Genomic DNA, 144,179 nt, shown 5'->3' on the forward strand with positions numbered 1-144,179 from the left:
GCCATCCTATCTGCCTCAGTGGCTGTGGTATGCTGCGGCTGAGCGCTAAGTCGTGCTTTTGTTTCCCGGTCATAGCCAGCGAAAAAATCTGAGCCAGTTTTCATTGTGACCGAGTAGCGGCGGTGCTCATGCCACAGCTCACGTAACGTCGTCGCACCGTGTACCGAAGAGCAGCACTGACGGAGACTTTTCACTGGCGACGTCAGCGAGCTTGTCAAGCAGTTCTGGCACGGTAATCTCCTCCACAGACCTGGCTCTGCCTTCTGCACTCTCGCATCTCCTCCTCCTCCCCAACTGGCACCACCCGCTCCCGAGGCCATAATGACGGTGAAAACCAGGAAACGTAAGCAAACAAAAGCTATTGACAGGTTCCTTCAATAGCAGCATCCCCCCAAAACATTGAAACACCCGGCTAACCCTTAAGAATTGCGGATTTTTAGCAGTATCATACTCTAGAATGAGCAGTCCGTAGGCAACAACGGAGCATATTGGCAGACCGTACTCCACCGTTCCATGCAGGTTTCACTTACCTAGGAGAGTGCTTTCGTTCATTGCCTTTCACTGTTGCCGTTAACTGCCTGCCACATGCACTCGAACCATTTATCTGCCGGAAGATTTCGCTCACATAGTCATTCAATCGCAAAGGTCATCGATGAGATTTTAGCTTGAGTAAACATACCCCTCACTGCTCCAAGAGGCCGGCTACAGGTCGCGAACGCTTGTTTTTTGTTAACGGGCTGTTTATTAGTATACTTTAATTTTCCACGTTTTATTCTTTAAAGTGTTAGGCTAACATTTTCCACGTTTACATCTTGCATCACTTATTGTGGGTTTACTGTAGCGCAGCGGAACAAGGCAAAGTCTTCTGTAGGCCAAAGACACACAGCGCACTTTAAGGGCTCCTCGAGCGTTGCTATTCTCGAAATGCCTTAGGCGGGCACATTCAGCTCTATGACCGTGGTTCGTATTTAGGCGACGGCGGCTCTCCGTTTCCGCAGTAAAGACAGCCACCGCATCTCGAAACGCCTCTTCGATGGACATTCTAAATGCAACTCAGAGGTTCAAGCGGTTCATGCGCGTTAAGTGTTTGCAGGCAGCTGCCGCATATGCCAAGAGGAAGCAAGGTGGCCTCGAACTACAGGGCGTTCCTATATTACTCCTAAGTGTAGCGCTTGCACGCTGCGCGTACAAAGTTTTCAGGGTTCTCTCTAACAACTGCCCGTGAAGCGGCCTGTCGCCATTGGTCCATCGCTAAGGATTGAAAGTAAGCCGCGATATTTGAAGCAGCTGGTTGGAAATAAAAATGTGGAAGTATGAGAACTGTATCAAATCCAACACGCCCAAAAAACATAATAAAGTGCAAGTCATTGCTGCAGTGGTGAGTATTTTTTTCTCATCGGAGTAGTAGTTGACGCTTTCATACAGCAGTTACAGCAATCATACAGCAGTCATGCGCAACAGCGACATCTTAAAATGAACGAAAAAGAAAGAATCACTAAGGTAGTTCTAGCGTGGTTACGAATTCTTTCAATTTGATTTCTTCGCCGGAAGTAAGGTAGGTTACTGGTGCAGAAAGTGAAAGCGCGATATTGCTCTCCTGAATTTCACGCTCTAAGTGATGTGGCCGGGGATGGGTATGTGGCGACATCGGTGCCACTATTTTCTTTTCTTTACTTTATTTTTCATTCACAGTGTTCTCATGGTATTTCTAGATATTTTGGTTGACCTTTTCCACATGAAATTGTCTACATGACTTTGTCCACATAAAAACTTGTCCTTTAGATTTTTAAAGGATAATAACCTGTTTTTGTTGGAGTCTGATAGAGAGAGGGGTTTCGTTGTCTTGTTGCAGAATTGTTTTCTTTAAGAGGCACGTGCTGCTGTCAGTAAGAACTTTATACATTTGCTTAATGCCGCGACGAGGGTCAAAAAGAGGGCCTTGACACTATGCCAGGATTTGCATCTTGAAGGCCTCAGGAAGCGCGTGCTAGCCACAAAGAAAGGCACCTGTCAATGTTCTTTTCCGCTAAGACGCATAAAGTAGACGTTTCTCTAACAGCAATTGTAACGGAAAGAGAGTCTTGGCAAAGGGAAATGTCAAAATTTCTTTAGAAATACCTTGAAAGTTCGCATGTCAATGACCCGTTCGTGTTGCGTAACTCTGATGAGCTGGTCAACAACCTTTCGGCGCATGAAAACACCGGAGAATCGTTGTTCGCCTTCTCTAGTAACGTGGAAGAACTTTTTTATTTTTACTCCCTCCCCCAAGCTGAGCTTTTAATTTCCGCCAGAGAGCGTATCGGAGAGTCTGGTCCCGTTGACTTTCAAAATTCCCGTGGCCTTTCTGTTGACAATTTCGTTCAGATGCCAAGATTTTATCTCTATTATAGCCCTGTTGTTATTGACCAGGATACTTTTGTCCAAGAAGATGTTGTTTGCATCGGATCGGGCATAGCGCCTCTCTTAAGTGATTTGTTTTTGTCTGTCATTGACAATCGCATTTTATCATTACTTGACAAAACTGTAGTAGCTAAGATTTTTAGGTATGCCGATGACTTTCTTGTTGTGCTGAAAAGAGTGAAGCCTGAGAGGAGCGGCTATACTGTTAAAAACGTGCTGGGTGCTTTTGAAAAGTGCGGAGTAGGTCTCAAGTTCACACATGAGTTGCCAGTAGATGGTCGCCTGCAACTTCTAGATATCTGTATCACTATAAATGATAGTTCCATATGTTGGATCAGCTCTCCTAGGAGCAAGAAGCCCTTGCTTAACTACTGTTTGGCCCACTCCTAGTTAGTAAAAATAGGTGTAGCTACTGACTGCCTGAACGCTGCTCTGGTTAAATCTCGTGTGCACCAGGTTTCCTGCGGCGTTCAGCATCAAGCGAGCCATTTACGTATAGCGCCGGGTATCCCGATGACACCTTGGTGCCAGTCACTGAGAGAGGTAAAAGCTGACCCGGGCAGCCACTCGGGGCAATAACGCACGCATCCCATGGGGGCGGTGGGGGGAGGGGCTGTGCCATATCTACATGGAGTGTGCCACCGCCTAATAAAGGTGGCGAATAAGTGCGATGTGAGTGCTGTTTTTTCAGCCCCACTCAAGCTCGCAAGAATGTGCAGGCTGGTAAACAACGCCGGGAGTCAGGGTACATGCACTAAAGACCCTGTCACCCGCTTTGTTGACTGCAATATGGGGGTGGTGTACAAAATTCCACTTCCTTGCGGAAAGTGCTATATTGGACAAACATGCAGGGGCCTCAATGACCGGCTTAGGAAGCACCGGAATGCTGTTAACGCTGTTGCAGGCGCTGGCCACTTGGCTGACCACTGCCGTAGATGCAAACGAAAATTCTCGCCGTGTTTTCCTAATACGCAAGTGCTCAGATGGTTCGCCAGGCAGTTAGATAGGGAAATATTTAAGGCGTATTAGATTTCAAAAGCTGCTGATGAATGTGTAAGCACTCAGTCACTGGCACTCATTGAGGCGTTGTACCTTGAGGAGAACCTGATCAATGCTTTGTAATGGCTTGTTGTGAGTGCCTATCGGCTTCGTTGAGCATTTGGTTTTTTCCTACGTGGCACATTCGTTTATGCGTCCATCTGCACATTTATTTGAGCATAGGGTTGTTTCTTGCATTTTTTTTTAAATAAAGCTATCAGTTGAAGTCTAGCGCTCGGTCCTGTCCCACCTTTTTTACGTTTGTCTTGTTAGTGCTAGTAACTATGTCGCCGCATACTCTTCAAGTTACCGTTGAAATGATCACTTGCCGCTCTTCTCGCAAGCTTTTAGCCTTTTCAAGGAAGCGCTAAAGAAGACACTTGCCAATATGGTGTTAAGCAGCGAATCCAAGATAATTGGATTTACTTAGGCTAATTTTTACATTTGTTCTTCGGCGTGTATATCAGCTACACGGATTGGCGCTGCAAGGAAAGAGATGCGGCAACGAGCGAAAGTCGGTGCGAGTTGACAGAAAGCGTTATGTTGCAGTGACTGCTTCAATATGAGATTACCGTTTATAGAGGTTGACGTGAAGACATTAGGTGAAAATAACGCTGTACTGAAGCTTATAAAGACGTTTCTTTAACTCACATTATTGATGGCGTTTGTTTCTTCACTCTTACTGCAATGCTTGCAGTATGGTTTGTCATTCCACAACGACAGCACATGTATATTCAGTTTTGAAGATAGAATCTTCGTGCCCTAACTGTTATTACTTGCTTCGTATTGCTCATCTCTTCATGAAACTTGTGTTGTGCAGAATACATGGACATTGTTTATTTCCAGACAAACCTACAATTTGCCGACGCAACCTTTCCGAAGTTTACGCTAGTGCTTGGCGGCGTAGAAAAAGACAACGTAATATTTGCGTTGAATGTGAGGCTCGTTCAAATGGCGTTTTTTTCTGGTGAAGCCGCTAATGAGCTTTCTTTTTCACATTTACTTGAAATAATCATGCGCTGTGTTATATCGAGACGGTAACTTGTATGATGAAGAAACAATAAAAGGGTTTGGATAATATGCATAAACAAGAAGGCTGAGTACGGCACTGCCGACCTTGTCGTCTTGCTAACCGGGTATCGCGTGTTTTTGATGCCTCTTTACAGGTCACTGGGCACGGTTTCCCGCACATTTGATAGAGAACGCATTTTTCTTCGCATATGCACGCCTTACGTGTTCACCGTAAGCGAAGGCAAAGTTAAAAGCGCAAGATTAGGTAAGCATTGTGGCAGGAACCTATGCAGTGGTGGGGGGGGGGGGGGGGGGAGGGGAAAGTTGCTTAGTACAAATCAACCGCTGTGAAAGCACATGCAATAAAATCTTTTAAAATGAAAATTAAAGAAAGAAAATCGCAAGAGTAAATGCTTACAATACAACTGCGCATATTTGTAAGAATAGGGAATGTGGCCGCGACGCGGGCTAACCGCGTCGCGGCCACATGGCCTCCACACTAACTCCTCTGTCAGGGTCTCAACAAATAATTTATGCCTCCAATAAAGTTTACTCCACTCTTTCCCTCTCTCTAGACAACACGTAAAGTATGCTTTCTCTCGACGACATGGCGCCGCTATCTAGGAGCGGTGAAGCGAAGTACTGCATAATGACGCTAACGACCATCGACAGTTAGCGCTTTGGTATAGTCTCTGCACAGCGGAAGCTTCAACGCGGTGTAGCCTGGTGCAGGCCGCGTAGGCCTTCTGCTGATGTCCCGACGCAGTTTCCGGACACGCTTTGTCTTTCGCACCCGTTTGGCCTGTGACGCCTCGTCGCCTATACGGAGTGTAGCTTCAACAAGCATCAGCAGCGCTCACACGCCGCCTACTGCTTCGCTTACAATGGCACCAACTAAGGGAACTGCTGCGCTAAGTGGCGCAGAAAGGCAACGACATCGACGAGCCAATCTCGCTTTGGTCCGGTGTGACACACGCCAGCGTCAAGCATGACGCCTTCGTGCGTTCCTGGCGCACGCTGCGAACTCTACCACTCGCATTCTTGAAGCTGAGCACGTCACAACTGAACTGACTGCCCGAGACACCATGGAGTCGGACCAAAATGCTCGTACCTCCGTCGAAGCGACTCAGCAGCAGGTCTTCATGCGCCTAGCTAGCCTGCAACGTGGTCGTCGACCCGCAAATCGTGCATCTTTCGCTGCAGCGGACCGCGAGCTCACGAAACAAGTATGCAACAGCTTCAGTGAAGACATGCTTCACTTTCATGTTCTAACGAATCCCATGAATCAGGAATCAACCATATTTTTAAAGCTGTATGTTATCTTTCTATTACCTCAATTGTATCTATTAGAAGGAATCGCGATAAAGCTGCAGGTCTGGTAATGGTCTAGCTTATAATAGATTTAAAAAGCAGCTTAGCAGACGGAGCGTGCATATGGTGGTTGGTAGCTGGTATAGTTTGCGCCACGTACGTCCGCGTCTTGTTCCTTATGTTCGTCAGTGTAACACTAGGCACAATACAATCATCAAAAATAGCACAGTTGTAGAGAAGACACAAAGCTTAACTGGCGCATACTGTTGGGAAGGCAGCGCCGACCCGTCTATGGTGGACACGTGCGGGCGTTCGCGAAAGATAACTGCCGAGGCATGACTATTCCTTCTTGTGCAAAATGATCGAGGGCTAACTCAGTCACGTGCTGCGGCTATCGATGATGTACCATTCTTCGATCATAGGGCTCACTTCTTCATTCTTTTGTCGGAACAGACTATGCTTACTGGAAATTTCGAAGTACACTTGCGATCGCGACATTTTAACGAAAGGTTAGGTGAGCCAACGTTTAGGTTCAAATATTCTCATAGATGTAATGCCCTCTCTGTACCACATAAATGCGACTACAGTTAAAATAAACTTTATAAACTACACATATTCGGGAATTCTACGAATCGTTCGTATATATTAAATGACACCTGTAGGGATATTTATTGCAGTTTAAGATCCACTCACATATGTCGCGCACTGGTCTCGATGAGATAATTTAGTTTGTATACTACATCTGTGAATGGGTATAGATAATTTGTGGTAATTACTTAAATAAAAAAGCATTAATTGTTTCGTTTTGTTTTTGTGTGTAAGCGCTTTGATTCGACTAGTGTGGTTGAACCACATTTACTGACGGTGATGTTCTCCCGCCTTTCGCTCTACAGGCAAATAAGAACTGCTCAGGAACTTAGATTAGGACAAATGTTTCTCACGCCATTTATAAAATTTCATATTCAGAGAATATGCCCGCTGGAAATTTGTAGAGAACGGGTTTTCTGTGAAGAGAACGCATCCAGGAATCACATTTACATTCAGTGAATATTATACGAGCCTGGTCGGCAACCGAGCAAATGTTACTGTTTTGGACGTTGCCGTGAGAAATTCTTTACACCTTTGACGGCCTGGCGTGATCTATTTCTGCCAGATAAATTCCCGCACATCGTGGTGGTGGGAGTTGTAACGAAAAACGTTGCCTTTCGCATCCAGGTGAGAACAGCGACACGTAAAGTATGGTGCACTTACAAGAAGTGCATATATTACTGTTCTGACGCTCATGGCCATTACGAACGCAAGTTCTAGAAGGAGGCAGACGCCCTAGGCTACAAAAAATGTTATTAACAAGAATATTTATTTATTTATTTATTATTCTACAGCCTTTCATTGAGCTATCCCAGGAGTCGGAAAGATGGCGAAGCACGCAGACAAAGTTAAAAGTAAAAAAAAATAAGCCTTTCAAGATAAGTGTAAATCTGAGGAACTCGTACGTTAGAGACAGTCAAGTTAATAAGCGACTTCACAGTTTTCAGTAATTCTAGGGGTTCCTTTCTACACTGACCGAGATCCACCAGAGGCATTGAGACGCCTTCAATGGGCGAGTAGGTATCACTGCATTTTGTAGCAATAGCGCAAAAAGGCACGATACAGGGGCTATTGAAACACAGGGATCAGTATCCGCGAAGCTGATAGCCGAAGCAGTTCAGGTTGCAAGCAGACGTGTTGACTGCAACAGCCAGGTTTCAATTTTACTGTTGCAGAAAAGAACTGACCTACCTCGACAGCTCGTTGTAGGAAGGGTACTATACGAGGTGACACGTGCTTTTTCTCGCGCATATACAAAGGATCTAGATTACCTCTGGCGCGCTCGTGGAGTATGAATAAAGCTCAGTTGCGAACCTGTGATTGTTCAGTGGCCCTCTCCATCTTTTTTTCCCTTTCAATTTTGGGGTTTTACGCGCCAAAACCACGATTTAGTTACATGAGGCGTGCCCGTAAGGATGGACTCCGGATTAATTTTGACCACCTGGGGTTCTTGACCCCGCACCCAATGCATGGTACACGCTTCGCCGTCTATGCGTCGTATCTTTGTGGGCTGCTGTTACAATATGCAGCTATAAGAGGCCAGATTACCTTTATGTGGTAAGCCATACGATATCGCGAGGGGTTACCTCGACGTGCACTATGAGCGTGAGCGGTGGTAGCGACGGCTACCGCCGGTTATCGTGGTTGCGTAACAGCTTTAGCGTTGCGATACGTAACGCTTCGAAAGCCTAGCTGTTATCAATATAATTAGTTTAAGTCTATGATCTAGCATAGTACGCGGTGACGTTATGCTGAAACATTGACTTCTCAGTATATGTACTGCGGTGCCGCGGAGAGGTGACGTTCGCGCAGTGGACCTACCGCATCACGTATTATTAAGTATGACGTAACCCGTAACACACAAAGCTAAAAGACTTATACCGGCACTACTAGCAGCGTCTCCAATTCTCTAAAACGAATTTTGACTCGTCAGGGAGCCTTCTACTGGCGTCTCGGGTAGCGCATTAAGAGATAACTTTACTGATAGCAAACTCCGATTCCCTAACTCTGCTGCATGTGAAACGTAGAGATAGTCGACTTTGGCAAACGCTTAACAAATTTATAAGAAATTTACTACACTAAAAACAAAAACTGCCAGCTGTTGGAAGCAAAGTTTTGACTGACGACCACAAACATGTGTGATTTACGAAAAATACAGAAGTAGTATACTTAATACTCCGTATCATCGTGCCCATAACTTATACTGTTAGTCTACATCGTATAGTATCTAAAGCGCTCAAAGATAGCACATTATTTTGGCAAAACAGCGCATACGATGATAAACAAAAAAAAATATAGACAAAACGATGCGTAGCCAACTAATTTTTTATTCAGTGCCAAACAATATACAAGGAAAAGGACACAAAAATGCACAACGCGTTATATGAGTGACTCGGTACATTACTTAACAAATTACGAGAAATTGTTTTCGTTACATCAATTTGGAAAGGAACATTCAGAAATCACTGGAATATTTCTGAAAAGTTAACATCAAACTTTGTCCACGTTGGACTTGAAACGGTGCACTTTCCAGTGATAAACTTCTGGCAATTTTTTAGAGAACTACAAGTTTTTTTTTTATGTGAACAGTATTTAAATTCGTTCCGAGGGGACCGCTGGACAAACCCACATGTAGAGAAAACGTGTTATACTATTATTGCTTATATCCGTGCGACCGCACTACCCACACACCTTACACTGGTATCCTTGTTTAGAGAAAAGAAGCCATTATTAGATCATACATGGGTTGTGTGTGCAGATGGCGCCACTGTCGCGTCACGCATAATGACGTCGATACTAAATTTACCCTCTCCTTCAGCGTTCAGAGAGGCATAGCTCGGCAGTACGCTTGTCGATCCGAGTGGGAATAGTGTTTCAAAGAGCTCACTCAGTCATAGTATGTGCAATCCATCAAACGTAAACCTGTTCTCATCAGGAGTTATATGAAGGCAAGGGGAGAAGAATAGATGAAAGGTAGGGAAGTTAACATTAACAGTTAACAGTTAACAGTCCCTCAGTTCGATAGCCTTGAGAAATCACCGCAGCGTTTTTGTGGCCTTTTGCAGTGGTCATGCGCGAGGCCATCACCAAAATTTTGTTACTTGAGCAAGAGTTTTCTGGTTAGTTTAGAACTGTGCGGAGGTAAAGTGCTTCATTTTGAAAGGACAGGCAGCAGTAGCCCGAGAGATGATTTATGGTCTCCTTGACACCACAGGCATTGCACTCGAGACCATCCATCATTGAAGATGTCATAGAGAGGCACAACCTGGCAGCCTACTAAGCTTAGCGTCCTTTACCCTTCACGCCTTCAATTACTAAAGTTCTTACTCGCTCACTAAATCATTCCAATAAAAAATGAACATGCTTTGGCGAATGCAACGCCCAGGCGTAAGCGACACAGCGCTTTTGTTTTATTTCAGGTAAGAGCAAGTAACAGGCGCAGCTGCGCAGATGCGGCGAGAGTCCGAGGTGCGCCGCTTATGCAATGTCATAAGGTGCGCCAGCTTGCTTAGGTGCTGGGCTGCGACAGCCCTCGACGAAGGCATAGAAAGGAAGATTGTGCCGTTGTATGCCTTCCTAAAAAATAAAATAAAGAGGGAAAGGTTATAAGCCTTACAAGTACGGAATGGCTTGCGGAAGTTTCACACTTGCTTGGCTATGGCTCTCCTGCGTCGAAGATGGAAAGTCCAGAAATGGCGCGGAGACTCGGGTACCAACACATGGGGATGTCCAACCCATTTTTACCACAGCAGAATGTGTACGTCTACACACGGAGCGCAAACGCCGGAGCCCCAACCTTTTACGAGTCCGGCGGGCTCAATCGACGCAGGACTGTTTCGGGCTCCTCCAGTACCCACCTCAGTACACCTTAGTACTATGGATGTTTCACCTTAGTACCCAAACACCCATAGCAAAGCAATCGGGTTCGCTACGCACAGGGAGCGAGCGCGATTGCAAAATTTGACCGCAAGACATCCACCATATGAAACATGAGTTAGGTATGGAAGCTTTCTGTTGCCTGAACAAATGTAACTTGTGTATTTTATTACACCATTTGCGCGCTCCAGCGCTCATATACACCCTCGGCAGCACGCACAAGACGCTTCAAGGGCCTCACTGCAGCTGTGCTCATTATGCAGCCTACCATACTTTTATATCTCGCATATATGGTTTATTTGCTCCATAGGGACTGCATTCATAACTCCTTTCTTTTAGGTGCCACGAACTTCCTCGAGATAGCTTGTGTGAACGCCAAGCGATAAAATGTCTCCGATGTCCTGTATGCTGTGATCCGACGACGAGACTCCCTCAACATGTGGGCGTGCGCTATTCGCTTTCGCTCCCGTAGCCCATGTAACGTTGTGAGATGTCGCCTTTTACAGCGACTGATAATGAACACAAAACACTTAAAACTAAACACTGAACTGAGCTTCACACGTCTTGATTACTACTGCGACAAAACTTATGCGAAAGTTTCTCATTTGAATGCACGTTGCTTGACAAGAGCGGTGACGTATGTGTTCATACTGCCGTTACCAACGCCATGACAGAGGCATGGAGGCAGTGTAGATCTCAACGTCTTGAAAGAAAACTCTAAACGAGAGTGATTCTGCTAGTATCTAAGACGTTACACTAAGTTATTTTTTTCTTTCTGCACGTGTGGGTTGTTAGAAAAATGTCAGTTGGCCTTCTTTTTTGTACATTTTAGTAGTAATACAAATACTGCTCTTTTTATATTTTAACGAATCAATTTTCAATAAAGATTTTCTGACAAGAGGAGGCATACAGAACATTGCAGTGTTTTATTTATAATTATTTTTTTTTGCGTGCGGCGTCGCCACAGTTCTTGCGTCGGCTTCACTTCTGAATCACAATCTAAAAAGGTGGCCTGTACTGATTAAACAACTGATTTTACTCAGGGAACTTAAAATCAGCATCTTCAATACGTGAGTAAAAATGAACGACTTCGGCTTGCACCTTCGAGTTCAAGTTGGAACGGTACCTATTGCACTGTATGCTTTTTATGCAAATAAGTAAACGTAAAAGCGTTCTCGAATGTCAAGCACCTCACGGGTATGGTAATTATTCGTTGACCCCTGGCCATGTGATTTTATTTTTGTTCTTGTCACTTTTTTCATCACTGAACTGAAAACAGAAAGAAAGGTTTCTGAACTGTGATAAATAAATTTACTTTTGGTAAAGGTAAATGCCATGAAGCACGAGGATCAATCTTTCGTGTCTCAACGTAAGCTGACGGATCGGTAATGACACCTCTCCCTCAAATGACACGCCGTCAAGCGCGCCGCGCCGCTTGCGGATGCAAATAAATTGTTGCTGGTCGGTCACAGGAGTCTGCAGTTTAAACTCACATTCATGAGAAGATAAAGAGAACCATGGGAACATTTTATCGGTCGACGCATTGGAGCATGCTCCGCTTTGTCTATTTCGTGGCTGCAGTGATACTCTGTGTGGAAGGTAAGCTGGTATCTTTATTCGCTCTTACTGAAAAATGATTCTTGCTCTATGGGAATCACTATACTAGTGATAAGGGGCATAGCGACACCCATAGAACTAGAATAATTTTTCAGTTAGATCGATAGCCTGATTGACTTACCGACTCATTTATCCGTTATTTATTAGCTCAATTGATTTCCATTTCCTTAACCTCAATGCTGAGTGGCTTAGGGTGGCGTCACTAGGAGATGCGGAGGGGAAGGGGGTGAGGGGCGAACCGCCCCGGGTGCTGCTGACCTCGCCACTGGTAGCGTACAGGTGATGACCTTTAACCAACCAAGAAGTGTTCGCACTAACGGCATAGCGTCTTCTCGGTAACATAGCGTGACAAGATCAAGATGACGCTCGAAGCAACATTGCCCTTGCAGGATATTTTTATCACATCCGACAAGTTTTTTTTCAAGATGAAATACGCACAACATATATGAACCACGTGGACAATCTACCTGGCTAGACTAGACATTTGCTGAGTGATGCCATCAGGACAGTCGTCTGAAGAGTGAAGGGTATTCGCACCAAAGTGATGCTCCGTCGTTCGTAGCATGTTCTCGATTCTAATGAGCGATTGTGGCTGACGGCCGCAGTCGTTGCGAGGAAAGAAAGCCGAGGTGTACTCAGCAGCTAAGGCAAGGGTCGAACATCACGTGACTGCAATAAATGTGACAAACAATCGGAGCACACCACTTCTGTGCCGACGCAAGAGAACCCTACTACGGCAGTCGGGCAAGGTAGTATGACGTCACGGATCGGAGTGCACCGTCCTTGTGCTGTCTAGGAGGCATTGGGCAAGCGTCTCAATGCACTCGCTAGCCCGCGAGGAGTGATCTCGAAGGCCCGCTCATAAACTTCAAAACTTCAAAACGTAAAATTCAAAACTCGTAAGTAGCGCTTATGTTTTCTAGAATTTTTTACAGAGAAGCTGTTAGCCTCTAGTTGGCAGGGATTTTTCGCGGCGCTGTTCTCACGGAAAAAAGAACTTCAGCGATCGAAGCGAAAATTGTACACGTTGTTTGATTTCACGCATGCAACATACAGCACAGTATTCATTTCGATAAAGAACAAGCACATAACAAGCATCTAAACCACATAATTGATGATAAAGCGCTCCTGCTGATAATGCGAGGCAAATATCGCTCCCCGCATTCATTTCCCGGTAAAGATTATTGTTGGGCAAGCTGCCATGGCGACGACAGCTTGCGACGTGGGGAGTGACGTCACTAGTCTTTCATATATAAAAGAACCAGCCTAGCCACTGATTTCATTGTTGTTGGAGTACCGATAGGTAGTGAACACAAAGGATTCCCGTGGACCAGGGTGAACATGAGGAGCGGCAAGGGGAAAAGAAAAGGCAATATAACCAGCGACGTCGTGCTGTCGCTGGTAGTATTGCCGTGGAATTCCAGCACAGGGGAAGTCCGCATCTCCACATTCTCCTGTGGCTGAATAATGCGCAGTAGGAGGAACTGAGCAATAAAGCATTGCATACCCTCTTCAGCAGTCGTGGTGGTGGTTTTCAACAGCTTCGCTGGATATTCACTTGTAAAGATTTCACTAGGGTACTGCAGGTAGACCCCATTTATTGCTAGTTTTCTCTGGCTAACCTCATCCTCTTCTCTCTCTCACTACCCCGCTGGCGATGTGGATCACCACATACTCCCAATCGGCTGTCCTGGCCCCCACGATGATAATACGGTAGCATATTCCCGATTGAAGCCTTTTCAACTTTTTCACTGGAACCTTGGTAGTATATTGTCTTCAGCAGTCCTTGCTTTCTAGCTGTCTTGATGACGTAGTAAGGTCCTGTAAACGGCGTTTCTGAATCAAGTCCTTTTCGGACCAGAATCCACGAGTCTGGTTCAATCTCCGGCATCTTCGAGCAGTGTCTGTGGTCAAAACTCTTTTTCGTTGTCGCTCTATATTTTTGTCGCTGATGAAAAGTCTTGAAATCTTCCTTTTGATCAATATGTTTTACTATGCACAATTCGTGGTGCGCTGGTAGCCTCGAGCTCGTGCCAAATGCCGCAATATGTGGGCTGCATGCCAGGCCCGCTGCATATGATATGTTGTGATGTGCAATGGCGGCTTCCCAGGCGCATTTCCCGCCGCCTTTGAATTCGGGGTATAATCGTATGTACATTTTTAAGTCCTTTATCTTTCGCTCTGCAAGGGGATTCGCTTCTGTATGGTAAGGTGCTGGGATGCGAAGGGTGATGTTTCTTTTCTCAGCCGAAAGTCGCAGTTTTTCGCTTTCTAAGGCTGGGCCTTTGTCTGTGACGACGACTCTGATGTTCTTGAAAATTTCTCGTTCCAGCAAGATATCACGCAGTTTGCGTCTTCTTTTCCAGCTTTAGCGGCGACAAAACGCGTGCACTCGTCTACGGCGACAAGGAATGCTTGCGTCGCCTTAACTCCTTCTCCCTTCTTTTTGATTTCAGCGAAATCAAGATGCACAACCTCGAAGGGGATATCGCAATACTCTGGAAATACCACCCTGTTGCCTCTGGGCTTGTACTTGTCTTTAAGAAGCTGACACTGGTGACAAGTTTTCACATAATTTGCGATGTTTTCTTTCATCTTTTTTTCCAAGCGAAACGCTGGGCTATATTGTGGTATGTCTTCCAGTATCCGTTGTGCGCTCCTGACTCTGGACTAGTGCGGTAAAGCTTCAGGACTGTTGGCATTTTGGTCTCCGGGATGTATAATTCGCCAGTCTTTGCTTTTATCTCCTGTGTGCCTTCTCAAAGCTATAACAGGTTTATATTTCCAGTTGGGGTTTCATGTGGCACGTGGAGTCGAGATAGGGCATCGGCATCTTGATGTTTTTGTCCCAGGGGATGTATGACGTCAAAGCTGAATTGTTGTACTTCGCGCGAACCCATCGAGGTATTCTGCCCTTCGGCTGCGATAGATCTAACAAGTACGTCAAGGCCTGGTTGTATGTGAACAGTTGGAAATTGTTGCCTTCCAAATAGCTTCTGAAGTATCTCAAGGCTAACACCACCGCCAGTGCTTCTTTCTACGTAGTTGCATAATTTTCCCGTACCTTCGTAAAAGTGGAAGAGTAGTAACCTACTGCCCTCAGCTCCTTTCCTTGGTGCTTTGTAGCATCACGCTGGTAGAGTATGGCACCTACTCAATGATAAGATGCGTCGCTATAGAGCTCAAAGGGCACAGTTGAAAACAGGAACCTGTGGAGAAGAAGATGAACGTCGCGTTCAAATAGGGACGAACTACCATCGACGGCTACAAAGCAAGTGACAAACATGCCGGGCCACTGGAGGATGTCACCACGCTTGATGTTCCGTGGAGCGTTCCAAGTGCCTCCGGTTTACAGCTGACGAACCCGTCACTAAAGGTACCGTTCCTGCCTACAATAAACAAGACGGGTCTGAAACTTGTTTAAAAGGGCCAATCTTAACCCATGAAACTCAGCCAGCTGAAACGCCACCAGAAAGTGATATAACTGTTGTCAACGCACTGCTTGACCTTCATAAACGCCCGATGAAGCAACAGCAGCAGCTGGTATATCTTGTTACGCTATCAAGATCTGGAAGCCTTCCTTAAAACCGGACATATTTGATGGAGATTCGTCCGGTGTACATATCTGGCTTCATTTTTATGAGTATGCATGCTCCATGAATAAATGGTTGACTGACGAGGATCGCATACAGAACATGCAGGCATTTCTGTGTGGCAAAGCACGGAAATTCATGTTATCAAATAAGGTTAGAGATCGGGCTAATCGGTGTCGTCTTCACGATAGTTGTGTAGTGTTTTGGCTACTCTGGTCGTCTTTACCTTCACGTGTTGAGTGCCTCCTTGTCCCTCAGACATATAAGCAGTGCGCTTTACATTGTGCTTTATCGATTGATATTTGTGCAAGGCGACTCGGCAGCATAAAAAATGTGTCGAATGGACCACAAATAAAGAAGTATACCAGCGCACATGCATGTATACAAATAGATAAGTAAAAACATATTCTGCCTATCTCAAAATTTTGATGCGTTTGCAGATAATCCCGGGAGTACGTTTTAAACAATTCTAACCATTTAGCTGACATGGTAGGCACTGATTTCATTATTAACGAAGTACTTTAACAAACCACACAGGCCACACATAGGGCTCATTGGACGGCTCTGAATGCAAGTATACGTGCGTATAGCGTTCATCTTGCATCTACACGTACTTTCATTCCCTATTAGTCAGGGGAAGCACTGATCTATGCCTCCTGACCCGTATGCCATTTCAGCGTCAGTCGAAGCGCACTCCACTAGTAGGTGGGCTTCTCTGGTGCAAAGCGTACCTGCTGCTAACGGATCAGTTGACATATAAGCTCATCTAAATCACTTTTGTCTTGCAGCCTGACTGGATGCAGTGTGTCTAAACCGCCCCTTTCATGGTAGCATGGTCATGGTAGCAGATGCCTGCCACATAACACAGACTTGTCCAGCCTTACAACCCGGATAGGTTGGCCTTGTAGACTAAGGCACAAGACGATACTATTAACATCGCCAGTGCGTTCGTTTTGTCCCGATAATGGTGACGCGAAACAGTAATTGTCGGACTGCCCAGAGTTTGTCGATGATTGACGGGTTTTTCTTGGTGTCCCGAAACTTGGAGTGGCTCCGTGTGACCATGAAGGACTTAGTGTTCCCGCAGGAGCGATGCATTTCATGAAGTTGGATATTTTGACTCCTGCTTAAGTTTTTCGAGAGAGGTCGCATTGTTCAGCGAGTAGATACGTCTAGGAGTACATATTTCTTGTCAGCAGCCACTGAATGTAGTCGGACTGACCGCTGAATGGATGTGGATTGATTTGTCGGAGCAGAGGCTCCGTATCTTCTCTGCGTCTAGTAGAATTCTCAAACAACTTTGCAGCGTCAGTGCTAATTAATCACCTTTTGCATTTATTTACTGTGCGGCAAGTTTGTCTATTGCAAGTCGGAACAAGATGCTCGGGCGGAGCAATTATAGGCCTGGCTATCCAAAGCTAAGTTTGCCTAGCTAACGCCATTCTCCTCCCGCACAGCTTGAGACATAAATCACCAATGCGCGATTAGAGCTTTAGACTGAGTTGACAATGGTTCAATGAATTGCAAATATAGAAGACTTGGCTGGTTATTTTGTCCTTCTTGCACGCAAAGCGGGTGAGACTGTGCAGACTGCCAGGTCTGTTTTTTAATATGTCAATGGGGAAACAAGAAAAGGGAATATTTGTTAGCTCAACGAGGGACTTTACATTTTTCTAAAAAAATCGAACGGTAAAAAATTCATGTCGTGGGCGCAGCGAATTTCGTATCACATTTAATATCTACAGAAAATATATATCCAATGTGAACATACCGAGTGGAAATACATATACACTTTTTATACAGAATGGGCCCTTGCACTATCGAACCCAGCACATCATCATCAACACACCGTGACCATAGCCTTTGTCATGCAGGTGAGGGCAGTGTAAGGCTCGTTTACCCAAGGCTTCTTGAGGAGAGGTCTTCCGACGGTAGGATGGTGGTCCACGTGCACGACGACCTCACGCTGAACCTCAGGAAATCCTCGGTCGCAGCCGGTGAAATCCGTGTGCTGACGGAGGAAGACGGACGCCGGGTCACGCGATTCGTGAGTTTAGCACGTAGTGAATGTCAGTAAACTACGAAAGTTACTGTAGTGAAATATTTATTATGATTACTTGCCCCGATCTCACGAAATGTGCACTTGTTTTCGAAACCCCACAAGGAGGCCCTATAACGGCAACTATTCAGAATAAACTAGTATCAGGACTTCTTTATCTTCGTTGGTATATCACCTGGGGCCAAATTCGCAAAGCTTTTCGTTCATACGTGCTATTTTTCATTGGCTGATTGCCTTCGCTCATAATAGCTCCTACCTCACTATTGGCTGGCACGAGCGCTTTTAGCTGAATAATGTTTTGTGAATACGGGCTCTGAATTTTATAGAAAGAGCCAGAGATATTTCACTCAAGAATGTGTAATTATGATAATCGCATGTCGCCTTACTGCAACGCGATACTAGTGGCAGCAGACATCAGTAACGGTCTGATAGTTACTGGATATTTATATATCTTATCAATATTCGCTAATCACTTTGTTTCGAACGCGTGCTAGAGCGGCGTCACCAGCCCCCAGCGGCAGCTAGTGGCGCTCCATCTTGGACGGTGGTTTCAATCAAGCCTGAGACATCTTCGTGCCGCAATAGACTGCCATTTATTTATCTATACTTATTATTTGCAAGTTTTTACAAATAATTGCTTAACTATTTATTTACTTTGAGGAGAGGGTGGAGAAAAAATTGAATAACAGATATGTGCTCAACACTACCGCCCATCAGTTCCACTAGCTTCCACGAGGCTCTAGTGATGGCACTGAAGTGCTCGCAATTTTCCTCCTTTAGAAGACTTCAAGTCAATTATTTTATTGAACATGTTATAGTTGCAGAAGTTTTAGTGGTCATTGCTCAGTACTGAGTAGGAATTGTGAAAATAGCAGCAGATCCTAGATATCCAGCCTTCAGGCTCTCGGAATTGTGAATCGACTTTCAAGATGAGCATTTTAGGAAAAAAAGCTTACCTCTCTTAAGGTGAGACGAACCTAAGCGTAACGCCAATGTATTTGATGAGCGAGTAACAGAAGCAAGCTTATGATTTTTTTCTACTAATGACACATCCCGACTGCAATTCGGCAACTGCAAGAAGTGAACTATAGCCTAGGAAGTAAGAAAGTACAATATCTTTTATACTGTTGCCTAATTACCCATTGCTACAGAATATCTGAAGCCCTTGTTCACCGTTTTCTTTGCCTAAAAGTGTCGTTATTATGCGTACTTATATTTATATTTGAAAACGTTGACCTTTCACACAGATGAGGTAAATGAAGGCATGTCGCTATTGAGACCTTTGGAAGTGAAATCGCTCGAAGAATCTGTAAAACTTATTTACTTATTCAGCTATTTCAGTTTTATGTGATTTTACAGTATAAAAAAACAGCTGCCATCGAAGTGCTTTTTCTAATAACATTCGGCAGGGACCCATTAACAAATAGTTTGGGTCCCAAAAGTGTATACTTTGCCATTGTATACGTTAATTAGGTTAAATAAACTTTCAAACTTTCAAACCACTGCAAGGTGTGTCTTCGCACCACTAGCATCAGGAAACTTATTTGGGTTCGTAGACGTGGCTGTGCAAAACTTGTGAAATCAAGTATCACTTTCACAGAAACGATAACTATAATAACCATCAAATACACAAGAGCAACTGCAAAAGAAAACCTGAATAATACGATTAATTAAATATAGTAAAGCGAATGGATTCAAAATATATCATTAATTTCAGAAGTTTTAAAGACGCCTACGTTTTACAACAGATACGGCAGGCACCACTATAATATAAAACAATGCTTTAAATGTCGCCACGTTGAAGAGTCGTGCCGACAGAAGACGAAAATGTCGCTCAAACGTCCACATGATTAAAAAGTCTAAAGGACACGAGCGCTACTTCAAGCGACTTTTTATTGAAAAGACAAGAGAGTATACGATGAACAAAGCAAAATCAAAATGGCTTAAAAGGTTGCAGAAAGCGTCTTATCGTCTTACTCACTTGCCTGCAATCCCTAGTTGGTGCAATAGCTGCCTATGGTTAATACTCCGTGCATGTTCTGCTTGTTACCTCCATCATCTTATTGTATTATTGATGGAAAAGAAAATTTTCCTCCATTTCAGACTATCCTAGAAAATTGCCGATCCAGCTTAGTGTTGCTCAATACATGCTATCAAAAGGTTTCCAAGCCAATCAGAAAGGCGGGAAAGTACTAAGAAGTGAAGCGACACTTTTTCGTATTTCGCGGGCTTTCTTTCACGTATATGTATATAAATATGTAGCCAACACCTGTTAAGGCAGCCAATAATATTTGTTTTCAAAGGAAACAACAGTGACGTCTTATGAATGTTTGACTGAGGTGTTCGAACGATGCTGTGGGTCACCGCCCGATGCTTCTGGTCGGTGGCACAGCAAATTTGAGACCTGGAGACTAAATGAAATCAGATTAGAATAGTTTTCCCTTTTACGACTATTGCTGTGTTCAAGTAACAGCTGACCAAAAAATCACTATAAACGTTTCTTGGCCGATTTTTCCTTCGGTGTTACGTCGATACAGTGGGACAGAACGAGTAAATATTATATTCATGATACAATATCAAATGCATACGTATTGCCTTCAACTAAAATAATGTCGTATGTATACAGGTGACAGCACTCCTTCAAATACGGCAGATCAGTTCTGCCGAAGCCTGCAAGGTGGAGGAAGGATTGTGAGCCGGAACTAAGCTCTACAGACAGATGGAGAAAACTTTTTTCCATTTAGAGACGTTCCTACGGGCTCGTGCACTCAAAACGGTCATGCAAAATGACGACAGAAGTTTATTGAGAAAATTGTTCGATCTTGAGCGTTAAGCCTTAAAGGGCATGTTGAGAGAGAGAGAGAGAGAGAGAGAGAAACAAAAGAGAAAACTAGGGAGGTTAACCAAGGACGTGCCCGCTTGGCTACCCTACACTTCGGCAGAAGGAAAAGGGAGGGATAGACATGAAGGAGAGAGAAGAAAATAATAAAGAGTCAGTCATTCACAGAGTCTGTCGCAGAGGAAAGTCAACTGTCACAAGCGCTCAACATGGGCCGAAGGGCTCTTCTGGCCTTTCGCATGCAAGAGTACACAGACCGTTGTCCGAGGATCTTTTCCTCCGAGAGCACTCTGTTATATTACTGGTTGAGTTTAGCTTGTAGAGTACGTCGTTGAGCGTCAGAGGATGGGCAATGAAACAGAAGGTGCTCTAGAGTGTCAGCAAACTCGCACAAATTGATTGCCGCACTGTTGGTCATTCCCATAAGGAATGAATATGCATTTGTAAGTGCGACGCCCAATCACACGTGACAAAGTGATGTTGTTTCGCGACGGGAGAGTCCCGGTAGCAGCCGAACTCACGAGTTAGGGTCGAGAGAGTGCAAGTGCGAGTAAGTGAAACTCGGTGAACTCCATTATGGGAGTGCAATGTGGCAAGAAAGTGATTGAAGTTTCCGCTCAGCATCCATTACTGACAGTGGTATAGACACCCGCTGATGCGTTTGATGAGCCGAGTGAACAGTTTCATCTGCGCTGTCATTGCCGGCGATTCTGCAGAGGCTCAGCAACCACTGAAATAAAATTTTTCCTCTGTCGAGCACGTTGTGATGGACACAGTTGACGCGTGTGGGGCAATAGGCGCATGTCCCCGTTTACTTTGCACCAGTCAAAAAAATAAAGCGTTTTGACGCATTGGTGAACTTGTTTATGTCAATGAGTACTGCGGTCGTTTTATAGCATGAGTAATATGAACGAAGGTGAAAGTATACAGCTGCCTGAAGCCACGCCTATCCACGCCAGTGCCATGACAAGGCTCCTGCCGTGTAACCATAAGCTAAGCTTTCATTCACTGATATTGAGAAGCAGTTTCAAGAACACTGTCGAGATAACGCCTGCACATTGCTGCCCGATGTGAAACGAAGGCTTACTAATATCTACACGACTCACTTTCCGCCAACAGGGCAAATGGGGCAGGAATGGCGGCTGGGTCGCTCTGAAGCAGGGAGGCTGGGCGTGCCATGCCGACCACGATGACGTATAGTTCTCGTGAAGCGGAAGCGATAAATGATGAAAAACAGCTTCTGCAGTTAAAATATACATGTTTAGGACAGTGGGAGTTCAAAAAAGCCATCGGAGCATATAAAGCTGCTTTCGAGGAATGGTACGAATTTTTACTGCAAATAACCCGCTCAGCATTATAGCTTCTGAAAGTTTCCGCTTTTTGAAACTTTTCAAACGTGAACGCATACAGTGGCGAACCTCTAAGCTACAAATCAATTGTTGAAAGTGTTCTTATAATTTCAGAAGTCTTTATTCGTGAGCCTGTAGCGGTCACGTGTTCAAAGGCCGCCGGCCCAACAGCCGTGGCGTGGCGGAAGTAGACAGGGAAGAAGGTACACTCAGGCTGCGGAGTATTGACGCGGGAACTAGAAGGGAGCCTTCGCCGGAAAGCACTGAATCGACACTCTGATAACATACGTCCACTCTCGGCCTTTTGTGGGTTATCACCCTCAAAAGGTCGACATATATATATATGTGTGTGTGTGTGTGTGTGTGTGTGTGTGTGTGTGTGTGTGTGTGTGTGTGTGTGTGTGTGTGTGTGTGCGTGCGTGCGTGCGTGTGTGTGCGTGCGTGCGTGTTTGTGTGTGTGTGTGTGTGTGCGTGCGTGCGTGCGTGCGCGTGTGTGTGTGTGTTTGTGTGTGTTTGTGTGTGTGTGTGTGTGCGTGCGTGCGTGCGTGCGTGTGCGTGTGCGTGTGCGTGTGTGTGTGTGTGTTTGTGTGCGTGTGCGTGTGCGTGTGCGTGTGCGTGTGCGTGTGCGTGTGTGTGTGTGTGTGCGTGTGTGTGTGTGTGTGTGTGTGTGTGTGTGTGTGTGAAAATAATGATTTTTGAGACCGAATAGTGTGGGAACCGAATCGGATGGAATAGTTTTCGAATTATGAGCAGACGTTGTAACGATTATTATAAATAATATTCACATCCTAATCATCTTAACGTTAGCAAGGTTCTGTCTTTACGTAGTACGTTATGAAGCGCTGTTTATTAAAATGTTAAATGGAGGATTAGGAGCAAGAAAGTAGTTCCTTTGCATGCATGGAACTCTTCAGCCTCTGAACAGCCTTTGAACAGCCTCTGAAGTACGGCTACATAAGCGAAATCGCCTGCTACACTTCGCGAGTTATGATGCTTCATGTCTGCGCTATGCCCACGGGAGTGAAAATGTACCGTGCTTTTATTAACATTTTGCTTAACTTGGCGCAGTGGACTTTTTGAAATATGTGAAAAGTATTCGAAAAAGGATTCCTATATACGAATAGAATATTCTCCTATTCGATTCAGGGTTCGAATAACATAGGACAATATTCTATTCGTTATTACAAGTTTCGGATGTTCGCACACTCCGAGAGTGATAACTCATATAATTTTTCATTGTTGTTTGTACACCTGTACTTTTCGCAGTCAGAAATGAAGGTCAAAATGTCATTTTTTTTCTTGATGTGGTACGACTGTAGGGAATGCTGGGTTAAGTAACATAATGTCATGTCCACTGTGCAATAAAAACACTAATACACGAACACAAATGAACGTGATTCTTCAAGTAGTCCTGTGAGTAAGCACTCAATTAAAGTTTGCTGGCAATCTTCCAGTATAATCATGCACCAGCTAGCCGAACAAGCCACTCTTATGAACTCAATGTAAGCTTTTCTGCTATAAACTTGTAACTATGAGTTATCGCTGTGAAAAACTGAATCGGTGTCGTGATTATAACTTTGAAATATTCTGTCTAAAAGCACAGACACAAAGGTTTCAAAACTGGGGAACGAAAAAGGTTTTTGTAGATGTGTTTACGCGTAACACTTGAAACCAGGAATCCTTACGAAGTTGCTCAGCTTTCCGTCTTTACCGTATTCGATTCTTTATTTCTGAAAACACGGAAAACCTTCAGTTTATGCTTTCTCTCAACCAAGCTCATGACTGATTTCAGTACAATGGGGAAGATATTGAGAAACATCTTTACGAAGACGAAGAAAAAATTGCTTCTGTCATGCTGACCACAACAGAAAACGGTGTCCGCATGGTAAGAAAAAAAAATGCATGCCCCAACATATTTTAACATACACGCTTCCAGCACAATATGCTTATGCCACTGGGGAAAAAGTCCGGGTAAAAAAAATTCATATTTCGTATGGCTCCGACTGCTACAATTGAACCAGCGCTAAAATAAAGCGACTAGCTGAATTTACGCTCACAAGAAAAGCCTGGTGATTGGTTTGGTTTATTATGAGCAGGCGTATAATTGCTAGTTAATTTGTTTTAGCCCGTAAAGCACTGATAGCCTATAGCGTCCGCTATATGGCTCGCTCCATCAGTCTAAACTTAAATATCCTGCGGCCTTTGCTTTATCTTGCCCGCCTTGTTATCTCAGTGAATATGTATGGCGTTGTGCTGATGAGCTAGAAGTCGTTGGTTTGAACGCTGCCGCACTGGCCGGATTTAAACAGGGACGAAATGAAGGAACTCTTTTTTTTCTTTGATTTTTGCACATGTTGAAAAAAATTACCAAGGGGTCAAAGCTTATCCGCGGTCCTCCTGTATGACGCGCGCCATAATCAGCTGGGAGTTCCTTGCACGTAAAAGCACTTGAACTTAAGAAATGATTGATTTAATATTTGATTTATTCTTTTCCTTCACATTGAAGGAAGGACTAGTGGGACCCAGACACAGGATCCAGCCAACGCAGATCTCTGAGAGATCTGAAGATGGCGTGGTGCCTCATGAGATCCACGAAATTGAGCAGAAGGAAATGTTGGACAAAACTCTGAGTTACAGACGCGAAGGTGAGGCTTATTTCTAGCGCCATTAGAGAGTTTTAGAATAGGGGCCCCAAAGGGCTTTGCGGGTGTTAGCGTTGGGGCACGCAGGAGTGAAGAGCTTTAGAATAGGGCTTTGCGTTTGCGGATAGCGTCTTGCGGTGACAGCGCCACTGCGGCGTCAAAGAAAAGCTATTAGAAATAATTAAATAATATATGCAATTTTATGATACGAATTGCAATTTTGACTTGCGTGTATTCGAGTTTAATTAGAATTTAGAGGTTATTCTGTAAGCAGCAAACAATTAGTTGCGCTAAGTTCTGAGCAAACCAACTTTACGTGCCTCCACCAGCCAAGCTTGGACGTGTTAGGCCTACGAGCCATAATTTCCACAACCGAATTCGGTATCAGCGGCGTCTAATGAATCAGTCTTCATAACACACACTAGTTGAGGGAAAGCGATAACCGCAGTCACTTCTCCCAGCTTGCGAACTTCACGTGTTACCACGAATCGAACCCAGTTTGGGGCTAGATTAGAGTCGTCGCTTCGATGAGTGCCGCCATGATTGCTGACGCAAAGCTTTTGGGGCCGCGATTTAGGCTCCCGCTAAATCGGTGAAATAGCGTTCCCAACGCAAAACTCAAAAGCATTTCGTGTCTCGCGCATGCGCAGTGGCTTCGACGCTATTTCTTTGGGGCCCCAAATCGTTCGGGGCCCCTATTCTACAACTCTCTATTTTTTAGATAAACTTCCCTATGATGCGCTGAAGAAAATCTTCTTAATGCTAGGTTTGGTCTTTGAATGCGCATGTAATTTCAATTGAAATATTCTTGAGTGGTTTATACTTTTGATAAGATTACGCCGTTCATCAACTTTAATTTTCAAGCATGTCAGTGTATAGCAATCTTCGGTAAATGATACCTGAGGAACTTGTGGAACTGAAAGCGAAACATGACAACGCCGCTGAGCATTTCGCCACACAAAAGTGAGTCAAGTACAAAGAAACACGAGGGCAACATAAAGCACGGTGGTCACACAGGCGCTGCTAATCAGCAACGGTATTTATTTCCTTCTCGAGTCGTACTAAAGTACCTTCAGGAAACGACATTACAAATCACGTGAATGCCCTTAATAATCAAAAAACAAACTAAACCAGATAGAGCACAAAAACAAATTCAGCAGACACAAAAACCGTAAAGAAATACCTAGAAATTTTCGCTCGTTTTCAATCAAAGAAAGGCAGGATTTACCGATGCATGCGACAAAGAAATGGTCAATTTGCTCAGCTTCAATTATTAGCCTAGTGGCTTCACACTTATTGCCACCCATGATAACTATATCGTGTGCTGTAGGCCCTTCGGTCCAGTGCATGTACGTAACAAGACTATTTCGCATTACAGCTGCAGATGTTCCCAGTGAGAGATCATCGTTTTATGGAGGCAACGTTCCGTACTCCGTAACTGTGGAAGTGTTCATAGTTTCAGACAAAAAACATCATGGCCACTTCAGACACACGGAGCACCAGCTGTGGTATTTGTGCGTTATGATCAATGCTGTAAGTGTTTACATATTGCGTGTGCCGTGCTCGGACACATTCAGTGTATATGCACGAAATATAAATTAAGCCGTGTGTCGTGTGAAGTGCCGTTTTATTTTCCAATGCGAACTGCACTTTGTTTTGACTGTAATAACCCGGTGACCGGAGGAAGTTCTCATTAAGAGGGTGCCTTTGGTGGACTAAACAAGCCACCTTGTTTATATTTACATTTAGTGGAAGCATGTGGACGCTCATGAATGATGCGCAGGCAAAGTTTTACGTTTGCAAGTATATTATGGCCTTTGAAGTAAATTATTTAAGCAAGCGTTCCAGACCGTTATAAGTGTGTTAAGGAACTGTGTGAATTTATCGACCTGTAGAGGAAGAGCTAGCTGACACCGAGGAGAAATTCGGTGAAAATGATGGGAACATTATGGCTCGCTCCAATCAACAGAAGCTAAACGTGCGTGGGTGAATGAAGTGCGACCTTTTCTAAATATTTCTTAAACAAGTGCTCGTAAGCGTCAAACGCAAGCAACGTTTCAAACGGTTGAATCGTTTGGCCAATCTTTTAAAGTGTGTTCTAACTACGGGGAACTCAATCTCCCAATGTAACTGCTCGAAGGAAACTGATTCGTCAACGATTGAGCTGTGATCCTGGCTGTGTCGCATTGGTATGCGCTTTATTGTTTTTCCTTGCTCAAACGATTTAAGGGCGGAGTGACGTTCACGTGGCGCATGCACTTATTTCTCTACGCCGTTTCTGCAGTTTCTTGCGGGTTCTAGCAAGCGCCTGGCAACTAGTCGATGTACAGTGCCCAACGATTCAAACGCGATAACCAGCCCGCATTGCGGTCTGCGCTCTTTGCGCCATCGTTGGGCACTGGGGTGCCAAGTGCAATCACAATCTGTCACAAATGCCTTCGCTTTAATCGCATACCACAATGCACTTGCCCGCTGTCCCTAGCGCCCACTGGTGGTGGAATAAAGCTCTGACCGCTATGCGGACCGATTATTGCGTTGCTCAGCACTGTGCGTGCCATATCACCCTTGCCTCTCTCATCTCTTGCTTGACGCCCCATTTTCAGAACGCCCCTGAGGGTCGCAATTGCTTCAGAGATAATTTTATAGTGAGTGACGGGTTAAGAATGTATGAGAGGCTACTCTACACAAGGGCGCTAGACCTGCTCTTCATCTTTCCATTAAATGGATGGCACACACACGCGAGGAGGGAAGATAACCGATGGTCATTGAGGGTTGCGGACTGGATTCAGAGAGAAGGGAAGTGTAGCAGGGGGCGGCAGAAAGTTAGGTGGGCGCATGAGATTAAGAAGTTTGCAGGGACAACATGGCCACAATTAGCACATGACCGGGGTAGTTGGAGAAGTATGGCAGAGGCCTTTGGCCTGGAGTGGGTGTAGCCAGGCTGATTATGATGATGATGATGATGACACATACGCGAAGAGCAGGTGTCCATTGAGAGAGAAACAATATATAAATGGGAAGTGCAAAGAGAGACATTTGCCAGTGGGCATCTCCCATTGGCTGCCATGGTCGAAATGAAACATGCACTCGCCTAAGGTTGGAAAGAAAGCACACACACAATTTACGTTTCGGGAACGCTTCGGATCCCTTGTTCGCAACGGAGGGGAGCGTGAGAGTGTCCGATTATTTTTCGTAAGGTGGCGCAAGAGAGAGAGAGAAAGTACACGTGTATATATCGGGAAGGTTACCTGTGCCCCGTGGCGATAATCGTGTGTGTTGTCGATAGAATATATAAAGAGAGGTGGGCGAATATCAACTTTTAATGCGATAGCATTATACGCCCCATTGTGCAAGATGGTACCAAAAACGGGAGACACCGCAATCATTAAGATCATTAAAGAACACGTCATAAATTGCTCTGATTGACGTGACACTTCTCTGATAGGCTCCTGTAAACAAAGGAAACTAATGGCTTTGAAATTTGGTACGTTATGGTCTGAGTGGGAATCAAGCCTGGGCTTCCGTAGTACGGGACGAGCACGCTTTACATTTATGTCATTTACGTCATAACGTTTGTGTCATTTTACGCTGTTACGTTTATGTCATTTTACGCCAAAACACTCGAGCTAGGGTTGCCTTTCCCAACGTCGTTATGGTACTGCTGAATCTTTCTTGTGAAGTTGGATATCAAGTCCCGGCCAAAGGTTAAAGGGGTAGGAAAAACCAGCAACAACGAATCTGTGAATTCAGCAATTTTACATGCCAAAACCGCGATTTGTTTATGGGGCACGCCATAGTAGCTGGGACTCCTGAATAACTTATACCGCCAGGGAATCTTTAACGTACCACCTATGCAAGGGACACGGGCGTTTTTGCGTTTCACCCAGATCCAGCGAATACGTGCTCAGCAATCACGAACCACATGAACGGGCAGTTTAAATCGGGAAGTGCGAGCAAGCGAAATATGGCCCACAGCCTAAACACGCTGGCAGCAATACGGGCTACACAGAAACAGAATCAAGAGCCAAATATCTGATCTCGCCCAGCTTCCAGAGAAACTCCTAGGGTGCAGTCGAAGACTTCCATCCCAACACCTCGGTCTAGCCTGTTTGCATGCAGGCGAAGGCCGATATTGAACAGGGTGCTAAAAAACTTGTTAGACTAATGTACTAATGCTAGGGAAAATATTTATTCCATAAAATACGAATTATCCGACTTGCAGAATTGCCTATATAGAGCACAAAATACCGAGAAATGTATTCTGTTATTTTCAAAATACTTTGAAAATACAAGACACTGCAAAAACAAAATAAATTCTACATCACTGAAGCGCTTTATTTTGTGAAACAAAGAGAAGGGTTAAATGGCGGAAAAGTTTTCGTCATCTTCAGAAAGCATTGCTTTTCAAATTTTGCTTACGTAAACACCCTGGAAAATATCTACAGAGATTCCACAGCCACCTTAATTCTACACAAGAAAAGTAGGAAGATAACTATAAAGGAAGGGGTCAGACAAGGAGACACAGTCTTTCCAATGCTATTCACTGTGTGCTTAGGAGAAGTATTCAAATTATTAAACTGGGAAAGCTTAGGAGTAAATATCGACGGCGAATACCTCAACAAGCTTCGGTTTGCCGATGACGTTGCTCTATTCAGCAACAATGCGAACGAGCTACAACAAATGATTGAGGACCTTGACAGGGAGAGTATAAGAGTGAGGCTGAATATTAATATGCAGAAGACAAAGATAATGATAAAAAAACTGGCAAGGCAACAAGAGTTCAAGATCGCAAGTAAGCCTCTAGAGTCTGTGGGTGAGTACGTTTACTTAGGTCAGCTAATCACAGGGAACCCGAAGCATGAGAAGGAAATTCAGAGAAGAATAAAAATGGCTTGGATCGCATACGGCCGACATCATGAGCTGCTGAATGGGAGCTTACCGTTATCATTGAAAAGGAAACTATACAATCAGTGCATTTTACCGGTGCTGACATACGGCGCAGAGACTTGGAAGCTGACAAGAAGCTTGACAACAAGTTAAGGACCGCGCAAGGAGCGATGGAACGAAGAATGCTAGGCGTAACTTTAAGAGACAGAAAGAGAGTGGTTTGGATCAGAGAGCAAACGGGTATAGACGATATTCTAATAGACATTAAGAGAAAAAAAAAACGGTGCTGGGCAGGTCATGTAATGCGCAGACTAGATAACTATTGGATCATTAGGGTAACATAATGGGTACCAAGAGAAGGGAAGCGCAGTAGAGGACGGCAGAAGACTAGATGGAGTGACGAAATTAGGAAATTTGCGGGTGCTGGTTGGAATCGGTTTCGCACAACAGGGGATATTGGAGATCGCAGGGAGAGGCCTTCGTCCTGCAGTGGACATGAATAGGCTGATGATGATGATGAGACTGGGTTGTTTTTATATCGCCGCCTACACTGAAAGCCGCTCTCCAGGAAAACAGCGTTGTGCTCAAGATAAATAAAAGCGCTTGTAGGTGATGTACTTCAATAATTATGTCACATCTTACTTATCCCACAATTTCGCACTCGATTTAGAAGCGTACTTGTTGTGCAGCTGCATTTTGAGCGTTGTCCGCTGGCGAGTTCTGAAAGGATAGTCTTTGTCATGCGAGCGACTTTGTTGCTTCTTTTCGTTTACTGCAGACCAAGTTGGCCGCTAAGCCAAATTCGCAGAGGCGAAAAAAAAGTGAAGAACATCGTGGAAACACGGTCGCACACAGCCAACATGAAATAGCGGGGCAGCACACCCGCTATTTCTGCGCTGATTAGTGACATTTTCTCCAAATCAGCGCACAATGACGTCACAGGAATGACTCTGAAAGTGCCAGTAGTCGGCACGACTGAAGCATCAAGACAATCCATTCCCCTATATCTACAGAGTACGAATCTTAAAAAAGAGTAGAAAAAAAAGCACCAGGTTGTAATCAAGTTACTGCACAAAATTCTGCTTTATGAATGTGTATCCGAAATACTAAAATTTCGTTTCATTTATTTCCGGAAGTGCCCAAGAACAGCTATCAGAATGCTCACAAAAGTATATCAAATAGTGCAGGGATAGATTATTTCAACTATGTACTAGCCTGGGCGAAGGTAGGAATAGCAAGATAGGAAAAGGGAGAAGTAGGAGGTAAAGTGACTCATTGGTACATGTAACATGTTTCTTGTCGGGCGAAATCTAGAAAAGACTGCCTTTTCACATGAAAATTGAGATTCCAACTAAATAGGGATCGGCGAAGAAGCAAACGTTCATCCTGAAGCAAGCATTTTGACGGAGGCAAAATTACCCTTGGAGCACTTCCTTACTTTTCACGTTAATCGTGATCTCTTATGGCATGGTAAGTCCCATCCTGACGGTGCTGTTTCAACCACTGCTGTTACAAAAATTATCCTTGCTCAATGCTTTGTGACAAAGGGACATTTTTCGCCAGCGCCATTGAGGCTCGCGCCCGGGGAAGTAACTCAATTTTCTGACGCACCACACTTATTTTTTCGCATTCTTTATATTTAGGCAAACTTAAGGTACCAAGCCACGTCGAATCCAAAGGTGAAGCTCCTGCTTACAGGCCTTGAAAGAAGTCAGGTGAGCCTTTTACGATTGTCTCCGCATGCTCAAGTGCCCAGAATTACTTTCGCTGAACCTGTGTTCACTTTTCATGTGTGAGCAGAAGGAAAACTACATTGTTTCACCGGAGGACGGTTACCTGTTCGACGACCTAACAATAGGAATGTTCAAAGTGCACGCCATTAGACACAAGAAGGAATATGGCTATCCAGATTGCGTCTATCTCATGACGGGGTACTCTTTTTTCTCTACGCTTTGTCCTACGAACCCATGGCATAGCGTTAATTACAGTTAAGAAAATGTCTCATATATTTCATGCAGGCTTAACGTGTTTACCATCTATAAAGGCAAACTGACTGACGCCGGTTTAGGTAGGTAATATTTTATCACATAGCATGTCATGAGGCACTAGTAAAAAGAATTTTTTATATAGAGTGAATCCCTGGGACTTCGCTCTCTTTTATCGAGAGCAGGGCACGCAGAGACGCACACGCGTGTACACGCAGAATTATTTTTTTTGTGTGCTCTAAGATCTGCGCTTGTGACATTATAGTCGTCATTCTGAATGACTTCCTCATTGCGCTAAAGAGCTACGTTGACATAAAAGTGGTTTAATTTTGTCAGGCTATGGCAATAATCCCCTTCTACAAAGTGACCCCTGTAATCACATGTCAAATCTATTGCACCCTGCCTTCCCCCCCCCGCCCCCCCCGGGGCTATGCACTAATAATACTTGTTCATTGTACAATGTCAACCTTACTACTTCGTCCTCTTGCATCTCGATCATCAGTGCCAGCTTTCTTAGCGTGAACACTGCAAAAAAACTTTAAGAAGCAAAACATAACGTTGACCCATAACTCTATGACGTACAAAATGTCAAAAAAGGCAGAAAGGCACAGGAGGTGACGCAAATGTTTTGGACGCTACCGTAGGATAGACTTAGAATGAACTGTAGGAGTTGTCTGTTAAGAAACGCGCTAACGAAACGATCGTTGTATCGGTTGAACAAATTTAGTGACGTGCACATTTACAACCATTATGCTCTTTCTAGGAATCGGCTTCGTTTCCGGTGTCTGCACAAACCACTTCGTCGCACTCGGGGAAGACAGTCCGGGACTTTTCAGTGGAACGCACACTTTTGCCCACGAAATTGCTCATCTGTAAGATCGACCTCTCGCATGCACCTTTATTTAGTTAAGACAAAAACGACATAGGACGCGTCCTCTTCCGCATTTTAACTGTACTTATACTGCAAGAACAAAAGAAAACTAGGACATAATGGAATTCTATATAAAAGCCCGTGTGTACACATATATCGCATGCTATTATTGGTTATAGGAGTGATTACTAGAGGATTATATATACAAAGCCAACAGGCAATGAAGCCAAGGAATGAAAAGAGTTAATTAGCTGGGCTTGAAATATAAATGCAGAAAAGGGAAAATGAAAATGAGCGAAAAGACAACTTGTTGCCAGTGGGAGACAAGTCCAGAACCTCCCTATGCGTTGCACTACGAATTGTGCTACGGCAACGACCATCAATTCTTTCAATAGCTTGGGGCTTTATGTTTACTAGATACACCGCTGCAAGTCTTAGCCAGCGTCACTCAGGGCCGTGATAGGTGGATGTGGAACATCCTTTTTGCCCCGTGGCCTCACGTAACGCGTGAACTTAGGAGAACCAGCACATGGGTGATAAAATCTCGTACACTACCTAATGGCAACAAGGCTTCAAGATTCGAGACCCCCGGTTTCAATGATCAAGAAGGGAAACACAGGGGCTCGATTTTTGCTAATCACAACCATCTAAAGCCAACAAGCAATGAAGTCAAGGAATGCATAGGGGTAATTAGCTGTGGTTACAATTGAAATGCTGGAAATATGAAGGAAGCTAAAAAATTAATTTGGACGGAATGATAACTTGTCACGGGTTAGAGACGAAATACCTCCATAAATATCATGCGCTCAAACGGTGGCTGAAAGGACATCATTATTTAATCTATATAAACTTTCCGACGCCAAATAAAGGGCTAGTAGTCTTGGAGAGCCGGACGCTTACAAAACAAACAAAAAGAAATGTTGTGCAAGAACTTCCGTAAACAAGGCCGACGAAAAAAAAAACTGGATGCCAGCACTAAGTTTGGCAGCACTAAATACTAGATGATGAATGTTTATTTTCTTTCAACTTATACAATAAAGCAAGCAGTAAACAGTGATCGAAAAAGACATGTCGCTGTAGTCAACGTTTCCGCAAGTGGACGCGCCATGGCCAGAGATACAGCTGCTTGCCTAGAAAGCGCTTACGGGAAGTTTTCGTCTTCTTCATCCGGCGAACGATGGCCATAAGCGGGGGTGTAAGTGACGCGAAATGTCTACATGTGTTGCAGTTAGCTTTTTGGTTCGATGACATGACGAACCACTGCGCTGCGAAGCAATATGGACAAGGACGCGAAGGGCTAGGACACAAGGGCGTAGCCAGGGGGGGAGGGGGGGAGGGCTTATGGGGTTTCAGCCCCCCCCTCCTTTCCCGAAATTTTTTCGTGCTGTCCATGCACCGTCGACCAAAGCAACCCCCAGCGCCGGAAATCACTCTGTATTTTGTCTAGAATGCCTTTTTCACGCTCGAAAAAAACATTTAACCGCGAACATTGCGAACTCGGGCTGGATTTTGCGGCAACGCCCATGTACCGGGAGTCACATAATGCAAGCAGCCCCAACCTAGCCCAAACTTTGAAGGGCGTGTTGATGGCGAACGGGCTCGCCGCTGCATCTCGCGGAGGCGGCAGAATCTAAGAGCGCATGGATGTAAATTTCGAAACATTATGGGTATAAAGTACTCATAAACTTTTGATGTGAAAGGTGCATTGGCATTTCCAAAGTTGTGCTTTAGATCTTCAATTGCGGAACTTTGTTGGTTTAAAGGGAAGCTGAAAGGTTTTCCAGAAAAAATGAGTGAACATGTGTACATAATGGTTTTCAACCCTCCGAATTCGAATATCGTATCGAAATTGAGCGAAAGAAAGCGCAAATATATTTTATTTCGACGAAAAGTACAGCAGCGGACACGCCCAGCTCGCGCGTCTCGTTTCCGCCTGTGATTGGTCGGGCGACCCGTGACGTCAACTTTAGCGACCGACCGCTGCCGCTCCACATGAAGCGCGGTGCCAGGTAGTTTGGTGCCGTAATGGAAAATTAAGAGGTAATAGAAAATTTAGAGAGACTGCGTTTTTCTGAAGAGTTCGGCGTTGCTCCCTACATGTACGAGCCGATTGCAAAGAGCCGGCCTCTCGAAGAAGCAAACGATGCTGGTGCGAGCAGTGCTTTCGACGAGAACGAAAGCGGAGTCTTGGGATCTCCTCATGTTGGAAATGCTCTTTGGTGAGTATGTTTTTTGCAAAGCGATCTAGTGATCTCGCCGATCTTTCGCCGATCTAGTGAGCTCGTTTCCGGTCAAACAACTGCAGTGTTGTGTTCCTGCATGCCTCCTCGTGGAACGTAAGCGGGGATGCGATAGTCGGCATTTGTGCGCTGTCCAAAGCTGTCGGCAACCTACAAAGACGGTTCAAACGCGTGAAAAGCTTCCCGGTTCATGCAGTACGTGTAGTGACCTTCATCTCTGCGCCATCCGCACACTACTCGTAACCGAAGTCGTAAAGGCGGCGAATTCCGTCGGCTACGTGAGACGGTCGGTTTCTCGCTGTGCGCGAGAGACGGGGGGAGCGTAGCGTCCTGGCGTGCGCCGGCTTTCCAGCACATGCAAACTCTACATTTGCACTGCGTTATGCTATAGCTGCATGCAGGCTGTTTTACAACACATGTGCAAATAGAAAATTCGCGGCGCTTTGCGACGAAACCTGCGTCGAGGGCGGGAAATAAACATGCACCTTCCGTTCAGCGTGCTAACATGAAGGAGCTCGCAGTAAATCAAAATGCAGGTTTGGGCGAGTTCGTGTATTCATAAGGCCTTCCAACACCAGTTATCATCAGTCAGTCCGCACTCGTGCCGTCTTTGTTTTCGTTGCTCCGATCTTTTCGCGCTGCGTTTAGAAAGCCTGCTAGTGGAAATTCTGGTGATAATCGTCGTCACGGAAGTGGTTGGAGCACAGCAGTGTTGTTCTTGAGGGCTTGAAATTCTTTCGCTTTACAGCAGCCTCCCACTTCCTTAAAAGCTTCTTGTCTTGTGGGAAGCAATGGAAGACAACATCGTCGCGGCCGCTGGTGTTCGTGCAACCGTAGGCTGCACAGAAAGACGGCATGATCGGCCCACCACATCAGTTGATGCTGCGCACGTTGACCACCACTCTACAGACACACAGACGCACCAACAAAGAAATGCAGGGTCGATCGAAGCAGATTACGACGGCACGCACGCAGAAACAAGCACAGTCAGGCACGGTCGCGCATGCTGCGAAGGAGCAAAACACTAAAGTTGACGTCACAACACCGCGGTTTCCGGTCTCCGCTCGCATCGTCAGCGTTAGCAGCAGCGCGCGGCATTCGACGGGGGGCGGAGCTACAGCGCAATTTCAACCGACGATTACGTCGCTCCTATTTGAAAACAAAAACCCAAGTTTGACCTACATGGTTTATAAGGTTCCCGCATCCGTATATGAGCGTCTTATTGAATTCGACAGACTCTTCAGCTTCCCTTTAATGTTGCTTTGAGCATTTGATGCCAAAGGTGCATTCACTTTTCTAACGTTGTGCATCAGAACATACAACGAGACAAGCCAAATCAACACAATATCAGACAAGTTGACAAAGCACGCAGCGAGGTCCGATGAGACGAAGCGTTGTGGTGGTTCATTTGTGCTGGCATGTCACAAAAAAATATCAACATATTTTTTTCACTTGTGCTAAAGCATCCATGTCAAGACAGTAAAGCCAGCAAAGTTAACTACGTTATTACTTATTGTTTCTATTTTGACTTTTGTTCGCGAGGACACATTGACCCTCTTCCATTTTTTTTGTTCTCACTACCCTACCCACGGGCTGCCAGAGCCAGCCAGAGCGTATGCGTTTTTTCTGGTGTTGTCCCGACCACTGCGCGGGGCACTTCGGTGAGCGTACGGCTTTCTCTGGCCGAGTGGATTTTCGCCTGGCAGAGTTTTGGACGCTTTCTGGCTAGCAGACAAGAAAAAAAAAAGAAAACAATGGCCGCTCGCCGGTATCACTGTGGGGACTCGACGGATTGCATCACCTTCGCTTGAGGGCAGCCTCTCTGGAAAGTTTTGTCTCGCAGGTGTAGGATACAGAGCAGTATGCGTATGGTTCTCGGTGGACCCAGCGTCTCATGTTTTCTTCAATATCCATTCGGTAGCCACACTAGGTGCCCAAAGTAGGCATCCGATTGTGGCCAACATGCTTTCCTTTACGTTTTTTTTTTAAATTCCATGTTCCCGCCCCACAAAAGACAAAAAGACATTGTCGTGGCGCCGCAAACTGTCGCATGGTGAAAGTTCGACTTTGCTACTTCCTTTGCGGAAAGTAATGGGCCACGGGACGCTTTCAGTTACCGGATACTCTTACTATATTATTGCGATGGCAAATATATGGAACTCCAGCCGCATTCCTGCCGTCGCCGTCGTCCTCATGTTCCGTATAAAGCCCAAGGGTTATAACAGCGTCACCGCGCGCAGCATGCTGTAGGTGCCAGTGAAAGCGGGGGGGGGGGGGGGGGGGGGGTGAGCGGACGATGGCGGCTCAGTCTTGTGTGCGCAAAGGAGAAAAGCGGGGAGGAAGCGCGCCGCCTTCCGTCGCGCGCGATACATCGGGGGGAGCGGATGAATGGGGGTGGGATCTAGGATTCTGTGAATGTGTGATAGCGCAACATGTTTATTTCTCTTGTTTGACGCATTATATACGGTGATTTTTTTCTTAGAGACGTATATTTATTGGAGACATACTTATATTTAAATATCTTGTTGCGAGGTTTTGTGTATACATGCAGTGAACTTTGTTTCCAATAACACTTTTTTGCTCTTTATCAAGCTGTATCTTCGAATTTGTATATTCCATTGTATCTTCGCATTTCTAATGCACAAGGGCGAGTCAAATGATGGCGAGCCTACCCAGCTCGCACAATAATGGTTCCGTTCATTATCTGCGAGGCATGCGCGTGGTACACAGACATCTCTCATTTACAAAAGTGACCTGATGGTGTGATGATAAATGTTATTTAATGCTCTCATACACTGGGTTGAACATGGTTGCATGACGTAATAGACGCTCCAGAAGTTGAGCAGCGCGGTGCCGTTAGGTTTTTGACAGCTGAAGGTGTTTCCTGAAAATAAATTAGTCACCGTATGGCTGCCGTGTACGCTGAACATTGCATTTCATTGGCCACTGTGAAGCGTTGGAACAAACGGTTCAAAGAAGGACGTGAAAATTGCAAATGCCATCCAAGACCGGGCCAAAGCCACCGTGCAATCACCCCCAACAAAAATGCAAAGGTTGATAAGCTGATGAGACAAGAACGGAGGATAAGCATCGATGAACTGGCAGAGTGTGTGATCAGTCACGGTTCGGTTCACGCCATAATTCATGAATATATCGGTTATAAGCTCTTGTGTGCGCAATGGATGCGTAAGGTTTTGAATCACCGCCAGGTGATGGGGAAGTTCAGCGCGGCCTTGACTCATCTGATCCGGTATCACAGTGAGGGTGACGACTTCTTGTCTGCAATTGTGATCGGGGAAGGACCGTGGGGCCACTACTACGAGCATGAAACACGACGGCAAAGGTTACAGTGGAAACATTCGTATTCACCCCCCCCCCCCCAAGAAAGCAAAGGCCGTCGTTTCCACCGGAAAGGTGGTAAATTTTTTTAATCGTCAGGGGTCATTACTGATAGACTTTTCTAAATCTTGAGAGACGGTTAATTGTTTCCGATATCGTGAAACGGCAGATCGGCTGCGTGTCGCCATCAAGGACAAACGAAGTGGAAAATTGACGAATGAGGTGATCTTGTTCCACGACAACGCCCGTCACCACGTCGCTGATGTGGTTAATATGAAAATGGCAAAGTTCAAGTGGGAAACGCTGCAACATCCGCCATACATTTTAGACCTGTCGCCTTGCGACTTCCACATTTTTGGGTAACTGAAAAAAACAGCTTAAGGGAACCAGATTCGTGTCGGACGATGACGTGAAAGAGTCAGTAGCAGACTCTTTGAAGCAGCAACCCAAGCAGTTTCAAGACGGGAATCACGCGATTCGTTAGTCAATGCGACAAATGTCTGAATGCTCATGGAGGCTACTCTTAAATAAAGTACCCCGCTTGTCATATATTCGCACTGCCTCACTTTCATTTGACTCGCGCTCGTATATTTCGTAGAACTCCTGCTTTTTAAATGTGCCCTCTGTTGCGACTATAATTTCGGTGTAATTACTCACGATATACGACCGGTGACATCTGCTCCTGTGTAATCCATTGGAACAAATGACAGCGTCATTGATATTTTTCACTTGCCGTTGCATCTGTACAAGAATGTAAACAAGGTTCTTGAACAACAAAGTTTCATTACCCTGTTTGTTCTCAACTTGTTCATTTCATGGCCTTTACATTTTTTTATATCAGTGGCATGCACTCTTTGCTGGTTTCGAACTGATGTAATTGTAAAGTTGGTGTAATATTTTCTTTACTTATTAAATAGACAAAAACACGGAAGCATTGATATCAGTTATCTTGGGCACAATTTTTGGCACATACGAGTATTCTTTATAAGAAAGTACACAATTTACTTGTTTTCACAATGCGTAGCGTTCAAGAATTCGTTTGCAGCATCTTTGGAAGTGGCAATGCAGTTATTATTAATGTATTTCATCGCTCGGCAAATTGTTTAAGAGGAAGCTTTAGCTCGGGCCCAACACCAACGCGGCCTATTCAAGTACATGTGAAACGCGGGAAGGCTTTTCTGAGATAATCCCTGGATCGCTTTTAATGAAATTTGTTGCATTTCAGAGAAAAAGGTGAATGCTAGTGTCTGTTGGAAGTGGAACATTGATTTAGGGCGTGAATTTTGTTTAAAATATTTTTTTAAATGGAAAGTTAAAAAATATAGAAGCAGGACGTTTACAAACTAATAGCTCTGCATCAAGAACATATATCGCGGTTCTGTAAACGGCATCTACTATAACAATCAAAGAGGACAAATTTGGTGTTTTGATTTGCATGTTACGTAAATTGGTTACGTTGTGTACAAGGGTTCTGCAAAAGTCGTATTTCCATACCAAATTTTTTGAGAATCATGTGTAACACGTCAATTTTGTCCGCTGTAGATGTACTGTTAGATACAATTCACCGAATTGTGACATCGTTTTTTATTGCTGAGTTACAGTTTCAAACTGGATAAGTTTGTTTTCTGAAAATTTGCGATCTTCGCTAATTTTTAATAAAGAGTTAACAACCTAAATGAGAAATTAGAGACAAACAGTAACTAGAATTTAAGTTATTTTTTAATTTAAGAAATGACAAACCTTGTCAAATTCCGTGCAGTGGTTGCCGAGGAAAACGAATTCTATACATGTATTTATATTTGAGCACCGAAGCTAAAGCTTCCTTTTAAGGAGGAGGCCGAGCTGCAACCTAAGCCCCCCCGGGGCCCCAAACAAAATTTCTGGCTATGCCACTGCTAGGACAATAGACCCACACGAAGCGCAGGCTATCAACTCTTTGATGAGAACGACGGAACAAAAGTGTATAAAGCGAGAGTAAGCAAGATGCACGCCGTCGCATGGCGTTTCAAATCGTATGCGCGCCAATGGGTGTTAAGAAATTCGATTTGTGTTTGTCATCTAGTGCTAGTGGCGGTGCGCTAACACACGTGCCGTTTGATCGCGACTCACTTTGGAACGATTCTATGATTTTTCGGTGCCTTTGCTTGTCGCGGGTGGTAACGGTGGTAGTTCCTTCTATGTTCTGACTGGTAAAAACGTTGTTTCACAGTTTAGTGCTCCTCCATGTGACACTGTTCGACTACCGCATTTGTTCTCCTTATGAAATCCAGCGCATCTCTTTCCGGGCAACGTTAAACCTACTGGACTCGGACCATTCTTTGTTTAAAGAACACTGGGACCATGGCCACAACCGTCACTGGCACAAAAAAGCGAGTGGTGCCCTAATGTGTTACTTAAAGCGCGCCAGCTTGAAAGACCGCTTATGGTGCTCCTGTGCATCCTCCCACGCGCGCTCACCCGCTCACTGTCTTCCTCCTCTATTTCCAATTTCCCTTCCCTCCACTGTAGGAAGTGAACCAGACGAGCGTCTGGTTCAATTCAGGGCCTTTCCTCTCCTTGCTTTAGCTCTACTGTTCATAACTTCGTTCTGGTCTTCCTGTGATCCTGTCTTGCTTGGCATGCAATAAAGAAACTGCTTCTATGTCTTTCGAGACCTACGAGCAGCCTTGAAGGTTCTTTTAAAAGGACAGGGCTACTACAAATCTCACGCCTGCTGTCATCGTGCACTTTGCAAAGGCTGGGAGCAAAACACGACGGAGATGGCCCAGACCCGGACATCCCAGGACACCCTGGTGCAGTAGATTGTCCTTGGAATGACGGATACATGATGAGCTACGTCAACAAAGGGCCTGAATACCACCGTTTCTCGCAGTGCAGCTTGGACCAAATCCGGCACGTTTTACGGTAAGAGCGAAAACAACTGTGAAAGCCCAGCCTTTATGCACCTAATTTCTCTCATTGGAAGCTTTTATCTAGATGCGTGTTAACGGAAAAACGCGTTTCTTTCGCAATCGAGAGAACAAATTTTAGAAGGTTTTTGGCATTTAGATGAGAACCTTTGTCGAATGCTAGTAGTAGTTTATTTACAGCTCCAATTTCGTTTACTGAAGATCCATAAATCGTAAATTAAAGAAGAAGGAATTAAGTTCGTAGCTTTTAATCTTCAATAAAGAGAGCTGCGATAATTCTGATAACTCTCTCAATCAAGAAGTTCCACGTTGAACAAATAGATTCCAAGTGTTTTAGCCAACATTTTCAGATTAAAAAAAATTGCATGCGCCAGATAGCACAACTATAGTCCATGAGCTGGTTCACTCGAAGAGGGGGACATTACTTGCACAAATAAATGGAATGAATATTCTACTTATTAACAGAAATCCACTAATTATTTTTATATCTAACTACCTTATGGCACACATTGCAATTGACAAACACTAGCGATGCGGATCCACTTGAACGAATTCTCCGGATGACACGAGTTTCGATATATTTATTTCCGAACACTGCGGATATATGCATTGGTGTTCCAGTTACTTTTGTGGTTCAGTGCATAGAACGACGTCTTATGGAGAAAGTAATTGGAACGACTGTGCATTTTCAGACCAAGTTTGACGGCACTTATCGCGTATATTGTGTCATCTACACACTTATTTTCAAGTGGATGTGGCTTGTAGTCCCACCCGCGATAATTTGTAAATTATAATATGTTCCCCGTAGTAATTAGCTAGAAACCTAGTTAGAGCATTTCAGTTAATTATTCGATTGTGCATTTCATTTATTGTGCAAGTAATGTCAGCCTCTTCGAGTAGACGAACTCATGGACTAGTATTTTGCTATCTGCCACAGACAAGTTTCAACAATTCTTCAGTGTTCCCTGGAGCTCCATACATATTCTACACTCACCCGCACTGAATTGAATTCTGTGGATTTCAGATTTGACTGCTCATACTTGTTGTCTTTGACATGATGTTAGTGGAGTTTCGAAGTTAGAACCTTAATTTTCAGTTGAACAAACTTGTTTACGTTTCTAAAAAACATTGCTCAAGATGCAGGGCATCGTACATTTTTGTTTATGTACATGTTATCTTGTCAATCATACTGCCTTGTTCAAATCATTGCATGTGTATCCCGATATTTTAAATTTGACTGTATTTGCTACGTCCCAGCTCAATTTCTGTCATTTGATATTAGTGTTGCTTCTGAGCTGAATTGGCCGAACATATTATTATAGATCGTTAAAAAGCTATGCACGGCCTTCTTTCGCAAATGCTTATATTGCTTCATTCGTGGCCGTTTTGTATTTCGTTATCTTTCAAACCTAGCGGCTACTCACACAGCTACGCTTCAGTCGCGCTGCTATCGAAACATAAACCTCGATCACTTAAGTTCACACTAGCGTATTTGCAGCGACTTCAGCATATATCATTGCTGCCCTGAAGAAACATACAAACAGTTGCGTGCCTTTGCGTGCATTTGGATATGCGCCTTTACATGTGTACTCGTAATTCTTTCCGCAGTTCACATATCCATTTGAGCAGTGAACCAAGCAGCTAGAGTAAAATCACGATGAAGCGAGCTTACATCCGAGTTTCAAGAGAAAATTTCAGATGATCTTTAAAAGTGCCCGACGAGCATAGCTCAGCATAGCAAGCGGATACTTATTCTCCAATATGATCCCATACTATGTGCTCGCTCGCATTTATTTGCGTTCACACTCGTAGGCACTTACGTTAACACACACTCACAGGTGCTCACTTGCACACATGCTCACATCCACCGAAACTCATGTTGATCCTCACCCCTCGTAAAACCCCCTCTCACTGAATTTCGCTCGTCCTCATGTTAACCAGCCTTCTCTCCCACTAAAACCCCTAGTATTTTACTAGCGCCCTTACCTCGCGCCTGTAGAGTGGGTCTTAGTCACTATACGCGTGAATGTCGGCCTATGCGGAGCAGTCTCTTGAGTTGATGGCTGTTAGTATTTATTCACTTTTCTGGAGTTGTTCAGATAGCAGGGGGAAGGGTGCTAATGTTACTTTCCAAGACTCACCAGGAGCTCTCTTGATCCCACTAGAGTTGGCTAAACATTTTCCAGTACTATACCATAGGGCCTTTTCAAATTCACCTGGGGTCACTGAAGAGAAGTGTAAAGTGGGTCTCAGAACTGTTACTCGCAGTAATTGATAGCGAAAGACAATCCCGGGAGTATGGGGTCTTAGTTTTGATACGGTGCTCTTGGTAAATGAGAGCTCAGGGCTACCCACCAGTCTGTTAGTACCCGTATTCTCAAAATTGCAATGTTCTGCTGGCCGCTTGGTATTAGTTAATTTTTTTTTAGTTGTAAAAGAGTGTCAGATAAATGGAAGCAAGTTTTGTGTTACTTCAGAAACTCCTAGCTCCAGTGTAACTCACAGGCGTTGCAGACCACACTTTAGCAATCTCCTCGGTGAAAAAGCGTTTGCGAAGAAATGAACATATTTGCAGTGCAAAAGATTAAAAGCTACGCATAGACCAGTGGCGGGGGCAGGCTAGTCCAGACCAAGCAACGGTTGACTCAGGGGTACCTACAAATTTTTTTCATTTTCCTGTATCGCAGACCGGTGCTGTGGTGTTACAGGCTGGGCGAACATTCAGAAATTTCACATACAGAACAGAATATTGCCTTATTCCATTCGGTCTTCGAATTGAATGCTCATTCTATTTAAACACGAATATTTTTATAGCAGTTCTAGGAATCATTTAAATCGCAAATGTGTGATGAATTGGACCCTTGCGGTCACATAGTAGACATAAGACACAAGTTATAACGCAGTGGAATGTGATGTACTTAGCTCAGGGAACCAGATTTTTTTAGGATTAACAGCGATCATTCACGCCCACCAATGTACTGCGGGTTTACTCCTAGTGCTGCCTTTGTGGTTTTAAGAAACAACACTTTATGACGTTTAGTGTAATGACAGAAACTTCCTGACGTCTTTAATATGTTGACATATGATAATCAATGGTGAAAACGGATTTTCCTTGTTGTAAATTTATTATAAATGTATTCGCTGTTTGAGTCGATTCCATTTGCTTCTGGAAGTTTTCGATTCGCATTCGATCGGGCTTCGAAAATTGCTTTCGCACACCTCTCCTGTTACATTCAGGGACTGAATTTTTTTAGCATAGCTTACTGTACAGCTCCGAATACACCATGCGTATTTCGTCTGCTGTTGTACTGTCATGGCTGCACTGTTACAAGTTTAAAAAAGGTACTCCACTTCTGTTCACTTCTCCACTTCTGTCGGTGCAGCTCCCTTGCCATTTCTGAATTTCAGCCGTGCAGGACCAGCGTGCTGGAAGGTGTCATCATCGGGCAGCATTGTGAAGCGTGTGTACCCAGGAATGACGGTGACCTTTAAAAAATTTTGCAGTGCCTTGCCAACCGACAAGGAAAACTCCACGTATGAATACGTCACCGTAAGAATAAAACGTTTGCCGTATCAATATTTTGTACTCCTAGTGGGAGTATAAACGGTCTTGCGTACAATGCCATTTCGAACGAACATCTTATGAAATTACTTATATTTATGGTTCTCTTGCAGGTCAATCAAAGCTCTTGTGTCGTGTCGTGCCATTTTTCTAAAATGTACACGTATGTATGGTCTAATGGAGTAAAGGAACGTTACAAGATTTCCTTCACCAAAAAACAAGACGCGTTGGACTACATGCAATGTGGCCCCTATCATGTAAGCACCGGCCGGCAGACTTACAACTTACGCATGCTTAGTACACATCGGAGTAAAGCGCTTGAACATTAAGAAGCTCTCAGGTTACAAACATCAAAACGTGGTGGTATTATTTAGAGAGGAACTGCAAGTAGGAGAGGTGTTGTACATAACGGAGAAAATTGTGTAGTTAACCTGCAGGAGCGTTGTAAAAAAAAGGAGCCTAGGCAGAAGACAGTTTTATACTAAGGTCACTAAAAAGTGTGAGAAAAGGATAATTGAAAGGCAGGCAGGTTCACTAGTACTTGACTCGTTTAACTACCGTAATATTAGAAGTAAATCTGATGCTCCAATCCTGACAGTCACATTTGTAGTCTGGCAAATCTGTTCAGCCAAAACATTCGCTGTGGAGGAAGCGTCAAGGAAGCGTAATATTGTCATCCCTAAAGAGTATTGCCATAGCAGGAAAGGAAACCCATACAAATTTCTCCGAAATAAAACAGTAGTTGAAGAAAAACACGCTCTTGTGCGAAGACAGAACCTGAAACCAACGCATATTCGGTGCGCCCGCTCTACAATTTGCGTGAGCTAACTAGGAGGCTAGCAGATCGCAGAGCTAGGCTGAAGCGCAAGACACAGAATATGGCAAATATTTTCTGAGGATGCCTGCAAGTGGAGGAAATTTCATGCAAGGGAAATGGTGTCACGCACATAAGCGTTTAGCACGAAACTACAAACGAAACCCATATAGGCTTCTCAGAGGAAAAAAATACGTTTTTGTAGCTTAGGGATACTCCGGAAATCATGCAATGCTTTCATTTCACTGTCGTTGTAGTCTGTGCGGCGGGGGCCTTCGTATGATAAGGCGTGCCTTTGACCCCCCCTCCCCCCCCCCAAAAAAATAACTTCTTTTAGTGTACTCTGCAGTTTAGTTGTACTTCGTGCTTGCCTCGAAACTTTATTCATTGATGTTAGGCGTACACGTGAACAACTAAAGTAATTTAATTGTGTGGCATCAGCGAATGTGCAGTTACACACGATCAATGATATGTTTAGAGGACAGAAAACGAAGAAAAAACACCTTTCGGATCAGCGCTTCTTTGGAAAAAGGCAGTAAACACATATATAATTTTCGAAGAATAGTAACACGAACCTTTTTTAGAAAACATCTCAAGTAATGAAAACAAGAAATTACATATTAACTTATCATGCGACGAATTGTTGGGCGAGCTGGTCACAATTCTTCTTGGGTACTAGGTGCCAAAAGACACATGACACAAGGAAGGAGACGGGACAGAGCGCCACTTACAACTGCTTTATTCGGAGGCACACCACACACTTATATACCCGTCTTAGACGCAAGGAACACAATCACATCAAGACTGATATGGAAGCGAAGTGTTTAAATATTTCGTTTAAGCCATATATAAAGATACTGACGGGTCGCTGACGCATATGCTTACTTTCTTTCCGATAAAGAAAGCTTCAATTACTTCCCGAGCTTTTTGATCTTTACTCTTTGCTAGGATGTCTTGCAGGGGCGCGAATCTTAGCAAAGCGTAAAGATAAAAAAGCTCGGGAAGTAACTGAAGCTTTCTTTATCGGAAAGAAAGGAAGCATATGCGTCAGCGCCCCGTCAATATCTTTATATATGGCTGAAAAGAAATATTTAACCAGTTCGCTTCCATATCAGTCTTGATGTGATTGTGGTCCTTGCGTCTAAGACGGGTATATTAGTGTGTGGTGCGCCTCCGAATAAAGGCAGTTGTAAGTGGCGCTCTGTTCTGTCTCCTCCCTTGCGTCGTGTGTGTTTTCGCGCCTAGTACCCAAGATGAACTGTACTTTTTGGAAACGAGCAGCAAAACAAAATATCAGCTAAAGATGTCGACAAACACTGCAAGGTGGGGAGGGGACTTCGAGCGTGTGACAACGCGAACATCGGAAAAATTTAATGTCAGACGGCATCACTACATCAACAATTTGATTGCATGCTGTTCCACATTTTTATTATTCTACGCTCTCCGACCCTCGTTTCTCAACGCTTCAATTCTTTTGAAAGGCCTAAGTTCTTGTGAGCTGCCAACATTTCTTGAGTCTCCTAGTGATCCTTATACAACCTCATCAGAAAAACATGCAGTAGATGAATGCATAAACAAAAGAGTCCAACGCTAAACATAAATATAATATAAGCCTTGAAGCGGTATGAGCCTTGGAATAGAAGATGAAGAAGCGCAGGAGTCTGGGTTCAGGAGAAGAGAAGGAGGAAGTGAGAATAAAATGTAGACAAGATGGACGCCAGTTCCACAGCAATGCTTTACGTTTACTGTGTCCTTTAAGTAGGAACGCTACAAGCCTAATAGAGTTTATGAATCGATTTTGCAGTATCTGCACGAAACGGACTTACATGCTTATATTTAATTCAACTCTGACGTTATTCCGCGTGACAACCGAAGTGAATAAAAAAAGTTCTGACGATGCACACTTAGCGCACTCAGTATTTCCCAGCATCAACTTGCGGTATATTCCTTCTTAGTGGGTACTTATCACACTCATTTTTTTCCGAGCATGGTTAATGTCATCTGGTTTGTCTGAGCTGTACTGGCTTCAGAGAGCTTGCATGTCATTAGGTTATGGCTATCAAACACGCCTTTTACCAGGCGTAATGTGGTACTTTCGCGAGAGTAAATGTTTATTTCTCGAAGCGTAGCTACAGCTATGCTTGATGGGCTCGGCAAACCGCGAAAGTGTGTTTAGCCTTTTCTCTCGATGCTCCTGCACTCTCCTCAGCGGATAAGTAAACTTTATTTATTCATTCAACTAATATCTAAGTTCATGTGCGCTCTACTGTCCCAAAGAGTCAGCTTTAAAGAGAGCCAGGCCATTTTAAGCGTCATTAGGTTATGAATACTGAGCACGTCTATATGTTTGACTAGAATCATCCCGTTCGTAATACTCTATGTTCATCACCCACGCTTGCCTAGCCTGATGCGCAAGCAATGTGTTTAGATTTGCGTAAGCGTTACTGCCTGGCCGCAGCAAACAACAGTTGCGCAGGTGTGATACGCCAGACAATACTAAAGTATAGATTTGTCTTCGGTCGTATTGGTAAGAGATGTTACGCCCGCCGTAGTTGCTCAGTGGCTATGGTGTTAGGCTGCTGAGCACAAGGTCGCGGGATCGAATCCCGGCCATGGCGGCCGCATTTCGATGGGGGCGAAATGCGAAAACACCCGTGTACTTAGATTTAGGTGCACGTTAAAGAACCCCAGGTTGTCGAAATTTCCGGAGCCCTCCACTACGGCGTGCCTCATAATCAGAAAGTGGTTTCGGCACGTAAAACCCCTTAATTTTTTTAAAGAGATGTTATACTTATTATCATACTTACCCGTGAGACACAGGCCATCGTACAAGCATGCACAACGAATCAAATCAATTACGCTAGAACAGTTCGCAACAAAGGTATGAGCAAGTCACTACATATAAGGAGGCTAGTATTGGCCACTGCAAGAGGTCAACAGAAAGCAGTCCTTACGAGCGAGTTTTAGCGAGTTTGCCCCCCATTTCCGTCGATGAGGACACTACACCTGTTAACTGTCTTCTCTGCAGGTTTGCATACAAGGAGTGTGCATCGAAAAGCCTGACGTTGCGGGACAGACATATGGACCAACTGATGTCGTCGAGACCTCTTATGCACCAATTACCTCAACACCGACGGCGAAAACTCCGAGAAGAAGGATGTTCCCGGTGCGGCACAGGACAAGGAATTGGTGACTGATGCGGTGATAACACAAATGTGGAATCAGTGCGCGCACTGCTAATGTGAATTGTACACAATCTGTAATGAATGAAATACGGTAATACAACATCGCTTGCGATGCATTCTGCCGCATGGTGAAACGTTCATGCCTTTTGCTTAAGGTGTGAGCCTCACGTTGTTGCCTTTTTGACTTGTCTATATGACGCCTTGTAAGCTACTGTGGTGACCCGCCGTGGTGACGTATGGACTGCGACATAGCACTGCTCAGCCCAAGGGCTCGGAATAAAATCCCGAGCGATGCCACCATATTTAGATGGGGGCAAAATGCTAAAAAGCCCATGTAGCATGCGTTGGGTGCACGTTAGCAGACCCCACGGAGTCAAAATTAATTCACATCCGCAGTCCTCCTCTACGGCGTGTCTCATGCCCATATGGTGCTTCTGTCACGTAAAACTACATAATTTATTAATGACGGTCTCGTATTCCTTTGCGCAAGTTGGCCTCGCTTTAATCTTAGTCCCGTTCTCGAGCAGTTTGCAATATTCGGTTTGGAACGTGACGTATGCGCCAGATGTTTCAAAAAGTAATCTTGCCATGAGAGGAACCTGCGTGAGATTACGGCTTGATGGTTCACAGTCACTACCCTACATCCACGATTTCCCAGTCAGTATCCTCCATTCACGATTTCCTTACACACAATGCATCATTAAAACCCGTACTAAATAACAAATGCACGCGAAACACGGACTTGTGGTTTACACCGCGTTTCCGCACGAACTACAAGTTACAAACCCTTGAACATAACTTACCTAGTATCTTAAACAGGTACAAGAATACCATAGGCTTTACTTTGAAACAGCTTAAAGAATATTTCCCAAACATGTAGCTTTATAATAATGTTAATAATCAGGATGAAATGCAGACTGCACAAGTGGATTTATTTTCAATCACGACTATACATCGAACCTACATTATTGCTGGAAATGGATATGTTATAAATTTTGTACTATTAGTAAATCTGTGAGCTGTTGTACTCCAATTTTCGGATTATTTTGTGTATTTACAATATATGCGTGTGTTAGTATATATCTGGAGGAAAATGTACGTGTCACACCTGTATTTGTTATTAATTGCTATATTTTTATCATAAATCTGTTTCATCTTCAGAATGTCACCACTGCTAAAAGTTTCCAGGTTGCGCGGGCCTGGTCAAGCTGTCAAAATACAGCTTTTTGTCCAGGTACCCCTGCCAGAAATGTCTTTTTTTCAGGAAAATAAAAACTGAATGAATGAATGAATGAATGAATGAATGAATGAATGAATGAATGAATGAATGAATGAATGAATGAATGAATGAGTGAAGCGTGAAAAAAAATGGCCTAGTGTTTAGATCGTTGGGCTGCTGTACTGGAAGACAAGTTTAATCTTTCGATTGGTCGCGCACATTTTTATAACATTATAGGCCTACTGCAGCCATTTATGAGGTAGCCAGCAGAAAACTCAAAGTTGGCTGAGCCTACGCGAGGCTGTCACAGTACACAGCAATGCTCGTAATAGATATGAAGTAGAGGAACGTCACTTTGATAAATCACAGTGTGCAATGCCACCCACTGTACATGCGGGCGCAGCTGTTGGAAGGTCAAACCATCACAATCCAGGTATGCTATCACATACTTCTGACCCATTTTTTCTGAGAACCATCTCCGTGTGTACGACACTCTACAATGACAGCTTTTCGTTGCCGCTGAATATCCGGTGGGCAGTGAAAGAAACGATGAATGACACCGATGGTTCTAACATATCTAAAAAAACTAGAATTAATTGACAAGAAAAAGAAACCTTAACGCGAAATCATTACAAAACAACATGGACTTCATCCTACAACTCAGAAGCCTTCAACGAGTGCCCTTGGCAATATTGACTTTCCTTGGCATGTGACACAATATCTTGGCGTGCTTTCGACGAGTCGCAGGGAGCGTCGCTTCACTTGTGAAAGGGGTGGAGAAAAGGTGAATCGCAGGTTTCTGTTGCTTCCATTATTTATACCTCAGTTGTTTTATGCAGCAAGCATTTAGTACAGCACCTGAACAGCCATCTTGAAATATTGAAACAATTTATTCTTCGAGACTTTATACCTGTATGTCGGAGTGAGTGAGTGAGTGAGTGAAACAACTTTATTTGGTCCACTATAGACGTGTAGACGGAGTAACGAAGGATTAAGGTGGTCAGGAAGCTGGGAATAAGGTAGAATATGCGCTTCAAAGCGGGTCAGTAGACATCGGAGTCTAGATTTGGTGTTCTTTGGCGATAGTGGCTGCCTCGGGAAGGCGGTGGTCCCAGGTTCGAGTACCTGACCAGGACGAATTTTTCTTCAACTGCGAGGCTTTTTCTTTCAAAGAAGCCGTATGGATTTCCTTTGTAGCAATTGCTACGATTGGGTGGATGTCTGATTTTCCCTTAATGAGGCCTAAAGATGCGCCAATAGCCTTGTGTTTTATGCTCTGGGGAGCATGAAGGTTAGTTTTCCCGATGAGTGGGGAGTCGTATTTGAATGCACGTTTTTGACAAGAGCGGTGATATATGCGTTCAGACTGCCATGACGAACGCCACGACAGAGTCACGCAGGCAGGCAGATCTCGACGTTTCTAAATAAGACTCTGAACGTGAGTTATTCTGACAATATTAAAGACCTTTTAGTTATTATTTTTCTTTCTGTGCTTGTCCGTTGTCGGAAAGAACCAATTGGCATTCTTTTTGCTTGTATTTTAGTAGTAATGCTAATGCTGCTCATATTCTTTTTTAACGCGTCCATTTTCAGGGAAGATATTCTGACGAGAGGAGGCATGAAGAACATTTCAGCGTATTATTATTATTATTATTATTATTATTATTATTATTATTATTATTATTATTATTATTATTATTATTATTATTATTAATATTTCGCGTGCAGCATTGTTGCAGTTCTTGCGTCCACTTCACTTCTGAATCCCTATTTAAGGAGGCGACCTGAACTGATTAAACATCACATTTTACGTAGGGAGCTTAAAATCATTATCTTCCTTAAGTGAGTAAAAATACACGACTGCAGCTTGTACGTTGGCGTTTAAGTTCGAGAGGTAGCTATTGCATTTTCTACGTTTCGTGTAAATAAAGAAATATTAAAATATTCTTGAATTTCACGCATCAAGCGGGTATGATAATGAAACATTTACTGCCACCCTTTGACACGGGACATGACTTTTATTCTTGGCACATTTTTTTTATGCGCGACCTGAATATAGGTTGAAGGGTATCTGAACTGTGACAAGTAAATTTACGCTTGATAAAGGTTGTGTTCTGCGCACTCAAGGTTGCGGAAATGGTGACGCACGAGGATCAACCTTTCGTGTCTGAACATAAGCTGACAGATCGGTAAAAACACCTCTCCCTCAAATGACACGCCATCAAGCTTGCCGCTTGTGGATATAAATAAACTGTTGTGGGCCGGTTACAAGAGTCTGCAGTTCAAACTCGTATTCATGAATGATAAAGAGAACCATGGGAACTTTTCATTGGTCGGGGAAGTGGAACATCCAGCCCTTTGTAAATTTCGCGGCTGCCGTGATACTCTGCGTGGAAGGTAAGCTGGTCTCTTTATTCCCTATTGCTGATAAATGATTCTTGCTCTATGGAAATCGCTATACTGGTGCTGAGTAGTGCCAACGTAAAAAGGCTTCATCTATGAGACAGGTTAGGTTATGGTATGTGTTTCAGGTTATGGTTATGGGTATATCGTTACATGCATGTACAAACGCACTTCGTGTCGAGGTTATTATTTTCTACCACTCATTTGCTAGGCCGTTTAGGCCAATGAGCCCGCGCTATTCGTTCCAAAGCGTCAGGACTTTTTCAAGAGAAGCTTGCATTGGCTCACAAGTGGCGTTGTCGTGGTCACGCAAAAGAACCCAGTCGCTTCCAGAGCAGAGAGGCTGCGGGAAAGGGCGGTTTGTAGAGTTGACAGCTGCGCCGGCGCTGGAGCGTCAGTCATTAACAAGGATTCCAGTCGCATAGGCGCTCACTCACGCCGCGCGCACAACCAATCAGAGCCGTTTCGCTTCCACTGGGGAGAGAAATGGCAGGAAAGGGTATCGCGCGCACTGAGCCGGCTTCGTTTCCGTGCAGTTGAGCGTCGGAAAACGGATGCGACGGCCACGCGTTGTGCGTTCCCCCGAGGAACGGGCAGCCTTCGACGAACGGCGGCGAGAACGCGTCCATGAAGTGGCTAGCCGTTGGCGCGCCGATCTAGCCGGTACAGTCGCCCGAGCCCAAGTAATCCGACGGCAACGAGAAGCAGATCCCGAGCTGAGGGAATGGGAGGCCGAAGACATCGGGCACCGTTACTTATGGGCTACTTCACCGTGACGGAGTTCGCGTGCGCGCAGGACAAGATTCGCGTACTTCCCTTTTCGGATAGGAGAAGCGTTGGTTCTTCTTTTTTTCTATTTTATTGGTGAATATTCGGTGCTGGTATATGCCTGTTTGCTGGGGCTTGCATTCGACGCACGCACAACGCATGTATAACAGAAGTACAAATACCTCCGGCAAGATACCGACCGTGGCAACGCGAAACCCTTGTGGGCTGGACGAAGAAAAGGTCTATTAAGAAATGAAAGAAAAAGAAATTGTGAAAGCGACAGAAATACACTTGGTAATTCACACTTAACCAAGCAATTGAATGCATTACAGCGCTGTGTATGTCGTCTATCGCTGTCCTTGTCCTTTGCGCTGTACGTTATTTTTGAGCATTACTCTTGATTAAAATAATGTCACTTATACGATTCCTCCAAAAGTTAACGCCCTTAATGTCACGCTCTTCGTCCTTGTGTATATTGTAAAGCTTGGGTAAAAAGCATTATGTGTATGGCCTAGACTTTATACCCCAGCTGGCAGGGCAATGTACCCTAGGAAAGATGGACGCATCATGATCTGCGTTAACATAACATAGGCCCTGCTCATCGCACTTTTTCAACATGCACCTTAAGCTAAATAGGACGTGTGGTCAGGTAAGACCAAACCCTTATTTCGCTTTCTCCGGCAAATATCGAAGCATTGTACTGTACCACAAACGCGCTGTTGATCTTCATGTTATAAACGAGACTAAATTCATCAATAATGCGCTAATATCTTCAAAATGTAAACAATAATCTGCAGTGATGTGGTACACCATGACACTTTGTGAAGACAAGGTCTCTATAGCTGACTTAATACGGAGTAGGTATATCTGGGAGACCGTGACCTTGTTACTACTTCCAGAAGGAAATCCGTCATAGTGAAGCACCAAAGGTATCAATATGTAGATTCTAATGATACGAGAAGCAAGAACCAGCCGAGCAGTAAGTAAAATTAACGTTGCCGACATGATTAGCGCCAATACAATAAAAATTAACCAGATAACGCTGTGCCCCTGTAAAGGGTGCACCACCTTAAATATAGTCATACCGAGGCTAAGCTACCGTACCGCACACTTTCAGGAAACCGAGTCAGTTGGCTTGGACTAAGGGCTCGCGCGAGGAAACGAAATCTGGAAGGCGGCTTCGGCGACGCCCACAAGAAGCGATAAGTATTTGCAGAGTAAGCAAAATTAACCATGCGGGCCTAATCACTGCCAATATAATCACAAGTAAATGATGCATCATACCATCTCCATGATTGGCCCACCTGGTTATTTAGTCAAAAGGGTAAGGGTCAACTAAATTAATTCATTTCAGGGGTTTCACGAGCCAAAACCATGACGTTATAATCAGGCACACCTTAGTGTGGGATATCTGATTAATTTCGACCACCTGGGGTTCTTCAACGTGCATCTGATGTATGGTACACGGCCGTTTTTGCAGTTAACGAAATCACACCTAAATTCCCATTGGCTGCGACGCCATGTCATGAGTCCACCTCGGTGGAGTTTGCATTGGATGCGACGCCACGTCCATGAGCGCGCTTCCACAGAACAGAGCGGGCGAAAGGCAACACCTTGTGCTGCTTTAGAGCGCCAGGTGTTGTGTGAGACAAGAGGGCATCACCGCGACGCCACGTCACTCTCGTTCTCGCTGTCGGCACCAGCGCTCCTCAACGGAGTCGAGCCAAGGCCTCCTAAATAGCAGGCCTGTGCACTCTGCTTTGTGAAGTCGTACTACTTGGATCGAAATTTCCACTGTCAAGCCCCGGGTGATGAAAGCGATGGTGCCCAAATCACCGCGGCTCAAGGTATGTTCTCACTTGTGGAAGTAAGCGCGCGCAAGGCGGCGCGCTTATTTCGTCGTCTTCTCGTCTCGTGTCCCATCTACGCTTTGCGCTGGTAACACCAGGGAGGAAAACCAACAAGCTCAAGCTGATACTTTATAGAATTCTTGCCGCGAAAGCGGCTTTCGCGGCGCGTGTTTTTAAGCTCACCACCTTGCGCGCGCTTATTTCCGCAAGTGAGGACGTACCTTTACGCGAGAGCATCCCAACTAGATTCTATGGCACTCGGGCAGTGCAGCATGACGTCATGGATCGAAGTGCACAGAAACGTTGGCAGAGCGGGTGAATGGGAACGTCTGCTGCCATGATAACACGCCAGGCGCTGCGTGAAGAGAGAAGGCACCGCTGATGCTTTATGATGCTTTACTCACAGCGCAAAAGTCGAAGGACTCCTCAGCGCCATTCAATTGGAAATTAATGCTTTCGCATTGAGATATGATGAGAGATGCTTAGGCGTCTTTGGATTTGTTTTTCTTGTATAGGATTGAGGTGGCGAGGAGGAGGGAAGGGGGCGGGAGTGACCATAGAAGTCGCTGAATGCAAACTGCCTAGTAATCTATCTCGCAATTTATTCCTTTGGTCGAAACAGCGAGAAAAACAAACACGAAAAGAGGAGTTAACATGAGAGAGCGCTAAATAATTTTACTGTAAATTCTGGGGGTTTGAGTTCCAAAACCACGATATGATTATGAAGCGGGTCGTAGTCGGTAATTCCTGATTCGTTTTGACGGCTTGCGTCTTTATTAAGCGCCTAAATCTAGGTGCACGAGCATTCTTGCATTTCGCCGCCGTCTAAATGACGCGCTTGCAGCCGCGATTGAACCGGCGACCTCGTGCTCAGAAGCACAACGCCATTGGCACTGAGCTACCGCAACAGGTCCATAGAGTGCGCGGACTGTCGACTAAATTTATTTGTAAAAAATGCATACAAGATGCAGATTCGTTTTTTTCGCAGATGACAGATCGAATTCCTGCCGCCCGCTGTGATAGATTTCATTCCATTACGCACGCGTTCATGGTCATAAATCAGTTGTATTACGCGGTAATATTCGTGTAATATTTACAAGTAAATTCATGCTACGTAATAAATTAGCAAAATAAAAGCGAATTTTTCAGCTTCCTTACATTTCATGTCCGTCGAGAAAAACCAGTTAACGTTGAAAACACTCGTCCCGCAGATTATGAAGTTTTGAAGTAGATATTTTAGTGATATTGCCTTCTCAAAACGCAATAGACACTGCTTTTCGGTCTTACTTCCTTGTTACGAATTTATTCGCCTTGCCAGACATTTGCTTCCTTGTCTTGCTTGTGTTGTTATTCCCGTCATACATAGTATGACGGGAATAAGAGTAGCCAGAGGAAAATATGTTTGCAAAATGTATACAGAGAGAAGCTACAGCCAAGATGGCAGAACAACGAACACTTCGTTCATCGTTCTCTTCGTCTCCTTGCTGGCGCCTTCTCCAACATGCGGGAACGCCTTATCACATAATGTACCCACATGGGTGAACAAAAAAATATAATCGTTAGAGCTTGTGATGCATGAGAGTGATAACATCATTATATTATTATAGTGACTATGCATCAATAAAGCGATGTATAGTGTGACATCATGCTCAAATGTACGGTTTCACATATAACCGACAGAGAGTAAAGAAAGTGCTCAGAATTCAGACAATCTTTAAATATTGTATTGTTCACATGGAGGATGTTCTGCGAGGTCATAGTTATCATATGACTCTGGTTAAAGGGAGGGTCAATCGAGTCATTGCTTTTATTGTTGGCAGGTGTGCATACAGAGCGTCTGTAAGGACCAACCACCCGAGACGAAGTTAAGACCCTAGATGGTGTAATGAACGACGATGGGTCCCCGAATGAAGTGTACTAATTACGAATTTAATTTGACGCTGTTTTCAGGACTAAGAACGGGAAGGTTTTCGAAAGGAATCTGGTTATGAGGCATGCTCTAGTGGCGAGCTCCGGGTAGATTTTGACCACTTGGGTTTTTCTAACGTGCATCCAGAACTAAATACACTAGCTATTTTTTCCATTTTCGCCATCGAAATACAGTTCATAAGGTCACGATTGGGGTCAAATCCGCGACCTCGGGCTAAGCAGCGCTTCGTCATGGCCACGCAACAACTACAGCAGGCTAAGAATGTAGTTCAGAGTGGGAGGAAGCGCTGAATTCTGCTGATAGGTTGCCTTGACCATTCCGAAACAGTCTTTGGCTGCCTGCCAATGGACATTTTTTTTCCTGTGTGCATGCACCTACCCTCACTTCCAGCAGGACTAACACCCCCTATATGGCACAAGGCCTGTGCATTGCACTATATGACGTCGTGTTTCCAGGCCCGAAATTTCCATTGCCAAGCCCAACGTGACGAAAGCGGTGAAGCTGGGCCCAAGCTGGCCTACCACTACTGTCACTAGCACTACGCGTACGTTGTTACGAAATGTTGTGCTGGCATACGACGCTGAGGTGAAGTTACGTATGTTAACGCGTGATTCCCTACGTAGGACAGTAACTAATGATGCGTTTAATTTTACGGTTTGGTTAAAGTGTATGTTAATGTTGTGGCTAATATGATGGTTTTGTTAAAGTGTACTAACATGTGAACAAAATGTGTGTGCCTCTGCTGTTGCCTTTGCCAGTATGGGGGCGAAGGACTCCCTCAAGCCATCCTTGAATCTATATGTGATAAACCAATAAAGAATCAATCAATCAGTGCGAGCGACGTGTCATCCTAGGCATAATTCCAGACAGCTGCGCTCACAGCACTGCCTGCTGTGTTCACTACTTCTCCAAGTTTCGCGATGAATAGAACAGCAGCTTGCATAAATGATAGAATGTGGTCATCTTGACAGAGCCTTTCATAGCAAAATAACTTAGTGAACATAGCAGCTTATTTATTTATTTATTTATTTATTTATTTATTTATTTATTTATTTATTTAGAAAAACGTTGCTGTAGTTTAGAAAGCACACTGAATGCTAATGGCTTAATTTCCTGCTCGCCTCTTTTCGTTCGATGATGCTTTACTTCTTGCGTTTGGCCTTGCAGTAACCGCTGTAGCATTCCTGTATAAATTAAAAAAAAAAGAAAGAAGAAGGTGTCTGTATATGCACGTTTCTGTCCGCTGCAAATCACAAGTACTCATATGCTGGATATGGAGTTACGTGATACAGCAAATTTTGCATGTTAATTGTATGAGTTCCGTGAATAGTCCTGCATCGTACCTGTCTAGTACAACGTCTAGGTTTACTTGACACCATCATCCGAATTCACTAACACCTTATTTTGCACAGACGGATGTATTCAAGTATTCTTTTTTCCCTGAACTATAACAGACTGGAATAACTCGTTGTTGCCTGTTTCTATTGATTGATTCATTGTACTACTATTGTGTCTTACCACCATACTTGATTGAATATTGCACTGTATTATTGTTGTGTATAACCACCCTGCTTGGACCTGATCTAGGTCTGCAGTATGGAATAAATAAATAAATAAATAAATAAATAAATAAATAAATAAATAAATAAATAAATAAATAAATAAATAAATAGGATACTGAAATTGTTTTGGATATGTTGGTGGAGGCCTACGGAAATGCTTTAGAAATATGAAAAAATCCACCAAAGAATATATTTTTACTTTTGTTTAACCAACCTCACTGTAGGTACGGAAAAGCTATATGCAAAATAATTTTGATTTTTCGACGCGATTTCAGCCTAAATCTTAGGTCGTGACGTGAATAATCTGGCCTGGTTACTGGCACCCGTAACTGATTGCTGCTAAAGTGGATGCTATCGATTGTAGTGCCAGTGATGTTATGTTTTAAATTATACGCGGAAAATGTGTCTAAACGTAAAAAAAAAATTGCACTGCGCGAGGGAACAAACTTAGTCCTGAATTCACTAAAACTTGCAGGTTTATGTATTATGAATTAGAGTTTTTTTCTTCATTATATAAGCAGAAAGGGCGAGAAAAGATGCTTTCTCAGATTGATATATTGAACCGTTTTCACCCGAAAGCAGAGGAAAATGGGAGGGCATGTCTTTCTGCTGCGCTTACGCAGGACGTTCCAGCTAACAGAAAACTGTTATAAAAAAGGCGAAAGCAAAAGGTAAAATATGCAAGTATGAGACCTACGGCGTTTATTCGTCAGTACTCTTTCACCAGAGAGAGAGAGAGAATAAATTTTTGTGCACTAGTTACCTGGCTAATTGCCCAAGCTTAATGACTCAACTTCTAAATCATCGAAATAAGCGCGTCGCTACCGATGGGAAAGCTCTGCGTCTTAAAACATCCCATTCGGCCATTTTCAGCGCGCCATGTGCCATGCAGTTAATTGTTTTCGGCGCAATTCTTTAGCGCGCGAAATATTCCTCGCGTTTAATTACACCTGTAAAATGTGACCGCGTGTTTGCGCGCCCGAACACCGCGACTTGTCCGAGTCGGCGACCGCCTCGAAGCGTCAACGTTTCGGTGTTTGCTTTCGCTCGCAGCCACGATCACAGCCATCGCACAGCGTAACCATGGAGCTCAGTTGTCGAATTCAATTCTCGCACCGCTGAGGTCGCTCCACGCGGGCTTGCTAGCACGTGGCTCGTTTATTTCACACGCTATGAATAAAAGGCGGCCAAGGCACGCCGAAAACGATTGAATGGCATGTTTCGGGAGCCGGTAACCCATTTTTCATCGAAAGTCACGCCCTCTGTTTAATATAGCTTATGTTGAATACTTATTCTTATATGAGTCAGGTAATCAGTGCACAAGAATACTCTGCCGTGAAAGGGGAACGCAGTAGGTCTCCTACTCGTACAATGCGCCCGTTTTATTCATTTTTTTTAACAGATTGGACAACGTTAGCTCGGACACCCTGGATTGAAAATTCGCATGTTCATTTAAAAAGCGCGATGTGTAGTTAATAAACGAAGGTTATTCAGCTTTCCGACCCAATCGGACAGGCAGACATGCATATAAACAAAACGGAAACACTCATTTTACCACGTCAATATCAGGTATTCTGGGTAAGAAACCATTATTTAACGCAAGATCAGTTTTCAAGTTTTTCATACGAAGTCTCCACCCTGCATATGATCAGCCCAAAAAATTCGTACCATGGGTTACCATGGGTACTCTTGAGAGGCTGCTCATGCGATGGTAGCGTTTTGTACAGCGCATTCGTTCCAAGGGCTCTGGTGAGGCAGTAACGCTCCTGCCAGAAACACATTTTTAGTCTATCACCCCTGCGTACCATACTCTCTATTTTCGTCCTACGCATTAGTTTTCACCTTATGCATAACTGGCGTATTTTAGTACATTTACATTTTACTCACTTTACAGCGAATGTTTTCACACAACCATGCAGACATGTCGCTTATACCCTTATATCCATCGATATATACCACATCACATATCCCATACCATCGACTATGTCATACTTTTTCTTGGTGCTTTTCGATCCTTACTAACCTTTGCGCAACAAAACCCTATATATCATATCAGGCATTTGCGATTATATATGCACTGTACCTCCAGTAAATTTATGTTTCGGAACGCCCGCATGAGACTAGGCATTGCAACAAAGAATTGCCAAATCTTTCTTCAGTGATTACTGTTATCACACTATGTTACGTTAATGTTCTAACCAGTGCCAGCGCCTTTTTGCCTACTGTTCGTTTCGCACTTCCTACACCTACCGGTGTCGAGAGCTTCCTTAGTGCTATGAACGTATTCAGTAAAGAGGTATCTTCTTATGCAAAACGCGTTTTACCTTGTTTTTGCCACAGTTTGTTCCATCTAGGCACCAGTATTCAGCCATTTTAACGTCTCGTTTGTACCGGTCTTTTCCAGGGCAGCACGTTATCTTGCAAAGAGCATCTCCGCTTCTTTTCTGGAGCAGAACGATGCAAACGAGATATACTTTATTGCGCCACAAAAGAAAGGACTAGAGAAACCTGGTGTGCTCTTATTGCGGTTGACAGCTTATCAAGGTTGGGAGATATTTCTTTTTAGGAGTCACAGCGTCATTCCGGGTCACGGCGGCCACATTTAGATGGGGGAGAAATGCAAAAAAGCTCGTCGTGTATACACCGGGCATTCGGTCCACATTAAGCACACCAAGTGGCCCAAGCTAATGCGAATTCCACCCACTACTTCTGCTTCATTATTTTTTCGCCGTTTATGCATCTGAAATTCTACAATTTATTTCAAGTTTACAATAAATGAGTCATAAAGCTCAAACGTGCATAATATTACGCAGTCTGCGATTCTGACTGCTCGCATGTGTGAAAATACCTTTACATTACGAGCCCCGCTTCCTACTAACTGTTTTTTAAAAATTCTGGGCTTTTACATGCAAAAACCACGTTCTGATAAAGAGGAACAGTGTAGTGGGAAACACCGGATTAATGTTGACCATCTGTCGTTCCTTAACGTGCACCCCATCGCACGATACAAAGCGTTTTTTTTTTTTTGCATTTAACCGCCATCGAAATGCGCCAGCTGTGGCCTGGATTTGATGCTGCGAGCTCGTGCTTTGCAGCGCAACCAACGCCCTAGCCACTAAGTAACCACGACAGGTCACTTATTGTAGCGTAAATTTGTCCTTTTAAAGCCTAGACGTAACACGCGGAACACCAATGCATTTTACGGTAATTTCAAGCGAGAGACCACCTGCAGATGGGGCCCACTTTTAGACAAACTTGATATGGGCCCACGTCGAACCCTCAACTGTATGTTTGTGCCGCTAAACTAACTCGTCCATTCAGAGCACGCTTAGCAAAAATATTACTTGGTTCATTTGTTACAGTAATGGGACGCTATGTACGACACGGGGCATCCCGTTTTGTGCATGGAGGAAGAGGAGGAAGTAAACTTTATTGCTCTAGAAAGAGTAATTCAGCGGTCAGGCCGGATGTCTTCATGTTCTATTGGTTGATGACGATCTCCGGCCTGCATGGTTGGCGCCCCTATTCCAGGGCACCACTGAGCGTGGCTGCTCGTCGGGCATGATCCACCAGCCTCCGTTGGAGGCTAGGGTCGCCGCTGGAGAGCACGCTCTCCCACCGCTCTGCACTCGGATTTTCTATTTTGTGGAATGCCTTATTCATATTGCACTCCCATGTGATGTGATAAAGTTTGGGTATTGCGCCACACCACGGCCATGTGGCCCTGTATTGACTTGGGAACATTTTGCACAGTATATGTAAATTTGGGAAAGTTCCTGTCGGCAGCTTTCATGGAGCAGCGTGTGCTCATTCTTTTGCACGCGCAGACGCGCGTGATAGCTCTCATCAGTGAAATTTTCAAACTTGGATCCTATGGGACGTCATGTTTTTTTTTTCAACATTGTTTGTTACGTTTTGTCTCAAATGGCGTATCTCTGTATTTCGTACGACGTCGGTACCTGCTCTACCACAGGGGGCGGAAACTCCCTGTACCTCCATTGGGGCACTGGGCCCCATGCCTATACGCGGCGCCAGCGCAGCTTCCACCACTGGCGGTTGCCCGATATCCAACTAGCAATAATTCAAAAACAAAACAATGCATCTGCATCCATGATTTCACTGATGAGGTCAGAGGTTAGAGAGAGAGGGCGCACCGCCGGGAGGAGGAGTGTTGCCGCAAAGCCCTCCTTTCCCACTTCGCACGCAAGCAATCCGTGTTCATGCTCTCTTGCAGGTCCGCTGGCCATGCGGTGACATTGATCAAATCGCGGAGCAGAACCCGCCCCGCTGAAGTGTTCCATGCTTACGAAGCGCTCTTTTTTCTGCTGCGTTTACCATGGAAGCTTCTATCCATTTGTTAAAAAACTGGTGTGTACGAGCGCTGGCTTGTACACACCAGTGCAGTGCAATTAAAATGAAAAATATTTGTATAGGAAACAGTCGTTATCTTGCAATATTCGCAGGTAATATTTTACATTTCGTTATTTCGTGAACCTAGTTGCTTTGGAATTCCTTACTTGTGGTTAAGTTTAGGGCTGCAATTCAAATGGTCCGCAGATGTATAGTGGAGGGTAGTATAAAGAAAACTTCCGGGCACCATAAATCGTGAATTTTGTTCACGTGTTGTGAAGTGGATCGACTGAAGCTGGCCGATTCATTAGTCAGCCAAAGCTCAACACAAGTAAAAGTTGAACGTTTTTTTTTCACACATTCTGTACTGGAAAAATAGTGATCTCCACGCAGTGTGAAAGCGTCAATCTGCAGAAGCAATTTTCATTCATAACTGAAATTTGTATATAATGAGCGAACATAGATTCAAGAAGATCGAAACCAATGCGAAAATTAGCCATCGCGTGCTGGTAACAGGGAACTTGACTATCACGTATGTTTTAACGGCGACACATTTTGGGGCTTACAGAAAGAAGATAAAGTATAATACATGTATTTCATTAGGAGTATAAGTAAGGACCCACAGAAATTTAAACTGGCTACATGTATCTGCATGAGCAGGAAGTAGCCAACAATTGCTGTCATTATTTGAACTATATGCCGAATGAGCGAGCATATTTCTATAGCGCTTACAAGAGCATATAATCTGGCTTTCGTCATACTTTGCGTCATGTTCATATACACAGAAATGCGCGGCGAGTATTAGGACCCTGTTTTGACACAACATCAACGCAAGGAACCGACTATAGATAAAAAAAACTTAATAGCAATCTGCATCGCACGCAAGGGGAATTACCAGTTCACACCTAATTATAATTAAGTACTCTATACTTGTATTACCGGTATTATTAAATACGTTTTTGCCGGCAAAACAACATTGCGCCTGGTCTATAATTCATATGCTCAAAAACTTGCACACACCGAAGCTGTGCCTAAAGCAAGGTAACGGAGCACAAAGTACCATCGACGCTCCAAAATTCAGATAAAATAGAGAGCTTCAACCTTCTTTAACACGATATCTTAATAACTGTGCAACAAAACGCAACAAGAAATTACGTGCGCGCATCCTTTTTCCGTCATTGCTCTTGAAGTTTGAAATCACGGCTATTTATTTCTTTACTCTAGCCTTGGTTGTACGTGTTGACAAAGTAAAGAGTGCACAAAATGTATAGCCAAAAAAAAAAAAACGCGAACTCAAGCCCTTCAATACAAGTACTTCACCGACAGCACGCAGGTGGGCTGCCGTGATGACGAATGGGTCGAGCGGCACTGCTTCTGTGTCAGTCCACTAAGCCTTGCACAGAACTGGTTTACTCATGCAAAATGAATACCTGCCCAGAATATAAAGGGAAATACTTGTGCTTACCAGCTGTCGTTAGGAAAACTGAAAAACTCCGCAGAACTGGAATTCTCGGTGTTAGAACACCACAGAGCTTCGCAACACACACGATGTCCAGATTTCGCCATCTTCGTTTAATGCTTGTTTGACCCGGTTCCCTGCGTCTTCTGTTCGTTGCACGCCTGATCGAGCTTCGCTTTTTTATCTTTCCCACCTTCATACTTGGGACGGCAACCGAAGTAGATGACCAAGCGTGATCCGAATTTTGATGTCGCTGAGCGAGTGGCAAGGGGGACCGGAGGTAAGCTCGACAGACGCACGAAGACACTTTCCGCGCTTCGTCCGATTTAAAATTCACAAAGAGAGAAAAAAAATAGGATGTCCAGCAGCCGCTTGGAGCGCGCACGTTCCTTGAAACCGAAACTAGCATTCACCTCCCGGGGTTTGTCCACCCTTCGAAGTTCTCTTTTTCCTTGCTTTTAGTTAACCCGTGACATCTTTTTCATGGCTTTCAATTATTTCATAGTTCTATAAGTATAGCGCCAGCTATACATTAGTCTGCCGTCTGAACCGTTTGATTTATTTCTCCTTAGATTTCACACGGAGGTAGCATTTTCGAGTGAGTGCTCTTGAAGACCACGTGCACAAACACTAATTGGGTGTTCCCTCCATAATAAATGCGAAGTTCGTGCAGTCTGTCGCGGAGCCAGTAAACAAAACGTCAATTTCGGTTCAACGGAACGGTGACGCCATCTCTCTATACTAGGGTAAAGGACGTGTTCAATCATAGTAGTTACAGATGATGCCACCGTCTTATCGATGCAATCATTTCTGAGCGGAATCGGTGCAGATGACGCGAATTTTCAGCCTTATTGTAAACAAAATAGGCAAGTAATGCTCGCTAAGGTGCTAATAAACTGAAACCATCGAGAAATGTGGCCCCCGTGTCAAATTTCACTAGAAGTGAGCCAGTCGCGTCCAACTGGCGCTCCTAGCTACTGCAAACATAAATATGTTTCTTATTAAAAAACGCGTTGTGAAGCGCCAACCAAAAAAGCATCAAAATTAATTAGGTTTCGGCTCGCATTTGTGCAGCCCACTTCACAATAACACCATGCAGTGGCACGAAAATCTGTACGATTACCCTGCTTTAGTAATGCCGCGTGAAAAAGCACCGCTATCAGCGCTACAAGCAAACTTTGAACACACCATACTTAGAGAGAGAGAGAGAGAGAGAGAGAGAGAGAGGGGGGAGAGATGAATATAGGAAGGCAGGGATGTTATCCAGTCAAGGGTCTGGTTGGGTACGCTACGCTGGGGCAAGGGAGAAGGGGAAGAGAAAGAAGGAAGAGAGATGGCATAGAGACGTGTAAGTTCATTGGTATGTTAGAAATGGTATAACCAGGAACACGGGTAATTATATGCCTTGTCGCAACCTTTTCACATTTGCTAACTACAGCTGGTATTAATAATGATATGTCAAAAGGTCTTGTCACAAAAACCATCGACGATGATTGTCAATGTAAGAGCATTCTCGAACGCTTCCAGAGAGCTATTTGTGTTAATAAAGTAACTTTTTATTGAAGTATATTTACTCTTCTTAAAGATACTAGTAACTTTACCACGTATCTCTTTGCAACTCGCGATTTCGTTGACAGCGTGTCCGGTTCCCGTACGCACTGTATACCTCCAGTGAGTATACCTCCCTCTCCTTTCTTTTCTTCCCTTAAACCCCTTCCCCTGTGTAGGGTAGCAAACCAGACGTGCATCTGGTTTACCTCCTTGCCTTTCCTTCCTTCCTTTTCATCCTCCTCCTCCAGTGGGTGATGTCCGCCTATAATGCTATGAATAAATCTGTGAACAGTGGCGAGATCGAAGCTGCGTCTTTCAGCACGGTATAGCCCGATGCTCTAACCATTAGGTCACGATTACTTCGTTGCCTCGCTTGGCCCATTACAACGTGCATGCTTCCATAGTGCTAAAGTGGCGCCTTCAAACGACTCTTGCGCGCGTCCCGTGCCGGTTTCTCGCATTCTTCTCTCGTGTCACAGGTAGTGCTTTGAGATGCTGTGTGAGACTGCAAGGCCTTCGGGATAAACCCAGGAAAGCGTTTAGATACAAGGCAAGGCTGGTCCGATGAGCCTAAGAAAGCTTTTCGGTTTAAAAGTAACTCTTTCGCTTTAAAATCAAGAAGGGGGCCCACAGATGGAGTAGCCTAGTGTGGTATCAAAAGTTACAAGCAGAAATAAGGTGCCTCAGAAAGGCTGGCCAACGTTTCGGTAGGAGACGAAGATAAATTCTCCATCGAAACGATGGCTAGCCTTTCTGAGGCACCTTATCTCTGCTTGTAACGTTTAGATCTTTTGATTTACTATACACCGAATGATTTGCATGGTTCATATGGTAGCCTTCGAGCCTCATTTTATGACACTTGCATTGACATACTCACTGTGCATTCCTTTGACTGTAGTAATCCAGACTCCCGGCGGCAGAATTTTTTGCGGGACAAAGTGTCACCGGGATATCTACGCGAGTTCTTAGGCAACTTGCCTGTCCAAGTATTTTCTATGCAACGTGGAGGGACAAGCCTGCATGTGTAGGACAGCAGAGAACAAAAATAAGGAAATATTCGTAGCTTTAATAGAGAAGTATTTGAAAAGCCTGGAACCAGTACAGTCGCGAGGAAAAGTCTGGAGACCATCAATGGCACGAATATGCTTCTTTTTTTACTTATGCGCTTAAGCAAGATGCTGAAGCCAACTGGTAGAGCCTACACGTGTGCCCGTTGGACCAATGTTTTGCAGTTGGACAATTTCACGTTTCACGGCTGAGCTAAAAGAAAGTAATTTTTTTCTTGCTGATTCCGTGGTCATCAAAATCATCAAAATTTCGCTCCCGACTGTACATGAGAAGGATTAAAGAAAGAAAGAGCAAAGATATGCGTAATATGCGATTCTTATACTAGTGCCTCGTGCTGTCCATTATCTATTGTTCACTGACCAATAAGACCACTTATATTGTCTTTTCTTTCTTATTCAAAAAAGCAATATATATATATATATATATAGTCATATCATAAGAAGCCAACAAACACTGACACCAAGGACAACATAGGGGAAATTACTTGTGCTTAATAAATGAAATAAAGAAACGATAAGGTAATGGAAATTAAAGTGGATGAAAAAACAACTTGCCGCAGGTGGGAACCGAACCCACAACCTTCGCATTTCGCGTGCGATGCTCTACCAATTGAGCTACCGCGGCGTCGTTTTCCCATCCACTTTCTTGTGTCCTAGTAGAACCCTGGGAGTGTAAGCCAGCGCCACCACTCACAGACCTTGGCGGCGGACGTGGAACGTCTTTTTTGCCGCAGGCGTCACGAGAACGTGATCTTTTTTAGGGTGAAGGCAACTGGTCAATAAACCCACATATGGTACCTAAAGGCATCAGTAATTTCCCCTATGTTGTCCTTGGTGTCAGTGTTTGTTGGCTTCTTATGACATGACTAACAAAATTCGGGCCCCTCGGTTAACCCCCTTTCTTCTCGTTCATATATATATATATATATATATATATATATATATATATATATATATATATATATATATATATATATATATATATATATATATATATATATATATATATATATATGCGTGTTTAACATGTTGTTGCGCTTTTTTACGACATGCATATTTTTTCTAATGAGCAATATACAGTCTTGAGGACTGGTTGTATGAGTTATAATGATTTGCTTGGAATGAAACCAGGAGGTTAACAAAGAAGCTCGCGAACAGGTTAAGGCCCGCGTAAAGAGCGATGAAACGAACAATGGTATGGGTAACATTAGGACACAGGAAGAGAGCGGCGCAGACCAGAGAGCAAACGGGGATAGCCGATATTCTGGTTCACATTAAAGGTAAAAAAAATTGAGCTGGGCAGGTCATGTAATGCGTAGGATGGATAACAGGTGGACCATTACATATGCACAGTAAGTGCCGAGAGAATGGAAACGCAGTCGAGGATGGCAGAAACCTAGGTGGGGTGAGGAAATCAGGAAATTTCCTGGCGAAAGTAGCAATAAGCACCGCAATACAGGGATAATTGGAGATCGCAAAGAGAGGTCTTCGTCCTGCAGTGGACACAAAAATAGGATGCCTAATATGATCCCTATGATGAAGTGTTTTTGCCGGGCTTGTGATCTCGAGCTGGAGCGACAGATATTGGCAGCGAAAAGACAGCAATACCGCATTAACGCATAGTCAAGTTTGAGAGGTTAAACGCAGAGCTAAAGAGCATTGAAAAGTTTGATGGGTTCGCTGCTTGAACTAATTTTTCTGCGTAGCTTTTCTATCGCAAGGGCTAGAGGGACAATAACAACTATGGACGCGTCCGATAGTAGGTACCGAAAAACGAGGCAAATATACAGCGAAACCGGAAGAAATCGAAATTCCAGTGAAAATCACAAAATCTATCCCCTCTAGGTTTTGCAATGAGACTATTAACAACAGCAAATAAAAAAGAATAATGAATAACCGATTACACACTACGAACAGCCACCCTTGATAAATGAGAGGTCCTGGTTTATAAGCGTTGCCAGAGAGCACAATGGACACATAGCGAGACATTAGGACGCTCACAATTCAAAGGTATTTCAACTTAAGCTTTTAGGCTTGAACGCGCCATACGAAATTAAATCTTACGCCACTTGAGGATGAGCGAGAAACGAAGAAAAAAGCAGGGAGGCTAACCAAAGACAAAAGTGGCACGGTTCGCTACCCTGCATGGGGGAAAAGTATCCAAAGAGAAAGAAAAGAAAGAAAAAACAAAGATGAGTAGGCAGGTGAACTCTCGCTTACCTTAGGAAAACCACAAACTGCTCTTGGGAGCACTGTGAAAAAGTAAACTGGTTCTCGTCCTTCAAGTCGTAGCTCATGATGTGTCCATCACTCCAGCGGCAATGGTACGCACCTTGATTTCCTGGAATGCCTGGTACGGGCGCCGCTTCATCATGACTGGATCCCATTCTGTATGGATTGAGCGACATGGCAATTGTTGTACGGGTTTATTGCGCCGACATCAGGTCCTCTTGAAGTTGTAGCCTTCACGGATCTCTTAATGATTAATAATGGTCGTCGAATGATCGAGTTCCTTCTTTTTCTTTTTTTTTCGCATGAATTGCACACAGCGTACTATAATTATGTTCAATCTCAGAAGAAACTTGCAGCACTGCCGAAGCAGGTAATATCCTTGTGCTGAGGAATTAAGTTTCGGTCGTAACTGTCGGATTACTGGTGGGATTATACAGTTCCATTTTTGCTTAGAACATCATGCGTTGCTGCGATACGTGACATGTTACGACCTTTCACATGCAGGTCGTATACAGCAAGTTTCTTTGGCGGTTACCGATGCTAATCGTAATAGCCACCGCAACCGTAATTACTTAGCAACATTACGGCGCACATACAGCACTGACTGTCCGCTTCGATCCGAATTCCCACTTGTTACTCGCTCAACGACCCGACAGAACGAACTAAATGAAAAAAGTCCTCCATTGCTTAGTCTCATCTCGCTCTGAGGGCAAAGCGTTAAGTTTTGTCGTTAGTATTGAGGTCAGCTGTTAGTTTTGACGCTGCTAAGACCCCACAGGCGGCGCCTAGCCGCAAAAGTGGTTTGAGTTTCGCTTAACAGGTGGCACTACAACATTATCATTAATGTTCCGCTGACGATGCGAAACGCTAGGAAGGCGTAATTGCTCACGGTATCATTTATTTACTACCCCGCTTTAGTCTGGAACGCGATGACAGCAGCGAGCAAATGCCAAATAGACGCGTAAAGACGATGCGGCGCGGCTGAATATTTACAAGGGCATTTGCACATATTAAGTGGGCTGCGCAAGGCACTGCTGAGAAAGCGTACAGACGAAGCAAAGCCCTATCGTATTCATGTAAACCCCCAGCTTATAGTTACAATGCCAATACATTTGTTTCGTCAATGCACCAACCATGGAGCATGTGTCGACAGGACGGCAAGCGGACGCTGAGCAGACAACGCGGCGCTGATGAACCCATCTCGAGAGGCTTTCAGCCTTCCTATTGGCTAACGAGTTCTGAAATTCCACAGTGCTACAAGAAAGTGCTGAGATAGAGTATAAGTCAATCTGTGCTTATCTTCTTCGTGAGAAATAATTTCCTTGAGCATGTTTTGCTTTTGACAAATCAGCTCAGCTGAAATCAGCAAAGGGCAGGAATTTTAATGAAAACAAATTAAATTCCAGTTTCACCCGAAGGGTGAAGCACTGACAGCTTTAGCAAGGTTTAGCGTAACACTTGAAGTCCTAACACAAGTAGTAATAAGTAGTAAGTAGTAAGTAGCAAGTAGTAAGTAGTAAGTAATAAGTAGTAAGTAGTAGCACAAGTAATTTCCCCTATGTTCTCCTTGGTGTCAGTGTTTGTTGGCTTCTTATGATATGACTAATAAAAAATCGGGCCCCTCGGTTAACCCCCTTTCTTCTCGTTCATTACTTGAACTCCTAAGACACAGTTCCAACACTGCGCAAGTGCGACCTGTTGGAGCTAGGTGGCACACAAGGCAACCGCGGCTGTGTAAAAAGAACAGTGCCCTGGCAGCTACCCGGCGTCTCACAATGTTGACGTGAGGCATTACCAGTGGCGTTCGAGGCGTGGAACCTCGACGGTGCATGAGATAAGGCCAATGGGGGACACCTCACAGGACACCTCTGTGCCGTGTGCTAAGCAGCTTCGCTGGTCATCCACCTTGAGAGAGTGGAATGGCTTATGATTTTTGTCCACCAACTCTTGTTGTATATAAGCTGAAATTTGGGCAACTCTGCGAGACTGCATACTTGATATGAAGCGCAAAAAACGAACAAACGTGCGGACAGAGGAAAGGAAGACCAAACACGACGAGCGCTATGTTACAGGCTAGCGCTCTTCCTGTCTGGTCTTCCTTTCGTCACTCCCCGTGTTTGTTGCCCACTAAGTCAAGTAGGGAACTCTAGTTGTGTCGCTGTAATAGGGTTCTACGCTAAGGCCGCGATATGGCAAGGCGCTTAGATTGCATAAATGTCGGTCAGCCAACGGCACTCATGCACGTAAACTATTGTTTGATTATCAATATCCCTAAAGTCAACGCAATAACAATAATAATATACGCTTAGACCAGCTTCGCCCAACGGCTCAAAGTCACATTAGCTTTGCTACCACATTATCGCAATCCTTTCTTATCATACAACGCCCACAAGTGAACAATCCTGGCATTTACCAATGAAGAGCAGAAAGGAAAAGAATTGGAATATAATCATCTCATTATCTAGGCCTGGTACCTCTTAGATCAGATAAGGCCATGAAGTGCGCTTCTAAGTTGTGACGTCAATGCTAGAGGCCGAGTCCGCGAACATTTCAGTGGGGGACGCTGGCGATGTCTAGCGCTGTGATTTTTCTTTTTACAAAGCGCGATATTCCGCGGTAGCATCCAACGTCATCATCAGGGCTTCACATTTAGCGCACGTATAAGTCTTCGTTATTCACAAACTGCTCTAACTAGACACGCAACGCTAACCATCTGCGGCGCGTATGTCAGTGCGTTTTGCTCTTTCGAAAAGTTTGTATCGCGCTCACACTTGCATCGGCGAAAGTGCACAGCGCATCTCACTGCTTCGAAACTCAAGACAGCTGCATGTTCCGGCAGTCCTCTCTGGAATAGCAATCCTAATATATGGGTGCAGTGTTTGAAGATCATTTTCATCGGTGCAGTTGGGCACCACAACTGCACGGGACAGGTGCTGGTCCGAAGATTAGTTTCGCCAGAAAACGGGCACAGTTTTGTGCATTAATAACACCCTGTAACACAGATATGCCAAAGGTCAACAAAAAATTTCGCAGCAATACGAAAACAAAAAAAAAATGGACAGTTTCTCTCTATGGGAGAAAGTGCTGAACACAATGCAGGGCTTAGAGCTGCGCTGGTGTTTTTCGGTTGGCGTTCTATAACACTTGCGGTTCTAATGTCCAATAAGACGAAATATTCAATAATGAAGATTTTGACTCGTTGGTCCTTCAGTCTCGTTGGGCACTTCTACTGGTCAGTCATGTGACCTGTCCGAAAACCGTCTCGTTGCACATTCGGTCTAGTCGGACTTCCAGGTCCTCAATCTTCTCTCACAATACGCGGGGGTGACATGGTGGCTCGACGCAACATGCGACGCCGCAGAAACATCGGTGTGGCAGATGCGAACAAGGTAAATGTACCGAAGGTTTCATAAAAGCCCTTGCGTTAAGGAAACGGATGTTCATCAGCAGTTTACGGGGACTAAGCGCCTTCTATGTAAGAAGACATTGCCGGAGGGAAAAAATAGATAAAGTAGATGTGACGCCATATTCGATTAGAAAAAAAAATAGACGTCATTTTTGGTTATTGGAGCAAAATGTTTTTTCTTCTCTTTCTTGTAGGCATGCTATGAAGGCGGTGTTTTTAAACATTCTACAACTCTTCACAAAAATCCGCTGTGAACAAGGCACCGGCAATTACTAACTCCATTCGATGAGTGTTTTTTTAGAATGGGGACGCCTGTTTAGTGGCAATAATGAAAATTAGGGCTAGCGCCATTCCGCCTTGATTTCGCTGCGACAATTAGCATTCCTCGTGTTCGTGACCTCAGAAATAACTTAGCCCATAGCTTCGCTTACATCAATTTCCACAATACATGGGATCCACATATTTTCTTTCCTTTCTTTTCCGAGCTGACAAAATCTTTTAAATTAGAGCCATATAAATAGCGGGACGTTATTGTCGCCATTGGAGTTCCAAGGTCAGCACCATTTAGACAGGGAGTAATTTGCCCAGTTATTTGCACAAATAACTGTTACGATAAATAAGTTGTTAATTAATATTCTTCTGTGGTTAAAGCAAACGAGCAGCTTGGAACTAGTCTCCGATATTGTCTGAGTAAGCAACGAAATTTATATTAAACAAATTCCTCTACGCGCTACGCGAGCGAATATTTCGCATTAGATGAAAGCGAAGTTAACGCGAAATCGGAGCGCCCATGAGGTCGAGCTCACAGTTTCCCCACGATCCTATCATCGTGCCATCATCATAAATGGCATGAGCCTGTGAACCTGTGCCTTTCAGCTGTCCCTCTATCGGTTTTCTAAGCACATTTATTTGCGTATAGGTTGTGTACCTTTAATGCTGGTATAGCATCGAACACCTGCCACAGAAAAATTGCTGCGTCGCTAAACAGATGCGCAACGGAACGATGGCGCGGATTTAACGCGCCCTGACAGACGTCGCGATATTGCGCTGCCGCTGAAGGCAAGAGACAATTTTGTTGGGCCCCGCAAATCATCTAAAGTTCATACTACTATTCAAGTAAATCTGACATGAACTTCAAATTTCAATATAGCGAAGACAAACCGCAAGACACCTTTTTACGGGGCCATGCCAGCGGTGACGGTGCAAGGAGGCGACATTGACGTCACGGACGCTCTTTTACCGCACAAGTTTCACTTTTAGAGAGCAAACGAATGTGAAACATTTGTTCACTTAGCTTCTTGCAGGAGCTTATTTATTAACAGTCTATTCGCTCAGTTGTACAATATCTACTACGAGCTCCAAGAGACTCGTTTGCTTTAGTCACCTAATAACAATTATTAAAGAGTAACCAAGCGTACCTTAAGAAATATGCGTATTTACACTTCAGTAATTGCGCACACAACTGCGCAAGTTACTCCTTCCATAGAGGCTGCCCATTGAAATCTCAATATGGCCACTGTGGTTTATATTGCTCTAACTTTTAAAGTAGGGTGCAGTTAAAAAGAACGCGGAGTACATGGGCATACAGTAAGGACAAAGCATGAAAGGCGCGTGGATTCAGGCACAGAATCGAACACAAGATAAGTGTGAATGATACAAAGAAAGCCTACATCGAATTATACAAATTAAAAACACCACCTAGCGAAAGAAATAGACAACACGACATATGCGGTTTCAAACGTCATACGTACAAGTGCGCCAGCTCGTGAGCTAGATGAACAATGCCGGCATATCCTCTCCCGATGTCCAAGCTTTCCGCCACCCTTCGCCTCGTGCACAGACCTCCAGTCATGGCTATCCCTAAACGTGAAATGGGGTTGCCCAAGAGAGTGCACATAGACCAGACTCAGTAGCAAACATTCAACTTCGAGCCTACGCAATCTTACATGCCGTGGCACCGCATTCGAGCCTCACCTGCTACACCTTTCCTGATCTGTCCAGTGCTAACGCTGATCATGGAGTGTCTGAAAGAGTCAAAGTATGGTTGCTATTATAACGTGTCCTAATTTGAAATTCCATGAGATGTCTCACAGAAGAGAACTAAACAACACGGTACCATTGTGGCTTAGAACAGCTGTTTGATAAAGGTGTCTGCTGTAGCGGCATTTGTGATAACTTTTATGGGAAGTGCTATGACGGGCTCTTTCTACGCTTGTTCATCTACAGTTCGGCGCAGTATTGCAGCCATCTGTCTTTTTAGCTGCATTTAAAGAGACGGTGCCTGTAAGTGGCGCCGGGTACTTTGTGACGTGATCACAATGCGCACAACGGCATTAATAATGGATGCAACGGTTATAACAACTACAGTGACATCACTTATAAAGTTAACGTAAGAAGCAATTGTTCCTGAGAGTTCACAAAATACAAGTACTCCTGCACAAAAGAAGTTTATCATTAGTGCTTCATATTCTGCACAATCCTGGCTAACGCGGACACAACAAAAGCCATGAAAACAAGAATACGCGCGATTTCTAAAAGAACAAGTGTTGCATCGACAATGTCCCCTTTAGTCAGAAAGTATGACTAAGCTCTCTTAAGGCATCGGTATTTATGTATTCTTTTCAAAAAACGTGCAAACCTTGCTAAAATAAGTTGGGGCCTATATCGTGAATATTTAAACCGATTTATGCCTTTCTTCGTACTAAGATATTTTCCTGGGTATTGATGTCTTATACGTACGTGATGCGCTATGGCATGAGATGAACAAAAACAATCTTGTTAACAGTAGATTTCCCTGTTATTGTTAAGTTGAGGGATTTTTATGCTAGAAAGAACACGAGATAGCCGCTGTGAGACCGAGAAAATTGGAGAACTGCTCGTTAAAAGTGATATTGTACCTCTTAAATTATAATTTCTATTGCATTGCTCTGTCTATCAAAACCACACCTGACGTTTATTTTTGGTTATTAGCGTATTGCATCTGCATTCAGCGCCATGTTCAAGGCTCTTTCTTCTGGCCGTGGTTAGCCAGAACATTGAAACATAAGTTGCGTCTGCATATCTAAACAACGGGACTCAAAGGGATGCAATGAGGTGATGGGGCAATCATATTTACTTATTTAGCGAGCAGGTCCTTCGGACGGCTACCAACATCACGTAGTCGACTGCACACAATTAACTACGCGAATGCTGTGCACGGAGCGCCGGAAACCGGGCTATATGTCAGTGCACACTTATAGACACGGAGGACATCACCGTCTGCTTAGACAAATTCGTTTGTTCACTCACTTATACCGTATTTATTCGAGTCTAGGCCGATAGTCTTAAGACACTTGAGTTAGGGAACCCCTATTTTTGCTTAGATTCTAGAATTTTGGTGCTAGAAAAATGTTATGCCGCTAAAGCCACAGGGCAGTTTACTCCACTCTGCCGCTGCCCTACATTACTGAAGATCACTGCAACGCCAGGCCACTGTGAACGCACTGAACGCGTACACCGCGGGAACAGTCATTGTGTGCGTTTTTTAAAGTTTCTTTTCGACGTGACTGCAGCAATGAACAGGACATGTCATTATACCGAGGTACCTACAGCAAGCCGGTGCAAGTGCGGGGTTGGCACAAGAAATTGGTAATATAAATGTTATTTGTTTTTTGTGGCTTTGTTTTCCAATTAACACACTGACATACTCTTTGGCCGAACCCCGCTTTTGGTATGTGCCATAGTACGGAAATCATAATCACCATCAACACATGGCGATCATCTCAAAGCGCCAGGTGTCATTGGCACGATATGTACCACTCAGTTCTTAGCCAATCTCCTGTTTTGGGTGTGTACGACAGTATGCAAATTATCTTCATAATTAACATGCGGACATGCTTCTGGGCCTATCACACGTTGTGGGCATATGTGCCATAGTATGGAAACGATCATCATCATCAACACCCGGCGACCATCACGACTTTAAGCCTATTACAGAAGTGCAGTAATTCCAATCCATTAGCGATTAATACGGATAAAACTAACGGCGTACTGTTTACGCAACAGCAAAAGCAGGCAAACTGCAACATTGATATTTATCTCGGAGCGGAAAAAATATAATTAGTTGATAATGTAATAACGGTAGGGGTTTTAAGCTGATTATCCTATGACCCGTATCGCAATTTACAAATCCTAGCAGTGGTATTCACAAAGGCGGATCCATTTGAAACGAATTCTCAGGACGACACCAGTTTTGAGATACGAATTCCCGAACTTTGCGGAGAAATGCATTGCCGTTCCAGTAACTTGTGTGCTTCAGTGCATGAAACTACGTTTTGTTAACAAATTAACTGGAACGACAATGCATTTCTCCGCAAAGTTCGAGAATTTGTATAACAAAAGTGGTGTCATCTTGAAAATTCATTCCAAGTGGATCCGCCTTGCGAACTCCACGGCTAGAATTTGTAAATTGCAATATGGGCCATAATAAAATTAGTTGTACACTTACTTAGTGAATTTTTATTAATTAGTCGATTTTGCATCTCAATTTTTTGTGCAAGTATTGTCCGCGCTTCGAGTAGGCCAGCTCATGAACTAGAATTGTGATATCTGCCACAGGCAACTTCTGAATATTTTTGGAAGTGTTCGCTGAAACACCCTGTATGTATAGATGTTTTGTACTTCTGTGATCCGTTTTCCTGTAGTGTATTCGCTGTAACTGAATGCCGAAGAAATGGCCGGCATAACGTCAAGCTTCTGTTGTTCAGCTTTCTGCTCCTTGCCCTTGCATTTAAATAAATGTTTCGGTAATATATGGAAATATGAAAGGAAAATGCGAAAATAAAGTTGAAAATTGAAATCTGACAGTGCTAGTTTGTGTTGGTACAAGGGAAGTCTAGGTGAGAGCCGTGTTACCCAAGATGGCGCCCTTTTCCCAGCTCTTGTCAAGTGCCGTGTGCTAAACAGCTTGTGAAACAAATCATGCTTATTTCAGCTTGTAATCTGCAATATTCTAGGTTGTTCATTAATTAGCGGAACCACGAGAGCCATCTCGCGATAACACAGAGTAGGGCGGCTGCAGTCTTCAATAGCATAATCATTTAATTAAAAAAACATAGAAACATTAGGAAGCTGCACAGACGATTCTCATTCCTGCAGCTGTAAAATAGTGCAGAATATTCAGAAATGGCCCACAAGCAGGTCTGTATTGAAAGAGTTCGAAGAGTTGGAATGAGTTCACATTTAGGCACTGTAAGGTATCTTTATTGAATAAATAAATAAATAAATAAATAAATAAATAAATAAATAAATAAATAAATAAATAAATAAATAAATAACGCTTATTAAAAATGGCCACAATATTCTGTTAGGGAACTGACTAAAAGGTGGAAAACACGTGATTTAAAGAATCTACCAACATAGGTGGCTTCTTGTGTCACTTTCACCAAACATAGTGCCAGTTGGAATGGAGACGAATGAAAGGAAGAGAAGAAAGAAAACCGTTGCCTTCTCGTTGCGACATATTGTTATCAACAAGTGAAGGACCTAGAAGTGCTGTCTAGAGTTACTGGCCTTCTCCTACGCTACACAGTGGATAGCTGTAGTCGCTCTAAACGGCTTAACAAACACACGCATAGAAAACTTTTGAGAGTAGCACAGTGCATCAGCCTGCTGTTTTACTGGTGGTCTTAAAACGAAACGAAATTACCACAACGTTAGGCTGATAATTTGAATATAAATATTACGTCAGGGAGTGTTGATATAGAAGGAGCCATGAAATCGAACATACCCGGTGATCAGCATAACGGCGTCAGCGCCCTTGAAGTCATTTAGCCGCCCTTCGACGTACGACTGTAGGTTTCTCAGAGTATCTTCTGATATCATACTTTCTCCATACATCACTTCATAGGAGTCTTGCCCCCACTGCAGGAGGTAAGTCAGAAGAATGAAGTACAAGTTACGCAGTTCGATATTCATGTGGTATGATTAACTCATTTTCACGTATACCTCCCTCGTTTTGCTATTCTCGCTATTTGTTTCTTGCCTTCCAATTTTCTCTACATTTGTATTTTTGTACATAATTTCTTGTGTATAACAATTTACATGAACGAGTACATAAGCTCTCAGCTGTACTTTGGAACTATATTAAACAGTGACCGACCAACCGACCGACCGACCGACAGACTGAGTGAGTGAGTGAGTGAGTGAGTGAGTGAGTGAGTGAGTGAGTGAGTGAGTGAGTGAGTGAGTGAGTGAGTGAGTGAGTGAGTGAGTGAGTGAGTGAGTGAGTGAGTGAGTGAGTGAGCGAGCGAGTGAGTGAGTGAGTTAGTGAGTTAGTGAGTGAGTGAGTGAGTGAGTGAGTGAGTGAGTGAGTGAGTGAGTGAGTGAGTGAGTGAGTGAGTGAGTGAGTGTGTGAGTGAGTGAGTGAGTGAGTCATTACAAGAGCGCAGGAAATCATGGTTATCACTACGTCTCCAGGTCCCCGATGCAAAATGTTTGTCGCTGATGCTTCTGAAACTAGCCTGCTGCAATGAATTCGACAAGGTTGACGAGTGGGCGTGTTGGTGTAGCATTTTAGAGGCTCTATTGCGCAACATTTGGACGACACACACAGAAAAGAAACACACACCACAGAGCGCTCTGTGGTGTGTGTTTCTTTCCTGTGTGTGTCGTCCAAATGTTGCGCAATAGAGCCTCTAAAAAGAATTCGAACTACCTTCAGAAATTTTCCAACGTTTCAAAACATGACATGCTGGAAGCGCTGGTTGGCAATGAAATACTTACTTGAGCACGTTCAATTCCAACAAGTCTAGGTATGATTGTTAGGTAACGCACACTTTCGTATCGCAGTTTGACCTTCAGGGTGAAAACAAAAGGCAAAAAACGCTTGAAATAATTAAAATTAGGTTATTCTAAAGTTTGACGGGCGGTAAAATGAAACTCTGCGAAAAGTTTGAAGCAGTTTTTTGTCACCATCTGCTTCAAGCACAATGCACGCACAGGCCGCTACACACACAGGTGCGCGAGATGCTCCAAACCGCAGTGAAAAGAGCAATCTGAAAGGCCATCACTATAGACGCCAAACGCGCCACGCTACCGTAGAACCGATGCTTGAAAAGACAGTGCTGTCCAACGGCTAAAAGTAAGGTGACAACGGGTGCTTTACTTCTACATCACTATATATTTCTTTACAGAATTATTAAACAGCGATAAATTTGTATGATGACCAACAAACGAATACACGGGCCTCTTTATGGCGGCATACTAGACATAGAAACTGTGGCACCTTGTCGAAGCCCATTGAGCTCTTCAACAACTCCCGGCCATACAGGATCAAGAGTATATTCTATGACTGCCTTGTACGTTTAATTGAGTTATACAGCCTGTTCCACACAGATGATCCGTTCCAGTCAAAAACCGCAGGTTAGCGCAAGAAGTTTGATACGAATAGGAAGGGCCAGAAACGGCGCAAGACTGGCCTCACAAGAAGGCAGAAACTTCACTAAAGCATTCTGGTGGCCTAGTTGGAGAAGTGTATTGATGTGTGTTGCGAGACATTATATGTTCCTATCTTATTTTGTCGAACTCGCCCCAGTTTTGTTTGACTTCAATATGTTGAGAATGACCCCCACAACATCTCCGAGCCATTCACAATTCACTAGCTAAGTACAGGAGTTCTTAACTGCGGTTTCATAGAAAACGCGTGATATATATTTGATTTCCTGTAGTTTTCCATCGCTGAAAAGCTCAGTGAATTGTATGTACAAAAAATCGTGCAACATGTTATTCTTCCCAGGGAATATTGCTGTCTTACGTTTTATACTTATTGTTGCTTTCATAGGAATTTACATGGGGACTTACATATCTGTTAAGTGTCTTTGATTATGCAGCTAGCATTTAGAAAAAGAAATGCAGATCCGACATGCATCTTGGAGTCTACGTGAAGTGAAACGTTCGTGGAATGGTTAATGAAATTTTATGCAATTGTCGATTTCTACGCCTTCTGTGTAAAGAAAATTGGTATGCGTGGATGTGCCCTTGCGCGTCCATGCTGCGCAGTAAGACGCATACGGAGATCATCTAAAAAAGCTTGCTGGCCTTGCCACAATGCAAAAATACGTGTGACAATTGGCCTAATGGTGAATGCATCGGGCTGATCAGGCGGACCCAGGTTCGATCTCGGGCGCGTAACTCATGGGCGGCGGCGCCGACGGCGTTTTTTCTGCTTCGAGCGTTCCTACAATTGATATCGCAATAATAAACATTTTGCCCCCAACAGGAGCGAAACTCGTTCGGCTGCTGTGAGCTCTTCCCTGTTCACTAGGTTGACACGTAAGCCTAAGCAAACCTCTTGACCACGTTGCAAGTTTCAACGTGGCGAGAGACCAGGACAAGGATTCAGGTTTCATACAAGATCCGCGCTTATTATGTGTGCGTGTATCTTCCTTTTGTTTCGCGATTTTTATACTTACAGTACGTTGCACCGAATACCCCAACTATAAATACGATATACTTTTATAAGCGTCCCTAGAGGTTGCTGTCACACTTGATAATGACCACATCAGCCTAATCACTTTGCTTTCTCGTCGTAGGTGGAAAAAGCGGAAAATCCACGCAATACGCCAAGTTCGAGAAAGTACTGTTAGGCAGCATATACCTGCCTCGCCTATGCACTTTCACGGCAGTAACATAAGTAACAGGATTAATTTTCGTCATCATTACCATCAGCCAATCCTTATGTCCACTGCAGGACGAAGGCCGTTCTTACGCTACTACACCCCCGTCATTGCGCTAGCTGATTCTAACTTGCGTCTGCAAATTTCCTAATTTCATCACCCCACCTATATTTCTGCCGCCCTGGACGGCGCGTTCCATCTCTTGGCACCCATTCTGTAACTCTACTGGTCCAGCGGTTATATGGTATGTATGGTATGAAGAACTTTATTTAGGTCCTGAGGGATCAGTCTAGGACTGATGCGGGCCGCTCCCACCTCAGTACAGAGAGGCCGAGCCCCTCTGCCGTCATACGGGCCGTCTGGACAGCCCTGAGTTAGTCCGCCAGCACCTCACTGTGCAGCATCCGCTGCCACCACTGTTCACCTCGACAACCATCACCGGCCAACGCCAAGCAGCGCCAAAGCATGTGTTCTAAATCGAGCAAACCCCCACAGTCCGGATTAATTTTATTCATGATTACCGGATTAGGGCTCGTTCGTGTCTGCAGAAGCCCTAATGTAACCGCCTGTGGCCAATTTAATTTTGAAAGTGGCAGGGGGAATGCCCTGCGCCATAAGTAATAGTGCTTGGTGATTTCGTTGCAGGTTAACAGTTGGTCCCTGTACTCAGGAGCTGGAGATCAAGCCCCTTCAGGGAGTACACGGCACACTAATCATGGTGCCTCTTTGTGAACCACCTCGTTGAGGTTACGCGGGGCTCCCTACACTGTCCCCATGTGCGCCGGAAACCAAGTAACTGTATGCGAAGTGATATCCCTACCCTGCAGCAGTCTGTTAGCCGGTTCCGCAACAAGTCCTCTCGAGAAGGCTTTACTCGCAGATCGCGAGTCACTAAACACCAAAACTCTTCTTGAATCAATTAGTGCTAGAGCAATAGCCACCTGTTCGGCGACCCCCGGATCTTTGGTATAAAAAGAAGCGGCATTTTTAACGCTCCCTTTGCCATCTACCACCACCATCGAATAAGCATTTTTACCATTAATCCATGTGGCGTCAACAAACGCAGACTCCTCCTCCTGATCCTTTGCCTCTCGCAACAAAGCCCTAACTCTCGCGACCCGCCTCCCTACATTGTGCACAGGGTGTACATTCCGCGGAAACGGACGAACAATGATATTTTCCCTAAGGTTCACGTTCAACTCGTGTAGGGGCGCCCTATTTTGCGATACAGCCACCAATTCTTCAATTGACTCTAAAATATACCTACCCGCTCGTGTACCTAACAACCGCTCCCTCTGTGCAGTACGCTGAGCCTCGACAATTTCATCTAAAGTATCATGCAAACCCAGTAGTAACAACATATCGTTTGACCTAGCCTTGACGGCTTTTCTGATTAATGCTTCCAATTTATTTTTATCCCCCCTATTCCAATTTAGCATAGCTGCCAAATACGAGAAATGACATATAATGAATGCGTGAACTAAGCGCATGGCACCTTTAATCTCCTAAACCCCTATGCCTATTAGAGATCCTTCTTATAAGTCTTATGGCCTCCTCCGTCTTCTTGGTAATACGCTGAATGGTTTTAATGTTCGATCTGTTCGCTTCAAGTACAAAACCCAAGACCTTGATTGCTTCAACTTAGGGTATAACCGACCCTTCTCTATAGTATGAATTCTAATGTAAGGCTCAACTGCCGGTACCCAACCCTTCGGCCTACGACCTAGCTTCTTAGGTTTGAAGATCAACAACTGCGACATTTTAGTGGAGCACGTGAGCCCCATGAGACCCAGATATTCCTCCGTAAGCCTTCTGCACCTTCTGCAACTTCTGCACCACCTTCTGCAGCCTATAGCCTCAAGCTCTCCATCACTACCACCGACACCGATGCCACCACCAATCGATGAATAGTAATGTCATCCGCGAAGGCAGAATAGCCAAGATCCTGAACAGTGTCTAGCGTGTTAGCCAACTTCGACATCGCCAGATATCTTTTTTTATTGATATGAAATAAGGAGATGTTGGCGCACAATTTAAGGCACCGGCTACTCCTCATCTCTGAAGTGGTTCCGTCATACATCGTACAGGGTTCAAGGTTACATATCAAAGTCTTTTCACACAAGCACCAGGACTTACCACGCAACGTTTCCACAGGAAGACTATGACGTAAAGAACACATGGTACATACAATATACAATGTAAATGTCTCCACACTTATGTAGATGAAAGTCTCAAGAGTACAAAAGATATTGTCGCCTAATAACACATTTTCTTATCAGCGGGTGGTATATACATACATCGTGTAAATGCATTATCACATACAGTCTCAACAGAACAGTCAACATGACGTAATTCACAAACAGATGGATATATACAGTGACAATGAAATGAAGGGAACGATGAAAGCGCTAATAACGTCCAGCAATGCCGCTGTCTTCAAGAAAAGTCTTTAGTGCCTTTAAAGCACTCTTCTGCAAGGCCGTTGTTGGCCAAGGGCCCAAAAGTTTCCTTAAACTGAAAGGTCTGCGGTCTAATTTAATTAGCGCTGATTTAAGTCAGCTTCTTGGTGTGTCGTGATGTGGGCAATCTAGAAGGAGGTGATATATATTTTCGTCTACAAATCCACAATCACATTCGGGGGTTTCCGCACGGCCAATTCTGTGTAAGAAATGCTTTGTGTAAGCAGTGCCTAGCCTTAATCGATGAATAAGGGTTTCCATAGTTCTATCTTATGACAATGAAAATTTGAATTCAATAAATGGATCAATATGGTATAAGTCCGAGCTCTTAGAATTCTGGTCAAACCAAGTGTTTCTAGACAATTTGAGACGTTGTTCTTATAATGCAGCGTAATTCATCCTTTGATATTGGGAGCGGAGCCGTATCATCTTTTAGGTGCGCTTGTCGTGCTGCTTCATCGGCTGCTGTGTTGCCAGGAATGTCGCAATGCCCTGGTATCCACTGGAATGATATTGCATGTTTCGCTTCGCTTGCCTTTGTGAGGTTTTTAAGTGTTTCATATATTATACTGTCACTGAATGTTTTTCCCTATGTGTTGCAGAGTGATGTTAGAGCCGCCTGTGAATCACTGAAATAGAGGCGAGATTACGGATCCCTGGGGAGTACCACAGCAACCCAATTTAAAGACTTCCGACTTTATCTCCCCAAACCTGAGACATGTCCTTCTATCCACAAGGAAAGCCGTGACAAAATGGAAAAGCCGCTGCCTCATATTCAAGTCCGATAGCACCTGTAGAATGAAAGATTGTCGGATTTTATCGAAAGCTTTTTGCACATCAAGTCCAATTAGTGCCTTAGTATCCCTTGTCCGCCGCTCAAAGAGCTGATGCTTAATCCTGATCATAGCATCCTGAGTCGACAGGCCGGGCTGAAATCCTATCATCGAGTGCGGAAAGACCCCATTGCCATCAACATAACGCGTTAGCCTACTTAAAATGACATGCTCAGCGACTTTCCCCAAACACGATGTCTGGGAAATGGGTCTGAGATTTTCAAGCCTTATGCCCTTTCCCGGTTTGGGTATGAGAACAGTAGTTGCAAGTTCCCACTCTTCCGGGAAAGAGCCTTCCTTCCATCGGCAATTGATCTCCGGCATAATGAACTCAATTGACCCGTCGTCTAAATTCCGTAACATTTTATTCGTAATGCCATCCGGCCCTGATGCCGAATGACCATTAAGATTCTGCAGTGCCATCCTTATATCACTTCCCGTACAGTAAATTCCTCATTCATAGCTGCATTTTCGTCCCCACTATATTCGAAAATCACGTCATGTCTATCGTGCCAGGTCTCCAACAGAAGGTATCTCTCAGCCAAATCCTTCAGCAACTCCTGCCCCGTGGAGTCCCGACACGCCTGATAGACCAGCTTACCTATCACAGTCCTCTGATTAGAATTTGTGTTTGTCTCATCTAGTAAATGTCTGAGCAAACTCCAGGCGCCTCCCTTCTTAATGCGACCATCAATAGAATTGCATACTTAATCCCATTGCTGCTTGCACAGTACCCGACAATGGTCTTCAATTTGCTTTTCTCGTTCAGCCTCTTAAATACAAAAGTTGTGAAATCGATCATAAAACGACCTGGTCACGAGCCACTTACGCCATTGAAAAGTACGACGAGGTATATCACCAGTTTTTCAAGGCTCGAGAAGTGCCTGTTGTGTTCATAATCGGATATTAGAAACACGTCAGGACGAAAAACCTTTGGAAGTTCGCTTCTGGCCTCTGAAACAGAAATGTTATGGCAATGTGTGGTGCCACGACAAATAGAGTGCAAACTCACCTACTTTAAAATCCTCAGGCATAGGTTCAAATTCTGGAACTAATGAAGTGGCAAAAACAAAACACATTCACGTTTAGTGTGCTGCTGTTCCCGTTACTAAATATAACTCTGAAAATTCTTACTTGATTCAATAACATTTGCTTTATGTGGCTTTACCAGATATAGTTTGTGAGCAATTTGTCCGCTCTCAGACCTTTCAGCTTCAAATAAAGGTTGAATGCGGTACGTGTGGTTTACAGGGCCCTCCTGCATTCAAACAAAGAAACAAAAAAAGGAAGTGAACGTGGGCCAAATAATTGTCTTGTTTTGTATTTTCTTCTAAAGTGTATTTGAAGGTGAAACTGGAATACCATCACAATTCCATGTGCAGTTTCTTCCAGAAGAAGAGAAGCCAATGTTTTTTTGTTTTCGTAAAGATTTCGTTCGATATCCTTGGATTCAATCTGGTGACAAAACGACAAAAAAGCCGCCTAAAGTAAACGAAGTCCTTCAGCCGTCCACAGGAATAAAATCTATATTTTTTTTTGCATTTCACGAAATTCTGAACAAGCTGAATTTCATGTTTCTTTCATCAATACCCAGAGGGCAACAAAAGTGCCCCAGGAGATTTCCGTCTATTCTTCTTGGTCATTCGCAACAAGCGAAAAAGGGCTAAGATTATTACGTGGAACACGGTATTTTATCAGGTATTAGCCTCACTTGAACGAACAAATTTTCATGTTAGTCGCTACAGAAGGTAGCAGCTAGTGCTTATTCTCTCTTCAGCTGTGGTACGGAGTGCATAGGAAGTTTGATAAATGCGTCCTCAGCACAACAAAAAAGCTCCCATTTGTCAGCTGTTTGCATCGCTTTTAAGTTTAGTTACGTAATACAGGTATGCAGACACCGTGCTCCTTTCTTTGGCGCTTGATCAGCGGCCTGCCCGTTTGCTCCTTCGCATCCGGTTTCCTTGAGCAAGTCGCTTTGTCGAGATCACTGTCATCTCGGCGGCTGGCCTCCCGGCGCATCTCCGGCGCCACCACTAGCTTTCGGTACCTTTTTTGCTATACAGAACGATGCCTAATTGGACAAAGCATCGCTGATTTTTCTAGCGTGGAATGCTCTTATTTTAAGAGCACGAGCTTGGAACGCCTTTACTTTAGCGACCAAAACAAACTCTTGGAGCAACAAACTCGCTTTCTGAAGACCTACCAGAAACCTACCAGCGAGTTTGCAACAGTATGTTTAAATAGGCTGGTAAGACCGAATGGGTCGCTAAGTTGTTCAGACGAGTCTCATCAGCGAATGGCACTTGGTCAGTTGAAAAATGCTACCACAGTCACTATACTAACTGCCGACAACTATTTGGGTGTAAACAGAACTACAATCGCTACTAAAACAAATCTTACTCACAATTCAAGGCTTTTCCTCCTTCTATGCAGTTGCTTCGGTAAAGCAGAACATATACTCTTTTAACCTAGCTAAGTTATCTAAGCTTTATTATTAGTTCCTAGCATTTTGAAACCTTTCGCTGGTCTTGAAAAGTAAATAAAATTATGAACTCTGTGATGCGTTTATACTGTGAAGTGCTAACTTTATTGCTCAGTCCTTCAAAAGCGAGCACTCTGATATTTCTATGTTCCTAAAGTTGTTCTTTTTATACTAGGGACGAGGAAAAAATACAGATTGCATGTAACACGTATATTACACATGCAGTTAAAAACTGCAGTATGGTGCATTCGGGTCTTTCACTTTCATAAGTGTCGCTGGCTCTTTAGTTATAAGCTGAATGCGACAACAGTTTATTTTTTGACAAATTATTTTAGCACTTGTAAACATTTATTTGCTACTTTATACTGTGCTGTAAGGTATATGGTGCCATTACGTTTAATGCACAGAAGGACTATCCAAATTAACCCACCGTTCGAACGATGCGTTTGTTGTTCTGGAATGAGTGCACAGTCAATGTATCGTGCAGTACGGTAGCTTTGTGCAGGTGCACAAAGTTCCCATCACTTAAGTGAACAGCCCTCTCTCCATTTTCACTCCTCGTTTCAAAGAGCAGAGGATAGACTAGTGTTCCGGGATCACCTGCAAAATTAATGCCCCGTTTCTTAACCGACTGGTTGCAAAGTTAAAAGAAGAAAACCGCCGTATAGCTTCGAAGTCTTTCTATCAGTGCTCAAAAGCCAGTCATATAAAACAGACAGTGCAAGATGACAACAATATACTAGTAAATCTAATTCTGCAGGTTATATGTAAATGCTTCCTTGTAATTGTAATAGTTGCCTTTGAAGTAATCGCGGTTGTCTCACGTATTTCGACTACCTTCACGAAACCACGCCGCTCTCTGCATGGTTGCAGATATTAAAAAGAAGAAACTGGCTGGTTTGCAACTGAAAGCTTTCTTCGAGATGGTTCCGAGTTCAACACACAGGCGAGAAAAATTGTTCTCGAACTGTGAAGCTTTATTTTTTTTCTGAGAAACTCGTTTTTGTAGCTTCTGCCAGGCTTTCCCGCTTCAGTTGCACATCACCTAGTAATCCGGGCGGCCTTCTACAACGGGTGCACAGTACCGGCCATAACTTACTCCTCTCTTACACGATTGCGTCTGGTCGGTCTCTCAAATCACGGAGCCTAGCGTAAAGCGGGCCGAGACCAACATTTAAATAAACACTTTTACCAGCACATCTAATTAAACTTCTACCCCGCGGATTTCCGCGGAATCGTTTTGCAATGTTCATGCAAACGTGCGCTTACCTTACTGATTTCTTTGAGCACTTAATCAACTAAATATTACGCTTGGAAATACCTTGAATTTATGTTATGCTCTCAGCCCAACTTGTTCTTGAGATATTCTTACTGAATGCTTATTGCCCAGACCTGCTACGTTATTTCCCTAGGACCCTACACTACCTCCACAGTTACCCATCACATTCACTCAGTTCATGTCCTGTCAGCTTTCCCTGTCCATAACGCTGTAGGCAACTTCGAAAGACTGATGTGTTTGAACCATAGGTGAGATCCTAGGCGAATCAGAGAATATGCTAGGAACGTTTCAAGAACTGCGCTTCAAGACAGACTCCTGAAAGTCGCGAAGGTTCCATCGACAGCGCACTCTTGTTCAACAGAAATATATTTAAACCAACATAGGTCCAACTTTGGCGCTGTAAGTGTTTTGTTGCTCTTATGCATTCTCGTAATTTTCTGGTAGCACTCAACCCTGTAAGCACAATACATAAATACATCCGGAGTAAATGTTAATTCTTCACTGAGATGTGCAAAAACAACCACAATAAAGATATTCAACGTTATGAAATATACTGTTTAGTAATAGGTCTGTTGCCTGTGGCTAGCACGAGGCTGAACGCTGAAAGCGAGCCTCACCCCAAACCACCTCTGACTTCCTGTTGAACTTGTCCAGACATTTCATGACGGATGTCAAACAATGTGGACATTGGATGCCGTACACATTACCTAGATGGTACCACTGCAGCCGGAAATTTTAGGTTGGGTGTTCTGCTTTGACCATGACTTGAAGATATTGCGAGTCGTGCACTACAATTCTTTTTCTTCGTCCTCTGTTTCTGCTCTAGCGCAACAAATTAGCCTTGCTGCTTGTAATTCATTGTTGGCCAGGGACATTTAGCTGAACACTTTATGCTGAAAACTAAAGTTGGTCAAACAGAAAAGCATTTTCTGAATGGAGCAGCACTCGTTCATGAAGTGTTAAGGACGTAAAAGTTACACTTTTTACCGTCTCGTTAGGGATTACAGCCACGCTAGGTCAACGCTCCCGGTACGACAAAGTAAAATGAGGCTGATTTAGACAATTCAGCTGCCCTTTGGCATACGGTCCCCTCGCTCTCAGGCCACAAAGAAATGTCACTACTATTTCAGACAATTTTCTTGACATGCATGTCCAACAACGTACACCGCATAATGCAAAAGTATGACACCTGATTGTGTACTTACTATTAGATTCTCTCGAACAGACGAAGATTGGGAAGTGAAGCACTGAAAAATACACCAGAGGAAAACGCGGCATGTCGCATCAGAAGCTGTTTTTTTTTCCTTACTGATCCAATATACGGGCACTGCCAATTTGTGCTATAAGAACACGCAATTTCACAGAGCGCAGAACCAGTATCGCCTGCGTGATGACTTTCCTACATTGACGGTGCACTTTTGAGGTTTGAATATTCGCTGAAGTGCGCCCGCGAAATCAGAAGGCATTTCTGGTATCAAAGAAAGTCACCGCATGTCGTCTGGTCGATAAAGCTCTCAAAGCAGTGGTCTGGCCTCTGAAAATATCAGAGCGCTGCGCGCTGTGTGAAAGGTTATGTAAGTGCAATTTCCAACGGAAAGTGCACAGCAGGACGGTTAAAGTCAGCCTTTTACCGCGAAAGTAAGGGCACCGCGCCAAATCGACGGAACACAAGACGAAGATAGGACGAACACGTTTTGCGTTCCGTCAATTTTGCGCTGTCCGTCTACTATCGCACCATGAACCAATCATCCCAAGCCACAACTCTAGCAATCTTTAACCTCCTCTTCCTTTCTGGTGCATGCTCATCATCATCATCATTATCATCATCATCAGCCTGATTACATCCACTGTAGGGCAAAGGCCTCTCCCATACTTCCCCAACTACCCCGGTCATGTACTAATTGTGGTCATGTCGTCCCTGCAAACTTCTTAATCTCATCCGCCCACCTAACTTTCTGCCGTCCCCTGCTACGCTTCCCTTCCCTTGGAATCCCGTCCGTAACCCTTAATGACCATCGGTTATCTTCCCTCCTCATTACATGTCCTGCCCATGCCCATTTCTTTTAGAGCGCAGCTCTTTGGCGTCCGTTCCTGGGTTTCGCGTCGTCGTCGGCGTCGGCCTCGTAACCAGCTCCGCCCCCCTTCGCTGGAGTGGGAGACGAAGGACGCGAGCCGCGAATGGCGGAGACCAATGAGAGCGGCCCCTTCAGTTACGTGCGCGCGCGATGCTGGTGTCATGCGGACCCTCCTTACGGCTCGATGCGCACTCGTGTCTGGTCTCAGCCGATCCGCTCGTTTCGTACTATCGTCTGCTCGCGCCACAGCTCTCGCCCGCGCCTGTTTGGTTCTGTTGGGTCGGTCTCGTTCGCGCTTGTTTTGGTTGTTATTTCGACAACAAACGGTTACAAATATCCCTCGAGGCCAGCGCACCTTCCACAACTTAATGCGGTGAGTTTAAGACTCGTATCTCCGCGAATCCCATTCATGCAAGTGCGACGACTGATGCACGGCGGAGGCCAATATGGCATTAAGGGCCCAGTTGTGAACGTCTTTGTGAACGTCTTTGAGAATCAAGCATTGGTGTACCAAGTCGAACATATATCAGTCTATTTCTCCGACCACAAAGCTTCCTTCATGACTGTCAAGAACTGTTAGTGGAGTCTTTGTTAAAGGAATACGTGTGAAAAATAAAAAAAAAATTCTGTGATAGCGCATACATGTGTTGCTCGATTTCTTTGCCTCAATCTATCGAAAAGGTGAAACAGCTTATTTGCTGCGCTCAAATTTCGCATTAGGAAGTAACGTAATTGTCGGTAATTTTTTCTTGATTTCAACTAAGATGTTATTAACTCGCGTTTGTGCCCTCACCCAATCTGCTCTTCTCTTATCCCTTAACGTTACACCCATCATTCTTCTTTCCATAGCTCGTTGCGTCGTCCTCGATTTAATTATAACGCTTTTCGTAAGCCTCCAGGTTTCTGCCTCGTACGTGAGTACTTTTAAGACACAGCTGTTATACACTTTTCTCTTGAGGGATAATGGCAACCTGCTGTTCATGATCTGAGAATGCCCGCCAAACGCACCCCAGCCCATTATTATTCTTTTGATTATTATTTCAATCTCATGATCCGGATCCGCGGTCACTGCGTGCCCTACGTAGATGTATTCCCTTGCCACTTCCAGCGCCTCGCTACCTATCGTAAACTGCAGTTCTCCACGGAGACTGTTAAAAATTACTTTAGTTTTCTGCAGATTAATTTTCAGACCCATCCTTTCGCTTTGCCTCTCCAGATCAGTGAGCATGCATTGCAATTGGTCCCCTGAGTTACTAAGCAAGGCAATATCATCAGCGAATCGCAAGTTACTAAGGTATTCTCCATTAACTCTTATCCCCAATTCTTCCCAATCCAGGTCTCTGAATACCTCCTGTAAGCACGCTGTGAATAGCATTGGAGAGATCGTATCTCCATGGCTGACTCCTTTCTTTATTGCGATTTTGTTGCTTTCTTTATGGAGGACTACGGTGGCTGTGGAGCCGCTATAGATATCTTTCAGTATTTTTACATACGGCTCGTCTACACCCTGATTCCGTAATGCCTCAATGACTGCTGAGGTTTCGACTGAATCACACGCTTTCTCGTAATCAATGAGAGCTATATATAAGGGTTGGTTATATTCCGCACATTTCTCTATCACCTGATTATTATTGTGAATATGGTCGATTGTTGAGTAGCCTTTACGGAATACTGTCTGGTCCTTTGGTTGACAGAAGTCTAAGGTGTTCCTGATTTTATTTGCGATTACCTTAGTAAACACTTTGTAGGCAACGGACAGTAAGCTGATCGATCTATAATTTTTCACGTCTTTGGCGACCCCTTTCTTAAGGATTAGGATTATGTTAGCGTTCTCCCAAGATTCCGGTACGCTCGAATTCATGAGGCATTGCGTATACAGGGTGGCCAGTTTTTCTAAAACAATCTGCCCACTATCCTTCAACAAATCTGCTGTTGCCTGATCCTCCCCAGCTGCCTTCCCCTTTGCATAGCTCCCAAGGCTTTCTTTACTTCTTGCGGCGTTACCTGTGGGATTTCGAATTCCTCTAGACTATTTTCTCTTCCATTATCATCGTGGGTGCCACTGGTACTGTACAAATCTCTATAAAACTCCTCAGCCACTTGAACTATCTCATCTATATTAGTAATGATATTGCCGGCTTTGTCTCTTAACGCATACATCTGATTCTTGCCAATTCCTAGTTTCTTCACTGCTTTTAGGCTTCCTCCGTTTCTTAGAGCATGTTCTATTCTATCCATATTATACTTCTTTATGTCAGCTGCACTTTAACGGTCAGCTGCAAATTTAACTGTTTGACACCTAGATTGATTTAGCTGGGAGATCAGGTGGACAGATTCAAGGCATGTGTCTTCTGCTAGTTCGTTTCAACTCTAGACGGGCTAAGGCGCTATTAGTGATGAAAATTACTAAATAGTGCTGACTCGTAGGAGAGACAAAGCACTTCATTTGCACCCGTCAGAGAGTATGGGTGATCGGGCTGAGTCGCAACTTCCCCTTTCACCATCTACCTCCCTCCTAGACGTCGGCCGGAATCAGTTGGCCTCAGGCGGCGGCCTGACCTTGACCGATGACTTCTTTTTGGCTTGTTCTTCATGGCTATGGAGGGAGGATTCCCATGACTCTTTGTTGCCATGTAGACCGTTTAGCGCTTGGCAAGCCCAGAGCATGTGATTTAGGGCGTTATGCTTTCACATTTTTGCATTTGGAAGAGTGCACCACAGGATGCCATTTGTGTAGAATACGCGGGTTCGGAAGGTACCCGTCTTCAGTTTTCACCAGATATCTCCTTCGTCCTTTGTGATAGATCTATGTGGGGGAGGGAGGGTTCTCAATGGCCATTCTATAGTGTTCTAAAATTCCACTGTATGTGGTTAAGTCTCGCTTTTCGGACAAGGAGTAGTCTGCCTGCGCTGGGGCCCGGTGTGTGAGTCCTCGGGTAACCTCGTTGGCAATCTTGTTCCCTTTAAGTCCACTATGGGCGGGCGCCCATATTACTCTGATTAGGTCGTTGGGTACATTCTCCTTGCCTGCTTGCAGAATTTTGCGGGCCTCTTTGGACACCTTACCCGTGTCATAGGCTTTATGGCTGTTTTAGAATCAGTGATAATTATTGTGGTTGATGAGTTTGTGATTGCCAGGGCAATCGCCGCCATCTCTGCCTCCTCTGGTGAAGAGTGTCTCACCCTACGGTTCGAGATTAGCTCGCCTTTGTCGCTCAGTACTACTGCAGCGTAGTGCCCTTTTGGGTACTCTGCCGCATCGGTGTACACTACCCCTTGTTTTTGGAGGAGGGATCTTTGGAGTCTTTGGACTCTGCTCCTCCTGCATTTCTCGTTGTGTGGGTCCTCTCGAGAAGGCGTCGGGTACAGCCAGGTGAACGGTCATCACGTGCACTTTCCCTTCAATGTCCAGGTGTGTGAGGCGTAGGAGCTTGTCTCTTGCCTCCATGCTGGGGGTGAAGAAGACAAAAATTCCTTGCTTCTCGTTCTTGACGAGCTCGCATGCCTTGTTCCATTCAATCTTCGTAGTTACGTGTATGACTTCGGTCAGGGTCGGTTCATCGTACTGTTTGATTACCATGCCTCCCTTGGGGCGGAAAATTATCCTCCAGCCATTCTCGGGAGCTTGACTTAGTTCGAGGCGATCGATTTCTCCGCTTGATATTTGCCGTCGCGCTTCGGTGATGGTGGTGGAGTGTCTATCACTTTCACCTCTTCTAAGGCGAGCTTGGCTTTCCGTGCTCATTTCTCCTCGACGTTGCATTTGTTGAGTACTGTGATTCAATCTGTGGCGTCGAACTCGCCCTTTTCGGCGCTGCCACCTTGCACGGTGATATTCATACCACCTGTTGGCTGCCGCACGGCTGATGCGGCGGCTCCGGGCGCCTCGGTATGCCTTAGCCCTCGTTAGGCCTAGTGACCGGCATTAGTGTTAGCGGGTTGGCACCACGGCTGGCAGACTTTTGGCTCTCAAATGGCGAAAAATCCATTTACGGACAAAACGCGGATGTCCGCAAAGTCCTCTCAACTTCCGATTGACGATTTTAACCAGCTCTGATCGATCCGACAACACTTACCGCTAGAAATCACTGCAGGAAGACAGAGCCGACGTGACACACGTACACTAGCCACGGCCCCCTAGCGGCGTTCCCCGACTTACAGGAAAAACAGTAAATCAAAACAAATGTTACATCGTGCAGTGTCGAACTTCACCGCGAGGTTAAAAAAAGTACACTTCACACGCATTGTAACATTCGCAGTGCTGGTCGCATTCTACGTTGGAATCTACAGATAAGATTGCCCCGCTTGCCGCGATATCTTTCTTTATTTTGCCACCCCCTGATTGGCTGCTTAGCGTCTTAAAAAATGCGTCGCTGAAAGAATAAACGTCATTGTCATCCTGGCGCTGCGTGGGTCGTCTGTTCCTTGCGCCGGTCATCCTGCCGCCCTCGGCGTCTAGCCGTCGAATACGCAACAGCATACACACTGTCAGCACTCTGAGGTTTTAAGTTGCACGGAAAAATATTTCCACGCAGGACACAATGTCATCCGCTTGTAAAACGCTTGCAGTACCATATCATGTGACATCTGTTCGGAACGGTAATTTAAAACGGACTCTGGAGACCGGAATTACACAGAGCTAAAATACATTGTCGTTCTAATAACGGCGCCGCAATTGTGCACACCACAGATTACACAATCGAGAAAATGACGGAATGTTGAGAAAGAAGCGTCACCGTCACTTTCGCCATGTAGAACCAGATCTCGTTGACAACATGCACACCCATGAAAATATTAGCCGACAGTAGTTGGCCCCCACTGATAAGTGGAAACAATCTACAGGTGCATTGCATTCAAAAATTAAATAAAATGCATCTGGTTTAGGTGCATGTGATATTTCCTAAATTTATAATGGCGTCGGTTCAAGTTCAGAACTCTTGCGTCTTTCACCATAAGAATTCCATCGGATGGTTTAGAAGCAGACAAGAAAAACTGCTTCTCGAACAAAATTCGCAAAATTTGACGCAGAATTCGTAAACTCCTAAATAGAGCCCCATTTCATGCACTTTACTAAAAAAATGTGAGAGTTCAAACGTATGCATAACCAAACAACCCATGATACGTTTAGTAGCATAAGTTATCGTTCTTCAACATGCGTTCTCATGCGTTCACACTGGCTGCGCTCAACTGCGGAATACAGCGTAAGTACAAGCGAATATATAGTGGAATTATTTATTCAGCCCTTATCAGATATGTGAGAGCGAAAATAAGTATTTTTGCAATTACATGAAACCATTCAGAAAACACTGCCATTCTAACGCGTAATTTTGGACTTCCGTAGCTGGTATCCTATTCGATTTTTCTCAATTTACATTTATAGCGCTGGAGTAACGGTGTACTTTGAGTATTCACTTTTTACTTAATGAGTTTTTCCCTGATTGCTTGACTGATGCACATTGCTAATGTATCGATAAGTGGACTTGTCTTATTCAAGGCGACATGTCGCAATGAAAAGTGATAGTCCACTTGTCGAAGCGTTGGCTCCTGCTTTTACCCTGTTCTCGTTTTGCTCATCGTCTTGAATTTCCATCTCCTGCCTACCCCATGTTTGCCCTGAAGCATATTGATGACTTAAAAGACCAAGAAGGGCAGGCCACAGTTTTTTTTTCTTGTAGCGAATGTCAGGGCCGACGCACTTGAATATGTCAAGGAACAAGCCTGAAGACACCAAGCGTACAAGTGTCTTTCTTTTTTTTATGGGAGGAAAAAAAACCTCAACCTTTCAAAAAGGTGAGTGACTCCTTTGCGGTACACTTGCCGTAACTAAATAAAATACCGTGGGCAGGGGGCCGATCGTCGTGACAGTGACAGCTCTTACGAGCTCTTTAGCGTTTGCCGATGGTGCCACGAATTTCGATGAATGCCAAGAAAAGCAACAGGAAGCGGTGCACCATTAACAGCCATTATTGTAAGGTCGTAACCGCTGCTGGTCACGTAAGCTTGAATTTGAACTGCCTGTATTTTACACCTACAAAATATTCCCCAAACACGGCAAAACGAAAGTTACGAAAATTATTGAACAGAGGTTCCTTTCGTCGATTGCGGAAACATGCAGTGGATATCACAGTTTCTATCATCTGTACCATCAAAAGTACCTTTTTTTTCTGCTTCTAACTACAGAAAAATTATTGTGACATGAGGATGAACGGAAGTAAATTACTTGCCACTGGTAGCGCATTTACGAAACTATATTTCCCGTGGTGTAAGCTGCTCCAGGAACTCATTTTTGCACAATGGCACCTGTAATTCACTGAACCCCTGACTCCTTCACTTCCACTCTGTCTCTGCCACAGAAACTGATTTCTTACGGGTGGTTTCACCTCTGGTTGTCGTTAATATGCAAGCAGGTGCTAATCATATCTGCTTTCTTTGTAAGATAAACACAGGGTTGTAGCAGATAGAATAAATCAATCAAATTTAAGTATTTCTTTTTTCTATATTGAGCCAAAGCTCTCTGAAGTGAGGCGGAGAAAAGCTCAAATATCTACCAGTGAAGCCACTAATTGTCAATGATAAATAAATATTTTCGGTGCCCATTAGGAAATAGTTAATTTTGTATGTTGCTCTTTTTTTATAACTCAACGAATTGTCCCGTTGTGAACGAATATCTCTGATTGAGGCGCTTGATATTTCGCTTTCGTTTCGCCTTGGTCGCTTCTGTGCTTGAGAAGTCGTGTAACAATACTATGGCTAACTGCAAGCACAGCAAAAAAATGTTTCCGGAGCAGTCCTCTCTTGCTCTTGAGGCGTACATTGTAGCGCCCCGCTTAGCTTGAAAAAGACGTTTGGTTTTTTATATTTCGCCGAAGCTTCATTCCACATATTTCACGAGCCATTTCAGTGAAGGCTCACGCTCTTCCAAACTATTTAGTTTAGTTAGCTTTGCTCTGAAGCTTACCACTGATTCTTGTTACACCAGCTTTTATATCGTTGTTTTTTATGTGATGACGCATAGGCTCTGCTTCTAGACTTCGTCCTGGCAGACGTACACACGCCCACAAACAGTGGCGTGACGTGCGCATCGACGCAAGCCTGTGAACACGCAGTGTTGAAGAGATTAATCGAGGTTTGCTTTAAACGCCATGTTGCTTTCGCAGTAAGCCAGCTTTGAGTTCATGTGCTGCATACAGAACGACGGTGGTTTCACCACAACCAGCCCAGTACACTGAACCACCAACTTCTTCGGTGCGCCCAAGCAGTGTAGCAGAAGACATGAAGTCACGCTTCAAGCTGCCACTGGGGCCTGCGCAGGTTTACTATGCATCATAGTACGCGTTGGGCGCATTGGCGAACCGCGTACAACGACCCACAGTATTCGTTGGGCGAATGTACCTTCGCAGGAAGCCGCGTATACGTCGAACTATTGACAACTTCTTCACAACCATCGTAATTATTATCCAGGAGCTATTTCGCCAACAAAACAGAACAAAACTAGACAACGTGCTCACGCGGGAGCTCTCATAGCAGACGCCATGCCGGTGTTGTCAAATAGTGCCGCAGGAGTGCGAGAATCGGATACGTGAATTGGGCTCATATTGATTGGCGCAGGCGAAGGACCTTGGTCATACAAAAATTATATGGCGACTCCGGGCACATTTCTGCCGTCGGCGTCGCCGTGGTGTTCTGTATAAAGTTCAAGGATTATAACACCGCCTTCGCGCACCGTATGCTGTGGGTGCCAGGGTGAGCCGACGACGCCGTTCTTCTCTGGGAGCTGCTCCTGCGTGTGGCGCGGCCGCACGGGCCCTACCTTGAAAACGACCTGCTGTGGCTGTAGAGTCAAGGTGCGCCCCGGGCTCACAGCTTCGTGGGCGCTGTGTTCTGGCCGCTTAGTTCGCGTTGAAGCGAGAAGGCAGCACGAAGCCCAATTCGCTCGCTGCTGCTGCCGCACTTCCTCACTCCAGCTTTTGACAGCGAGTTTCCGCGGTCATCGAGTGAGGTGTGTTCGCGTTTTCTTGTGCGTGCGTGCATGCTTGTTAATTCAGTTAGTAAGCTAATGCTTAGAAGTTTGTGCGCTTGATAAAACTACTATCATTACTTCGTATAGCTGTCTACTAATTTGCTATCGTAATCGATGCTTCACCTTTCGGGCGACATTTGATTGAAAAGTGTTTTTAATACATTTTTGTAGTTTAAATGGGCTCATTTTGATAAACCTAAGTTTGCAAACGAAGCGTATGAAGAGGCATTTTCAAATACCTGCAATTTCGGGTTGGTTTACATTTTGGGATTTGGCTCACTACTAAATAAACACTCCTTGCTTCTGTGCCTTTTTCAAAATCGTAGGTATCTGTAGCTTGCTGGAGCGTCGTGCACGTCTGCGTGCGCGAGACCTAGCACTACTGGCGTTTTCGCATTTCATCCCCATCAGTTGGCCTGACTATTGCAATGAACAGAACATGCGTCATCTGAGCCTTCATCATCATCATTCTCATGGCCAGCAGCAGCCATTGCCACTTGTTTTCTGCTTTCCATCTACGGAGAACATTACCCGCAGATATACACCACTATGAAGCTTTGGCTGCTAATCAAGCCTGTACATCCAAATAACCAGGGATTGGATCTTAACTGGCAGCTTTCAGCAATGAGTTATCGTTCCCTTGTGATTTATTAATGCATCGGTTATATTCGTATTGTATACTTTGAACCCCATGAAGGAATTAATACGATCGCGAAAAATGCGCAAGCAGACGAAGGGGGTGAAGAATTTTATTGCCGTTTTATGCACTTGCAAGGAAAACAAACCATGGACAACTTCGTACGAGTGATAGAATTGTATGAACGGCGCTTTCGACGGGTCAGTTGAAGCAACTTGTTCGTGCTTCGAATTCCGATGTACGTTTGAATTGTTAGAGGCGTTAAGACGCTAAGCTATGCATGATAAGTGCGAGCGTCTGCTCATGAGGTTGCATTCGTTCCGCTCCTGTTCGTCCCAGAGGTTAAGCCATCAGAGGTCTGCACTAAGATCACCGTGTACGTGATCACAGAAGCAGCCATCTGCGAAAAGAAAGAGAAAGACACAGTTTGTTACTTGAGGTAGGTGAAAATAATATAAACTCAGCTCATTTATTAGCACTGAAAACACCGCTCTCTATTTACGTGCAAGTGAAGTTTTTACCTCCGATATAAAGTGAAAAAATACAAAACCGTGCTGCTTTCTTGCGATTATTCCCTGCTCAAATCTGAAGGCTGTCGGCAAAGGGTTGTTCAGCTGTGTGTGCAGTTAGTGCGTTTCTATTCGTGCAATGCTCATGCAGGTAGTCTTACGGGTGATTACTCGAGGCGCAAACTATCTATGATGGCCGAATGTGCATAATTTGTTTTAGATCATGCGCAAGCTTGAAAAAAAAAATGAAACGCTGACTTAGTCTGGAACCTTCTACCAGGCTACGTAACAACGAAACCAACTGCATACTAGTGAAAGCGACGAATCGAAACGCACTGCGTAATGTTTGCGGACAACGTATTAGAAAGCTTATCTTCAATGGAAATTCGTTCCTGATGACTACATAGCAAGGGCCGGCTCATTAAGCAAGAAGTTTCAATTTTAACCAAAATTTGCCCTTGCAGACCACATGTGATGTGGACTATAGTTGAGAAAATCAGGTAGTCCTGATTGTTTATTTAGACGATGCCAGCCTTGAATGAGCGCAGATTCACTATAAAACAGTTTTGAGCACGCTAGTTGAACCATAAAGCGGAGTTGTCGTTTTTGGACAGCATCGACTATGCGGCGGCGGATTATGCCACTCCAGCGGTTATTTCAACGTTATGGCTCTAAAGCTCATGTCACGTACTTCGACAGTACTAGTCCTTAGGCCCGATCGCCACTTAGCGCTTAGCTCCGCGTGTGACACACTGCGTTGTGTTGGAGAAGAGTGGAGTGGAGAAAAGGCGCCCAAGGTAACCTATCAGCAAAGGCAGGAGAGTAGTTAGCGAAAGGCAGCGAAGCTCCCAACAACTGATTTCATCATCAGCTGATTTAAATCAGCTACAAACTTCGACCAGAGATATCAAATTACACCTCTTAGGCATCATCCGAATCAACCGCGTATAGCCATTTTTAAAAAAATTTCAATCACTTCAATCATTAGCTTGTTATGACTGTGGTATATACTCGTTCTGAGCCACTCTAGCACTCTTAGAGACAAAATATTTTGCTTTTATACGCGTCATACACAATGCATGTGTTCGAAACCTGTGCTTTATTATGTGGGCTGTTCCTATAAAGATTGATACTGATGCTCTGAAATATTTATTTCAGAAAGGTTTTCATTGGCACATTTATTTATTTATGCACGCTCCCCAGTAAGTGAAACACACGCGTCCAACCGTTTCTAACAAGCCTAGATAACATGAGGCAATCCATCTTGTACCACCATCCTAAAAATAGCCTTCAATGTGTTAGCTGCACTTTGTTGTATGGATTCTTACATGTCAAAGCAAGGTTAATTTTTTACCGTTATCCAAAGCGTCACAATTATCCGCTTACTTGTTCTACCATCCAGATGTCGTGATTTCATACTTCGTTATGCACCTCAAAGTAAAAAAAAGAGGCAGTTTTTATGCATAACAAGGTGTAGTGAGGACATGGGAGGCACTTTTTAAGTAGCCGTCAGCAGCTGGCTTCACTCATGCTATCTAGACTTGGCAGAAACAATGGAATTTCACTTACTGGCGACCATAAAGAAAAAGCATAAATGCACAGATGAATAACTTTCCGAAATGAAGATTTCACAGCATCAGTTTCAGTCGTTATTTACCAACCCTCCTACAAACATAGACATACCGCAACAAGAAGTCTCCTGCCAACGCAGAAGAAGCTGGCCCCCGTGAGTCTCATTGATGGTGGGTCGATGCTGTCATGCAGATACTGGATCTGCGCAAGATTACTAATGTTAACATTTCCAATATTTGTATGTTTGACGAGGAAGTCGACAGCCTTTATTATGTTAGTTCCTGTGATCCGAACTTCTGGCAAAAAGCTGGGCTAGTTGGAATTTTAATATTTGATTCCTTTCCAGCGCTTGAGAGTTTTCCTCTCAAGCGCTGGCGATGTTATTGGATAAGAAAAGACAACAGGACAGGACAGGCTCTGCGTCCTAGCTCCCTGTCCTGTGTTCTTTGATTATTTCTCGTTTCCATCAATCGCTGGAAATACATCAACTGTATTTTAATCTGTTTTGACTGCTGGGCTACCACAGAGCATCACTAAACAGCCAAAGCTGCTAGATTACCTAGAAATTTCGAAGTTTGAAGGCCGTTGTTCGAGTGCATAATGACAATCTGATGTAGAGCAATACGATAGCCATTTTACTAACCAAACGAGTCAAATACAATAAAAATTTTACTGAATGAATATACGGGCTCCAGTAAGCGCTTTTCTTCATTGTGCTAAATACAAACATTGATCTTGCTTGTCAAGAGCTGTCTCGTTAAAGAGTGGTCGTGTGCTGGTGCAGGAAAAGCTTCAGAAGGAGTGCACTGCATTATAGTGATCTAATGACGCATTTCGTTCTTAATGTGCTCGTCTTGTGCACGTACAATACATTAAAATTACTTTTGAGTCCCTCGACAAGCCTGCCTTGCTACCTTTCATACGTACTTTTTTCACGTTTTGCGTTATCCACACATACATTCCAGAATGTCACTGTCCCATATAATAGAGTATTTCAAGCATGGGCGCTATAACGTAAACTTATTCCAAACTTTTCTATTCCAATTCTGCAATCGGCCCTCCACGATTGGTCAAAAATGTTTTATGACCACCCTCACTTCACCTCTCTGCCACGCGGAGTCACGAAAACCGCGACAGCTCCCGATCTACTTACTGTTCATGCGTACACATTGTTTATGCGTGATTCGACTCAACAAAAGAAAACTAATTATATCTGGGGCCGTATACCGTAAAACTATTCCAAAATGTTTTTATTCCAATCTCTTGACGTCAAATTTGCATAACCGCCGACTCAAGCATCGGGCGGTCACCCGCAGGGTTGTCTGAAGAGACCAATCGAACGCCCTCCTAGTTCACAGGAGGTGACTTCTGTTTGCTTGAAAAACGAATAATGTTGCCTGCACTGTGCGGCTTGTCATATCTAATTGGCTCACAAGAGGCGAGGAGCATGCTAAACTGGAGAGGGATTCTATGGGGCCGAGCCACTGCACTGAATATCAATAACCGTATAAAGAGGGTGGTACCGGCGTCTGCGACTGGTCCGCTTTCTCTTCCTTAGCTTGCGGTGGCTCGTCGACAATCGCGGCGGCATGCAACGGAAGCTTAAGAATGACGCTAAAACGGATCCTCAGCAAAGAAGAGTTGGAAAAACGAGGCCGTAAACATGCCAAAAGTTCTCGAAAACGTTACATGGTCACTCAAAAAGTTTTACTACACGCAAATAGACCCATGCTCTACGGCAGGGGCGAGTAGGCAGTGCCGGAGCGATCGGCGGCAGCCATCTTCTATTACTTTCGGAATGGGGCAGCCTGCGGCTATTCAGAAGAAACTTCAGTTTTGTTCGGCATATTAATGCATCTTTAACGCGTACGCGTCACTTTGATGCGGTAAGTTTTTCGGGTTTGTGATGTGGTGTGAGAGGCAGGTGAAGTGAGTGCAGCCCGAAAACTTTTCACCAATAGCCGAGGGCTAATGGCAAAAAGGCGTCGAATCACAAATAACAATTTTTGTCTTGCTCGGTCAAGTTATGCATAATCAGTGTGTACACGTCATATCAGATGGGGAGCTATCGCGGTTTTCGTGACGTCGCGTGACAGACAGGTGAAGTGGGGGTGTATGGTATGAAGAACTTTATTTAGGTCCTGAGGGATCAGTCTAAGACTGATGGTCCAAAAAAGTTTTTGACCAATCGCGGTGGGCTTATTGCAGAATTGGAAAAGAAAAGTTTGGAATAGTTTTACGTTATAGCGCCCCTGGTTGGGTTTCGGGCTGCAGCCACTTCACCTGTCTGTCAGGCGAAGTCACAATACTGAGGAAACTCCCCGCGTCAAATTGAAGTGTACGCGTTAAAGACGAATTAACCTGCCGAACAAAACTGATTTTTTTTCTGAATAGCCGGAGACTACCTTGTTCCGAAATGAATGGAAGATGGCTGCCGCAGATCGCTCAGGCACTGGCTCCTCGTACTTGCCTGAAAGCATGGGTTTGTTTGAATATAATGAAATTTCTTGCGTGACAGTATAACGTTATCAAGCCCTTTCGGCACATGTACGACATCGCTCTGCCAACACTTTCTTGCTGAGGATCAGTCTTAGCGGCATTTTGAACCTTACGTTGCATGTCGCCGCGATTTTCGACCAGCCCGCGCAAGCAAAGTAAAAGAAAGCGGACCAATCGCATACGCCGGCACCAACCTCTTCATGCTGTTATCTATATTCAGTGCGCTGGCTCGGCCCTGTCGAAACCCTCCACTTGAGCGTGCTCCACGCCTGTTGTCAGCCAATTAGGTAAGAATACCGCTCAGTGTAGGCAATCGTATTCCTTTTGAAAACAAACAAAAGCCACCACCTATAAACGAGGAGACCGTCTAATTGGACTGTTCAGGCAACGCTGCGGGTAACCGCCAGTTGCTTGCATCGGTGGTTGCGTAAATTTGACGTCAGGAAATCGCAACAAAACAGATTCGAATAGTTAGAGGACCTCATCTCAGCGTCATTTACTGATTTCATCATGTCCGTAGAGAGCTATAAAACAATATTCTATAGTAAGAACTGTTCGAATTGGTAAATGTCGATACCTATGCAGTTCCAAGGGACTGCATACGCAAAGTAGCACTCAAACATAGTCCGAGGCTCGCAAGTTGACTACATCTCATTGCAGTTTTGTAATGATTTCATAAAGTTATTACCTGAGACACATGGGCATCTGCCACATAAATATTTCTTGCAGTCTTAGTCATGCGCTTGATGTCTTGAGCCTGAAAGTTCCAACGCGGGATCATGTGGGTCTGCTACACATATTGAACAGCATGGCACACAGGAAATAACAATGAAAATTGTCTCCCTTATGCCCCTAATGGCAAAGAAGTATCCCCCTCTTTTTATACGAATTGATAAACGACCGCATCATCTGTCAGATATGCTAACACATCTCGTCCGAATTCCAGAATTCCTTGTAGATGAGTGAAGCAGCGTAATACACCCATTCGTGCATAACAGAGAATGTTTTCCCGTTCTATCTGCTTCTGAATTGCGCTACGTGTAATTTATACACTTTTGCGAATTTACTCAGTTATTTATTTACTCAATGTTGGGTAACGTTACAATTTACTCAATGTTGAGTGGTAATATTGAACGGCTTACCTCACTGCACAAGTCATCACTGATAATGGCCAAGTCGAGAAGCCTGAATGAGCAGCTGACTCCATAAGCCAGTCCAAGCCACAGGTCCAAAGTGTTATCATGCCCGGAAAACAGACAATACAACGTCGTGCAAATCACCCAAAGAGAAGACAGCGAAAACGCCAGAATCGCCGGCGCCCAGACAGCGTTAACGTGCTTCTTCAGCTTTCTAATTTTGTATAAATTCCGGCGTATCGCCTCGATCGACAGGACCTGCTCGTCGGAAGCGGCGAGATGTGCGCTCTTCTGGCATTTTAGCAAAGCCAAACCCTGAAACTTTGTGTAAGAAACCAGTATTTCGGAAGCAATGCTCAAAAAAATGTACATGCTCGTCTCGTAAAAGAAGAACACCAACTGGGACAATATTCGGGGGACTATCAGCACGTAAGTCCAATTATACTGGACGCTTTCCAAAAATATCTCTATGGCTCTGGTGACAGAACCACCAAAACTAATCACGAATGAGGTGACAATCATTAGTTTTATGAATATTCGTGGCCATGATTTTCTAGGCAGATGTTTTAGAGCTTGGTAGGAAACGCCAGCAGACCTCTCAAACAGTGCCGCCTCGCGAAAAAACTCGAGAAGCCTGAAGGAACCGAAGACCATGCAGGAGAAATTAATCGCACTTTCCAAAATAACGCACATACGGACGGTGACCAGCACGTTAGCGGTAAACGCAGTTTTGAAATCCAGCTGGCGAAATCTTTCATATACTGTTGTCACTTCGAAAAATAACATCAAAGTAATCCAGGTTGCCGAATAAAGAGTGTACATGCTTCGCCAAGCCACTCTACCCTCGTTGAGCTGTTTTTCTTCAAAGTTAGAAATGAAAAAACAACCGACCGTTCTCGACAGTTTTGAGTAACGTGAAAAATGCTTTAACATGGCGCAACTTGCAGTGATGATTTCTGTTTCTGCCAACTTTCTCGATGACTTGAAGTAAAGCCAGTTGTTAGACACGGTCTTCTGTCCACCTGAAAGATACAATTCCCAATACGAATCTCTCAAATCATCAGCAGCAGCTGCTGCGGCAGCAAGCGATCAGAGGACTTAAGAAACCGGAAAAAAATATGGCAAGGCTGCTTTCGCACTTTAACGAGTTGGAAATGTGTCAAAGCTGAAGACTATCGAAAGGAATTGTGCTATGTAGTAAATACACTCACCTTTTCAGGATGGTCACATGGTAAACGTGAAAGCAGCTTCTCCACAAACAATGAACATAAGAAAATCGTGTGCACGAAAACGCACGATAAGCAACGGTAAATATGTCCGAACTGATAAGATGCCTAACTTCCCCACCATGACGGAGAACATCTCTTTAAAAGGGATAGCCAGAGTGCACATAGATAATACACCAAAACATATCTACTGATAAAGCATGCATGCAACAAGCACGTTGTCCGCCTCATTTTTTAACAATTTATTTGCACTTGTTATCAGCCGGAAGCGCTTTGAAACTTGCAGCACCGGGCTTGATGAATACACCTCAGATGGACGCGTGAAATTCTTGCGCAGTTACCCACAATATCGATAATATTGGTCTCTAAATAGACCAATATTAGGGGGTGCCGATTTTAGAAAGCCATAACAATTCCCTTAACACTGAGCGCTAGTTCATCACCGGGAATAAGCTCTGCGGTTACTTACGGTGTGCTAACGCCATGTTCACGTTCCCGTCAGCTGGTTTCTGATGTGCTTGTCGAACAAAGGCAGGCACATTGTGAACACTCATATCACACATCAGCAACGAAGAACATTTGTTTATGTGTTAACGCTTTGTCTAACACTCCGCGCCGCGCAAGTCCAGAGGCGGAAATGACTTCCACAATCAATGGTCAGAGGACCCACGGAGCCAAAGGAACCCACATCATTACCCCCAAAAATTAACATATGTCGACCACGCTCGCAGACGAAGTGCCCAAAATAATGGCAAGATGCTGACCTTCCATGGCCATTACTCGAAGGCGTGTTCGTTGCTTGCATGTTCATGTCTGATCAATGAAGCTTCTGTACCTGTCAAATTCTTCTGTTGTTCATGGTAATAAAAACGATATGACCATGGCTTCAGAAAGCAAAAAAAAATAATGAAACAGAACTTTTGCGGACGTCTCATAGAAAAATAGCGCAACCGAAAATTACGGAAAGAAAACAGCACCCGTTAAGCAAAGGGCCCTGTAGGTCAATATCTCATTTCCTGAAAGGAAAGAAAAAAACTGTCGCGTGCTCCAACATTGTGTGGGAAGCTAGGAGTTCTCGTGGTTTTCCTTCGCATGACATCGGGGTTCTTGCCACAGCTTACCACGTGTATCCATACATGGTGTAACATTAGCTTCAGCGTGTTCAGGTAATGGCCAAAACACTGTCGCAATACGCAAACGCGTTTATGAGGATCGGAACAACACTCCGCGTTTCTCTCCATAGCAGATGACGTGTACTTGCCAAAGCAAAAGGCGCTGCTGTTCTGCTGCACTGCTCGACAGGGAACGATCATTATCAGTAGTTGGAGGTCATGGGGAAAGCAAGAAAATTAAGAAGCATGCTCGAATGTTAAGCTAGTTGGTTTGGGTAATAGCGCCGCTTCATTGGACACGAGTGACAAGGAACCTAATTTTCCAGCGGAATCTGACAAGGACTTCCTAAAGTAATCAGTACAGACTCAAGGTGCCTGGTTGGTCTCCTTGTTGTGTTTGTGTGTTCAACACAGTGTACTCGCGTCCAATGCCGCTTTGATGTTATTCGTACGGCTGCGAAACCGAAAATTAAGCTTCTGTTGGAAGCTTGCACAGTGAAGTGTCCCATGTACATTCTGCGCTCATGCCTTTCTGCATCAGGTGCAACAATGTGAAGGTTATCCAGCAATCTATATTTTTAAAAGTAAATAGTTGTATACCCCTTGTTACGTTTTTCGTAGCCTGAAAAAATGGCTTACTAATTGGCTGAGAAATGGCACTTACTTGAGGTCAGCTGAAACACAAGAACCTCTCCTTCGCCAAGGCTCGATCCTTAGTCCACAGTGTTGAAGACGGGAATTTTATCGGGATGCCAATCCGGCAGCTTGTCAAGCGTAGCACGAATCGGCTCTGAGATCTTAGGCGAGGAGCGCTGTTAGGCACCAGGGATCTCTCAAGAGAAGGCGTGAGCTTACGAGGCGAGGAATGCTTGCCTGATGTCACCGCCATGCTACACGTCAGACAACAAAGCGCTGAAGGCGCACATCATCATATATCATTGCTACGATTTCGGTGATGACCTTCGGAAATTCAGAGATTAAGAAACCGTCAAGAATTGCGAGAAGATACTCGCTATATCGTATGGGCTGCTGACGTTGGCGAAGATTTGGGTGATTTCTTTCCTTCTTGTGACCACTAGGCTTGTTTTTGTCTCCCATAAATTGCCACTTCAGTAAGAATGGAAAGCTTTGGATCAGGAGAGAAAACCACCATGCATTCCGATGGCGTAAGCAAGTCACTTTGGTCCCAGTAAGACATGTAAACAGAATATGGGGGCTTCCATTCGCAGGCTGCTTGAGCTGCTAATCTAGAGCTTCCTACATTTAAGGAGCGCGTCCTTCATCTCTCATGGCCTCCGAGATGGAACGGCGATGGGGCCGCGCAACCTGCGCCACATTCACGGGTTAGGCTTCCCCTGTGTATCCATTACAGTAACGTATTCCCCTCTCCTGCCTTTTGTCTGGCATCACACAGCAGTTATGGTCGCACCAGCCATTCCCTCACGCTTCTTAGCCTTTACCTTCCTCCATTTGACCTCCCCCCCCCCCCCGCAGATAACGGTAAATCTTACAACCAATATCTCATTTCCTGAAAGGAAAAAAAAAACTGTCGCGTGCTCCAACATCGTGTGGGAAGCTAGGAGTTCTCGTGGTTTTCCTTCGCATGACATCGGGGTTCTTGCCACAGCTTACCACGTGTATCCATACATGGTGTAACATTAGCTTCAGCGTGTTCAGGTAATGGCCAAAACACTGTCGCAATACGCAAACGCGTTTATGAGGATCGGAACAACACTCAGCGTTTCTCTCCATAGCAGATGACGTGTACTTGTCAAAGCAAAAGGCGCTGCTGTTCTGCTGCACTGCTCGACCCCCCTCTTTCTCGAACGCTCAGTGTGCGGCACTTCACTGCTGCAACATTTGTACGTGCAACATTTGTAGCGTTGCCTTCGTTGCCTTCTCTTGTCCTCGTGTTTTTAAAGCGACAGATTTACTGGCCAACTTGCAATATCACCGTGGCCATGCTCCAAGGAGGCACATGACGTCAAATCGCGTTCCTTGTCATTGCGTTGGCCTCCGCTCGCTTCGCCAGCTGCGTCGCATGCCTGATAACATGTCGGAGGATTGAAAAGGAGCTCCGCATGCTTTTCGGTTTACGGAACGCGGGCCAATCCTTTCAGCGTTTCATCGATTCCGTCACCCGAGGTTTGCCTTTCGTTTTTGCATACATTGACGACCTTCTCGTCGCAAGCTCTTCGGCCGAAGAACATCTTCACCACTTGCGGTTGTTGTTTTCACGCCTTGCCAGTAAAGGCATGCTCATCAATGCCGCCAAGAGTGAATTCGGTCAACCCGAACTCGAGTTCCTCGGTCATATCGTCGACGCTAACGGCATTCGACCTCTGCCGTCCAAGATTCGCGTCATCGTAAATGTTCCCCGACCGACCACTCTCACCAAGCTTCGCCAATTTCTCGGATTCGTCAATTTCTACCGCCGATTCATTCCCGAGTGTGCACGACTTATGGCTGTCTGCCCTCGCCGACGCCACGTTGCTTAGACACCCAAAGCCAGACGCACCCACTGCCATCATGACCGACGCTTCAAACACCGCCGTTGGCGCCGTTCTGCAGCAATTCATCGACAATGCGTGGCATGCACTCGATTTTTTCTCCAAGAAACTGAAGCCTGCGCAGTCCCGCTACAGCGTGTTCGGCCGTGAATTACTCGCTGTTTACCTGGCTATCAAGCATTTTCGTCATTTCCTAGAAGGCCATGCATTCACTGTCTTGACTGACCACAAGCCCCTTGTGCACGCAACGAATCGCTCGGCGTCCTGTTACTCGCCTCGCGAGATTCGACACCTTTCCTACATCTCCGAGTTTACAACAACGTTCCGCCACATCAAGGGCACCGACAACGTTCCAGCCGACGTTCTGAGTCGTGTCAATGTCGTTTCCACGTTTACATCGGAACCTTTCATCATTGAGACCGACTTACTCGCCAGTGAACAGCGTGACGACACTGAACTTCGTACACTCCGGAATTCGTCAACGTCCCTGAAATTGGAAGACGTCGTTGTGAGCCCAAAGGGTACGTCCGTCGTCTGCGACACTTCTAACGACACACCGAGACCATACATTCCGGCATCCCTTCGCAGATGTCTAATCGAAACCATGCACAACCTGTCGCACCCTGGCATATGCGCGACACAGAAGCTTCTTTCCAGTCGTTTCGTTTGGCCTCGACTAAACGCGCAAGTTCGCGATTGGGTTCGCTGCTGTTTTTCGTGTCAACGTTCGAAGATCCAGCGTCACCCCATTCCACCTGCCAAGTCTTTTCTTCCACCTGATGCTCGTTTTGACACGGTACACCTGGACCTCGTCGGCCCTCTCCCACCTTCGAAAGGTTACCGCTACATACTGGCATGCATCGACCGTTATACACGGTGGCCAGAAGCTACACCTATATCTGACATCTCAGCGCCCACTGTTGCAGCAGCTTTCGTGTCTACGTGGATCGCAAGGTTCGGCTGCCCAGCCACAATAATCACAGATCGCGGTCGGCAGTTTGACTCAGCACTCTTCAACGAGCTACTCAAACTACTCGGAACTACACGTTTTCGCACAACTGCTTACCACCCGCAGTCCAATGGACTAGTTGAACGTTTTCACCGGCAACTCAAGGCCTGCCTTATGGCACATGAATCGCCGGAGAAGTGGGTCCTACATTTGCCTCTCGTTTTACTTGGCATCAGAGCCGCACTCAAGAGTGACCTAGGTTGCTCCTGTGCTGAGCTAGTTTACGGCACTCACCTACGCCTTCCGTGCGATTTCTTTGTCGCCACCCCCAAAACGCCTATGCCATCAGCTTCCGAATACGTTGCTGAACTGCAAGCCTTCTTCAGTCAGATACGCCCCGTGCCTACACGTTCACAAGAAGCAAGGTCCCCGTACGTTTCTCCCACACTCACCTCTGCTACCCACGTTTTCGTGCGTAACTGTGCCGTGCTGAAGCCTTTGCAGCCACACAACTCCGGGCCATATTGTGTTCTAGAGCGTCGTCCGACGACGTTTGTTGTGAATGTCAACGGCCGGTCAGACACAATTGCCCTGGAACGTCTCAAACCCGCTTACATCGAAGCACCCGCGCCATCAGCTCCGTCAATATGCGACGCCACCGTGCTGCATCCTTCGCCGCCGCCTGAGCACGTGACACCCAAGGCCAACACCAAGACACGCCGCGTCACGTGGACTTTCCATCGTTCGTCGAACTTTCCTCCTCTCTAGGGGGGGGGGGGTAGGGCTCTGTAGCGGCAGCAGCATCGGGGTCGCACGAGAGATGACGTAGACGCTCGCGTCTACACGAGGCACGAGCGGCTGGCACGCTCCGGCACGGGCTAGCGTTCCGAAGAAGATTATTAAAAAGAATGCTACGTAGTGTCGGTTCTTCCTCTCCTGCGGGAACCCGAGACTTTAACGGTCAACGTGGTCGCTCGTCGCCACAGGACAATGCCCTCCGCTTCTAAAAAGCTTACAGTACCGTATCATGCGACATCTGTTCACAACGGTAATTTAAAACGGACTCTAGAGACCGGAATTACACAGAGTTAAAATTAATACATTGACGTTCTAATAACGGTGCCGCAAAATGTGCACAACACGGCTTTCAAATTTGAGAAAATGACGTAATGTTGAGGAAGAAACGTCACGCTCGCTTTCGCGATCTAGAACCAGATCTCGTTGACAACGTGCATACCCATGAAAAATACTAGCCAAAAGTAGTTGGCCACTGACACCTGGAAACAATCTACAGGTGCTTTGCAATCGAAAATAAATAAGATGCGTCTAGATCAGTTGCATTTTATTTTTCCTGATCCTATAATAGCGTCGGTTCAAGTTCAGGAACTGTTGCATCCTTCACCATAAGAAGAATGCCATAAGATGGTTCGGAATCAGACAAGCAAATCTGCCTCTCGAACAAAATTCGAAAATTTGACGCCACTCGCGAAATCGTAAATAGAGCCCAAGTCCTTAAGCTTTACGAAAAAAAACGTGTGAGAGTTTGAAGATATGCATAACCAGACAGCGTATGGCACGTTTAGTCGCATAAATTAACAATCTTCATCACGAGTTTCCATGCGTTCACACGGGCTGTGCACAATTGCGGAATACAGCGTAAGTACCAGCAAATACATAGTTGAATTAGTTACTCAACCCTTATCACGTATTTCAGAGCAAAAAGAAACCTTTTTGCAGTTATATGACAAAATGCAGTTATATGGCAAAATACGCCATTTTAACCCGTAATTTTCAACTTTAACAGCTGCTATCTGATTTTTCTCGAATTATATTTATGGCCCTGGAGTAACGATGTACTTTGGGAATTCACTTTTGTTTTATTAAACTTTTGTCTTATTGGGGGGAGGGGGGGGGCACGCCTGACACATATCGCCAACGTATCGACAAGTGGACTCGCCTTTTTCAAGGAGGCATGTCGCGTTGAAGAAAGACAAGTCCACTTGGCGAAACGTTGGCTCCTGGTTTTACCTTATTCTTGTTTTGCTCATCGTCTCGTATTTCCATCTTCCGCCTTCCCCGTGTTTTCCCTGATGCATGTGGGTGACTTAAAAGACCGAGAAGGACAGGCTACAGTTTTTTTTTTTTCAGTTTCAGGCTGTTGAGTCTAAGTGCGCCGCGGGCTCACAGCTTCGTGGGCGCTGTGTTCTCGCCGCTTAGTTCGCATTGAAGCGACAAGGCAGCACGAAGGCCAATTCGCTCGCTGCTGCAGCCGCACTTCCTCACTCCAGCCTTTTGACAGCGAGTTTCCGTGGTCATCGAGTGAGGTGTGTTCACGTTTTTTTGTGCGTGCGTGCATGCTTGTTAATTGAGTTAGTAAGCTAATGCTTAGAAGTTTGTACGCTTGATAAAACTACTATCCTTACTTCGTATAGCTGCCTACTAATTTGCTATCGTAATCTATGCTTCACCTTTCGGGCTACATTTTATTGAAAAGTGTTTTTATTACGTTTTTGCAGATAAAGTTGACTCATTTTGATAAATCTAAGTGTGCAAACGAAGCGTATGAAAAGGCCTTTTCGAATACCTGCAATTTTCGGTTGGTTTGCATTTTGGGATTTGGCTCACTATTAAATAAACACTCCTCGCTTCTGTGCCCTTTTCAATATCGTAGGTATCTGTAGCTGGGTGGTGCGTCGGGCACGTCTGCGTGCGCGAGACCTAGCACTACTGGCGTTTTCGCTTTTCATCCCCATCAGTTGGACTGACTATTGCAGTAAACAGAACATGCGTCATCTGAGACTTCATCATCATTATCATCATCATGGCCAGCAGCAGCCATTGTCACTTGTTTTCGGCTTTCCATCTACGGAGAACATTACCCGCAGAGATACACCACTATGAAGCTTTGGCTGCTAATCAAGCCTGTACATCTAAAAAAACCAGGGATTGGATCTTCACTGGCAGCTTTCAGCAATGAGTTATCGTTCCCTTGCGATTTATTAATGCATTGGTTATATTCGTATTGTATACTTTGAACCCAATTAAGGAATTAATACGATCGCGAAAAACGCGCAAGCAGACGAAGGGGGTGAAGAATTTTATTGCCGTTTTATGCACTTGCAAGGAAAACAAACCATGGACAACTTCGTACGTGTGATAGAATAGTATGATCGATGCTTTCGACGGGTGAGTTGAAGCAACTTGTTCATGCTTCAAATTCCAATGCACGCTTGAATTGTTAGAGGCGTTAAGACGCTAAGCTATGCATGATAAGTGCGAGCGTCTGCTTATGAGGTTGTATTCGTTCCGCTCCTGTTCGTCCCAGAGGTTAAGCCATCAGAGGTCTGCACTAAGATCACCGTGTACGCGATCACAGAACCAGCCATCTGCGAAAGGGAGGAGAAAGACAGTTTGTTACTTGAGGTAGATGAAAATAATACAAACTTAGCTCATATATAAGCACTGAAAACACCGCTCTTATTTACGCGCGAGTGAAGTTTTGCCTCCGATATAGAGTGAAAAAATACAAAACCGTGCTGCTTTCTTGCGATTATTCCCCGCTGAAACATGAAGGCTGTCGGCAAAGGATTGTTCAGCTGTGTGTGCAGTCAGTGCGTTTGTGTTTGTGCAGTGCTCATGCGGGTAGTCATACGGGTAATTACTCGTGGCGCAAACTATCAATGATGGCCCGAATGTGCATAATTTATTTTACATCATGCGCAAGCTTGAAAAAGAAATGAAACGCCGACTGAGTCTGGAACCTTCTACCAGCCTACGTAACAACGAAACCAACTGCATACTAGTGGAAGCGACGAATCGAAACAGACTGCGTAATGTTTGCGGACAACGTATTAGAAAGCTTATTTTCAATGGAAATTCGTTCCTGATGACTACATAGCAAGGGCCGGCTCTTTATAAGCAAGAAGTTTCAATTTTAACCAAAATTTGCCCTTGCAGACCATATGTGATGTGGACTATTGTTGAGAAAATCAGGTATTCCTGATTGTTTATGTAGAAGATGCCAGCCTCGAATGAGCGCAGATTTACTATAAAACAGTTTTGAGCATGTTAGTTGTACCATGAAGCGGAGTTGTCGTTTTCGGACAGCATCGACTATGCGGCGGCGGATTACGCCACTCCAGCTGTGCTTTCAACGTTACGGCTCTGAAGCTAATGTCACGTACTTCCACAGTACTAGTCCTTAATCCCGACCCCCACTTGGCGCGCAGCTCCGCGTGTGACACACTGTGGTGTGTTCGTGAAGAGTGGAGGAAAGGCGCCCAAGGTTTCAACCTATCAGCAAAGGCAGGAGAGCAGTTAGCGAAAGGCAGCGAAGCTCCCAATAACTGATCATCATCACCAGCTGATTTAAATCAGCTACAAACTTCGACCAGAGATCTCAAATTACACCTCTTAGGCATCATCCGAATCGACCATGTATAGCCATTTTTTTAGGTTTCAATCACTTCAATCCTTAGCTTCTTATGACTGCGGTATATACTCGTTGTGAGCCACTCTGGCGCACTTAGAGACAAAATATTTTGCTTTTCTACGCGTCATACACAATGCAAGTGTTCGAAACCTGCGCTTCATTATGTGGGCAGTTCATATAAAGATTGAAACTGATGCTCTGAAATATTTATTTCAGAAAGTTTTTCATCGGCACATTTATTTATTCCTGCAACCTGCCCAGTAAGTGAAACACACGCGTCCAACCGTTTCTACCAAGCCTAGATAACATGAGGCTATCCAACTTCTTCCACCATCCTAAATGTAGCCTTCAATGTGTTAGCTGCACTTTGTTGTATGGCTTTTTACACGTCAAAGCAAGGTTATTTTTCTTACCGTTATCCGAAGCGTCGCAATTATCCGCTTACTTGTTCTACCGTCCAGATGTCGTGATTTCATACTTCTTTATGCACCTCAAGGTGAAAAAAGAGGCTGTTTTGATACATAGAAAGGTGTAGTGAGGACATGGGAGGCTCTTTTTAAGTAGCCGTCAGCAGCTGGCCTCACTCATGCTATCTAGACTTGGCAGAAACGATGGAATTTCACTTACTGGCGTCCATAAAGAAAAGGATAAATGTTCAGATGAATAACTTTCCGAAATGAAGATTTCGCAGCATCAGTTTCAGTCTTTATTTACCAACCCTCCTACAAACATAGACATACCGCAACAAGAAGTCTCCTGCCAACGCAGAAGAAGCTGGCCCCCGTGAGTCTCATTGATGGTGGGTCGATGCTGTCATGCAGATACTGGATCTGCAATATTCGTATGTTTGACGAGGAAGTCGACAGCCTTTATTATGCTAGTTCCTGGGATCCGAACTTATGGCAAAAAGCTGGGCTAGTTGGAATGTTAATATTTGATTCCTTTCCAGCGCTTGAGAAGAAATGGGATGTTTTTGGATAAGGAAAGGCAACAGCACAGGACAGACTCTGCGTCCTAGCTCCCTGTCCTGTTGTCTTTGATTATTTCTGGTTCCCGTCAATCGCTGGAAATACATCAACTGTATTTTAATCTGTTTTTACTGCTGGGCTACCACAGAGCGTCACTGAACAGCCAAAGCTGCAAGATTACCGAAAAATTTCGAAGTTAAAAGGCCGTTGTTCGAGTGCATAATGACGACCTGATGTAGGGCAATACGATAGCCTTTTTAGTAGCCAAACGAGTAAAATACAATAAGAATTTTGCTAAATGAATATCCGGGCTCCAGTAAGCGCTTTTCTTCATTGTGCTAAATACAAACATTGATCGTGCTTGTCAAGAGCTGTCTCGTTAAAGAGGGGTCGTGTGCTGGTGCGGGGAAAGCTTCAGAAGGTGTGCACTGCACTATAGCGATCTAATGACGCAAGTCGCTCTGAATGTACTCATCTTGTGCACGTACAATACAATAAAATTACTTTTGAGTCCCTCGACAAGCCTGCCTTGCTACCTTTTATATGTACTTTTTTCGCGTTTTCCGTTATCCACACATACATTCCAGAATGTCACTGTCACATATAATAGAGTATTTCAAGCATGGGCGCTATAACGTGAACCTATTCCAAACATTTATATTCCAATTCTGCAATCGGCCCTCCGCGATTGGTCAAAAATGTTTTATGACCACCCTCACTTCACCTCTCTGCCACGCGGAGTCACGAAAACCGCGACAGCTCCCGATCTACTTACTGTTTATGCGTACACATTCTTTCTGCGTGATTCGACTCAACAAAAGAAAACTAATTATATCTGGGGCCGTATACCGTAAAACTATTCCAAAATGTTTTTATTCCAATCTCTTGACGTCAAATTTGCATAACCGCCGACTCAAGCATCGGGCGGTCACCCGCAGGGTTGTCTAAAGAGACCAATCGAACACCCTCCTCGTTCACAGGAGGTGACTTATGTTTGCTTGAAAAACGAATAATGTTGCCTGCACTGTGCGGCTTGTGATATCTAATTGGCTCACAAGAGGCGAGGAGCATGCTAAAGTGGAGATGGATTCGATGGGGCCGAGCCACTGCACTGAATATCAATAACCGTATAAAGAGGGTGGTACCGGCGTCTGCGACTGGTCCGCTTTCTCTTCCTTAGCTTGCGGTGGCTCGTCGACAATCGCGGCGGCATGCAGCGGAAGCTTAAGAATGACGCTAAAATGGATCCTCAGCAAAGAAGAGTTGGCAAAACGAGGCCGTAAACATGCCAAAAGTTCTCGAAAACGTTACATGGTCACTCAAAAAGTTTTATTACACGCAAAGAAACCCGTGCTCTACGGCAGGGGCGAGTAGGCAGTGCCGGAGCGATCGGCGGCAGCCATCTTCTATTACTTTCGGAATGGGGCAGCCTGCGGCTATTCAGAAGAAACTTCAGTTTTGTTCGGCATATTAATGCATCTTTAACGCTACGCGTCACTTTGATGCGGTAAGTTTTTGCGGGTTTGTGATGTGGTGTGAGAGGCAGGTGAAGTGAGTGCAGCCCGAAAACTTTTGACCAATAGCCGAGGGCTAATGGCAAAAAGGCGTCGAATCACAAATAACTATTTTTGTCTTGCTCGGTCAAGTTATGCATAATCAGTGTGTACACGTCATATAAGATGGGGAGCTATCGCGGTTTTCGTGACATCGCGTGACAGACAGGTGAAGTGGGGGTGTCTGGTATGAAGAACTTTATTTAGGTTCTGAGGGATCAGTCTAAGACAGATGTTCCAAAAAAAGTTTTTGACCAATCGCGGTGGGCTTATTGCAGAATTGGAAAAGAAAAGTTTGGAATAGTTTTACGTTATAGCGCCCCTGGTTAGGTTTCGGGCTGCAGCCACTTCACCTGTCTGTCAGGCGACGTCACAATACTGAGGAAACTCCCCGCGTCACAGTGACGTGTACGCGTTAAAGACGAATTAACGTGCCGAACAAAACTGATTTTTTTTTCTGAATAGCCGGAGACTACCTTGTTCCGAAATGAATAGAAGATGGCTGCCGCAGATCGCTCAGGCACTGGCTACTCGTACTTGCCTGAAAGCATGGGTTTGTTTGAATATAATGAAATTTCTTGCGTGACACTATAACGTTATCAAGCCCTTTCGGCACATGTACGACATCGCTCTGCCAACACTTTCTTGCTGAGGATCAGTCTTAGCGGCATTTTGAACCTTACGTTGCATGCCGCCGCGATTTTCGACCAGCCCGCGCAAGCAAAGTAAAAGAAAGCGGACCAATCGCATACGCCGGCACCAAACCTCTTCATGCTGTTATCTATATTCAGTGCGCTGGCTCGGCCCTGTCGAAACCCTATCCACTTGAGCGTGCTCCACGCCTGTTGTCAGCCAATTAGGTAAGAAAAACCGCTCAGTGTAGGCAATCGTATTCCTTTTGAAAACAAACAAAAGCCACCACCTATAAACGAGGAGACCGTCTAATTGGACTGTTCAGGCAACGCTGCGGGTAACCGCCAGTTGCTTGCATCGGTGGTTGCGTAAATTTGACGTCAGGAAATCGCAACAAAAACAGATTCGAATAGTTAGAGGACCTCGTCTCAGCGTCATTTACTGATTTCATCATGTCCGTAGAGAGCTATAAAACAATATTCTATAGTAAGAACTGTTCGAATTGGTAAATGTCGGTACCTATGCAGTTCCAAGGGACTGCATACGCAAAGTAGCAGTCAAACATAGCCCGAGGCTCGCAAGTTGACTACATCTCATTGCAGTTTTGTAATGATTTCATAAAGTTATTACCTGAGACACATGGGCATCTGCCACATAAATATTTCTTGCAGTCTTAGTCATGCGCTTGATGTCTTGAGCCTGAAAGTTCCAACGCGGGATCATGTGGGTCTGCTACACATATTGAACAGCATGGCACACAGGAAATAACAATGAAAATTGTCTCCCTTATGCCCCTAATGGCAAAGAAGTATCCCCCTCTTTTTATACGAATTGATAAACGACCGCATCATCTGTGAGATATGCTAACACATCTCGTCCGAATTCCAGAATTCCTTGTAGGCGAGCGAAGCAGCCTAATAAACCCATTCGTGCATAACAGAGAATGTTTTCCCGTTCTATCTGCTTCTGATTTGCGCTACGTGTAATTTATACACGTAATTTATACATATACACTATGTGTGTTGTAATTTATACACTTTTGCAAATTTACTCAGTTACTTATTTACTCAATGTTGGGTAACGTTACAATTTACTCAATGTTCAGTGGCAATATTGAACGGCTTACCTCACTGCACAAGTCATCACTGATAATGGCCAAGTCGAGAAGCCTGAATGAGCAGCTGACTCCATAAGCCAGTCCAAGCCACAGGTCCAAAGTGTTATCATGTCCGGAAAACAGACAATACAACGTCGTGCAAATCACCCAAAGAGAAGACAGCGAAAACGCCAGAATCGCCGGCGCCCAGACGGCGTTAACGTGCTTCTTCAGCTTTCGAATTTTGTATAAATTCCGGCGTACCGCCTCGATGGACATGACCTGCTCGTCGGAAGCGGCGAGATGTGCGCTATTCTGGCATTTTAGCAAAGCCAAACCCTGAAACTCTGTGTAAGAAACCAGTATTTCGGAAGCAATGCTCAAAAAAATGTACATGCTCGTCTCGTAAAAGAAGAACACCAACTGGGACAATATTCGGGGAACTATCAGCACGTAAGTCCAATTATACTGGACGCTTTCCAAAAATATCTCTATGGCTCTGGTGACAGAACCAGCAAATGAAATCACGAATGAGGTGGCAATCATTAGTTTTATGAATATTCGTGACCATGATTTTCTAAGCAGATGTTTTAGAGCTTGGTAGGAAACGCCAGCAGACCTCTCAAACAGTGCCGCCTGGCGAAAAAACTCGAGAAGCCTGAAGGAACCGAAGACCATGCAAGAGAAATTAATCGCACTTTCCAAAATAACGCACATACGGACGGTGACCAGCACGTTAGCGGTAAACGTAGTTTTGAAATCCAGCTGGCGAAATCTTTCATATACTGTTGTCACTTCGAAAAATAACATCAAAGTAATCCAGGTTGCCGAATAAAGAGTGTAGATGTTTCGCCAAGCCACTCTACCCTCGTGGAGCTGTTTTTCTTCAAAGTTAGAAATGAAAAAACAACCGACCGTTCTCGACAGTTTTGAGTAACGTGAAAAATGCTTTAACATGGCGCAACTTGCAGTGATAGTTTCTGTTTCTGCCAACTTTCTCGATGACTTGAAGTAAAGCCAGTTGTTAGACACGGTCTTCTGTCCACCTGAAAGATACAATTCCCAATACGAATCTCTCGAATCATCAGCAGCAGCTGCTGCGGCAGCAAGCGATCAGAGGACTTAACCGGAAAAAAATATGGCAAGGCTGCTTTCGCACTTTAACGAGTTGGAAATGTGTCAAAGCTGAAGACTATGGAAAGGAATTGTGCTATGTACTAAATACACTCACCTTTTCAGGATGGTCACATGGTAAACGTGAAAGCAGCTTCTCCACAAACAATGAACATAAGAAAATCGTGTGCACGAAAACGCACGATAAGCAACGGTAAATATGTCCGAACTGATAAGATGCCTAACTTCCCCACCATGACGGAGAACATCTCTTTAAAAGGGATAGCCAGAGTGCACATAGATAATACACCAAAACATATCTACTGATAAAGCATGCATGCAACAAGCACGTTGTCCGCCTCATTTTTTAACAATTTATTTGCACTTGTTATCAGCCGGAAGCGCTTAGAAACTTGCAGCACCGGGCTTGATGAATACACCTCAGATGGACGCGTGAAATTCTTGCGCAGTTACCCACAATATCGATAATATTGGTCTCTAAATAGACCAATGTTAGGGGGTGCCGATTTTAGAAAGCCATAACAATTCCCTTAACACTGAGCGCTAGTTCATCACCGGGAATAAGCTCTGCGGTTACTTACGGTGTGCTAACGCCATGTTCACGTTCCCGTCAGCTGGTTTCTGATGTGCTTGTCGAACAAAGGCAGGCACATTGTGAACACTCGTATCACACATCAGCAACGAAGAACATTTGTTTATGTGTTAACGCTTTATTTAACACTCCGCGCCGCGCAAGTCCAGACGTGGAAATGACTTCCACAATCAATGGTCAGAGGACCCACGAAGCCAAAGGAACCCACATCAATACCCCCAAAAATTAACATATGTCGACCACGCTCGCAGACGAAGTGCCCAAAACAATGGCAAGATGCTGACCTTCCATGGCCATTACTCGAAGGCATGTTCGTTGCTTGCATGTTCATGTCTGATCAATGAAGCTTCTGTACCTGTCAAATTCTTCGGTTGTTCATGGTAATAAAAACGATATGACCATGGCTTCAGAAAGCAAAAAAAAATAATGAAACAGAACTTTTGCGGACGTCTCATAGAAAAATAGCGCAACCGAAAATTACGGAAAGAAAACAGCACCCGTTAAGCAAAGGGCCCTGTAGGTCAATACCTCATTTCCTGAAAGGGGAAAAAAAAACTGTCGCGTGCTTCAACATCGTGTGGGAAGCTAGGAGTTCTCGTGGCTTTCCTTCGCATGACATCGGGGTTCTTGCCACAGCTTACCACGTGTATCCATACCTGGTGTAACATTAGCTTCAGCGTGTTCAGGTAATGGCCAAAACACTGTCGCAATACGCAAACGCGTTTATGAGGATCGGAACAACACTCAGCGTTTCTCTCCATAGCAGATGACGTGTACTTGCCAAAGCAAAAGGCGCTGCTGTTCTGCTGCACTGACAGGGAACGATCATTATCAGTAGTTGGAGGTCATGGGGAAAGCAAGAAAATTAAGAAGCATGCTCTAATGTTAAGCTAGTTGGTTTGGGTAATAGCGCCGCTTCATTGGACACGAGTGACAAGGAACCTAATTTTCCAGCGGAATCTGACCAGGACTTCCTTAAGCAATCAGTACAGACTCAAGATGCCTGGTTGGTCTCCTTGTTGTGTTTGTGTGTTCAACACAGTGTACTCGCGTCCAATGTCGCTTTGATGTTATTCGTACGGCTGCGAAACCGAAAATTAAGCTGCTGTTGGAAGCTCGCACAGTGAAGTGTACCATGTACATTCTGTGCTCATGCCTTTCTGCATCAGGTGCAACAATGTGAAGGTTATCTAGCAATCTATATTTTTAAAAGTAAATAGTTGTATAACCCTTGTTACGTTTTTCGTAGCTTGAAAAAATGGCTTACTAATTGGCTGAGAAATGGCACTTACTTGAGGTCAGCTGAAACACAAAAACCTCTCCTTCGCCAAGGCTCGATCCTTAGTCCACAGTGTTGAAGACGGGAATTTTATCGGGATGCCAATCCGGCAGCTTGTCAAGCGTAGCACGAATCGGCTCTGAGATCTTAGGCGAGGAGCGCTGTTAGGCACCAGGGATCTCTCAAGAGAAGGCGTGAGCTTACGAGGCGAGGAATGCTTGCCTGATGTCACCGCCATGCTACACGTCAGACAACAAAGCGCTGAAGGCGCACATCATCATATATCATTGCTACGATTTCGGTGATGACCTTCGGAAATTCAGAGATTAAGAAACCGTCAAGAATTGCGAGAAGATACTCGCTATATCGTATGGGCTGCTGACGTTGGCGAAGATTTGGGTGATTTCTTTCCTTCTTGTGACCACTAGGCTTGTTTTTGTCTCCCATAAATTGCCACTTCAGTAAGAATGGAAAGCTTTGGATCAGGAGAGAAAACCACCATGCATTCCGATGGCGTAAGCAAGTCACTTTGGTCCCAGTAAGACTTGTAAACAGAATATGGGGGCTTTCATTCGCAGGCTGCTTGAGCTGCTAATCTAGAGCTTCCTACATTTAAGGAGCGCGTCCTTCATCTCTCATGGCCTCCGAGATGGAACGGCGATGGGGCCGCGCAACCTGCGCCACATTCACGGGTTAGGCTTCCCCTGTGTATCCATTACAGTAACGTATTCCCCTCTCCTGCCTTTTGTCTGGCATCACACAGCAGTTATGGTCGCACCAGCCATTCCCTCACGCTTCTTAGCCTTTACCTTCCTCCATTTGACCTCACCCCCCCCCCCCCCCCCGCAGATAACGGTAAATCTTACAACCAATATCTCATTTCCTGAAAGGAAAAAAAAAACTGTCGCGTGCTCCAACATCGTGTGGGAAGCTAGGAGTTCTCGTGGTTTTCCTTCGCATGACATCGGGGTTCTTGCCACAGCTTGCCACGTGTATCCATACATGGTGTAACATTAGCTTCAGCGTGTTCAGGTAATGGCCAAAACACTGTCGCAATACGCAAACGCGTTTATGAGGATCGGAACAACACTCAGCGTTTCTCTCCATAGCAGATGACGTGTACTTGCCAAAGCAAAAGGCGCTGCTGTTCTGCTGCACTGCTCGACCCCCCTCTTTCTCGAACGCTCAGTGTGCGGCACTTCACTGCTGCAACATTTGTACGTGCAACATTTGTAGCGTTGTCTTCGTTGCCTTCTCTTGTCCTCGTGTTTTTAAAGCGACAGATTTACTGGCCAACTTGCAATATCACCGTGGCCGTGCTCCAAGGAGGCACATGACGTCAAATCGCGTTCCTTGTCATTGCGTTGGCCTCCGCTCGCTTCGCCAGCTGCGTCGCATGCCTGATAACATGTCGGAGGATTGAAAAGGAGCTCCGCATGCTTTTCGGTTTACGGAACGCGGGCCAATCCTTTCAGCGTTTCATCGATTCCGTCACCCGAGGTTTGCCTTTCGTTTTTGCATACATTGACGACCTTCTCGTCGCAAGCTCTTCGGCCGAAGAACATCTTCACCACTTGCGGTTGTTGTTTTCACGCCTTGCAGGTAAAGGAATGGTCATCAACGCCGCCAAGAGTGAATTCGGTCAACCCGAACTCGAGTTCCTCGGTCATATCGTCGACGCTAACGGCATTCGACCTCTGCCGTCCAAGATTCGCGTCATCGAAAATGTTCCCCGACCGACCACTCTCACCAAGCTTCGCCAATTTCTCGGATTCGTCAATTTCTACCGCCGATTCATTCCCGAGTGTGCACGACTTATGGCTCCGCTAGACGCTCTCCTGGTAAAAAAGCGCAAACAAGTGCTTCAGTGGACTGAAGAGGCCACCGACGCTTTTACAAGAGTCAAGTCTGCCCTCGCCGACGCCACGTTGCTTAGACACCCAAAGCCAGACGCACCCACTGCCATCATGACCGACGCTTCAAACACCGCCGTTGGCGCCGTTCTGCAGCAATTCATCGACAATGCGTGGCATGCACTCGATTTTTTCTCCAAGAAACTGAAGCCTGCGCAGTCCCGCTACAGCGTGTTCGGCCGTGAATTACTCGCTGTTTACCTGGCTATCAAGCATTTTCGTCATTTCCTAGAAGGCCATGCATTCACTGTCTTGACTGACCACAAGCCCCTTGTGCACGCAACGAATCGCTCGGCGTCCTGTTACTCGCCTCGCGAGATTCGACACCTTTCCTACATCTCCGAGTTTACAACAACGTTCCGCCACATCAAGGGCACCGACAACGTTCCAGCCGACGTTCTGAGTCGTGTCAATGTCGTTTCCACGCTTACATCGGAACCTTTCATCATTGAGGCCGACTTACTCGCCAGTCAACAGCGTGACGACACTGAACTTCGTACACTCCGGAATTCGTCAACGTCCCTGAAATTGGAAGACGTCGTTGTGAGCCCAAAGGGTACGTCCGTCGTCTGCGACACTTCTAACGACACACCGAGACCATACATTCCGGCATCCCTTCGCAGATGTCTAATCGAAACCATCCACAACCTGTCGCACCCTGGCATATGCGCGACACAGAAGCTTCTTTCCAGTCGTTTCGTTTGGCCTCGACTAAACGCGCAAGTTCGCGATTGGGTTCGCTGCTGTTTTTCGTGTCAACGTTCGAAGATCCACCGTCACCCCATTCCACCTGCCAAGTCTTTTCTTCCACCGGATGCTCGTTTTGACACGGTACACCTGGACCTCGTCGGCCCTCTCCCACCTTCGAAAGGTTACCGCTACATACTGGCATGCATCGACCGTTATACACGGTGGCCAGAAGCTACACCTATATCTGACATCTCAGCGCCCACTGTTGCAGCAGCTTTCGTGTCTACGTGGATCGCAAGGTTCGGCTGCCCAGCCACAATAATCACAGATCGCGGTCGGCAGTTTGACTCAGCACTCTTCAACGAGCTACTCAAACTACTCGGAACTACACGTTTTCGCACAACTGCTTACCACCCGCAGTCCAATGGACTAGTTGAACGTTTTCACCGGCAACTCAAGGCCTGCCTTATGGCACATGAATCGCCGGAGAAGTGGGTCCTACATTTGCCTCTCGTTTTACTTGGCATCAGAGCCGCACTCAAGAGTGACCTAGGTTGCTCCTGTGCTGAGCTAGTTTACGGCACTCACCTACGCCTTCCGTGCGATTTCTTTGTCGCCACCCCCAAAACGCCTATGCCATCAGCTTCCGAATACGTTGCTGAACTTTCTTCAGTCAGATACGCCCCGTGCCTACACGTTCACAAGAAGCAAGGTCCCCGTACGTTTCTCCCACACTCACCTCTGCTACCCACGTTTTCGTGCGTAACTGTGCCGTGCTGAAGCCTTTGCAGCCACACGACTCCGGGCCATATTGTGTTCTAGAGCGTCGTCCGACGACGTTTGTTGTGAATGTCAACGGCCGGTCAGACACAATTGCCCTGGAACGTCTCAAACCCGCTTACATCGAAGCACCCGCGCCATCAGCTCCGTCAATATGCGACGCCACCGTGCTGCATCCTTCGCCGCCGCCTGAGCATGTGACACCCAAGGCCAACACCAAGACACGCCGCGTCACGTGGACTTTCCATCGTTCGTCGAACTTTCCTCCTCTCTAGGGGGGGGGGGGGAGGGCTCTGTAGCGGCAGCAGCATCGGGGTCGCACGAGAGATGACGTAGACGCTCGCGTCTACACGAGGCACGAGCGGCTGGCACGCTCCGGCACGGGCTAGCGTTCCGAAGAAGATTATTAAAAAGAATGCTACGTAGTGTCGGTTCTTCCTCTCCTGCGGGAACCCGAGACTTTAACGGTCAACGTGGTCGCTCTTCGCCACAGGACAATGCCCTCCGCTTCTAAAAAGCTTACAGTACCGTATCATGCGACATCTGTTCACAACGGTAATTTAAAACGGACTCTAGAGACCGGAATTACACAGAGTTAAAATTAATACATTGACGTTCTAATAACGGTGCCGCAAAATGTGCACAACACGGCTTTCAAATTTGAGAAAATGACGTAATGTTGAGGAAGAAACGTCACGCTCGCTTTCGCGATCTAGAACCAGATCTCGTTGACAACGTGCATACCCATGAAAAATACTAGCCAAAAGTAGTTGGCCACTGACACCTGGAAACAATCTACAGGTGCTTTGCAATCGAAAATAAATAAGATGCGTCTAGATCAGTTGCATTTTATTTTTCCTGATCCTATAATAGCGTCGGTTCAAGTTCAGGAACTGTTGCATCCTTCACCATAAGAAGAATGCCATAAGATGGTTCGGAATCAGACAAGCAAATCTGCCTCTCGAACAAAATTCGAAAATTTGACGCCACTCGCGAAATCGTAAATAGAGCCCAAGTCCTTAAGCTTTACGAAAAAAAAAACGTGTGAGAGTTTGAAGATATGCATAACCAGACAGCGTATGGCACGTTTAGTCGCATAAATTAACAATCTTCATCACGAGTTTCCATGCGTTCACACGGGCTGTGCACAATTGCGGAATACAGCGTAAGTACCAGCAAATACATAGTTGAATTAGTTACTCAACCCTTATCACGTATTTCAGAGCAAAAAGAAACCTTTTTGCAGTTATATGACAAAATGCAGTTATATGGCAAAATACGCCATTTTAACCCGTAATTTTCAACTTTAACAGCTGCTATCTGATTTTTCTCGAATTATATTTATGGCCCTGGAGTAACGATGTACTTTGGGAATTCACTTTTGTTTTATTAAACTTTTGTCTTATTGGGGGGAGGGGGGGGGCACGCCTGACACATATCGCCAACGTATCGACAAGTGGACTCGCCTTTTTCAAGGAGGCATGTCGCGTTGAAGAAAGACAAGTCCACTTGGCGAAACGTTGGCTCCTGGTTTTACCTTATTCTTGTTTTGCTCATCGTCTCGTATTTCCATCTTCCGCCTTCCCCGTGTTTTCCCTGATGCATGTGGGTGACTTAAAAGACCGAGAAGGACAGGCTACAGTTTTTTTTTTCAGTTTCAGGCTGTTGAGTCTAAGTGCGCCGCGGGCTCACAGCTTCGTGGGCGCTGTGTTCTCGCCGCTTAGTTCGCATTGAAGCGACAAGGCAGCACGAAGGCCAATTCGCTCGCTGCTGCAGCCGCACTTCCTCACTCCAGCCTTTTGACAGCGAGTTTCCGTGGTCATCGAGTGAGGTGTGTTCACGTATTTGTGCGTGCGTGCATGCTTGTTAATTGAGTTAGTAAGCTAATGCTTAGAAGTTTGTACGCTTGATAAAACTACTATCCTTACTTCGTATAGCTGCCTACTAATTTGCTATCGTAATCTATGCTTCACCTTTCGGGCTACATTTTATTGAAAAGTGTTTTTATTACGTTTTTGCAGATAAAGTTGACTCATTTTGATAAATCTAAGTGTGCAAACGAAGCGTATGAAGAGGCATTTTCAAATACCTGCAATTTTCGGTTGGTTTGCATTTTGGGATTTGGCTCACTATTAAATAAACACTCCTCGCTTCTGTGCCCTTTTCAATATCGTAGGTATCTGTAGCTGGGTGGTGCGTCGGGCACGTCTGCGGCCGCGAGACCCAGCACTACTGGCGTTTTCGCATTTCATCCCCATCAGTTGGACTAACTATTGCAATGAACAGAACATGCGTCATCTGAGCCTTCATCATCATTATCATCATCATGGCCAGCAGCAGCCATTGTCGCTTGTTTTCGGCTTCCCATCTACGGAGAACATAACCCGCAGAGATACACCACTATGAAGCTTTGGCTGCTAATCAAGCCTGTACATCCAAATAACCAGGGATTGGATCTTCACTGGTAGCTTTCAGCAATGAGTTATCGTTCCCTTCCGATATATTAATGCATCGGCTATATTCGTATTGTATACTTTGAACCCCGTGAAGGAATTAATACGATCGCGAAAAACGCGCAAGTAGAGGAAGAGGGTGAGGTATTTTATTGCCGTTTTATGCACTTGCAAGGAAAACAAACCATGGACAACTTCGTACGTGTGATAGAATAGTATGAACGGCGCTTTCGACGGGTCAGTTGAAGCAACTTGTTCGTGCTTCGAATTCCAAAGCACGCTTGAATTGTTAGAGGCGTTAAGACGCTAAGCTATGCATGATAAGTGCGAGCGTCTGCTTATGAGGTTGCATTCGTTCCGCTCCTGTTCGTCCCAGAGGTTAAGCCATCAGAGGTCTGCACTAAAATCACCGTGTACGTTATCACAGAACCAGCCATCTGCGAAAGGGAAGAGAAAGACACAGTTTGTTACTTGAGGTAGGTGAAAATAATATAAACTCAGCTCACTTATTAGCACTGAAAACACCTTTCTCCATTTACGTGCAAGTGAAGTTTTTACCTCCGATATAAAGTGAAAAAATACAAAACCGTGGTGCTTTCTTGCGATTATTCCCTGCTCAAATCTGAAGGCTGTCGGCAAAGGGTTGTTCAGCTGTGTGTGCAGTTAGTGCGTTTCTATTTGTGCAATGCTCATGCAGGTAGTCTTACGGGTAATTACTCGAGGCGCAAACTATCTATGATGGCCGAATGTGCATAATTTGTTTTAGATCATGCGCAAGCTTGAAAAAGAAGTGAAACGCCGACTTAGTCTGGAACCTTCTACCAGGGTACGTAACAACGAAACCAACTGCATACTAGTGAAAGCGACGAATCGAAACAGACTGCGTAATGTTTGCGGACAACGTATTAGAAAGCTTAGCTACAATGGAAATTCGTTCCTGATGACTACATAGCCAGGGCCGGCTCTTTAAGTAAGAAGTTTCAATTTTAACCAAAATTTGCCCTTGCAGACCACATGTGATGTGGACTATAGTTGAGAAAATCAGGTAGTCCTGATTGTTCATATAGAAGATGCCAGCCTTGAATGAGCGCAGATTTACTATGAAACAGTTTTGAGCACGCTAGTTGAACCATAAAGCGGAGCTGTCGTTTTCGGACAGCATCGACTATGCGGCGGCGGATTATGCCACTCCAGCGGTGCTTTCAACGTTATGGCTCTAAAGCTCATGTCACGTACTACCACAGTACTAGTCCTTAGGCCCGATCGCCACTTAGCGCTTAGCTCCGCGTGTGACACACTGTGTTGTGTTGGAGAAGAGTGGAGTGGAGAAAAGGCGCCCAAGGTAACCTATCAGCAAAGGCAGGAGAGTAGTTAGCGAAAAGCAGCGAAGCTCCCAACAACTGATTTCATCATCAGCTGATTTAAATCAGCTACAAACTTCGACCAGAGATCTCAAATTAAACCTCTTAGGCATCATTCGACTCAACCGTGTATAGCCATTTTTAAAAAATTTCAATCACTTCAATCTTGAGCTTGTTATGACTGTGGTATATACTCGTTCTGAGCCACTCTAGCACTCTTAGAGACAAAATATTTTGCTTTTGTACGCGTCATACACAATGCATGTGTTCGAAACCTGTGCTTTATTATGTGGGCTGTTCCTATAAAGATTGCTGGTGTAGCTGGTGGATTGGTGTAGCTGGTGGATTGCTGGTGTCCTATGTAGCTTGCTGGTGCGTCGGGCACGTCTGCGTGCGCGAGACCTAGCACTACTGGCGTTTTCGCTTTTCATCCCCATCAGTTGGACTAACTATTGCAATGAACAGAACATGCGTCATCTGAGCCTTCATCATCATCCAGCAGCAGCCATTGTCACTTATTTTCGGCTTCCCATCTACGGAGAACATTACCCGCAGAGATACACCACTATGAAGCTTTGGCTGATAATCAAGCCTGTACATCCAAATAACCAGGGATTGGTTCTTCACTGGTAGCTTTCAGCAGTGAGTTATCGTTCCCTTGCGATTTATTAATGCATCGGTTATATTCGTATTGTATACTTTGAACCCCATGAAGGAATTAATAAGATCGCGGAAAATGCGCAAGCAGAGGAAGAGGGTGAAGAATTTTATTGCAGTTTTATGCACTTGCAAGGAAAACAAACCATGGACAACTTCGTACGTGTGATAGAATAGTATGGTGGGCGCTTTCGACGGGTCAGTTGAAGCAACTTGTTCGTGCTTCGAATTCCAATGCACGCTTGAATTGTTAGAGGCGTTAAGACGCTAAGCTATGCACGATAAGTGCGAGGGTCTGCTCATGAGGTTGCATTCGTTCCGCTCCTGTTCGTCCCAGAGGTTAAGCCATCAGAGGTCTGCACTAAAATCACCGTGTACGTGATCACAGAACCAGCCATCTGCGAAAGGGAAGAGAAAGACACAGTTTGTTACTTGAGGTAGATGAAAATAATACAAACATAGCTCATTTATTAGCACTGAAAACATCGCTCTCCATTTACGAGCAAGTGAGGTTTTTACCCCCGATATAGAGTGAAAAAATACAAAACCGTGCAGCTTTCTTGCGATTATTCCCTGCTCAAATCTGAAGGCTGTCGGCAAAGTGTTGTTCAGCTGTGTGTGCAGTCAGTGCGTTTCTGCTTGTGCAATGCTCATGCGGGTAGTCTTACGGGTAATTACTCGTGGCGCAAACAATCTGTGATGGCCGAATGTGCATAACTTATTTTAGATCATGCGCAAGCTTGAAAAAAAAATGAAACGCCGACTGGGTCTGGAACCTTCTACCAGGCTACGTAACCACGAAACCAACTGCATACTCGCGAAAGCGACGAATCGAAACAGACTACATAATGTTTGCGGACAACGTATTAGAAAGCTTATTTTCAATGGAAATTCGTTCCAGATGACTCCATAGCAAGGGCCGGCTCTTTAAGTAAGAAGTTTCAATTTTAACCAAAATTTGCCCTAGCAGACCACAGGCGATGTGGACTATAGTTGAGAAAATCAGGTTGTCCTGATTGTTTAAATAGAAGTTGCCAGCCTCGAATGAGCGCAGATTTACTATAAAACAGTTTTGAGCACGCTAGTTGAACCATAAAGCGGAGTTGTCGTTTTCGGACAGCATCGACTATGCGGCGGCGGATTATGCCACTCCAGCGGTGCTTTCAATGTTACGGCTCTCAAGCTCATGTCACGTACTTCCACGGTACTAGACCTTAGGCCCGACCACCACTTCGCGCGTAGCCCCGCGTGTGACACACTGTGGTGTGTTGGAGAAGAGTGGAGCGGAGAAAAGGCACCCAAGGTAACCTATCAGCAAAGGCAGGACAGTAGCTAGCGAAAGGCAGCGAAGCTCCCAACAACTGATTTCATCATCAGCTGATTTAAATCAGCTACGAACTTCGATAAGAGGACTCAAATTACACCTCTTTGGCATCATCCAAATCCACCGTGTATAGCCATTTTTTTAAAGTTTCAATCACTTCAATCCTTAGCTTGTTATGACTGTGGTATATACTCGTTGTGAGCCACTCTGGCACTCTTAGAGGCAAAATAGTTTGCTTTTCTACGCGTCATACACAATGCAAGTGTTTGAAACCTGCGCTTTATTATGTGGGCTGTTCATATAAAGATTGATACTGATGCTCTGAAATATTTATTTCAGGAAGTTTTTCATCGGCTCATTTATTTATTCCTGCACGCTCCCCAGTAGGTGAAACACGCGCGTCCAACCGTTTCTAACAAGCCTAGATAACATGAGGCGATCCATCTTGTTCCACCATCCTAAAAATAGCCTTCAATGTGTTAGCTGCACTTTGTGGTATGGCTTTTTACATGTCAAAGCAAGGTTATTTTTTTTTACCATTATCCAAAGCGTCACAATTATCCGCTTACTTGTTCTACCGTCTAGATGTCGTGATTTCATACTTCTTTATGCACCTCAAGGTGAAAAAAGAGGCTGTTTTGATACATAGCAAGGTGTCGTGAGGACATGGGAGGCTCTTTTTAAGTAGCTGTCACCAGCTGGCTTCACTCATGCTATATAGACTTGGCAGAAACGATGGAATTTCACTCACTGGCGACCATAAAAAAAAGATAAATGTTGGGATGAATAACTTTCCGAAATGAAGATTTCGCAGCATCAGTTTCAGTCTTTATTTACCAACCCTCCTACAAACATAGACATACCGCAACAAGAAGTCTCTTGCCAACGCAGAAGAAGCTGGCCCCAGTGAGTCTCATTGATGGTGGGTCGATGCTGTCATGCAGATACTGGATCTGTGCAAGATTACTAGTGTTAACATTTTCAATATTCGTATGTTTGACGAGGAAGTCGACAGCCTTTGTTATGTTAGTTCCTGTGATCCGGACTTATGGCCAAAAGCTGGGCTAGTTGGAATTTTAATATTTGATTTCTTTCCAGCGCTTGAGAGTTTTCCTCTCAAGCGCTGGCGATGTTATTGGATAAGAAAAGACAACAGGAAAGGACAGGCTCTGCGTCCTAGCTCCCTCTCCTGTTTTCTTTGATTATTTCTGGTTTCCATCAATCGCTGGAAATACATCAACTGTATTTTAATCTGTTTTGACTGCTGGGCTACCACAGAGCATCACTGAGCAGCCAAAGCTGCTAGATTACCTAGAAATTTCGAAGTTTGAAGGCCGTTGTTCGAGTGCATAATGACGATCTGATGTAGAGCAATACGATAGCCATTTTACTAACCAAACGAGTAAAATACAATAAAAATTTTACGGAATGAATATACGGGCTCCAGTAAGGGCTTTTCTTCATTGTGCTAAATACAAACATTGATCTTGCTTGTCAAGAGCTGTCTCGTTAAAGAGTGGTCGTGTGCTGGTGCAGGAAAAGCTTCAGAAGGAGTGCACTGCACTATAGTGATCTAATGACGCATGTCGTTCTTAATGGGCTCGTCTTGTGCACGTACAATAGATTAAAATTACTTTTGAGTCCCTCGACAAGCCTGCCTTGCTACCTTTCATACGTACTTTCTTCACGTTTTGCGTTATCCACACATACATTCCAGAATGTCACTGTCCCATATAATAGAGTATTTCAAGCATGGGCGCTATAACGTAAACTTATTCCAAACTTTTCTATTCCAATTCTGCAATCGGCCCTCCGCGATTGGTCAAAAATGTTTTATGACGACCCTCACTTCACCTCTCTGCCACGCGGAGTCACGAAAACCGCGACAGCTCCCGATCTACTTACTGTTTATGCGTACACATTGTTTATGCGTGATTCGACTCAACAAAAGGAAACTAATTATATCTGGGGCCGTATACCGTAAAACTATTCCAAAATGTTTTTATTCCAATCTCTTGACGTCAAATTTGCATACCCGCCGACTCAAGCATCGGGCGGTCACCCGCAGGGTTGTCTGAAGAGACCAATCGAACGCCCTCCTCGTTCCCAGGAGGTGACTTCTGTTTGCTTGAAAAACGAATAATGTTGCCTGCACTGTGCGGCTTGTCATATCTAATTGGCTCACAAGAGGCGAGGAGCATGCTAAACTGGAGAGGGATTCTATGGGGCCGAGCCACTGCACTGAATATCAATAACCGTATAAAGAGGGTGGTACCGGCGTCTGCGACTGGTCCGCTTTCTCTTCCTTAGCTTGCGGTGGCTCGTCGACAATCGCGGCGGCATGCAACGGAAGCTTAAGAATGACGCTAAAACGGATCCTCAGCAAAGAAGAGTTGGCAAAACGAGGCCGTAAACATGCCAAAAGTTCTCGAAAACGTTACATGGTCACTCAAAAAGTTTTATTACACGCAAATAAACCCGTGCTCTACGGCAGGGGCGAGTAGGCAGTGCCGGAGCGATCGGCGGCAGCCATCTTCTATTACTTTCAGAATGGGGCAGCCTGCGGCTATTCAGAAGAAACTTCAGTTTTGTTCGGCATATTAATGCATCTTTAACGCGTACGCGTCACTTTGATGCGGTAAGTTTTTGCGGGTTTGTGATGTGGTGTGAGAGGCAGGTGAAGTGAGTGCAGCCCGAAAACTTTTGACCAATAGCCGAGGGCTAATGGCAAAAAGGCGTCGAATCACAAATAACTATTTTTGTCTTGCTCGGTCAAGTTATGCATAATCAGTGTGTACTCGTCATATCAGATGGGGAGCTATCGCGGTTTTCGTGACGTCGCGTGACACACAGGTGAAGTGGGGGTGTGGTGTATGAAGAACTTTATTTAGGTCCTGAGGGATCAGTCTAAGACTGATGGTCCAAAATAGTTTTTGACCAATCGCGGTGGGCTTATTGCAGAATTGGAAAAGAAAAGTTTGGAATAGTTCTACGTTATAGCGCCCCTGGTTAGGTTTCGGGCTGCAGCCACTTCACCTGTCTGTCAGGCGACGTCACAATACTGAGGCAACTCCACGCGTCAAAGTGACGTGTACGCGTTAAAGACGAATTAACATGCCGAACAAAACTGATTTTTTTTTTCTGAATAGCCGGAGACTACCTTGTTCCGAAATGAATAGAAGATGGCTGCCGCAGATCGCTCAGGCACTGGCTACTCGTACTTGCCTGAAAGCATGGGTTTGTTTGAATATAATGAAATTTCTTGCGTGACATTATAACGTTATCAAGCCCTTTCGGCACATGTACGACATCGCTCTCCCAACACTTTCTTGCTGAGGATCAGTCTTAGCGGCATTTTGAACCTTACGTTGCATGCCGCCGCGATTTTCGACCAGCCCGCGCAAGCAAAGTAAAAGAAAGCGGACCAATCGCATACGCCGGCACCAACCTCTTCATGCTGTTATCTATACTCAGTGCGCTGGCTCGGCCCCGTCGAAACCCTCTCCACTTGAGCGTGCTCCACGCCTGTTGTCAGCCAATTAGGTAAGAAAAACCGCTCAGTGTAGGCAATCGTATTCCTTTTGAAAACAAACAAACGCCACCTCCTATAAACGAGGAGACCGTCTAATTGGACTGCTCAGGCAACGCTGCGGGTCACCGCCAGTTGCTTGCATCGGTGGTTGCGTAAATTTGACGTCAGGAAATCGCAACAAAAACAGATTCGAATAGTTAGAGGACCTCATTTCAGCGTCATTTACTGATTTCATCATGTCCGTAGAGAGCTATAAAACAATATTCTATAGTAAGAACTGTTCGAATTGGTAAATGTCGGTACCTATGCAGTTCCAAGGGACTGCATACGCAAAGTAGCAGTCAAACATAGTCCGAGGCTCGCAAGTTGACTACATCTCATTGCAGTTTTGTAATGATTTCATAAAGTTATTACCTGAGACACATGGGCATCTGCCACATAAATATTTCTTGCAGTCTTAGTCATGCGCTTGATGTCTTGAGCCTGAAAGTTCCAACGCGGGATCATGTGGGTCTGCTACACATATTGAACAGCATGGCACACAGGAAATAACAATGAAAATTGTCTCCCTTATGCCCCTAATGGCAAAGAAGTATCCCCCTCTTTTTATACGAATTGATAAACGACCGCATCATCTGTCAGATATGCTAACACATCTCGTCCGAATTCCAGAATTCCTTGTAGGCGAGCGAAGCAGCGTAATAAACCCATTCGTGCATAACAGAGATTGTTTTCCCGTTCTATCTGCTTCTGATTTGCGCTACGTGTAATTTATACACTTTTGCAAATTTACTCAGTTACTTATTTACTCAATGTTGGGTAACGTTACAATTTACTCAATGTTGAGTGGCAGTATTGAACGGCTTACCTCACTGCACAAGTCATCACTGATAATGGCCAAGTCGAGAAGCCTGAATGAGCAGCTGACTCCATAAGCCAGTCCAAGCCACAGATCCAAAGTGTTTTCATGTCCGGAGAACCGACAATACAACGTCGTGCAAATCACCCAAAGAGAAGACAGCGAAAACGCCAGAATCGCCGGCGCCCAGACAGCGTTAACGTGCTTCTTCAGCTTTCTAATTTTGTATAAATTCCGGCGTATCGCCTCGATCGACAGGACCTGCTCGTCGGAAGCGGCGAGATGTGCGCTCTTCTGGCATTTTAGCAAAGCCAAACCCTGAAACTTGGTGTAAGAAACCAGTATTTCGGAGTGAGTGAGTGAGTGAGTGAATAAACTTTTATTTGGTCCAGCAAAGCGCGATAAAACGCGCACCTGGCTAATCCCACGATGGGACTGACAGATCTAGTCTGCCGGCCCGATCGCGGGCGCGCTGGACGGCCAGGATTTGATCCTCAAAGACGGGACTTCGCAGGAGGGCGTCCCACTCTTCCTTGGTGAACTTCGGGCCCAGCGACCCGCACTCCCAGAGCATATGAGGCAACGTAGCTACCTCACCACAGGCCACGCAAGAACAATTGGTATAAACCTCTGGATATATGCTATTAAGGGTCGCCGGATTTGGGTACGAGTTCGTTTGCAGAAGTCTTAGTGTGACCGCCTGCGGCCTGCTTAACTTGGAGTGAGGCGGGGGGAAAACCCTTCTCTCTAAGTAGAAGAATTTAGTTATTTCGTTGTGTGTGAGAGGAGCGTCTCGGTGTCCGGGGAGAGAGTCACCCGACCCGAGGGCAGCGCGGTCGGTAAAGCCACGCGCAGCCTGGTGGGCAGACTCGTTGAGGTTCAGAGGAACCCCCTCAATCGCCCCCACGTGTGCAGGGAACCACAAAATCGAGTGCATGGAGGTGTTGCCGTGTTTGGCGCCTTTCAGAATTTGAACTACCTGCCGGGCTACCCGGCCTTTCTGGAATGCCCTGATGGCGGCTTTCGAATCGCTATACACCCTGTCTCTCCGACCGTCTTGCATGGCGAGTGCAATGGCCACTTGCTCGGCCACCTCTGGGTTCGTCGTCCGGACGGAAGCACAGTTGATAACTTTACCCAGTGTGTCAACGACGGAAACTGCAAAAGCCTTGCCGTCACGGTATGCAGCTGCGTCCACGAAGCTTGCTGCGATTTTGTCCCTGTTTATTTGCTTTAGCATATTCAATGCTCTTGCCTTGCGACGACCTGCGTTGTGAACGGGATGAACGTTGCGGGGCAAAGGGGCGACCACGATCTTCTCCCCTAGTTCTCTGGGGATTTGGGTTTCTTCAGCCAAGTTCTTGGTTGGTGCGAGTCCGAGCTCCTCGAGGATACGCCTGCCGGCCGTCGTGGTGGACAGCCGAGTTAGCTGGGCCCGTTCTTGAGCCTCGGCTATCTCCTCCATGGTGTTGTGTACGCCGAGCCGAAGCAGGTCCTCTGTAGGACCAGTATTTCGGAAGCAATGCTCAAAAAAATGTACATGCTCGTCTCGTAAAAGAAGAACACCAACTGGGACAATATTCGGGGAACTATCAGCACGTAAGTCCAATTATACTGGACGCTTTCCAAAAATATCTCTATGGCTCTGGTGACAGAACCACCAAAACTAATCACGAATGAGGTGAAAATCATTAGTTTTATGAATATTCGGGGCCATGATTTTCTAGGCAGATGTTTTAGAGCTTGGTAGGATACGCCAGCAGACCTCTCAAACAGTGCTGCCTGGCGAAAAAACTCGAGAAGCCTGAAGGAACCGAAGACCATGCAGGAGAGATTAATCGCACTTACCAAAATAACGCACATACGGACGGTGACCAGCACGTTAGCGGTAAACGTAGTTTTGAAATCCAGCTGGCGAAATCTTTCATATACTGTTGTCACTTCGAAAAATAACATCAAAGTAATCCAGGTTGCCGAATAAAGAGTGTAGATGCTTCGCCAAGCCACTCTACCCTCGTTGAGCTGTTTTTCTTCAAAGTTAGAAATGAAAAAACAACCGACCGTTCTCGACAGTTTTGAGTAACGTGAAAAATGCTTTAACATGGCGCAACTTGCAGTGATGGTTTCTGTTTCTGCCAACTTTCTCGATGACTTGAAGTAAAGCCAGTTGTTAGACACGGTCTTCTGTCCACCTGAAAGATACAATTCCCAATACGAATCTCTCGAATCATCAGCAGCAGCTGCTGCGGCAGCAAGCGATCAGAGGACTTAACAAACCGGAAAAAAATATGGCAAGGCTGCTTTCGCACTTTAACGAGTTGGAAATGTGTCAAAGCTGAAGACTATGGAAAGGAATTGTGCTATGTACTAAATACACTCACCTTTTCAGGATGGTCACATGGTAAACGTGAAAGCAGCTACTCCACAAACAATGAACATAAGAAAATCGTGTGCACGAAAACGCACGATAAGCAACGGTAAATATGTCCGAACTGATAAGATGCCTAACTTCCCCACCATGACGGAGAACATCTCTTTAAAAGGGATAGCCAGAGTGCACATAGATAATACACCAAAACATATCTACTGATAAAGCATGCATGCAACAAGCACGTTGTCCGCCTCATTTTTTAACAATTTATTTGCACTTCTTATCAGCCGGAAGCGCTTAGAAACTTGCAGCACCGGGCTTGATGAATACACCTCAGATGGACGCGTGAAATTCTTGCGCAGTTACCCACAATATCGATAATATTGGTCTCTAAATAGACCAATGTTAGGGGGTGCCGATTTTAGAAAGCCATAACAATTCCCTTAACACTGAGCGCTAGTTCATCACCGGGAATAAGCTCTGCGGTTACTTACGGTGTGCTAACGCCATGTTCACGTTCCCGTCAGCTGGTTTCTGATGTGCTTGTCGAACAAAGGCAGGCACATTGTGAACACTCATATCACACATCAGCAACGAAGAACATTTGTTTATGTGTTAACACTTTGTCTAACACTCCGCGCCGCGCAAGTCCAGAGGCGGAAATGACTTCCACAATCAATGGTCAGAGGACCCACGAAGCCAAAGGAACCCACATCATTACCCCCAAAAATTAACATATGTCGACCACGCTCGCAGACGAAGTGCCCAAAACAATGGCAAGATGCTGACCTTCCATGGCCATTACTTGAAGGCGTGTTCGTTGCTTGCATGTTTATGTCTGATCAATGAAGCTTCTGTACCTGTCAAATTCTTCTGTTGTTCATGGTAATAAAAACGATATGACCATGGCTTCAGAAAGCAAAAAAAATAATGAAACAGAACTTTTGCGGACGTCTCATAGAAAAATAGCGCAACCGAAAATTACGGAAAGAAAACAGCACCCGTTAAGCAAAGGGCCCTGTAGGTCAATATCTCATTTCGTGAAAGGGAAAAAAAAACTGTCGCGTGCTCCAACATCGTGTGGGAAGCTAGGAGTTCTCGTGGCTTTCCTTCGCATGACATCGGGGTTCTTGCCACAGCTTACCACGTGTATCCATACATGGTGTAACATTAGCTTCAGCGTGTTCAGGTAATGGCCAAAACACTGTCGCAATACGCAAACGCGTTAATGACGAGCGGAACAACACTCAGCGTTTCTCTCCATAGCAGATGACGTGTACTTGCCAAAGCAAAAGGCGCTGCTGTTCTGCTGCACTGCTCGACAGGGAACGATCATTATCAGTAGTTGGAGGTCATGGGGAAAGCAAGAAAATTAAGAAGCATGCTCTAATGTTAAGCTAGTCGGTTTGGGTAATAGCGCCGCTTCATTGGACACGAGTGACAAGGAACCTAATTTTCCAGCGGAATCTGACCAGGACTTCCTTATGTAATCAGTACAGACTCAAGGTGCCTGGTTGGTCTCCTTGTTGTGTTTGTGTGTTCAACACAGTGTACTCGCGTCCAATGCCGCTTTGATGTTATTCGTACGGCTGCGAAACCGAAAATTAAGCTGCTGTTGGAAGCTTGCACAGTGAAGTGTCCCATGTACATTCTGTGCTCATGCCTTTCTGCATCAGGTGCAACAATGTGAAGGTTATCCAGCAATCTATATTTTTAAAAGTAAATAGTTGTATACCCCTTGTTACGTTTTTCGTAGCCTGAAAAAATGGCTTACTAATTGGCTGAGAAATGGCACTTACTTGAGGTCAGCTGAAACACAAAAACCTCTCCTTCGCCAAGGCTCGATCCTTAGTCCACAGTGTTGAAGACGGGAATTTTATCGGGATGCCAATCCGGCAGCTTGTCAAGCGTAGCACGAATCGGCTCTGAGATCTTAGGCAAGGAGCGCTGTTAGGCACCAGGGATCTCTCAAGAGAAGGTGTGAGCTTACGAGGCGAGGAATGCTTGCCTGATGTCACCGCCATGCTACACGTCAGACAACAAAGCGCTGAAGGCGCACATCATCATATATAATTGCTACGATTTAGGTGATGACCTTCGGAAATTCAGAGATTAAGAAACCCTCAAGAATTGCAAGAAGATACTCGCTATATCGTATGGGCTGCTGACGTTGGCGCAGATTTGGGTGATTTTTTTCCTTCTTGTGACCACTAGGCTTGTTTTTGTCTCCCATAAATTGCCACTTCAGTAAGAATGGAAAGCTTTGGATCAGGAGAGAAAACCACCATGCATTCCGATGGCGTAAGCAAGTCACTTTGGTCCCAGTAAGACATGTAAACAGAATATGGGATTCCCTCACGCTTCTTAGCCTTTACCTTCCTCCATTTGACCTCCCCCCCCTCCCCCCCCGCAGATAACGGTAAATCTTACAACCACCCCCTCTTTCTCGAACGCTCAGTGTGCGGCACTTCACTGCTGCAACATTTGTACGTGCAACATTTGTAGCGTTGTCTTCGTTGCCTTCTCTTGTCCTCGTGTTTTTAAAGCGACAGATTTACTGGCCGACTTTCAATATCACCGTGGCCGTGCTCCAAGGAGGCACATGACGTCACATCGCGTTCCTTGTCATTGCGTTGGCCTCCGCTCGCTTCGCCAGCTGCGTCGCATGCCTGATAACATGTCGGAGGATTGAAAAGGAGCTCCGCATGCTTTTCGGTTTACGGAACGCGGGCCAATCCTTTCAGCGTTTCATCGATTCCGTCACCCGAGGTTTGCCTTTCGTTTTTGCATACATTGACGACCTTCTCGTCGCAAGCTCTTCGGCCGAAGAACATCTTCACCACTTGCGGTTGTTGTTTTCACGCCTTGCAGGTAAAGGAATGGTCATCAACGCCGCCAAGAGTGAATTCGGTCAACCCGAACTCGAGTTCCTCGGTCATATCGTCGACGTTAACGGCATTCGACCTCTGCCGTCCAAGATTCGCGTCATCGAAAATGTTCCCCGACCGACCACTCTCACCAAGCTTCGCCAATTTCTCGGATTCGTCAATTTCAACCGCCGATTCATTCCCGAGTGTGCACGACTTATGGCTCCGCTAGACGCTCTCCTGGTAAAAAAGCGCAAACAAGTGCTTCAGTGGACTGAAGAGGCCACCGACGCTTTTACAAGAGTCAAGTCTGTCCTCGCCGACGCCACGTTGCTTAGACACCCAAAGCCAGACGCACCCACTGCCATCATGACCGACGCTTCAAACACCGCCGTTGGCGCCGTTCTGCAGCAATTCATCGACAATGCGTGGCATGCACTCGATTTTTATGCGAAGCATATTACGAGAGCTCAACCCAGCTCCTCAGGCGCGGTGGTGTCGCCTTCAATACCACGTGACACCGTGACGTCACGACAGAGGAGAAACGGGGCTCCAACTCGCGCCGTCGCTCGCGGCGGTATATAAGCAGCTGCGCTTGCCTCTGCTAGACACTCACGAGGTGAGATGCCTCCTGGAGACAGAGCTGCTCGTTGGAATGAGAAGCGAAGGTTGCGGCGTGCTACAGAGACTGATTTTCTAGGTGGCTTTGGCTCAACTCTTGCAAGATGGGCTGGGTGGGAATTGAACCAGGGTCTCCGGAGTGTGAGACGGAGACGCTACCACTGAGCCACGAGTACGATGCTTCAACGCGGTACAAAAGCGCCTCTAGTGAATGCGGTGTTGCCTTAGAAACGAGCTGTTTCTAAGGCTCAGGCGTGCGTTGCTTGCTCAGGCGCACATTTCGTTGCCGCGCCGAACGCTGCGTTGCTCGACGCTCACCGCGTCCAATGCGGGGCGCGTAGTCGCTGCGCCGTAGCCCATTGTCCTACACCCCTTGGCGGGTCGACGGGAACGCTGTCGCGTTCCACTCTTGAAGGCGAAGCAGAGTAACGCATGAGTTGTTTCTTCGTCTAGCCGAACCAAATATAGCCAAGCAACAGCAGTTCACCAGGCTAAACAGTGGTTCAACAACTAAAATAAAGGCTAGTATGCTTCGCATCCTGGGCTTAACCTTAGCTAAGCCACAGCCATTTTTTCTCCAAGAAACTGAAGCCTGCGCAGTCCCGCTACAGCGTGTTCGGCCGTGAATTACTCCCTGTTTACCTGGCTATCAAGCATTTTCGTCATTTCCTAGAAGGCCGTGCATTCACTGTCTTGACTGACCACAAGCCCCTTGTGCACGCAACGAATCGCTCGGCGTCCTGTTACTCGCCTCGCGAGATTCGACACCTTTCCTACATCTCCGAGTTTACAACAACGTTCCGCCACATCAAGGGCACCGACAACGTTCCAGCCGACGTTCTGAGTCGTGTCAATGTCGTTTCCACGTTGACATCGGAACCTTTCATCATCGAGGCCGACTTACTCGCCAGTCAACAGCTTGACGACACTGAACTTCGTACACTCCGGAATTCGTCAACGTCCCTGAAATTGGAAGACGTCGTTGTGACCCCAGATGGTACGTCCGTCGTCTTCGCAGACGTCTAATCGAAGCCATGCACAACCTGTTGCACCCTGGCATATGCGCGACACAGAAGCTTCTTTCCAGTCGTTTCGTTCGGCCTCGGCTAAACGCGCAAGTTCGCGATTGGGTTCGCTGCTGTTTTTCGTGTCAACGTTCGAAGATCCAGCGTCACCCCATTCCGCCTGCCAAGTCTTTTCTTCCACCGGATGCTCGTTTTGACACGGTACACCTGGACCTCGTCGGCCCTCTCCCACCTTCGAAAGGTTACCGCTACATACTGGCATGCATCGACCGTTATACACGGTGGCCAGAAGCTACACCTATATCTGACATCTCAGCGCCCACTGTTGCAGCAGCTTTCCTGTCTACGTGGATCGCAAGGTTCGGCTGCCCAGCCACGATAATCACAGATCGCGGTCGGCAGTTTGACTCAGCACTCTTCAACGAGCTACTCAAACTACTCGGAAGTACACGTTTTCGCACAACTGCTTACCACCCGCAGTCCAATGGACTAGTTGAACGTTTTCACCGCCAACTCAAGGCCTGCCTTATGGCACATGAATCGCCGGAGAAGTGGGTTTTACATTTGCCTCTCGTTTTACTTGGCATCAGAGCCCCACTCAAGAGTGACCTAGGTTGCTCCTGTGCTGAGCTAGTTTACGGCACTCACCTACGCCTTTCGTGCGATTTCTTTGTCGCCACCCCCAAAACGCCTATGCCACCAGCTTCCGAATACGTTGCCGAACTGCAAGCCTTCTTCAGTCAGATACGCCCCATGCCTACACGTTCACAAGAAGCAAGGTCCCCGTACGTTTCTCCCACACTCACCTCTACTACCTACGTTTTCGTGCGTAACTGTGCCGTAACTGTACCTTTGCAGCCACACTACTCCGGGCCATATTGTGTTCTAGAGCGTCGTCCGACGACGTTTGTTGTGAATGTCAACGGCCGATCAGACACAATTGCCCTGTAACGTCTCAAACCTCCCTACATCGAAGCACCCGCGCCATCAGCTCCACCATTATGCGGCGCGACCCTGCTGCATCCTTCGCCGCCGCCTGCGCACGTGACACCCAAGACCAACGCCAAGACACGCCGCGTCACGTGCACTTTCCACCGTTCATCGAACTTTTCTCATCTCTAGGGGGTGAGCCCTCTGTAGCAGCAGCAGCATCGGCGTCACACGAGAGATGACGTAGACGCTCGCGTCTACACGAGGCACGAGCGGCTGGCACGCTCCGGCACGGGCTAGCGTTCCGAAGAAGATCATTAAAAAGAATGCTACGTTAAGCGATCGAGTGTCGGTTCTTCCTCTCCTGCGGGAGCCCGAGACTTTAACGGTCAACGTGGTCGCTCGTCGCCACAGGACAATGCCCTCCGCTTCTAAAAAGCTTACAGTACCGTATCATGCGACATCTGTTCACAACGGTAATTTAAAACGGACTCTAGAGACCGGAATTACACAGAGTTAAAATTAATACATTGACGTTCTAATAACGGTGCCGCAAAATGTGCACAACACGGCTTTCAAATTTGAGAAAATGACGTAATGTTGAGGAAGAAACGTCACGGTCGCTTTCGCGATCTAGAACCAGATCTCGTTGACAACGTGCATACCCATGAAAAATACTAGCCAAAAGTAGTTGGCCACTGACACCTGAAAACAATCTACAGGTACTTTGCAATCGAAAATAAATAAGATGCGTCTAGATCAGTTGCATTTTATTTTTCCTGATCCTATAATAGCGTCGGTTCAAGTTCAGGAACTGTTGCATCCTTCACCATAAGAAGAATGCCATAAGATGGTTCGGAATCAGACAAGCAAATCTGCCTCTCGAACAAAATTCGAAAATTTGACGCCACTCGCGAAATCGTAAATAGAGCCCAAGTCCTTAAGCTTTACGAAAAAAAAAAACGTGTGAGAGTTTGAAGATATGCATAACCAGACAGCGTATGGCACGTTTAGTCGCATAAATTAACAATCTTCATCACGAGTTTCCATGCGTTCACACGGGCTGTGCACAATTGCGGAATACAGCGTAAGTACCAGCAAATACATAGTTGAATTAGTTACTCAACCCTTATCACGTATTTCAGAGCAAAAAGAAACCTTTTTGCAGTTATATGACAAAATGCAGTTATATGGCAAAATACGCCATTTTAACCCGTAATTTTCAACTTTAACAGCTGCTATCTG

At 45.0% G+C, this 144,179-nt stretch overlaps 4 protein-coding genes and 1 non-coding gene across 5 annotated transcripts; 1 reads left to right on the plus strand and 4 right to left on the minus strand.

Annotated features, from left to right (window-relative positions):
* Window positions 1–11,549: 11,549 nt before the first annotated feature.
* Window positions 11,550–48,213, plus strand: LOC135920382 (venom metalloproteinase antarease TserMP_A-like). The gene is made up of 13 exons (XM_065454635.1): window positions 11,550–11,823; window positions 17,309–17,481; window positions 23,474–23,566; window positions 24,188–24,326; window positions 25,702–25,856; window positions 30,854–30,925; window positions 31,011–31,141; window positions 31,229–31,278; window positions 31,959–32,067; window positions 40,382–40,549; window positions 43,963–44,104; window positions 44,230–44,373; window positions 47,959–48,213. Exons 1-13 carry the CDS (start codon window positions 11,742–11,744, stop codon window positions 48,121–48,123), a joined length of 1,623 nt encoding a protein of 540 aa, XP_065310707.1. The 5' UTR covers window positions 11,550–11,741; the 3' UTR covers window positions 48,124–48,213.
* Window positions 48,214–57,327: 9,114 nt separating this feature from the next.
* LOC135920397 (venom metalloproteinase antarease TserMP_A-like) lies at window positions 57,328–89,064 on the minus strand. The gene is made up of 14 exons (XM_065454655.1): window positions 88,825–89,064; window positions 86,771–86,940; window positions 85,221–85,313; window positions 84,993–85,116; window positions 84,871–84,909; window positions 84,688–84,812; window positions 78,675–78,746; window positions 77,680–77,813; window positions 73,887–73,936; window positions 73,664–73,772; window positions 68,495–68,662; window positions 66,085–66,223; window positions 60,172–60,291; window positions 57,328–57,469 (listed from the first exon to the last, which is right to left on the minus strand). Exons 1-14 carry the CDS (start codon window positions 88,895–88,897, stop codon window positions 57,428–57,430), a joined length of 1,458 nt encoding a protein of 485 aa, XP_065310727.1. The 5' UTR covers window positions 88,898–89,064; the 3' UTR covers window positions 57,328–57,427.
* On the minus strand, window positions 66,827–66,899 carry TRNAS-CGA (transfer RNA serine (anticodon CGA)). The gene has a single exon. It is a non-coding gene; the product is annotated as a tRNA-Ser (tRNA).
* Window positions 89,065–98,601: 9,537 nt separating the features above from the next.
* Window positions 98,602–107,431, minus strand: LOC135920404 (uncharacterized). The gene is made up of 5 exons (XM_070527398.1): window positions 107,070–107,431; window positions 104,074–105,089; window positions 103,620–103,688; window positions 100,544–100,633; window positions 98,602–98,751 (listed from the first exon to the last, which is right to left on the minus strand). The coding sequence occupies exons 2-5, from the start codon at window positions 104,998–105,000 to the stop codon at window positions 98,653–98,655; spliced, it is 1,185 nt and encodes a 394-aa protein (XP_070383499.1). The 5' UTR covers window positions 105,001–105,089; window positions 107,070–107,431; the 3' UTR covers window positions 98,602–98,652.
* A 5,669-nt stretch (window positions 107,432–113,100) lies between these two features.
* LOC139050819 (gustatory receptor for sugar taste 64d-like) lies at window positions 113,101–118,825 on the minus strand. Its single transcript, XM_070527592.1, has 4 exons — window positions 118,577–118,825; window positions 118,081–118,149; window positions 115,037–115,126; window positions 113,101–113,250 (listed from the first exon to the last, which is right to left on the minus strand). Exons 1-4 carry the CDS (start codon window positions 118,823–118,825, stop codon window positions 113,152–113,154), a joined length of 507 nt encoding a protein of 168 aa, XP_070383693.1. The 3' UTR covers window positions 113,101–113,151.
* Window positions 118,826–144,179: the final 25,354 nt, after the last annotated feature.

This window comes from Dermacentor albipictus, chromosome 10, assembly GCF_038994185.2.
Source record: "Dermacentor albipictus isolate Rhodes 1998 colony chromosome 10, USDA_Dalb.pri_finalv2, whole genome shotgun sequence".
Taxonomy (NCBI): domain Eukaryota; kingdom Metazoa; phylum Arthropoda; class Arachnida; order Ixodida; family Ixodidae; genus Dermacentor; species Dermacentor albipictus.

Excerpts from the sequence above, each read along its gene's own strand:
- LOC135920382 (XM_065454635.1), top strand. The coding sequence starts at position 11,742 with ATGGGAACATTTTATCGGTCGACGCATTGGAGCATGCTCCGCTTTGTC. Across the intron at positions 11,824-17,308 it reads AGTGATACTCTGTGTGGAAG|GTGAGGGCAGTGTAAGGCTC; the intron begins GTAAGCTGGTAT and ends TTTGTCATGCAG. Across the intron at positions 17,482-23,473 it reads GACGCCGGGTCACGCGATTC|TACAATGGGGAAGATATTGA; the intron begins GTGAGTTTAGCA and ends GACTGATTTCAG.
- LOC135920397 (XM_065454655.1), bottom strand. The coding sequence starts at position 88,897 with ATGCCGCGTTTTCCTCTGGTGTATTTTTCAGTGCTTCACTTCCCAATC. Across the intron at positions 85,314-86,770 it reads ACAAACGCATCGTTCGAACG|ATTGAATCCAAGGATATCGA; the intron begins GTGGGTTAATTT and ends TTTTGTCACCAG. Across the intron at positions 85,117-85,220 it reads CTGCACATGGAATTGTGATG|GAGGGCCCTGTAAACCACAC; the intron begins GTATTCCAGTTT and ends GTTTGAATGCAG.
- LOC135920404 (XM_070527398.1), bottom strand. The coding sequence starts at position 105,000 with ATGTTAAAGCATTTTTCACGTTACTCAAAACTGTCGAGAACGGTCGGT. Across the intron at positions 100,634-103,619 it reads CAGATGCCCATGTGTCTCAG|ATCCAGTATCTGCATGACAG; the intron begins GTAATAACTTTA and ends AATCTTGCGCAG. Across the intron at positions 98,752-100,543 it reads GCAGGAGACTTCTTGTTGCG|ATGGCTGCTTCTGTGATCAC; the intron begins GTATGTCTATGT and ends TTCTTTTCGCAG.
- LOC139050819 (XM_070527592.1), bottom strand. The coding sequence starts at position 118,825 with ATGTCCATCGAGGCGGTACGCCGGAATTTATACAAAATTCGAAAGCTG. Across the intron at positions 118,150-118,576 it reads GTGATGACTTGTGCAGTGAG|GCTCAAGACATCAAGCGCAT; the intron begins GTAAGCCGTTCA and ends TGGAACTTTCAG. Across the intron at positions 115,127-118,080 it reads CAGATGCCCATGTGTCTCAG|ATCCAGTATCTGCATGACAG; the intron begins GTAATAACTTTA and ends CGAATATTGCAG.